The sequence below is a fragment of the Ochlerotatus camptorhynchus genome, unplaced genomic scaffold (assembly GCF_037179485.1).
Source record: "Ochlerotatus camptorhynchus isolate MF236.1 unplaced genomic scaffold, CSIRO-AGI_Acam_v1.1 ptg000176l, whole genome shotgun sequence".
NCBI lineage: Eukaryota > Metazoa > Arthropoda > Insecta > Diptera > Culicidae > Ochlerotatus > Ochlerotatus camptorhynchus.
In genome coordinates, this window is record NW_027040666.1 from 2,214,657 (window position 1) to 2,358,835 (window position 144,179).

The 144,179-nt window shown below is 37.6% G+C and overlaps 1 protein-coding gene and 1 non-coding gene across 6 annotated transcripts; one reads left to right on the forward strand and one right to left on the reverse strand.

The window, feature by feature from the left end:
- Positions 1-525: 525 nt before the first annotated feature.
- On the reverse strand, positions 526-91,960 carry LOC135701761 (protein Wnt-1-like). 5 transcript variants are annotated; one of them, XM_065222689.1, is made up of 9 exons: positions 91,121-91,960; positions 91,012-91,071; positions 81,175-81,513; positions 21,426-21,797; positions 15,219-15,339; positions 14,898-15,160; positions 14,650-14,796; positions 14,453-14,574; positions 526-1,562 (listed from the first exon to the last, which is right to left on the reverse strand). In XM_065222689.1, exons 4-9 carry the CDS (start codon positions 21,741-21,743, stop codon positions 1,361-1,363), a joined length of 1,173 nt encoding a protein of 390 aa, XP_065078761.1. In that variant the 5' UTR covers positions 21,744-21,797; positions 81,175-81,513; positions 91,012-91,071; positions 91,121-91,960; the 3' UTR covers positions 526-1,360. The 5 variants fall into 5 exon arrangements, with proteins under 5 accessions (XP_065078761.1, XP_065078762.1, XP_065078763.1 ...); XM_065222690.1 differs by lacking the exon at positions 91,012-91,071 and having other exon boundaries at positions 91,713-91,960; XM_065222691.1 differs by lacking the exon at positions 91,012-91,071 and having other exon boundaries at positions 91,694-91,960.
- A 38,861-nt stretch (positions 91,961-130,821) lies between these two features.
- LOC135701798 (U6 spliceosomal RNA) lies at positions 130,822-130,923 on the forward strand. The gene has a single exon (XR_010517663.1). It is a non-coding gene; the product is annotated as a U6 spliceosomal RNA (small nuclear RNA).
- The last annotated feature ends 13,256 nt before the right edge of the window (positions 130,924-144,179 follow it).

Here is a 144,179-nt window from a genome sequence, read left to right on the forward strand (position 1 = left end):
GTTCATCGAATAAGCATTTAACGGTCAATTTAAAAGGCGCGCATAGTCAATTCCCATGCGTTTGTCGTTTACACACTACCGCCATCTGTTCAGCATACTGCCCACCACAGTGTTTTCAACAGATAGCGGTAATGTTTTAGCGACGATGTTTTACAGTGAGAAATATTCAATGTGTTATGTCTGTTTGTCTGTGGCTACTATATACGGTTACTACCGAATTTGAGTCAATTTCTTATGTTTGGAAAATCGAATCAACAAAGTAGAATACTTACCAGAGAAAAGTAGAATACTTAAAAGACAATTTTTTTTTTTGAAAAAACTATATAAATTTGCAGTGATAATATTTGAAGCTCTGTAGACAGCAGCAACCGATAAAAAAGAGAAATTCTTCATCTCGTTTCGTTGAAATCCCTTCCAGTGATTTATGGTGCTCGAGCGAACGGGAGTTGATACAATTTATCGGATAATTTGTCACCAGTGACTTGCATGCGAGTGTAAGAAGGAAACCCGGTTTTTGTGCACGAGTACAGGGCGGTCTGCTTTATTTCGTTCCATTATTCATTGATTTCATGTTGTGCTTATACAAGTGGTCAATTTGTGAGAGTATGTTTTTACGATGATTAGCTGATTTTTACATGCTGGCTAAATGCTACTTTGGGATCATTTTACGAGACAATACTTTCAGACACGTTCTTCGTATTTTCCACCGTTTTAGTGTCATGTGTCAATTTTCATTAGATGTTGTCTAGAAGTGGGAGAGCTGTTTTTCAATTGTTACTTGTTTTGGCTGTAGGACTTTCTTTCCCCTCATATTCGGTATCGTTCATTGGCTTATCATCTAATCTTACCAGTTACACTTATCGATTAAAACCTTTCGCTCGGTTGTTAAATAAAATCAATACTACAAAACAAAAAGAAATCACAGAATGCAAATATTTTCTTACACCTTAATATGGTTATAAAAATACTGGAAACACTTAGACTTTCGTTGTTACCTTTTTGAGTGTGTGTTTTCGTTGTCTAAAGCTACAAAATTGAATTACAACAAGCAGTTGGCGCACATGTCATGGATGCAAATTCGATTTTTTGTTCGATACGTCATTCTAAACGGCACATTTACATGTTGAATCCATTGAGAACGTTTCAAAAATTACTTAAGTTATATGCTATCGTTAGGATTTGATTTCCATAAATATACAAAAGTTCGAGACAAAATGGCATTATCAGTTGGTGCAAAAATGGCTTTGTGAAAAATTACTCTAATCGCGAATGGCAATAATATACACTGATCAACTTATTTTAGCGTTCTGTTGCAACAAGAGCCGCAAGTTGGATGAAGGATTCTCTGACGCTGCGCTGTTCAATTGCAGATATATTCGTCCTTTCGTACATTGCACGTGTCGCACTTGACCGAACAGCACCAGACAAACTTGCAGTTGCACTTTTCCTCAACGTTTCGGATTCGTGTCTGATAGCCGCGACCACAGCACAGCAACCGGCAGCCTTCGATTCCGTATGATGTTCGATTGCAGAACCGGCCTCGCGTGCCGAATATTCCGAAGCTGTGAAATAAGACGAAGAGAAGGTTGCCGTTTTACTTACGCACTTAAAGGATTGATTTTTTTATGTGATAGTGGATATATAAAAGCATTTGCCCATCATTTGTTTTGATATGAACTAGGCACAGATAAAAGTTCTGAATGTTAATTGTGATGTAAACATTCATTCACGTAAACTTGTATTTCATTTCACCAACCGAGCAACTTGTAAACAATGTTCTTTACAAAGATGGGCTTTTGTATACAATATTTGCTACATTGCATGAAATGTCTCAGAAATTTACATGATATTGTAACCTCTACCGAGTTTCCAACCTGAAATTCAATGTTTTAGTGGTAGTTTTGCAAATATACACCATATTACAAAATTCAAGCTGAACATTGCATTAGGTCCTAAGTAGCATTGACAGATTCTCTTCGTCGACTTTCTCTTTGCATCTCCACGGCCATATAAAGACATCCCCAGGCATTTTCAGCACACATATCGATAAAAGAAGCTTTTATCTAGCATATAATACGACAAACACATCAAGAAACGGTTCTGTGATCAAGTTATTAACGAAAGAGAAATTTGACGAAGAGAATCGATCAATGTTACTTAGGACCTAATGCAATGTTCAGCTTGAATTGTTCGTAAATATAAATCACATGCAAGTTATGTTTTGGTTTATATAATTTAAAAAAATAAACTATTCAAGTAATTACTAAGTTTTCCATGGGATTTTCATATTATTTTAGTCTAGTAAAGTAACGCATCGTGACCACGCCGTGCTAGAAATAAAATTTCCAAAAACACGAGCATGATGACAACAATAAGGGATGTGCCGTCAAAATGGCACTATACGCAACTCTACAGAGACTGGTAGGAGATAGACAGGGTATTTTCTAAAATAGGTAGTCTAGCCACTCTTCTGCTCGAATGGTCATCGATAGCTACGAACGAAGCTCGGCTCTCCCACTGCCCGAATAACGTAGAGCGCGCAATACCCGAGATCACGATTCGTGCATCACGTGATCGTAGATACGATTCATGGATGAGGTGATCCTCATCCGATTTTGAATCTGCACCCACTGAGCTATATAAGCCCAGCTTCCCTAAGGATCGGTCTCTTTTTTCCTGGGAAAGCAACAAGTAAAGTTCGGTTATTTTTACCTAAAGTTTTTTTTTTTTTTCTAAAAAGTATTGCCAAACGTTAAGGAGATAGTCTCGCAGTATTATAGTGCTAATCGTATAGGAGTTTCGATTCGCACGTTAGTAGGACAGTTAGAGCTAGTGGCTAATTACAAAGGAGCTTTGTGCTCGCTAGGCCTAAGTGTTCAGTATCCCGAAACCACGTGAATATAGTAGAACAATCACCGTTGAAGAAAATCCGTGGTTCAGTGATAAGTGCTTCCCAGAGATCCGAACAGGTCCGTCCGTCACCATACGGACCTCTTTCACGCTTAATCAATTACGGCTTGGAATCAGACATACGGAGTCTCTGCTTCCTTCCACGGGATCTGTCTAACATACCCATCACTTCTAACAAGCAGTGCAGGAACACCCGTTTCCGCAAAAGGTGCTGAAATTCCCGTCCGGCATTGGAGCTGGAATCCGCAGCAGCAACGGTCAAAGGATTTGGCCACGGTTCATCGAGAGCAGCAGCGTCGGCAGAAGAGTGAGTCAAACTTTATCTTCTTTTCGTAAACCCTTCTGGTTGTAATAAAACCCACTTGAAGTCAACCTAGAATCTTTAAATTTTGAGTCGCGTTCATTACTTGCATGCACTGAACTTGATTACAGGTTGGGAACAAAAAAAAAAGGGTGAGTTTTTTCTAGCTATGGTGTGCCGACTCTGAGAGGCGTGAAAAGAGGTGTGCTAGCTAGCCGATAGTTACAATCTATAATGTAAACTTATATGATATGTAACGCTTCATTTATGTACATCATATTGAACAGAAATTTACACTACTTTTTCGAACTGTGTGTCGACTGTGCATTGATTTGCTTCGAGTGGCTTTTTAGTTTTGACACAATGAAACTTCTATTTTCATTCCATCTGGAACCTTCTTCAAGGACATATTTCTTATTTAAAAAAAAAATACTTGGTGGGACTGGGATGGCATGCGTTCGGGATGGAAAAAATAGATCGGAATAGACAGAAGGATAAACAGGGATGTTCAGGATATCTTGGAAAAAAATAGGATGCATTAAAATAGAAAAGGTATGATGTCTGGAATAAAAAAAAATCAAAAAATTTCTTTTCGTTGATGGAAGAGAATGCGGATTTGAGGATCAAATTGATGTGGAATTACGATGAATGAGGATGTGTCGTTCCCCATGATAATTACAGATTTGACAATCGCTAAACGAGAAAATGACCCAATTTCACAAGTGAAGAGGCCATTTTTACTCAAGGTTCTAGAGGTGCACTTTACACCTTGAGTATTAATTTGATTGAACGGTCTATTAAATCTTTATCTGACCCATACATTGAACGAAAATGACATATGTTTTCCCATTAAATGTAATGCCGCGGCTACACTTGGATGACAAACTGAGCATGAGCATTATTTGTATAATAATTATGTACTGACCCTTCACATCTGTGAATTCGACTCTGCATTTTTTCTCGACATGCTAGCAAAATCTAAAACAAAATGTAGAATATTTGGATACATCGCTCAAGTCAGATGGAATTTTACTGACCTGTATTTATTTAAACATAATTGAATACAATACCTCCTCCGACAAAGTACCTTTCAGCTAATCTAATAAATCCAAGGAATGATTATTCTATATGGGATCAATAATAAAACTTTCATGGCCACAATAATGATAATAATGGAAACAACAAACAACACGAATAAACGGTGTTCAATATAATAAAAATGACAATAAAGTGATTTTTTATAATGATAATGTAGAGGGATACACTGTGATTCTGCAATTTCAGGATTATTTTAAATTCTTTATTATAGGGATTTCTAGCCAATTGGCTAGTTCACCCTTGCTTTTAAGATTTATTTAAAAGACAGAATATTTCTGTATTGCTTCCGAATTGGGCAACTGAACCAACCTTTGCCGTATTACCCTCGCCTACTTCATTCAAGCATACTCCGGCAAGAGGTCCGAAACGTCGACTATTTGAAGATTTGGCAGATAGGACAAAAAGCGAGCGAAGTAAAATTTGGATGAAGATATCCCGGATAAAAATAACCATACAATTACAATAAAATATCAGTAAAATACAATAGATTATATTGTTGACCATATTGTAATTGTATTGTATTGGTCAAATGATCAAATAGTCACCGCAATAGGTTTACAATAAATTCGATGTTATCGAAATATTGAACAATAAGATTGATTGTAATGAGATCAAATTTGCTCGAGAAAAAAAAATAGATTATTTAAGGTTAACTAACAACCATCCTTTTCTATAGTAAAAGTCTCGTTTACAATAGATTCTATTGTACCTAACAATAAGTTCAAATGTATTTTTATAAATTTTTACTATAAGATTTATGGTTGCTACAATAAATATTATTGCATTGTAATCATAGGTTCTAATATTTTTGTATGGTCAATTTTTATTCGGGAAGAGCCTCTAAAGAAACTCGTGTGGTCTGATGAAAAAGCTGCTCGCCGTTATAGGTTACCAAAAACTGCTAAAGTGCTCCGAAGAATATAACTAATGGAGAAGCTGCTGCTTCTAAGATGCTGGAAGGATCTCTTAAATCAAAGAATATATTGGAGGCATCTGCCGATGCATCACTGTTGCTTAAAACGCGCTTAGGACTGAGCAAAAGGAAATTCCAGAGAGTTGAGAAGTTTACGAAACAAGTTTGCGGTGCTAAATTACTCCAACTTTGGGCTAAAGTAATTGAACATCGTAACAACATAATACCTAAGATTTACAATTCATCTTGGGACGATGGCATCCTTTCTGCTCACGTTACGCTGCGTGAATGCAAAATGTATTTTGCATTCTCGGCAGAAGTTGATTCAGCGACAGATTTCTTGCATTACAACCCAGCTAAGATTTTGAAAAAGGACGATTTGCTGCTCACCGAACATGTGATGCCACTTATGCTGGTAGAAAATGGGAGTCAGCGATTGTGTGAGAACCCCAACCCGCAATCCGATACCTTTTGCCACGCAAAATCTATGAGCTTTTAATCATGAGTAATATTGGAGTTAATTTTGAGTAGCTCTGAGTAACTCGAGTTGCTCATTATTGAATGCACGGTAGCACAGCAACCTGTTTGTGTACGTGTTTGTTTCCTAAATGTCGCCGTCAGATGTTTGGCGAAGCAAACATTTCAGAAGTTTCAAACCCATCAACATCCATTGACGTATCATACTGGATCACTATCCTCAAATCCCTTAAACTTTGTACATTTTTGTTAAACGTTACTAAGTAGTGTTCACCTGAATTGAATGCAGACAATCATCATTCAATTATCACCATCAACATGGAGAAGATTCACGCTAAGATGCACATACCTAAAAGTCGGTAAAGAATACCTAGATATCGGTAAAAATTACCGATAATCGAAAAAAGTGCACATACCTAAATTATCGGCTATTATGGATTACCAATAATTAACGTTAAAACTGTCCTAATTTATAGTAAAAAATATCCAATTTAAAGTAAAAAGTAACGATTTTTATCGGTAAAAATAACCGATAAATATAGGTAATCGTAGCTTAGAGTGTTGCATTCGTAATAGAAATCCAAGCATTTTAACGTCTCTAAGAATAGTAAATTAAATTGTTATAATATCTTTAACAGAGTAACATAAAAAAATCTTTGTTTTATTCTAGGTAATGCTCCTGGTTATATTTTTTAACATAGATTTAGCCTTTCCATTGAAAATCGTTTAAAAAATGTTGTAGGCAACCCGTTACTTCTCTAGTATAACATCATGTGGTATCATCACGACTAGAGCTTAGTGGTACTAAGAAAATAACCTTTGTATTTATTTAGGAATGCCTGATTCACATCTTGGATTCACATGGTTTTCTGGAATAATTTAAATTCCATTTTCTAGATAGTTCGTCACGGAATCGATGGAAAAGAAGCTTTTCATCGTCTAGGCATATTTGATTATTCAAAACTTTATGCTAGGTAAATTCAAATGAAGAAGGAAACTCAAGAAGGATAAATTCTATCTATGTAATTTGAATGACTGTAGTTTACACACAGACAAACAGACATAACACTAGAAAGTTGTTCATCGAACAAGCATTTAACGGTCAATTTAAAAGTATCGTAGTTGGTAGTACCGCCACCTGTGGCGCGCATAGTCAGTTCCCTTGCGTTTGACGTTTATACACTATCGCCATCTGTTCAGCGTACTACCCACCACAGTGTACTCAACAGATGGCGGTAATGTTTTAGCGAGATGTTTTACAGTGAGAAATATTCAATGTGTTATGTCTGTTTGTCTGTGGTTTACAGTTACAATTGGAGACCCCAAATTTGCTTAAAACGTCCATCATTATGCACACCTTTCTGAATGTTTCGACAACGAGTTCACTGTTAATGGCATCTTCTGTGGGGCTATAAATCTATCTAGCTAGTTTTCTATTTTATTGTCCACTCTTACCTAAAGGCTTCCGCTTGACTCTACAATTCTCCAAGTTAATCATCCAATCCAAGCTAAAATATCCCGTAGCGACCCTCACACGGTTTCGCAGCATTTTAGACGGATTTGTGCATTGATTCATTTGGATTGGATAATCTGAACGCCACACAACCTGAACATACATTTTTTTCAAGATTTAGCATATCTGGCTAATGTGCTGTAAATGATTTAAATTTGCCTGGTTAATATTAGTATCAATATATGAAAATATTACGAAAAAGATCACTCTGACAGTTGATGTTTATTAAAACAGTTTTTAATGCTTATTTCAATGCCAACATTTCAAAGGGGTGTAATTGCTTTTGTAAACAATGGCTTTAGCCGTCGATTTCTCGCAACTTAAAGTTCGCCTATCCAAATTAACAATGCTAGCTAGTAGAGGAAACATTCCCCTACCTTTTGGTGTCATTATTTTTCATGAGTGAGCTTTTATTCGCGAGAAATCAACAGGTAAAGCCATTGTTTACAAATGCAATTACGCCCCTTTGAAATGTTGGCACTGATTTGTTGATGAATGTGCGCCTACTTTGCTCAACTTTGAGTAATCATGAGTTACTCAAATTTACTCGCTGCAAAAATATTAACTCTGAGTACAGTTGGCTTACCTTTTCAGGTAAACAGATATTTTGTTCCTTTTTTTGTGAATAAGGTCATTACATTTTTTTGAGTTTTTGTTCCTCTCCTGCAGCTTAGAAATCCCGGGGGAAAATAATGTATTTTTTCTACTTAATCATGCGTAATTTTATGTTTACGGCAATGACGTATTTCTCCTTTTTACATGGAACATGCTTGAAATTAAAAAAAATACTGATGAATCTTGAATCCCGCTCTCATGGTGTGCACTTAAGGATCTCACAGCGAAACACCTTAAGATCATTTTTATAAATCTAGGTGCATGGAATCGACCTTCAAATAAAAATCAGCGCTTTTTATGCTATGGTTGATGGTAAAGTGGATACATTTCTGTTCAGTATGATGCACATAAATGGAGCGTCACATATCATATAACTTTACATTATATATCATGTAAAGTTCTGAGACATTTCATGCAATGTAGCAAATATTGTATACAAAAGCCCATTTTTGTAAACAACATCGTTTACTAGTTACTTGGTTGCGTGAAATGAAATACAAGTTTACGAGAATGAATGTTTACATCACTATTAAAATTCAGAATTTTTATCTGTGTACCCATGTACCCTTTGTGTGTGAAACATGCTGACCCTACTGTGTTACCTGACCTATAACGAATATACGTTGTATACGAGTACTCCGAATACAACGTATAGTTCGTCTAATTTTACATTGCAAATACTATGCAAAATTAGACGAGCCATACGTTCTATTCGGGGTACTCGTATACAACGTATATTCGTTATAAGTCAGGTAACACAGTAGTGGGGGTCCATCCTTCTTCCATTTAAGATTAAAATGGCGTAGAGTGGTTGATTCGTGTGGTTTCTTAGAAACATGTTCCTGGGCTTCCAGCTCAAGCGCGTCCGAAAGTCAAAGAAAAAGCTCGCGAAATTGTGGATCGCTTGAAAGAACATTTCAAAATCAACATCAACCACCCTAAAATTGAAGGTAGTGGAAGCAGCAATAATGGTAATATGGCACGCTGTCTACTCTCTGATCCGGAAAACTTCGCGCACATTTTGAGCATCAGCATGTTACGTATAAGCTTGTTGGTAGCGCATTATTTCGAGTTCGGATTATGTCGACGCTACTGTAATCGAAATACACACCCGCTGGAAAACGTCACACATACTAAACATTCTAGATAGAGCTGGAATTAGGGCGTAACAGCTTTTGTAAACAATGACTTCTCTGGATGATTTCTAGAAAGCCAAGACTCAAATCTACGTCATCATCGGGTCATTATTTGCTTTTATCGTCATGCAACGGGTGGAAAAAAAATTCCTCACGCACATCAACAGCAGGCAGGAAGATTTCCGGTGAGCAGGAGGTAATTGTTCGTCGGTGAGTGTGTCGCTTGCACCAAATGAAATGGACCTTTCTGACGTTTATAACACGCACATTTACGTAATCCCATTTTCAAGTGTAAAGTTTGTTATCCTGAAATTCAGATATGGACACGCAGAAAAAAACTATGGTCGAAACAAAAATATTTGAGGTAAATTTAAACGTAAACTCAGTTTGTTCTGGCCACAAACATAAATTAGGTTGATTTCAAACGTATTCCATGTTTGAAGTCATGTGAAATCAATGTTTAAAACAAAAATAATATTACGTTTATTTCAAAAATATTCGTGTTGAAAATAAACGTATTTATTTTTGTTTGGTTTGAAAGCTATGCGAACAATAATAAATATGTTTATTTTAAACATGCTTCTCATGTTTAAAATAAACATACATATTTTGAAATTATTTTAGTAGTTGAGTGCAGAGTAAAGCAAAATAAAACGGTTAGCCAAGAAATGAAAAAAAAAAAGATATCTTAATTCCTGCTCTTTTTCGGGTGCGATTAAGGGTGAGCTGTGGGTATTGGGGTCCTGGTCTGGGATGCGATGACCCGTCAGGGTGGGTGTCCGTGGGTTCCAGATCAGTGGAACCGGCACAAATGTGTGTTAATAACATCGTTTTGCCGTTTCTGCCTCGGTTTCTGCCACTGGTCCTCATACCGGTTTCTTTCTATGTTCGGTGTCGGAGGAGAATCCGGAATGGATTCGGAATGGATGGCCGTTTTCTGTTGCAGTTGAGCAAAGCTGGGGCAACTTTTTACGAATGTAACAAGAAGGAAATAAAAAGGCATGACACGCTAAAAACCGTTTACCCAAATCTTATATTGTTGAAATAAATATGCTTTTGAATTTTATTCAAACATAAATATTTTAGTTTTAAACATGCTTTCAATTTACTTTTCAAATGTTTAGAGTATAAACATTTATATTTTTGTTTTAAATGAACAAAATTTGTATCCGTGGACAATGTTGAACCCTTATTCGGTGACGTGACTTCAAGCTATGATCCAGAAACTGATTGCGAAATCGATTCCAAAATCAATTCCGATACCTAATCTAAATCTGAATCCAATGATACCGTTTAAGAAAAAGGCAATGATAAGGAGAATGATCGCTAACGAACTCAAGGAATTGACGAGTGCACGGATGGATTTGAGTTCACTCACTCGACAAAAAGTGACACAACAGCGGGGCCCTGTTTACTAAAAATGAACACATGAATAATACTCACGTAACATTTGAAACGGGTCTATCAACTTATATACACAAAACTTGTTAGGCCTTTTTCGCGCGAACCGAATACGCTCACGTAAACTAACAACACCTTCGGGCAGAGGAAATTCTCCCCTTCCCAATAGTGCTCTTGGTTTGCGTGGGCGTACTTCGGTTCTCGTGAAAAGGACCTAGCAAATTATTTACAAAAGTTGATAGGCCCTTTTCAAATGTTACGCGAGCATTATTCATGTGTTCATTTTTAGTAAACAGGGCCCCGCTGTTGTGTCACTTTTTGCCGAGTAAGTGAACTCAAATCCATCCGTGCACTCGTCAATACATGCACTTTTTTGACAGGTCTGAAAGAGCCTAATTTTTGTTTTTATTTTTATACTTACGAATCAAACTCAACGCTACTTGCCATAGTCTGCATTATTTGAAATTTTTTCTAATCGATTTGTTGGGCATTTCCGAATAAGAAATTGTGTTTTTACCCTTCTTACAAAGAAGGGTATAGATATCACTTGAAAAACCAACTATCGATCCGAGGCCCGGAGGGCTGATTGTCATATACCATTCGACTCAGCTCGACGAGATCGGAACATGTCTGTGTGTGTGTGTACGTGTGTACGTGTGTACGTGTGTATGTGTGTATGTGTGTGTATGTAACGAAATGAATTCGCTCACGTTTCTCAGCAACCGCTCAATCGATTTGGACTAACTCGGCGCCAAATGATAGGTCTTGGGGTCCCATTGAACGCTATTGAACGGTTTTGAAATCGGTGAACCGGTTCCGGAGATATGGCCGGAATAAAATCCGGTGAATATGGGCCTTCACGCTGGATTTAACGGAAAACGTATCAAAACCATCAAAACCAAACGACACATCAAATTCCTACAGAATTCAAAAATAAGATCAATGCAAGTCGTGTTAAGTGTTCCAGACCACATTGGACACACTTGGACATGTTCCGGGTACCCCGGGGAAGTTGCTTGAATATGAATTGAATTAAAACCCATTAAATCACATTAAAATACGATGATAAGGTGATTGGTAGCCTCACCAAATAGACTACACCCGGATATATTCCGGGTACCCCCAGGCAGTGGCGTAGCGTCACTGGATGACACGGGGGTGGGGGGCTTGGTCACTGATAATGACAATAAAATAAATAAACTTGAATAAGTAAGAAGGGTCTGATCACACCATAGGTGGATAAATTCGGGTTTTTATGTCTAAGTCAGCTATACTATAAGCAAATCCATTTAAAATAATGTTTTTTGGGGAAATGGGGCCAAATAGGTCTGATATATGGTCCAATCGATTAGTTGGGCATTTTCGTATTAGAAATTATTTATTTTATGTCTGAATTAATGCGGCAGTCTCCAGAGCATCAGCAATTCTTTTAAAAATAAAGATTTTTTGAGAATTGGGTCAAAATGCTTTATTTTATTGGTCTGCACAGGTTAAGATTAGGTGTAGTTGGTTTTCATGGCTGTTCACCATATCATTCACGATATTCACTTAATATGGTAGCGCACTATTTCGACCTAATTGCCCATTTTGTGCTTATCGAAAAGAAAACATCAAATAAATCCATTATTTCATAGTTAACATGTTAGCATAGTTAACATAGTTAACAATTATGCGTTTGGTACGATACTTTAGTTCAAAATCTACCGAACGAAGTCAATGTTTAAATGTTTACACCATTTTTTCTTAAAAACAAAAGAATCGTTCAAACCTAATCAATTTTTTTCTTCATCCAATAGGCCAAAGTGAATTCAATGGCGTTTGAATGGCATTTCAATGCATTAGGCCGAGTTTAGAATCCGTAGGCTGAGTTTAGAATCCGTAGGCCGAGTTTGGGGTCAAGAAGCAGTGTTAGATTTTTAACAATATCTCTACAATTTATTTCTCTTTTCATTCCATTTTGTGAAAAAAAAAATCCACTCCAAAAATTTACTCAAAGGGCGCGTTGTGCTTAGCAGGCCTAAAATTAGATCCAAGCTTTAGCTGTAGTTCACCGGCAGTGCCATATTAAGTCAAACAACTACTAATTTTCACAGAAAATGGCAAAAATCGGGCAAAATGGGGCACTTTCAATAGTCTGCGAAAGACAAAACCAGTGGCATTCAATTCCTAGCTATCTCTTAATTTTTGAGTTCAGCGGCACGAAATAAGTGCGGTTCTGGACCAGTAATTCCATTGGTTGATGTAATAAAAGAAAATTGATCCGTTTCGAAAAAATAAACGGAGAAAATCAAGACTAGATCAACTCAAGTAAGAAAACTAAACAACAAGTAGGGGGTGATCTTCTGACACCATTAAAGTCGGATACATCTGAATATTGCGTTTAAATGATGATTTAATACACTTTTTCAAAGTTGGTTACATCAAATATATCATATTAACAATATGATCCATTCAAGCCTTTTCCAAATATTGCAATGGCGACCCGCAAAATATTGCTTCACGCACCATCTAGCGTTGAAAAAGGTCAGCAACAATCATTCAATAACAATCGAGGGGTGCGAATATAGCACTTATTACAAAAGTAAGAGTAGCATTATTTTTATTAATTACATTGTGTACAGTGTTGGGAAAATATCAAAAAATCAAATCTCACCAATGCCCAAGATCAAGCTTGATTTTCGTATACAAAAATCAGCAAGCATACAGCTGCGGTTGATTTTGCAAGCTGTGATATCGCAGCTCGGAATATTAAGCTAACGAAACTCACCGGCTGCAAATCTCAACAAACTGTGGTGAGATTGATAGCGAATTTGTTTTTGATTCAGTTCCAACCTGGATCGGGTATCAAGATTGGGTCTGCTTGTTGTCTATCAAACGTCAGTGTGAACGTTTGTTTTTGTAACCTGGCTCCGGTTGAGGTTCGCACTGACAATAAGCTCGGGTTGGCACGGGTTGGAACTGGTTCCAACCTGGATAATAAACAAATTCGCTATGAGTTTCATGATTTTTGCTTTAAACCCGAATGCAACCGAAACTTCCAAACGGCTGGCAGCAGTCACTTCGTCGTGTTACTGTTGTCATCAAATAACATAATATGCTGAAATACATTTATTTGAAATTTTAAACAAATTTGCATTTGGTTTACCCCTCGTGACGATAAACAAATACATTGGTAGCCTTTTTGTCAACAGAGGTGCTTTCATCGCTAAAAATTTGGTTAGCCAGCTAAGCGGAAGAGTGGATCATATTGTTAATATAATATATTTGGTTACATGTAATGCCAATGTTATATGCACAACTTATGAACCGTGGAACATTCATGTGAATAACGATAGTGTTGTGAAAATTTCAATTCAAACTGATGTCATTACTCACGTTAGTGTTACTTAAAAGATAGTATGAACTTGGACACTGTTTGATTTTTAATTTTTACTTAAAACTAACATAAAAACTACTTAACCTACTAAGGCTGTGTTCCATTTGGTGACACTTTGACACTTCGAAAATAAGTTATAATGATCGAAAATCCCTCTTTTGTTGATTTTCGAATAGGTGTTTGTTAAAAATTGATTCCTAGTCTGTCAGAAATAAGTCTACACACTTAGAAATAACTACTTTTACACGAGACGTAATCCATATTGGACGTAAATCATAGAACGTAAAGAAACATTTCATGTAAAATTAAGTGTTCTCAAACCGAAACATCAGCTAGTCGACAAAGAGAACGTTTGGTTGCATTGATTTTCACGTTTCTTTCAACTGATTCTTATGTCAAAAGGCCCGCTTACATGTGTCGGTCTCAGGGAACCGAAATTTACATTACTTTTTAGTAGTGTGTAGTATAATAGCAGGTTTATTTGAAAATTTTCTGTCTCAAATTTAAGTGAAAATTCGCCAAATGGAACACAGCCTAAATACCGTCAAACGGGGTAAGTTGCAATAATTTTCAACTATGAAAGCGAGTGACGAAATTTGAAACAAACTTCAAAGATGACCAGCAACAAGGCTTAATCACTTAACATTTATTATCAAATGCAACATCATAAAATGTAATTTGAGTCAAAAGTATTTGGGATCAATCAACTCACCTGTCATTCTCCTCGCAATAATCGGGTGATTCCGCAATATATACCAGATCAGACTTGTTAACCTTTTTATATTGCGAATCCTTTCGTTTCAATTTCTTGATGACACCTTTGTTTTCAACAGGCTGTAAAATGTATTTATAATTGCATTGATTGATACGAAACATCCTTAAATCATGTGCCGAAATCCAGATACATACTTTGACTAGAGCGGCAGCATCAAACATTGAACCGAGCGTATCGGCCATCAGTTTCATCGGTGGTAATCGACGCCAGCAAACGCGGGTCGTGCAGGAGCCGGACATCCCGTGGCATTTGCACACTTTCTGCATTCTAGCTCGCAATGTCTGTTTGGGAAGGAATCGTGTTAATTAAGTATTTTCTATTTAGCCATTCGTATGGTTAAGCCAGCAAAGAAAACAAAAAAAAAAGTTGTAAACTTACTTACTCTTCGAGCAGCTTCATTGTTGTGCAGATTCATCAACCCGAAACTCGAAGACCGGTCTTCCTGTGGGTCGACAAACTGTCGCGCCTGTTTGATGCCGTAGTTGACATCTTCGGAGCAGCCTCCCCATGTCCATTTGCTGTGCTTTTTGCGCTGTATGTGGTCACAGGTGCACATGGTCAGCTCGCCTTTAGTACAGTATCGGGTGATGGTCCATGCAAGAGAAGCCGAGTTTATTGCGCTCAGATAGGCCGTTTCGCGATTTCCTGCATTCAAGAATAATAACAATTATTTTCTGGATAATTCTTCAGATAATCTAAGCACCTTTCTCATCGAAATTTCCGTAGAAAATTTCAGATCCCCGCTTGACCGAACAGTTCCACCTGCTGTTCTGGAAGTAACCTTGGCATTCATATTTGGCAATATTTGCTGCATTAACAATGACCTGAAACGATGAAATGCATTAAATTCTCAATGATGAGTTTATTGCTATCTTGATTGAAATATACTGGGTCTATCCCTTACGGCAGGTCTGCACAATCTTTAAAAAAACTTGCTTTTCTAAATGGCTGTTTCTGTGTTCGATGAACGTGTTTCAAGCTGCATTTTGTGTCTTTCTCATTCATTTTGAGCTAACATTCTTATTAATTAATAAAATTGAACTTGAATGTTATCATTGCAGCGGTCCAGAGACCACGTCCGGCGGGCCGCACGTTGGGCAGCACTGCCTTAGGGTAACTAAGAAAACAGCTATCTTGAATTCAATGCGTTAAGGATCAAAGGTTCTCAATGAGTGTTAAATTATTGTATGATTAAACTTTTATTTTTGATGCTGAGTGATTATTATTAACCTAAATGTTCAGGACTAGGAATCGGTGGTAGATCTTACATCCCGTAACGTACCACGAAAAGGTGATCTACCCACGTTACGGGGCTCTTAATTAGACGGGGAAATATGCCCCATCTATCAACTAAAGGGTGGAACGGTCAAAAACTCAAATTTGGCGAATTTGAAACAACGTGCAAGGACAAAAACTCCCCAAACTCGCCGGAGCTGCACCCAATTGAAAAATATTGGGCAATCGTTAAGCGGAACCTCAAGAAAACTCAGAAACAGAAAATGAGAAACAATTCAAAGCAAATTGACGTTCAGCATCAAATAAGGTTGATATAACAGCGGTACAAAATCTGATGGAAGGTGTAAAACGTAAAGCCCGACACATCGCATTTGGAAATAACGAAGCCTAATCATTTCCTGTATTTTGTAGCCATTGAACTTCAAAAAGAAATAAAGTTTGATCATTTATACAATAACATAATCAATGTGCACTTAATCAAGATTGACCAATTTTTGACCGTTCCACCCTTTAATATGCTTCCATAACGAAGAGACTGTATATATGCTCTATTCTAAACGGATAGTACTCCGTGCAGAGAATGAAAACAAAATAAAAACTAAATTTTATATTTTGATATAAGTGTTCTGGCATAACTGCAGCACTCCACTCACACCTTTTTTGTTCCTACTCGTCGGTAATGGATAGGCAGTTTAGAGTTCAGTGCAGTTAATTTTTCCGAAGAATTAGGAAATTTTTGTAGAGGTAAGACGGAATTATTCTTCCCTAGGTTGAAATTAAATTATGCTGTGTGATTTAGGTTCTGCTCTGCTACAAAATTGTCCCGTCTGGCTCCAAGGAAGTGAATCAGAGTACCCGAGCAAAGTCTGAGATCAAATTTAAATCAAAATTTGATGTTGTGATTTCGCTGATAATGATTACTCAGGTTATTGTCGTTTTGGTCGTTTTAACGGTTAATATATCACAATTGAGAGCAAACAAATATTCCTGTGACATCACATTGAAAACTATTTCTGCTATCAGTGAGAGCAAACTAAAAACTTAATTTGATATCCATTTTTCCTGTTGATAGCAAAACAAGTATTCAATTTGATGTTATGCTAAGGCAATGAAAACAATCCCGCAACAACATATTTCTGAAGAGCAAATGTACAGCAAAATGAAAACAAAATTAGGTATCAAATTTGTCAATTGCGTAAACTGAAATCAAATAAGGATTTCAGTTTGATGTTGATATCAAAACTTGATTTCAATTTGCTGTCATTTTGATGCTGTACTTTGCTCGGGTAGCTTTACTAAGGAGAAGACTAATGTAAGTTAGCTTTTATATTGTTTTGCATTGTTTATTACAAATGATTAATTACAGCTTTGAGGTTTTGTCTAATCGGGAAACGGTGTCTGCTGCAGAGATTTTTCTCTTTAAACCTTCCGAACAATAAGCATTCGTGATAGCAAATTTTGCCGTGTGGTCGAGTTAACAGTAATCATAACAAAAATGAGATTTAAATGGTGTATGCAGGATTTTAAAAATATAACAAATCATGTTTTCTTGATAACAAATCCATGTATGCGTTTTGATATTAGTAATTTCGGTAATAATTAACAAATTAAGTAATCAATATGTTATTATAACTTTGGTAGGAAAACAATAAGAAAATTAGTAAAAAGTAGCTTTAAGCATACATAGATATAACTTAATGTACCAGAACCTCGACGGTCACTTGAGCCTATCCAGGGGAGGACCCGGATCCGACCACCCATGTGAGTCTAGAGTATCACACAAGCTGATGAGTGGAACGGGAAGGACGGCTGGTGCGTATACCTGGGGGTTGGTCCCTAAATACGCCCACTTTGCGAAAGACACGGGATATGCACTCAATTACAATTACAAAAACATAGTGAAATCATAATGGATATGAACAAAGCATTTTATATTTCCTATTTTATTATTAACCTGGACCGAACTTTTAATAAAATTTTCCCAACTTTTAACAAAATCATGGATTATCAAAGTGCTTTTAAATTATTTTTTGAAGATTTAAAGTCAACCCTCCCTACTCGATCCTTTCCTAGCTCGATGGAAATGCAGGGGCCTCATTGCGCATCTCGAAACGAAAGACATTTTGTTCGAACGCTTGTATGAAAAAGTTTTTCGTTTGGAGATGCGCAATGCGGCCCGAGGTCCCAGTCTATTTTGACTTCTTTGTTCATATAAATTTCCAAAATTCTCGCACAACATTCCAAAATGTGAACAAACCAGAAAATTATTTTTAAATTGTTTCGCCGCATAATTCATATAAAAGGAAATTCAAGTATTTTAGGCATTTATATTGTTCAGAATAAAGAGATGAACTAGCCTTCGGCTAAAAATCTCTATAATAAAGATTTAAAAAAAAATTGTTCAGAATAACGATAGTAACTGTATCTCAGTACACAACATTCAAAATATGCGATAATAATTTAATTTCACATTTTCCTTTTTGTGAATCTTTCAATGGTTATGCCCTTTTAGTTAAGCCCTTGTTCTTGTCATCAAAAATGGTAGGGACACCAACCGCGAAGCAGCAGTAGGGCCTAGCTTTGATTAGAAAATGTTCAATCATCGGCCCTACAACACTAGACATATCAATGGAATAAAACAAATCAAGCATAACTTTTCAAAAGGACGTAAGTCGCAAAAATAAAGAAATCGATATTTTGCATCTAACCGAATATAAAATACATGCTTTTCCTACGAGTTAATGAAAAACAAGGTTTGAAACTGTTATGCATTATGGAAAATATATTTAATGAACGCCCTATGTAACCTTCTTCCATTGTTTTTAAAATGGTGTTGATACACCCTTTTATTGTCAACATGACTTAACTGCTAAAATTTGATGATAACACAAAACCTGCAGATACGCTCACAGTGAAGCGTCGTATGTGAAAAAACAAAGCAACCACTATCAATCAGCAGATGCGTCAAGTTGTTTCTAAGTAGATAAAAAATGGATTTCAACGGGATTCAGCTACTGCTAGGTATGTTGGGATATTTGGAAGAAGTGGAAACAGTTCCGCAAGACGGATTGCCTCCAAGCCTAGATCCAAACGTGCACGATGATGCTTCTCCTCTTCAGAATAATGACAACACTTTACGACAATCGGTTGATGATATCCGAGCCGCTTTACAAACTGATGGTGAGTGCTTCTGAAACCCGTGTTCAGATTCACGCAAAATTCCTGATTGCTTTACTTTGTTAAATCTTGATTAGAGTTTTGAAAACATTATCTTTTGTTTGCCTGCACGGGAAAAAAAGAGTTCCCATATTCGTGAACCACAGCCGTGAACCATAGTTCACGGTGTATATTTGAGACAATTTTGTTCTGGATAGCTGGCCGTGATTTTTAGTTCACGCCCGTAAAAAAAAGAACCACAGAGGCACAATGAAATGTATTGTAACCATACAATAGAATTTATTGTATTTACAATAAATCATATTGTCTACAACGATAAAATAACCATAGAATGTATTGTTTTCACTATAGAATCTATAGTAAATGGGTAAATCTACAATAGAACAAGGGGGTTGTTAAGTATCTTAACCATAGGAAAAATTACTTTTTCCCGAACAAAGATAAACCATTTACCATTAATTGTATTGTTGTTCTATTGTTGAAAATTATTACTATATGGGACGTATTGTAAATCGATTGTAATGACAATATGGTAAAATTTCTTGTACAATATGCGTACAATAAGATCGATTGTTGGCAATAGATTTTGATGTAATTGTATTTTATTCTATGGTAATTGTATTGTTATTTTTTTCCGGGCGGTCCATTCCCGTTTTCGGGAACGGATTTTTTTCCGAGTGTGATTTATCTTGTGATCAAAACATTCACTTAATAGCATTCTGCCTGGTAACATTCATGCACTCTTTTTTTTCTACATTCCCAGCAGGTGTCAAAATATATTCAGCTTCAGTTATTCTAGTAGTTCTAGTAGTGATTTTTTGTATAACGTTCCACTCGAGCACAGAAATACTACCAACGAAAGGAATCAAACGGCCAGAGATGTCACAAAGCTACTCTGTCCCAGATAAGTCATTTTCCTCTTCTGCTCTTCCCATTATCTTCTTTCCATTCTGATGATGATGCTTCGTGGTAACCCGATACTGGTTGTAGGTTTAATCATGTAGGATTACATCCGATTACGATGAAGTCTCTGTTTGAATCCTGCAGCGGGGAGCAACATATTTATTATTTCAAAGGTATTCTAACAAAATTGCACTTTAATCTTGACTTTATTACTGAACTTCACATACCAATCTAACCAGCGCTTTCTTAATACGAAAAACGCAAAACGTATAACATCTCACAGCAGATAATGCGATGACCCTCTCATATCCGCTTTTCACATCGATTATTTCACAACTCTGGGTAGTTATGTAAATAAACCAACCAACCGACAATTCCTCAATGCTTTTCGAGCTGCCGACGTATCTTCATAGCAAAACAAAAACCGGTGTATCTGATTTGACGTATGTGAAAACCCTTCTGTCAAATAGACGAATCATGTAACAATCAAGGTGTGATACCGACGAATCAATCAGGGTGTATGTGAGTAGTACAAAAGTAAAAGGTGTATGATTTTGTTTTATCAAAAGTCTTGTCCGTGTTTGCAAAACTCGACATTTTCACAATTCTCTTAAACGCAATCCCTTTATCCAACTAATAACACAAACAGATTTCAAAAAATAGCATTAACTTTTAAATAGCATTTAATAATCTCATATAGACATTGCTATCCAATGTTTCTAATTTTCTATCCAATGTTACATACGTCCTTTTGAAAAATTATGCTTGAAATATATGTTAGGCCGTTTTATCGTGTGAACCTATGAATGATTAAAAAAAAATGTCGTTGATATAAACAATTGGTAGTAACCGGTGCTATAGAATGGTATCAAAAAACGATTTGTTTACATTTTGGACATAGGCCCTTTTCAATTGTTACGCCTGTTATAACCTCGTAACTCGATATCCTTCCTAGCTCGATGTTCCCTTCAATGTAGAGTTAGGTAGAGTTAACTATATTATTTTTTTAATTGTTAAACAATGTTTCTGAATGTTTATATTTCCGTTCATTGAGATTTTATATTTTTGTATCACTTGCTTGTTTTACCAAAATTCATTTGGAAAATTGGTAATAATTTTGCATCATGCCACCGTGATATTTGGAAAAAAAGAAATTTAGCATTACTTTTTAACCAGTTATATGAAGGGGTTTATTAAATCAAAATCATAAGTATAGCTGTGCTTAGACGGTTCATGTTAGTTTTCATGATAGGCAAATTCAATCGAATCAGGCATGAGCCAAACAATTTGGACGTGGACCAAATTAGGTTTTAGTTTCAAATATTTTTTTCATAACAGTCACTGACTTTTTCTTCGACTCCGACTCCTTATACTCAAAAATATGCCGACTCTACAGCACTGGTAAAAACTCTTTGAATTCGCTCCTTTGGCGTGCCGCCGTTGGCAGGGACCGGTTCCACCGACCCCTCACTACGGTACTGTATAGTAGAAAAGCATTTTGCCAATACAGGTTTGTGTAGTATTTACGGTACATGTTGTTATAGAAGAAGACTTACGGACGGATGTTTATAAATATTGAACCAATATACATTACCTTCAGCAGTTCCGGGTTGTTGTAGCAGATTTCCCTTTGATGTTGTGTAAAAAATGTGTTTTCACTGCAGATATCGAAGCTTCGGTTGTCTCGATGGAAATGTTTTACATCCAGCGAAAGGTCCGCCACTTGCCACCAACTGCCGCTGGTAAACCCATTGAAGTATATTAGCACAATCAGCAGCAGCAGGATTGACTTTCGTTGCACTGCATTACTGCTGAAATGACCAACGTTGCCACCTCGTGTTGGTGGCCAGCTGCGGAACGCCGGGAATATGTTCGATAGTCGGAAGCAAAAGAATCTCTTATGCTTCACCATTTTCCACTCGTGCTACTCATCGGATATTAATGATGTGCCATCTCAGCAAAGGATCTGTAATTGTGATGGAAAAAAGGAGCAAAAGGATTTTTTCGATTAGAGTTTGGAAAATTCGACCGAATCTCATTTTAGCGGGAAAAGCTGTCACAAAATTTTAATATTCCAGAATCAATTTATTCGCATGACATGATATGCAATAAGGAAGCATGTGTCACTGCGGTTTTCACTTGTGAGAGAAATCGAATTGCCAGTGTCGGTCAGCTCATGCGAATGAAATCGAAAAAATCATTTCATTTTATTACTTCTTACCATCGGAGGAACAGATGTGGTACTCATAAAAACATGAAAGTCATTTCGGCCAGTCAGTGATCAAAGCGACCTAATGGATTTAGATATTCATATGAAACGGACGCCCATGTCCTGATGAGGATTTCAATATTTGATAGAATTTTATAAATGTGTTTGGATTGACTTAACCTGTGCATACACTAGTGGATAATAATATAAGGACACTTTAAAAACCGTGGCTCCTCCCAAATATTAGATTCAGAGAAATTCTATATCATGTGTGTTTGGAAGCCACATTATGTATCATGTTACAATATGAATACGCAGAAACTAGTTCGCAAAACGCCTAAATGTATGTATCTCCTATGTGATCATTGCTGCTCATCCAATGATTTTTGTGATGTTCGAGAACTTCTAGCTATTGGATTTGCTTATAACTTTTCAGAAATGAAGTTTAATGATTATTTGAACTAACTCTTTGATTATTTTGGTGCCACAATAATTGTTGACATACCAAATAATGTTCCGAAAATGACCAATTTCCCATACATTTTTGTATGGCGTCCTTATGTTTATTTCCGAAGGAGAAAATCACATTTCCATTTATGAAATTGTTTCTTTTTTATGCTCGTATTGTAGCATGATAATGTGGCTTCCAAACGTATATTAGATTTAGAATTTCTATGAATCATAAAATTGGGAGGAGCCATGGTTTTTAAAGCGGCACTTCGTCATTAGACGGCAACTTAATCAGAAAATTACATTTCAATGCACATTTTTTTGAAAAAGCTATTCTTCAGAAAGAAACCCTTCCTCCCAAAACATGACCCAACCCATGTTTGACTTTAAACCATTGTTACTATCTAATAAAAGAGCGTTTTTGACAAGTTCTGGTGGTTTAATATTGTTTGCCAGCTATAATCGAAAAATACCCCATTGTGCAACGGCTGCAGCTGAACGTGATATTTTTTTTCATTCACGATGACCTTTTGAAAGACCTTCAGCGCAATGGTGTGCTATCGTTCGGAAGGAGCTCGCAAGACTCAAGATGGTGGAAGGAACGTTGTTCAAGGAATATTTAAAGATCTTTGATGATCTCGTTCGACAACTCAAGTCTGCTGGTGCAACGCTTGAGAAAGGAGACATGGTCTCGCAGCTTGTGACCCTGCCGTCAAGCAGCAAAGCTGAAGCCAGAACATCGGGTTGGAAAACAAAGCTGTTGCTCTCATGTTTGGTAAGAATATAAATATGGTCTGTGAATGCTAGCCACAGTAAAGTTACGTTCAAGCTTGATTCCGGAGCTAGTCATCACTTGGCTAATAGTAAGAAGGGTTTTATGTCACTGGAGAAGCTCAGACAATCCATGGTGATTAATGTGGCGTAGAACGGCCAATATATTAATACTTGGCATGAAGGATCGATTATCGGAGTCAATCGTCAAGGTGTGTTCGGGTCTGCATGCCTATTTGTCAAGAGGATGGCCAATGATGCTATGAAGATGAGTCTCGGACAAACTATTGAAATGAAGCATGCAACTAGGTGATAGAGATCTGAATATTGAGAGGTGACTTCTACGAGCTGGGCGTGTTCTATTCCAAGATTCATTAAATCTGTGTGCTGCTCAAGACGTAAAACTTTGGTACCGTACAATCGGCAATACAATTAGCAAGCAACAACTGCTCTGTCTGAAAAATTCTTGGTTTCCAGAGTGCCATTGTATATTTCTGCTCCTCGACAATTGTGGTCTGAAGGGGTCTTCCAACCACTCGTTTACGGCAAGTATGAACTCGTCCATGTGAATTCAACTGTTGATCCGCCGCTTGGTTTCAGTTCATCTTCGCTTATGGCCACCACTTCGAGCCTTTCGCTGTCTGATAGTTCACCGTTCTCTCGTTCGGATCCTGGACAAGTTACCATTGACACGGCTCGCACCGAACCCTCTAGCGGTTTACGAGTCTACTATCAGAACACCAGGCGGCTCATGACTAAATTGGACGATGTTTATCTGGCTGCGCTTGACGGGGAATATGACGTTTTTGTATTCACGGAAACTTGGCTCGATGGGAGGATCAATTCAATGCAACTGTTTGGTGACTCTTTTACTGTCTACAGATTAGACCGTAATTCATCCAACAGCATTCGTACTCGCGGTGGTGGTGTCCTCATCGCTGTTTCTAACGCATTCGCCTCCTGCGTAATCGCCGACGAACTATTTACTACAATTGAAGCGTTTGGGTTAAGGTCATCCCACTTCGGGGAACATCCTCATTGCAGTGGTGTATATTCCACCTGAACGTCGACTTCATCTGGATGCTACAGAATTTGCATCGTCCATGGCTGATATAACGGATGTGCTTCTTCTGCTTGGTGATTTTAATCAGCCTGGGCTTATCTGATCGCCCTCAGGCCAGGGTTATGCGTTTCCAGATCCGATTGCATCTTCAACTACTCCTGCTTGTTGACGGCACGGCTTTTCATGCGCTGAGCCAGATAAACCTTGTTCCCAATTTCCAGTCTCGTTTTCTTGACTTGGTTTTTGTTAGCGAAAGGGCACTTCTGGACTGTGTCGTCGCTGAAGCGCCTGACGTCATCACGACAATTTCCACCCTGGATATATCTATCGCGAACGGATCTCAAATTCGTTTTGATGAAACCATGAATGCCACTCGGCTCAATTTCCGGAAGACCGATTTCCGTTTGCTGAGGCGTTCCTTGTCCCGGATCAACTGGAACGTGTTGAATAACCTTGATATCGATACAGCAGCCACTCGCTATAATAGCCTTTTGCGCGACTGTGTTTGTGCTTCAGTACCGAAGTGCCTACCTCCAAGAATACCGCCTTGGTCTAACGCTACTCTCCGCAACCTGAAACGAGTGCGATCTACAGCTCTCCGTGGTCTCACTCATCGACGATGTACCCTTACCAAACGAAATTTTTCAATTGTCAGCAATAATTATCGCCACTACAACAAGCTTCTTTACAAGAGGTATGTAATTCGTACTCAACAAAATCTGCAATGCCACCCCAAAGGATTCTGGTCGTTTGTGAATACGAAGAGGAAGGAAACTGGGCTGCCGTCCAAAATATTTCTCGGTAATGACGTAGCATTGACAACTGAGAACAAATGCAGCCTATTTGCTAGGCACTTCTTAAGCGTCTTCTCGAATGACTCCACATCGCAAGTAGACATTGAGCGAGCCGTCCGTGATGTGCCAACCGACGTCGTAAACATGGATGTTTTTGCTGTAGATGTACACATGGTTCTCTCTGTGATGAGTAAATCCAAATCATCATTTTCACCAGGTCCGAGTGTTATTCCATCTGCTGTCCTAAAATCATGTCCTCCGATATCTTAGCTGCTCCGTTGTCCTTGCTCTTCAACCTGTCACTTTGTCATCAGAAATTTCCCGCACTATGGAAACGCTCTACTATGTTCCCTGTTTTCAAGAAAGGAGACAAACGTAATGTGAAAAACTACCGTGGGATTACCTCACTTGGGGTTGAATCTTAGTTGTTTGAGTCGCTGATAAATGAGAGATTGTTTGCTTCCTGCAAGCATTACATAAGTACATGTCAACATGGTTTCTTTCCTGGATGCTCCGTGGAAACTAATCTCGTCAGCTTTACGTCGTTCTGTATGGAAAATGTATGCAAGAAACTTCAAGTGGATGCCATCTACACTGATCTTAAAGCTACGTCTGATAGAGTTGTGCACGACGTTCTGCTATCAAAGCTTGAAAAAAGTTGAAAGGGTTGTATACTAGATACGACCGCAGGGTTGGCGTTGGATAACGTCTGTTATGTGTTGTACTTAATTGTGTATATTATATTTTAGGAATATTCCTTAATAACTCTTTTGCGAAAGTTTGGTGGCCCTGAAAAGGGCCGTTTTGTTGGGCTGATGTTGTTGACAATGATGGAACGGGCGACCTTGTTGGACGCTTATATAGTAGAACAAAAAATATCAGAGGTGTCAGATACTCGCATACGTACGTTAAACTCTTTCTTGATAATGTTGTGGCCCTGAAAAGGGCCATGTTTCCAACGCGCTCGGCGTAGTTGCCCTTCCGGAGCAGACGGTGAATACGATCGACTGAGAACTGCAGCAGCTGGGCATTCCATGACGGCGGCCCAGTATACCGGAGCACTGGCACCAACGCACTTGGCGTAGTTGCCCTAACGCCCCCAGGCTCTGCTGCCGCTGCTCTGCTTCCGCTGCTCTGGTACTGCTTCTCTGCTGCTCTGCTGCTGGGTCGACGATCGGATAGACAATGATGGAACGGGCGACCTTGTTGGACGCTTATATAGTAGAACAAAAAATATCAGAGGTGTCAGATTCTCGCATCTGATGTCTCGGTTGGAGAAAGTATAAGAATATAAAAAAAATCAATCGATTTTCACCATCTTTAGACAATGGTTTACTTTTAACCATTTTTCAATAGTTTACAGAATGAAATAAATAGTTTTGAAACATTCAGCAAATTGCTAGAAATATTTCCAATCGATTGATGCCATTATCTCGTAAATTTATCGAGAGACGGTTGAGTTATTATCGTTCAAAATCTTTTAATTTTTCGTAACGCATCCAAAATGACTGTTTTCAATTTTGTACCCCCGTATGTTGCCGAAAGACGTTATCCAACGTCAAAATGGGATGTTCTGTTTCCTACTGCAGCTGGCTTAGATCGTACCTCGTGCAACGTGTAGTTACTGTATGCATTGGAAACTACTCATCGTACTGTTTCTCGAACAGATCAGGAGTTCCACAGGGTAGCACTTTGGGACCAATGCTCTTCTCTTTATTTGTGAACGATGTAACGTTTATTCTACTACGTGGAGGTAAATTGTTTTTTGCCGATGACTTGAAGATTTATCTAGTCGTTCGAGGCTATGCCGACTTTTTAGAACTACAAAACCTTCTTGAAATCTTTAATGATTGGTGTGAACGTAATGTTATGGTCCTGTGCGTCTCAAAGTGCTGCGTTATTAGTTTCCGTTGAACTAGGACTGCCGTTTTGTTTGATTATAACGTTGCTGGGACTGCAGTTCAACGTGTCGATCACGTTAAAGACCTCGGTGACCATGTTGGATGAAAAGCTCACATACACTCGCCACTTCTCAACCACGATCGACAAAGCTAATCGTCAGCTTGGATTCATGTTCAATATATCTAAGGAATTTCGTGATCCTCTGTGTTTTACTGTTCATTGGTTCGCTCACTACTGGAATTCGAGCGTGTTGTCTGGAATCCCTACCAAGCAGTATGGAGTGGACGATTCGAAGCTGTTCAACGCAAATTCGTCAGATACGCACTGCGCTATCTTCCATGGAGTGACCCGCCGAATTTACCACCGTATGCTGACCGCTGTCGTTTACTGGGTTATCCAAAACTCTTGCTAAGCGATGAAACATATCGCAGGTCGTCTTCGTTGCTAAAGTTTTGCTCGCAGAATTTGATGTTACTGAGTTACTGGTCACTCCGTCCGAGAGCCTTGCTACATGAAGAAGTACATGCAACCAAACAGTTCCTTTGTCGCCATGATTCATCAATTCAACGAAGTATCTGACCTATTTGACTTTGATATCAATGCCTACAGATGTCGTCATCGTTTGCTGTCGGCCAATTTTTAATTTTTAATGAGTGACTACATTTAGATTTAAGTGTTTCATTGAGACTATCAAGTCAGATGGACTTTAATAATAATAATAATAATAATAATAATAATAATAAATAAATAAATAAAAAGAAGTCTGGATTTTTTGAGCAGTTTCGCTGACCACAATTTTTCACAAATTTCAACGAAATTTAGTTCTAGTAAAGGGCGAACACGAAATTATTGCGACACCGTCATGTCATGCCAATTTTCTTATAATGTTTAGAATCAAACCAAAATTTTAGGGTAGTTTTATACATATATTTACTTCAAAAATCAAAAGAAAAGTTAATCGATGGAGCCTTGAGTGTAAAATTGAACGCATTTTCGCTTGATGCCCTCCATCAAAGTCTTTACAGTGTCATCCGGTACCAGTTTCTCAGTTTTTTTTCCATTTTCTTAACATGTCCTTCTCGTCTTTGACTGTCTTCTTGCTCTTCCGAAGTTCCCGCTTCATTATTGCCCAGTACTGCTCCACCGGGCGCAGCTCCGGACAGTTTGGCGGATTCATGTCCTTTTTAACAAAATGGACAGAATTGGCCTCATACCACTCCAGGACACTTTTAGAATAGTGGCATGATGCCAAATCTGGCCAAAATAGCGGAGCTTCGTCGTGCTGCTGCAAGAACGGCAAAAGGCGCTTCTCGAGGCACTCAGATTTGTAGATCTCGCCATTTACTGTGCCCTTTGTCACGAAAGGCTCACTCCTCAGTCCGCAAGAGCAGATGGCCTGCCAAATGAGATATTTGGAGGCGAACTTCGACATTTTCTTCTTCTTAAATTTGTCGTCCACATCGAACTTGCTCTTGCCGGTGAAAAACTCCAACCCCGGAATTTGCTTAAAATCGGCTTTTATATACGTTTCGTCGTCCATCACACAGCAGCCATATTTTGTCAGCATCTTCTCGTAGAGCTTCCGTGCCCGAGTTTTAGCCGTCGATTGTTGCCACTCATCGTGGTTTGGGAAGTTCTGTACCTTGTATGTATGTAGTCCAGCTCTCTTCTTTGCATTCTGGACGTAGCTCTGCGACATGCCGATATTTTTAGCCAAATCACGGTTTGAGACGTTGGGATTTGCTTTAATCATCCGCTTCACCTTTCCCTCCGTCTTTTTGTTCTCCGGTCCCGGTTTTCATCCAGCTCCTTTGCCGTGGTCCAACGGCAACCGCTCCTGGAACCGCTTCAACACTCTGGAGACGGTTGAATGGTGAATGTTCAACATTTTTCCCAACTGCCGGTGCGACAGGTCAGGAAATTCCAGGTGTTTGGAAAGAATTTGTTCTCTCAACTCGCGTTGGTTCACCTCCATTTTCGTTGAATCGAAAAACACGACTTCGAGTTTGACAGCATGTACACAATACACATCAATGAGAAAGTGTGGAAAATTTGGTTGATTTTTACCAAATGGTAAAAAAGTTATGCCCTGTTGAATGTGTCGCAATAATTTCGTGTTCGCCCTTTAAAAACCGTTCATAGTTTTCAAATAAATTGATCTTTCTTTTTACAAAGAAATTGGCTGTCGATGTGATTGATCAAAAATCCAGATTTGCTTACAGCATACATTGGAATATCAAATTTAACTTTAATAAAATAATGGCTACCATTACAAAAAAAAAAATTGGTTGCAACTTCGATGAAATTGATGAAATTGTTTTTTCTAGCTAATTTCTTTAATATTCTAAATTTTAGTCTCACTTGATTGTTGCCTCAAAAAGAACTGGGATATAATTTCATTTGGGAAATAGTTATTATTCTACATCATGCTAATGTGAAATTTGATAATAAAACAAATAAAAACGTTGAAAGTTAACGTGTTGAACTGTAGTATGAGAAGATAGGTTAGATCATAATCTTCAGTATAGCTTACACCAGCTTTTCTTAATCTGAATTTAGGCTGATGCAAATAATGTTTTCGTTTTAGTGGCTCAAATAGGCCGAGGTATAGGAGCGGGTAAAAAGTAAATATCAAGGGGCGATGGGGACAACAAGGGATTAATGAATAAATAAACCGTTTAATGATAAATTAATAAATCAAAAAAAGTGTAGTTTTATGAACGGAAAGCGATTGAATTTGGAATTTTTTGCCCCTTCAATATTTCGTAATATTGGGGGGGGGGGGGGGGGGCAATGCAGTTCCTGATCTGGTAGGCGATTTACGGATGTGGTGGAATTAGCACTCCCTTCATCACTTCCGGAACAATCAACAGTGTGATTTACACGGAAGAGTGCCTTAATCGTCTCTTGCCATTCATAAGGAAGCACAAAGTATCAACTCTGTTTGTGGCCTGATCTATCATCCTGCCACTACGCTCGAAACGTGTTGGAGTTGTACAGAGCCAACGGAGTTAATTTTGTGCCAAAAAATATGAACCCACCAAATTCACCGAAACTTTGCTCAATTGAAAAATTCTGGGCAATTATGAAGACGAAACTTCGCAAACAACCCAAAACTATTAAAACAGAGTTGGAGTTGAAGAACATTTGGGTAAAAACAACAAAACACTGGGAAAATCGGTTGTACAAAATTTGATGGGTGGAGTGAAAAGGAAGGTGCGGGCATTCAGGATGGGAGACGAAATTGAATAAAACAAATTTTGTAAATTATACCTCATTAGTCGTTTTTCATTCCCTGAACATTTAAAGAAAATCGGAAAATTGGTTTAATTTTGGCACTCATTTTTAGTGCCATTTTTATCGAATACACCCTTTACTCATGCGTTGAGATAACTCTTTCAGTGTTTTCAGATCATTTACGCACCTATGAGTCCGTTTTTGGATTGATTTGTCGATTTACCACAATTTTCTCGTTTATAGCCATTTTATCTTTGGCTGTTTTGGCGTTTCAATCCGTTAATATGCAATGACTTTTTTGGCGTTTTAAATCCATTTTGGTGTTTTTAAGATCATTTTGACCTTAGAACATCTGCATTTAATGTTGGTGGCTCCCGATCTTTTAAAAATCCTAAAAGTGGGTCGCAATCGACCAGTGGTGCTCATGCCCATTTTGTCAATAGCTGTATCTTTGTTCGATGTTCATATTTTAAGTTGAATTTTGCAATCATTTCGGCCATACATTTCTAATGCAAAAATAAATTCAAGCTAAGGTTGTTGCATCATAGAGCCCGCGGGTCTTTGGCTATCACTGGCTTGGACGGTTCATGTTAGTTATCGTAATAGCCATTTGATTTCAATGGAATCGATCATGAGTTCTAGTTTTACAACGGCTGAAAGTCTCTATAATAAAGAATTATGACTCCGACTCCTTATGTTCAAAGATGCGTCCGACTCCGACACAGTCCTGGTGGTGACCTTTTGATATATCTTTCAATGATTGCGTTCTTTGAGACTGACAACCTAGTCAGTAAAGGCACGGTATTACTAAGCCGGAGGTGGCGGGTTCGATTCCCGGTTCGGTCGAGAAAATCTTTCGGATTGATCATTTTCTCTTCTTCCCTGGGCATAGAATATCATTGTGCTTGCCACACTATATTCAAATTCATGCATTGGCTGGCATAAAAAGCATTCGATAACTGTGGAAGTGCATAAAGAACACAAAGTTTAGAGCCGGCAAAACGCTCGCGAAAGAAGCGTTAAAAGTCTAAAAGTAAGTGTTTTTTGGGTAACACTGTTAAGAAATCGATGCAATTTAGAAGGGACATCTTTTGATGGTTATTTGCCAAGGGGTTCGCCATTTGAAAAAGGTTAACAACCGCTAGCTAAGACAAAAGCACAATGATACCGGATCAGGAATCGAAATCATCACCTCAACCTTTAAGCTTCATTGTGGCACCTTCACTTACTGAGACACCGCATGGAAGAATCCCTAAAAAAAAATAGCTCATATGAGCTAACGAAGCATTTTAACTACTAGTAAAAGCGCTACGATTTTTGTTGTATTAACTGACGATAATTGTGTTTACTCCTTCAATCATTCAAAGCGGTTTTTTTGCAAACATTGGGCTACAGACACTAATTACTAGCAGGCCGTAAAATACAACCAGACAGCATTCGAACGCTTCATCTTCTCTGGAGCTGAGCTCCGTGTGTGGTCAGTATGCAGTGAGATACTCATCTTGTCAACACACACTCGAGTAATGAGCAGTTATAACATTATTTATTTTCTATATTTCATAAATTAACGGCAATAAACTACGGGGCAAACAGTCCTCGTCGGTTCGTGTCTAGCAATTCCGATGGAGTCATGAAGAGGCCCACGACTAGTCCTTAGCTGACGTGGCACGGTGGAACAAGTATTTTTATTTTTGCTTTCATTTACCTAAATGAACCATAACCGAAGTCAAAAGCAAATATTCATTTCAGTTAAAATGTATGTTTAATTAATTTTAATCGAAAGAAATACATTGATTTTATGACATAAAAAATCAATTATTGGCGGTGAGCAGAAACTAAGATTTTTCCGAGAAAAAAAAATCTGTGCAGCGTTTTGTAATATTCTCGATATATAATATTCGAGAAATGTTCAGTTTCTCTGTTGATTCCTATTTATGAGATTATACATTTAATGTAAAATATAAAATCCATGTCGGTTTCTCAATAATTGATTGAAATAATGAATGATAATCAATATAAAATAATTTTCCTGTGTACCGCAACAGTCGGTGCAATTAAATAATTAAGCGTGGCCAAGTCTTCCCGAATGAGCGCAAATGTCTGCAAAAGAAATTAATCCCCTTCGCTCCGTCCCGGTCCATCGTCATTGGATGGTACCGCTCTGGCCGCACCGTGCCACTTCGAGTCATCGAAAGATCAGAAGAAAAAAATGTTGCAGCTTAATTATGTCTGACTTTAAAAGCCAGCGCGCACTGCCGGCCTGCAGGTATATCCACTTGGGACGAACCCCGAGCTGCACTCATAAACGTCGGAGATGAAGGTTTCCGATTCGTTGCACAATTATATTCTTTAGCCACACAGCAAGTTGTCGTTAAATGGCCTCTCCATTCGTGCAGTCATTCAGAAACTACTGAATGCTGCTGCCGCATCTATTTTGAAATCGTCAACCGACTCCCATTGGTGGAGAGCTAGGTACGCGCAAATCTCGTAAAATTTATGGTTATATCTCTGACCAACTAGTCGATAGGAAATAATTCAGCACAAGTAATGATCCGACAGAGATGCATAGACAACTGGTAGTCGCAGATGGGTGTAGTTGATTTGTACTTGTCCATCCTGTCCCAGATCGAGGATGTTGTTTGATTGGTGAAATGCATGTGCAGGCAGTCGATATGGGTTCCTCCCATTTTCTTATTGCACAGTTCACTTGAAAGCGCTTGTGGGCGAACGTCACAGAAGAGGCAAATCAGCAATAGACCTATCTCATTTTGATTTTAGTTTGTGTTCTGAAATATCCCAATTTCCCAAATGCAATGGAACTTTCTCCAGATTATTATTTTTTTGATAAATGTGGTTCAATCGCATGCACACCAAAAATATGTGAACCTTATGTACAGGGCTTGGTTATTGGTATGAAACACGATATCATGTTAAATTCTTGAAGAAGGTTGCAATTCATCATAAACATTTACTATTCAGAAGCTAGGAAAAGGGTCATAAATGAGCGGTCAGACAACTATTTGAAATATTATTCTATGTACTTCTGGCCTTACTTTATGACATCTTCCAAGAATAAGATAATTCTATTAAATTTTGCTGCAACTAAGTTAATTGCGAAAATCTCATAATTTATTGACTATCCTCAAACAATAATTTTAGAACGGAGCAGTTCCAGACCAAATAGCTTACACAGTTCGAAAAAGTAGTGTAAATTTCTGTTCAATATGATGCACATAAATGGAGCGTCACATATCATATACGTTTACATTATATATCATGTAAAGTTCTGACACATTTCATGCAATGCAGCAAATATTGTATACAAAAGCTTATTTTTGTAAACAATATTGTTTACAAGTTGCTCGGTTGCGTGAAATGAAATACAAGTTTACGTGAATGAATGTTTACATCACAATTAAAAATCAGAATTTTTATCTGTGTAGTTTAGACTAACTGCACATATCACTGGTTGCTACTCCGTGATTGATCAGAATCAGTGGAATTGCACAATGAATCAACTGAATGGGGCTGGGAGTGACCATTCATTCTCAATGTACAAGTTTCAGTGACTCCACATCAGAGTCACCGTTAGAGTCGAGTAACCTTTGTTGTTTTGCGGATCGTGTTTACCTCTGCGTCCCACAAAGGTCACAGGAGAGGAATTTTGTTAGTAGGTTCGGTTCGTTGGATCAAGATTCACCTCGATAAGTGTTGCGATCGTAGTTTTAATATAATGTTTTGTTTTCCGAAATCGACGCGAATAAAACTTGCGATCTTTTCATGGCTGGCTGATAGGCAAATGATATGACCCTATCAAAGCAGTAATGACAAGGGGTCTGGAATAAAACCCACGGTCTTCTGATCAGTATGCAAAAACGGTTGGTCTAGACAACCTAGCCCTTTACATAACAACAAACCGTTATTACCGACGGACGGTTGTTTAAAATCGTCGACATGAAGCTATTCAAATGAAATCATCTCCCGCATCAAGCATATGTCATATTTGACCGAGAAAACAATTTTTCACAATTGAGCAGTTCCACGTCATACGACGAATCTATCTAACGATTCAAAATGGTGTATTCGATATTTTTCAATAAATCAAAACTCGAAAACGTTATTTTCAATCAAAATAACGTCTGAGACAAAGTTTTAGGAAAAATAAACACGGTGAAAAAATAAATTTACTTTTGTGTAAGCTATTTAAAAAAAAATGTGTTTAAAATTTAAATAACAAAAAATAAAAATACCTTTTATGAAAATTTCACTAAAAGATTAACAAAAATCCTCGAACAAGAACTTTTGGATTGTTTATAAATTTTTTTGGGAAATTTTGCACAGAAAACCAGTTAGTTCAGATGTCAGTTGAATTAAAAACTCGCTTTCAATCTGTTGCGCATTGATAGTCCCCGGTCCAGCTCCGCCTTCTTCAATATAGCTCTGTCAATTCGGCCAGTTATCTTTGAAGGTCGCCCCGATCGCATAGCTGGTGAGATAGAACCACGCTTTTTGTACATCGGCACAATTCTAGCGACCATATCTTTGTGAAGCTGGACAATATCGGAGAAAGAGAAGAGATAAACGCCGGAGAAAGAAAAGATATAAACGCCGTATTTTCAATGGCAATGTGATAAATAAACATAAATTAATAAATCATGGAGGAACACTCATAAAATTAAACTGATTTTCCCCAGAAAAACAAAAAAATTGTAAATTGGTAGGGGGATAAACTTTTTTTGCATACTGTATATGCATTTTGGGGTTTAGATTTGAAAGCATTTTAATGAAAAATATTCAAAAAATATTGAAGAGGGGTAATTTTTTGTAATTTAAGTTTTATAAACTTTTTAAATTTTAAACCCGAAACTTCTTGTAATATTTTAAAGTGTTTGTTTTTTTTCTGAAAAGGAGTTATTTTTCCAACTACTTTGTCTCTAACGTCATTTCGATTGGATTTGGCGTTTTCGAGTTATGATTTGTTGAAAAATCTCGAATACGCCATTTTGAAGATTCCTGCGAGATTCAAAATGGCCGAATTTTACCAAAAATGTTAATGATTGGCCATAACAATCAATTATGCAAACCTTCATGTAAATCGCAAAGGTCGAGTCTAAAATTAAATTAATGGTTGCTTTTGGACTGAAAATACTCAATTTCGACCGAGTTCCTTCTTACCAACGATTTTTTACTTAACGTTGACTACTGACATTAAGAATAGCACGACAACGAAGGTATACACACAAAATGATCTCCTCAGAAGGCTCAACAATAATTATCGGTCAGGATCGAGTATCACGTGACAAATATTGCACATCTTTTAAGCGATCTCGACCGAACTCTATTGAGTTTTATAACGTTTTGTTCTCCTTCTGCGCCATTCTTCCACATCACTACCATAGACACGACCTAACTAAGGCTATAAAAAAATCACACATCATCATGTAGGCTACAAACCTTTGTACAAATGGTACTTAACGTAAAGCTTACCGCTTCCGACAAAAAATTACATTATATTTTTTTTTCCAAAAATAACGAAAAATTATATCAAAAATCCAAAAACATCAGTTCATTCCTGTCAATTCCAAGAAAACTTACGTGAAAAAACACCTCCTTCACATCATGATGCATAAAAGCTGGATAAAAAATACAGCAAAACCAGACCTTATGTTGTTTTTCATCCAACTTCTGAAAACGATGAAACAGAAAAAAATGCTACAGTAACTCAAAAATCACAGGAAAAATCCGATCCCTTTGGATTCCCGATTTCTCTCTCTAGAAAAATCAAAACGCGCTAAAATTTAATTTTTATTTTTGTGGCGTTAGGCTTAGGGGCATATTGAGTACCTCAAGTTGATTGCTGAATTAAGCATACAAAATGGCTGCAATTCGAATGTCACTAGCTAATAGTCTACAGTACTGTACAAAATGTATTGACAAACTGATTGGGAAGAAGAAAAACTTGGTTTTATGCTAAAAATACGATTTAGGTTTATGGTTTCAAACCATGTGAACAGTCAATGTACGGGGCATAATGAGTACCCCGATAGGAAACCTTACTTACACCAGGAACACGTAACGCAAGTTCCAGATGCCGTTAAGGGGAACCATATTGCTATTCCTAACCAGCGAACTGCGTCTCGGTGTTGAAGACATGGGCTTTTCCGTTGATTTCCGCCAGTTGCTATGCAAGTGATCCTATAACATCGAACCTTTAGTTTAAAAATGTGGGAAACTAGCTCTGTTTCTTCAGCGGGGCAGACAAAAGTTTTAAACGAACCAATTTGTTTCGCTTCCCGCCCCGACGACACTTCTGCTTCAGATGCGTCTTTCTCGTCCTTCCCAAGTAACACATAAAACATCTATTTGAAAAATAATTTAAACGGCTTGTTGTATAAATGTATTATAAGTGATGCAGAAAACATCCCACGTTGTATATGAGGTTTATAGATGTTTTCTTAATACTTCCTAGCAGTGTTGGCAAAATCAGAAATCAATTGATATTTTTCCGCTCTCATGCGCTCGCAATATCACGCGTGATATTGGAACAAAATATCATGCTTGATATTGATTTTACAAGCTCCTTTGATATTGCGAGACTATTCACAACGTGCAAAAATCAAGCTGAGAGTTGACTCGACACAAAAATGATTCCATTGCACATCGTTTTCTTAGAAAGAGAAAGCCTAGTTTGCTATCTCTTTTTAATCTTTACCGATGGCAGACGCGAAGGGACTGCTGCAATCCGTTATGGAAGTTTCGGTTGCATTCGAGTGTAAAGCAAAAATCCTTAAGCTCAATCTCACCACAGTTTGGTGAGATTTGCAGTTGGTGAGTTTTGTTAGCTTGATATTCCGAGCTGCGATATCACAGCTTGCAAAATCAACCGCAGTTGTTAGCTTGTTGATTTTTGTCTACGAAAATCAAGCGTGATCTTGGGCGTTGGTGAGATTGGATTTTTTGGTATTGTTCCAACACTGCTTCCTAGATTTTAACGTTTTCCAAAATAGTTTTCTTTTGCTTTTATCTTTAAATGTTATTTGAACGTGCATCTTACTGTTTAAATACCACTATAAAACTGGTCGTATACAAAATCAATCATAATTGAATTTTTAAAGTCCTTGAAGAGATTCTGTACTTTCCAGATTGACGTAAACGTTGACGGCGCCATAGAGACGGAGTGTCTTTTCACGCAGTGATTGAGAGTTTCTTATGATGTTTTCAGATGTTCGTTAGAAAGAAAGTTGAAAACACTTTGTTATGACATCTCATAAATTAATACAACTGAAAAGATGCAGGTTGTCTTATAAGGAGTTGAAAATACATGATAGACACATGATAGACACTTATAAAAACCTTACATCAAGCGGAGCCGGTCCAGTTAGGAAGTAAAAAGTCTACCACGCCAAGGACCAGTGTTCGAATCCCCCATGCTCAAGTTTTTTTTTTATTGTTTTTTTAGCGGCTGGTTTTTATGATGTTTCCAAAACATGTTATATATATTATAAGCTCTGCGTCTTGCGCTTTTTAAGTTGTATAAATGTATTAAATGATGTATATTAAAGTATTATTGATTTTTTACGTAAGTCATTGAAAAGTATTTTTAACTTCTTTATGACAAGCCGTGTTGCTTGGGTTGCTGGTTCGTTTCATCTGGTCCTTGGTGGTTCGTTTCGTGAATGTTCCGTCCCCTTTGATAGTGGCCATGCTTGCTGTTAAGGTCGTTTCTCACATATTCTGCCTTTCGGATTTTCATTTATATGTTCGCAGTATCACTACCGTAGGTAAACAACGTCATTGACGAGCCAGCAGAGAGGCATTTGAGCTTAGCAGATGCAATAGAGTATGTTTATTTCACGCCTACTCAACTAAAAACGCATTCTTTTACCAATTAAAGTAACAAAACTAAATTTCAATGGGTGTTAAATCTGGGAGCTGATGTAGGAAGAATCATACAGTTCAACACAGGTAAACACATTAAAAAGCCCGCGGAACCTTATTTAGTGATGTTCTTAAATTACAATGATTTCATCACCTGAGAATCAAGATGCATTTTGCAATATATTTACATATTTTAACGGGGTAATAAATAGTTCTATTGAAAAATAGATTATTTAGTATCTCCAAAAATGATTTGTATTTCATATTAAGTTTAAGACAAAGTATTATTGAAATTATGGGTGCTCATTTCATCCCGTTTGCTTATTATGCCTCTTATCTCCTTAAACTGTAATTTTGAGCTACTGATGGAAAACAAACAAACACGATCTACAGTGACTGGTAATTTGATCATGTCAGGAAGGACACGTACGCACACGACAACACATCAGAATATTATAGGTCAAGTTCCAAGACTGCATATTCGATCGCGATCACGATATCACTCGTACCTAACCGTACAAACCACACGCGGTCGAGGCTCGATTTGATGTGCCGACGTCATTTCGATTAGATGAGTAGTGGTTTGATTTATTGAAAATTATCAAATACGTCATTTTGAAAAATTAGTCGAGAGTCAAAATGGCCAAATTCCAGCACAAATTTAGTTCATTGCCCCTAGCGATCAATTGGGCGAAGTTTCATGGAATTCGGAGAAATCTATTTGTGAGTTGGCGTAAAACTGCTCAACTTTCTTACGATTCTTTAAATAACAATTTGGTACATGAAATCACCAGTTTCTGACTTGGACCAAAACCCATTAAGCGACATATTAAATCATATGAAAACGAGATCATAGTAGACAGGTAATGAGTCCAGAATCATATTGGCCCCATCCATATATGGACATGCTCCAGGTAGGTGTACGGATTTTGGTACCCCACGGTATATCGAAGCTCACATATCACTATGAAAACAAATGGGGGAAAAATGTCACGATATGCTTCACCATATAATTTCTATGACATTTACCACCTCTGCAACCTTCCATTGAGTCTGATCAATCGCGGAGTAGCAACCATTGATATGTGTAGTCAGTCTAAGATAAACTCAAGAACAACATGTGAAAAGGGCATACAAGCTTTTTGTAACCAAACCTTCTTATGCCCTTTTATCGCCACCCATACGTCACCAACGCAAATCATCAACATCTCCTGTAATTGGAAGCTTTCTCCTTCCCGATGATGTTGTTGGTTTACGTGGGTGACGGCATGAAAAGGGCCTGTAAAGGGTTGTTTACAAAAAGTGTGTATGCCCTTTTCACATGTGGCTCTTGAACTAAGCTAAAGAATTTCCAGAAGAAGCCATTGTTTACGTTTGTGACTTAGGCCCTTATAGAAGATCAATAGACAATGAATCACCGTAAAGCAACACATGTTTGCCATGTCAGAGAAATAATTACAACGCAACTGACAACCAAAGCATTCTGCCGCCAAATGCTATTTTTTCTCTGATTTGCTAATAACTTAGCTTAGCATTCACTGGAAAAAATGCTCTTTTTATGGATTCTCCCTATTCCTGTATGCAATGGAAAGGAGTGGATTCGATTTGATCGCTGTCACCTTATGCTATTTTTGCACCATTTGTGTTATTCTGCTTCACACAATTATGTACCAGGTATTAACCACTTCATTCGAGCAGTTAAAAAGACGTTTACTACCACTCGAACTTTGAAATAAAACATTATTTTGAGATTTTTTTCTTCTCGAACCACGAGAAAAGTAGCCATCATTTGTGCGTTTCATAAAAAAAAAATAGAAATTAGTTGGTTCAGTTTTGTGGAATCGCTGGTAGAAAGTCACGCCAAACTGCTTGACAAAGTGGTCAATTGCACACATAAATTTTAATTATTTCGCAATAAAATGACGCAGCAAAACCAAACCCCTTTAATTTTGCAGCACGGCCTTCTCTGATCTACCTAATTGGATTGCATTATTTCCTATTTCCTTAATCGTTTGTGTGGAACAATTTGAGACAAGCTGTTTAATTTTGAGTTTTAGTGATAAACTCAAAATAGGAAGATAGGCCGAGGATAATTCTAGCAGTTTTGTTAATTTACGTCTTCTACGAACGTATGCCATTACACCGATGGTAATGAAATGATACTCATATGTGATAAGTACGGAAGATCTAGGATGAAAAAAAAACACATTATGACATGATGGCCGATTCCGAGGCCTGCAGCAAAACATGAGCCATATCCTCATCCTCTGTCTCTCTGCTGACTGGATTCGGTAGAAACAACGACGTACACACATACCTACACATGAATGCCATATCTTTCACCAGAAATAAAATATCAGATTTCAGCAAAATTGGTGGTACTCAGTAGTAGGAACAAGAAATGATAGATGGAAACGATGGGTAAGGCGAATACTCTTGCCGGTGGTTATTATATGATGAATGCTTGTAATACAAGGAACAAAATATGCTGTGTACACGAAAAAAGGAGCTGCACACAAAAGCCTTCATTGTTTTTCATCCAGTTATGCGCGTGCATCAGTTTGCGGGAAGGGGATGAGTTCTAGCGAATCGGTAGATATCCTAATGATGGGGAATGTATTTACGAGGCTTATTACGGATGGACGCCACTCCAGATTTCTTGTTTCCATTCGGTCGAAGAAGGGGAATGGTTTGCACGGGTTCAGACTACAAGGATGGTTCTATTTAAGTTGTGCTGATGGCAAGAAAAATTCAACCGAAATTTATCACTTTTCCTGGGATGTTTAAGTCTTTTCTGTTCAACAAAACATTTCGCATCCTCTTTTGATACTTCACAATTTCTTTCCCGAACACCGATTGAATTTGAGAATTTATAAAAAATATATTCCAAAACAATATCATATCTTCTGAAAAATCCTGAATTTATTTACCTATGGTGAGATCGAACCATTCTTTTTTTCCTTGATTTGTTTTCCATCGATCTTGTTTTCCGTGCTGAGCACCAATGCTACCGACGCCAGGAAGGCAGCTCCCACACCTGGACCCTACCTATCGACCCATAAACTCATGAACCGGAGACCAACGGCTTTACTTCCCTTTTGATTGAACCCAGGCCTGCTGGGGTGAGAGGCAATCACGCTTACCACTACACCATGGGCGCCCTTATCGAACCATTCTATACTTGTATTTGCTATATTGGATCATGAGATTTGACTATTTGAAGTAAAATTCTGGCCAGTTCCTCTGAGCACACGAAAAAAGTCCGGGTTTGACAAATGTAGTCTTGGTTTGGATCTTGGACACCTAATATGCTCGCCAATTATTTTTTTTTAATTCTCACGGGATTTGATGTGTGTCAATGCGCAGTGGTCCAGAATGCAGATTTAGGTGGAAGGATATGTTTTGAGTCTGAAATTGAAACTTTAGACTAAAAGTCTTTTCTACAAAGTTGTTCCTTATAGTTAGGCCCTCATTGTTATGACAATTAATTCTAGGATGGTTCTTATTATCACTGAAATCTGGGCACTCAGTATGACTGCCATTGATATTGTTTTCAAATTCACATGTGATTTGATGTGTCGCATGCACAGTAGAGTGGTTCAACTTTACAACTCCCCGTTCCCACAGTTCTTTCAATGCGTATTGAGGTCTCCAACAACTGTGCATAATTTGCACGAATTTGGTTATTATCTCGATTTGCGGGAGAATTTCAAATTTGGTATGAGAAAATGTATGAGAAACGGAACGATCCTATTCATTTGCTTACCAAAAATCCATATATGTATATGTATTATAATATATATTGCTCAATATTATATTGCTCAAATTTCACCAAATCTCGGATTGAGAATACTATACATACTTTGTCGAAGACTGCAAATCGATTTGATATTTGAATCAAAATCACTTTAGACCAAGTGTTCCATACGTACCTACAAGTTAAAATATACGCCTGTAGGTATGCGGGGATCAATAGGTATAAATTAATATAATAATAACTTTTTTCTCAGAAGTGTCCCAGTGCCGAAAAGTTCTACTCGTTCTGAAAAAAAAACTACTTTTTGCAACTTGTTACATAAATAACTAATATGCACACAAAAATGTTTTGAAAACAAGCACCGAAGCCACAGATATTTTAGCTAGGAAAAGCAGGCCGTAATGCTATTCTAGAGAGTGTCGAAAGGTATCACTATTCGGTATAGTGTGTCAAAAATAACATTTGCATCTGCCAGTTTTATTATTAAAGGGTCTTTGGAGAAGTTTGCGTACATGAATAGTACATTCTTTTGAATTTAACTTTTTCATGATAAATTCATCTAGCAGGGACATCCATCGAAAAAACATTTTTGTTGCAATTCGAGATAACAAAGACATCACAGTACTTTATTGCAGCTCATCGCTAGTCGGCCCCATTTGCTTTCTAGTGAAAACTGATGTTTTCATTGGAAATGGTAATACTGGATGAACTCAACAACTTTGTTCTGAAAAAGATATGCACAAAAGCCATACGATTCATCCCATTACATAAGAAGCGGTCAATATCTTTTCTGGTAGCAAATTCCCGCAAGCATGCTGAGGCCAATCAACACATTTTTATGTTTCTGAATTTTCACCAATAATTGATTTTTTTAAATTACGTAATTTTATTACTTTTGGCATATATTAGATTATGTGATTGGAAAAAAAAATGTTAAAAACTTACCGCGTAATGCTTTTCATTATCTCACATATTATAGTTACATAATGTAACATAACTCGGAGTGTTTTGTGCGCATCCTGCCATCTCTGTAGATTCACGAAATGCATAGGAGAAACGCTCCAATATTGGCCCTGACGATATTTCACGTTGTTTACAATTTTGAGATGTTCGGTTGCTTTCAGTTTGTTAGTACAAATCATATTCATCGGTGTACATAAACAAGTCGACCACAAAATGCACGAATATTGAAATTTAATCGGTTTTCTGAGGTGTGGCCAAAATAGGAACCTATGGCTTATGCTGGTGCACTTCCCTTGGCTGTTTAAATATATTTATTTAAACTCGAATCATTTCACATAATCATCTTCGCGGCAAATGCAACGCAGTAGGCCTGGCCGTTTTGATGCTTGTGTCATATTTCAGATGTGCTGCAAACATCAATGTTGACGAGAAAAATAATTTGGAGTTAGGGTAGAGCGCTACTTCGTCATAATGGTAAAGATCAATAATAACAATGATTTCACCGTGCACAAATCAATAATAGGTTTGTTCCGAATCGAATAAGAGCTGCTGATGCTCTGCTTGTGTGAATTCTGAAAATAGTAAGCAACGATGTCCTAGTAATAACATTTCTCGCGTCACTTTTAATAGACCAATGTAACAAATAGACCAATGTAACAAATGTAAACAAATCGAGTTAAGCGATACAAACTATTGCTCTTCTATCATTGTATGTGATGCAAAAACATCCATCCAAATTACTTTCATTTATTTAAGATAATCATTGATCAAAAATTGTCCAATGTACAGTTTGAAATGATGGGTACATGATTGTTACTTCGGTCATTCGAACTGCCTAACATGATTGGTGCTCATTTTCCAAAGGCGGGGCCAATCTAAAGTTAGGTACTATACTCTGAAATCTGTGAAAGGGAACCTAGTATCATGTAGACAAAACGTCCAATGTAACACTCATTGATTATGTCATTGAGAAAAATCGTCCAATGTAACATGTCCGATGTACAACTCGACTTGTCAAAACGTCCTATGTGGTTTTTTCTATGTTGTAGCATGAAATTCAAAGTAAAATTGTGATTTTACCGTTTCTTTTGAATTTTCATCGTTATTATACACTGACTACATTAAAAATAGTATTGCAAAATGTATTGTTTTTAAACAGTTAAAATAATAATCTGTCGAACTTCAACTTCGGTTTTCTCAAAATGGTGGATATGTTACATTGGTCTATTTGAAAAGTGACGCGAGAATTCTGAAAATAGCAAGCAACGATGTCCTAGTAATAACATTTCTCGCGTCACTTTTCAAATAGACCAATGTAACAAATGTAAACAAATCGAGTTAAGCGATACAAACTATTGCTCTTCTATCATTGTATGTCATACAAAAACATCCATGCAAATTACTTTCATTTGTTTAAGATAATCATTGATCAAAAATTGTCCAATGTACAGTTGGAAATGATGGGTACATGATTGTTACTTCGGTCATTCGGACTGCCTAGCATGATTGGTGCTCATTTTCCAAAGGCGGGGCCAATCTAAAGTTAGGTACTATACTCTGAAATCTGTGAAAGGGAATCTAGTATCATGTAGACAAAACGTCCAATGTAACACTCATTGATTATGTCATTGAGAAAAATCGTCCAATGTAACATGTCCGATGTACAACTTGACTTGTCAAAACGTCCTATGTGGTTTTTTTCTATGTTGTAGCATGAAATTCAAAGTAAAATTGTGATTTTACCGTTTCTTTTGAATTTTCAACGTTATGCAAAATGTATTGTTTTGTAAACAGTTAAAATAATAATCTGTCGAACTTCAACTTCGGTTTTCTCAAAATGGTGGATATGTTTCATTGGTCTATTTGAAAAGTGACGCAACATTTCTGATCAGAAATGGTTTATTTACACCAAATTGAGAAATTAGAACATGTGATATGATAGTTATTTGAAAATTTTCTTTTTGCTCGAATTTTGTTCTACCGTTTGTGTTGTGTACGAGAGACGACGGTAGAGCATGAGAGTACGAATAAAAACAGACTGTCGCCCATGACAACGAAGCGAGTGTCGTAAAAAGCGTTAACAGTTTCAACTCCTGGTTCCGATGCGTTAGTTCATTAGCTACAATATATAGCGAATCCTATTAGAGCGCATTGTATGAATATTTACGCTCATTGTTCTAAAAAAGAAAAGTGCTTCTAGCGAATCCCCTTTTTCTACCTTTATCCGTAGGACGAAGAAAATCTAATGGCGTTTCAATGCGTTAGGACGGAATTGTAACTCGTAGGACGAATTTAGAATCAAGAAGCAGTATTAGTTTTTAAACAATATCTCAAAAATTTGTGACTCTTTACCAAATCCAATGGAAAGGTGAATTAATTTAGAAGTCAACTTTGACAGAAATATTCCATTTTTTGTTCAAACCCGTTTAAAAAAGAGAGGTAAAGCGCGGGTTGTGCTTAGTAGGACGGAAGTTAGATCAAAAAATATCCAACCCAATAATTTTCCAGCATGCTTTCTCGTATCGGCTGCGTTTGTATTAGATTATATTAGATGAGATCATTCACAGCAAAAAATTAATTTTGATATCACATCAAAGTGGGTGCACATCAATCGTGTCGAAAATATAATGTTATATTACTTGCCAAAAAGGACAACATTATCATTAATACAGTGCACAAACTGAAATTTACGACATGATTGAAGTGCATCCTCATGGATGTAATACTAACATTTATTTTTTGCTGTGTAGAGAAATCGGGAAAAAAAATGACATTTACCGTTATCTGCCGTTTGTGAGTCATAGCGCTATGAGGTTCTCTGATCCTTTTTACATAGGAGTAGCAGTTTTATCTAGTGTAGCCGGATGCGTTTCGAGAAAATCAATTAAGATTAACTTTTCACAATTTGTTTAACTGCGCTCTGTGGCATCATGGGATTTAATTCAAGATAGTTTAACCACTTCCTCGGGGGTTTGTGGATCATGTGAAAATCATCTTGTAAAGGTTATATACGAAAATATTCATTCTGAAAAACTTGTTACGCTATAGTCCATTGTAAGAGTTATAAGAAACATATACTGAGAATGTAAGGAATCCTCACTTACGTGTGTTCATACCAATTGTAAAGTACAGGTATAGGTAAAGGTCTATCTAAAACAAATACAAACGACGCCTATCGTCTGAGGTAACAAGAGTTGTAATCTAATGTAATACGCTGCCGCAAAGAGCATCACGATACAATTATGTTGGTTTTCCCATTTTCGTTTCTAGCAAATAAAGCCTCCTGAATGCATGCAACAGAAAGTGCTACCTACCAATATGTCTTTATATGACAAATCCCAGAAGCCGGAGCGGAAAATGCTACTGCAAATAGATCTCACTGTCGTCATCATAGGCAGTTGGGGGAGAATGTAAGGAGGCAATAAATAAAATATCAGATCACGTTGACGATATCTCTGCCGAAAAGGGACGATTCGAATCTGATCTCTAGGGTCGGTGTGTTAAACGACAACACGTGCTCGCTCGCTCACTGCTGCCTGCCATACCACACCGAGTGAGTTAAGTTGACGATATTGTTTGCCACCCACACCCTCGTCCCTTTGTTCGCCTTCATTCGCTTCGGCTATAAAACAACATCCGACACATCCTGTGCGGATACGACTTGAGGCGCGCAAACAGCAGATGTTGACAAAACATTGTCGTATGGATTGAGAAGTCGGTAGGTTCGTTTGTGAAAAGGAATCCTCCATCTCGGTTCCTTTGGCTGGCAGGCAGGCAGGATCAAATGTTATTCGATCGCAATCATATTTATTTATTGAGAGACACACTGACGACAGCACTGTACAGCGGTAGAGAAGTCAATCAATGAATGATTTATCAAGCATCTGTAACCGAGCAGTTAATAAAGTATTTACGGCATCTCCAGGGAGTCAAGTTTCGTTACTACTCTGCCATACGATGGGCAAGCAGTGCAGTAGGGTAATGAATGTCAGTCAGAATAATTCCAAACGTATATTTGGTGCTGATGGAGTTTTATGTCATTCATTGCATTTACATTATTCAATGATAATCGAACTTCCATCACGGTTTACGAGAAGTCACATTCATTGCGGACGTTGGAAGCATGCTACTTTGTGTAAACAGCTATACTGTAAGGCTTTTCTTGGTACTGTATCAATAGCTTGTAGCTTATTAATGGAAAACTTGTCATTAAAGGGTGTCCACGATGAAATTGCCACACTATGAAATTGCTCTAACTTTTTAACCGTTGGGTAGAATTTAATGAAAATTTGGGTGGATTTAGTTCATAGTGCATTATTTACATCCTGCAAGTTTTAAAGTCCTGTGATCAAAACTCGCGGAAATGGAGTCGAAAGAACAGCTCGTGCGTGATAAAATATTGCGCATTCATCACGAGAACAAGGATCTCTCGCATCGTTCCATCGCTAAAACGTTGGGAATCGCGAATTCCACGGTGTCGCGAGTGATTAAGCGGTTCGAGGAACGGTTGACCACCGATCGGAAGCCCAGAAGTGAAGGAAACAGTATTCCGTACAACACCAAAAATCACAACCGCGTAGTTGGGGCCTTCAACCGAAATCCGAACGCCTCCATTAGGGATGTGGCTAAGAAGCTGCACCTAAGCCGAAGTTTTGTCCAGAAGGCCAAAACTAAGGCTGGGCTTCGAACGTTCAAGGTACAAAAGGCCCCTAATCGCGACGAGAAGCAGAACAAGTCCGCCAAAACCCGTGCCAGGAAGTTGTACTTCAACATGCTGACGAAAGTTGAATGCTGCATCATGAACGACGAAACATATGTGAAGGCCGACTTCAAACAGATCCCCGGCAACCTGTTTTTCACGGCCAAGGATAAGTTCAGCGTTCCGGAGCATGTTCGCACTCAGAAGATGTCCAAATTTGCGAAGAAATTCCTGGTTTGGCAAGCCATCTGCACGTGCGGGAAGCGGAGTGCACCTTTCGTGACCCAGGACACGATGAACGGACAGGTGTACATAAAAGAGTGCCTCCAGAAGCGGCTGCTTCCTCTCCTGAAGGCCCACAACGTCCCAACAATCTTCTGGCCGGATTTGGCCTCATGCCACTACTACAAGGACGTGCTGAAGTGGTATGCGGACAATAAGGTCAATTTCGTGCCGAAAATGTTCAACCCTCCCAACACTCCGGAGCTCCGCCCCATCGAGAAGTACTGGGCGATTATGAAGCAGCACCTTCTTAAACGACCTAAGGTAGTGAAGACAGTCGAGGAACTGAAGAAAGTATGGGTTTACATGCAAAAAACGGTTGATTCACAGGTTGTGCAGAATCTTATGGCCGGGGTTAAGGCCAAGGTGCGGGCATTTGCGTATGAACTGTAAATAAAATACGAGTAAAATGGTAAAATGAAGTTTAATAGTTATTTCTCAATCCCTGAAAATTTGATGGCAATCGGATGAAAACTCGAATTTTGCGAATCAATTTTGTGTGTGGCAATTTCATCGTGGACACCCTTTACATCGTCAACGTACAATACTTAGTCACAAAGTTGCAAATGGTCATTTAGCTATAAAAAATGTGATTGTGCTCAAACACAGAACACTAAGTTGAGAGCCGGCGTAAAGTTCCAGTAATAATCCCAAAGAAAGGAGAGAGGCTGACATTGGGGACATTAACCCTATAAAAAAAATCTAAGAAAATCAGTTTTTTCACCAATTAAACAAAACACGTGAACACATTTATTCTAACTCATCATGCCAAAAAGTTGGATAAAAACGAAAAAGTCGACCATTCGGTATTGTTAAGAGCCCAAATTTTTTTTCATGATGAGATAGAAAAAATGTTGTTATGTAAAATTTCTTAAAAATGTAAGAGAAAAGGTAGTTTTCTTAGACTTTTTATATGTTTTTTCAATTTTTTCGAAAAATAAAAAGTGACAGAAAAAAAGGTTTCCGTTGGAGGAAAACCGTGTGCTTCGTGATTTGATAAAATCAAAAAAATACGTATTTTTTTGGCAAGAAATAAATGTTCTAAAATTATAAATAAAGACTTTAATAATAAATAAGTTGTATTAAGGGGATATACACACACAAAGAAAAAATAATGTATATTTAGGTGCTCTGAGGCTGACATATACGAGCGTCATTTTTGACATAAAATATATTCAATTTTTTTTCCGTCGATCTTGTTTTCCGTGCTGAGCACCAATGATACCGACGCCAGGGATGCAGCTCAAACACCTGGACCCTACCTATCGACCCATCAACTCATGAACCGGAGACCAACGGCTTTACTGATCAGAGATATTATGCCTCAGAACATCCCGGCGGCGCCGACTGGGATTGAACCCAAGCCTGCTGGGGTGAGAGGTAATCACGCTTACCACTACACCACCGGTGCCGCTATAAAACATATTCATAACAGACGCGAAATTCAACTCAATAAATGGATTCCGTTACGTGTAAAATTAGTTATTTCTAAGTGTGTATAATCGACCAAAAATCGATTTTTCAAAAATGGTCGAATTCGATTCGATTAGTAAACACGTGTTTAGGTGAAATGTTGCTGTTAATCTCGTTTTCAAAAATCGGCCTTCGTCATGCACAAGGGACCTGTTTTACGAGTCTCAGCAATTATCTCAGCAAGCCATAAAAAACTGAAAAATGTTTTCCATGAAAATGTTCACTGTGGAGAAAAACAAGGAAAATAATTTTCTGCAGGATGATTTGTTTTTCAATAACTATTTTCTTACTGAACATATCTTATCTTTCACTAGTGATAATTTCAGAGTGGTATATTTTACCGTTTTTGAGTGTTTACCGAAAAACTGCAGGTTACGCGCCATTCTAAGGAAATCATAAAACAAACAATAATATAATAATTTCCATAGCTTTCCTATAACTGGTCGTTAGGTTGTCGGTCATATCTCAAAAAACGGTAAGAGACACCAATCTAAAATTTTCACCAGTGAAAAATAAAGAGTTTTTAAGCCTAATAAAGCATTTTCAAATTTACATTACCTTGAAAACGGGTTTTCCTGATTTTCCTTGCGATTACAGCGTGAACATTTTCGTGGAAAACATTTTTCAGATTATATTTTTTTATGGATTGCTGAGATAATTTCAGCAGTAGCAGACATCTATGCACGCTATTTAAAAACTACCCAAATTTGGGTAGGATCCACCCAGATTGGTCAAAACTGAAGCCACCCAAAAATGGGTAAACTATGTTGGGAGTGACAAGTTGACAAATGAACAAAGTTGATCGGATTCATGTTAATGATGTCCATTTGTCAACTTGTCTCTCCCAACATAGTTTACCCATTTTTGGGTGGGTTCAGTTTTGACCGATCTGAGTGGATTCTACCCAAATTTTTTGTAGTTTTGAAATAGCGTGTGGCGAAATCTGTGCTGTAGAAGTTCTGGTTGATAACAGCAAAATGATTATCTTTACTGTGTAATTTTTACCAAATACCACCTTGAAACAAGCGAAGATGTACATGACGAGGAACTTGGTTCAGTACTCAAATGACGATAATAAGGCTAGCACGAGACCGGCAATTTTAACATTGATATAGAAATGGTGAATTATCTTAACTTGAGTCTAGCATCGAATCAACAGCCAACCACACTAGGAGGATCCTGCATCGATATGGTCTTTGCGACACATATTCCAGATCTAAGATGCAAACGATTCATTACCTATTTATTTTACCATCGGCCTATATTTACCGCTTTAGGTAAGTAGTAATATCAACAATCAATACGAAACTAACGATTTTAAATTGGCTCACTGCTTGACTAACCTATTGGTCCCAAGCAAAGCGATTAACGTACCCCATTCTAGTATAAATTCCAGTACTACACTATGTTTGTTTTGATTCGCTATGAAAGTTTGACAGATAAAATGAGGGGTTCGTGGATTTTTCTATGTTTCGAAGGGTGAATCGATTAGCTTGGGACCGAAGATAGTACCAGAGCTGAGCCAAAAAGTTGAGCTCGTTTCTTTGGGACCTTCTGGTCTTAGAGTTACCTCTATGGTAATATTATCAATAATAATCTGATTACACTTACCAACTTTGAAATTACAAGTATTAATAATCACTAATTTCCTGTCAGCTACACACTTCTGCTTTTACTGTTGGTATCCATTTAATTTCGTATGTTGATTGTTGAAAAAATTATCTGAATAATGATGAAAGTAACAAACCTGTCGTGATTGCAGATCCTAGCAAAAACGAGATTATCTGGCAACAGAATTAGTGCCGAATCGATCTGGATCTTTTCTAACACTTCAACTCCAGCAAACTATTAGAGCGATTCTAGATAATTATAGAGTTACAGTTACAGTTTTTTGAACAATTAAAAGAATTAAGCCCAAAAACAAATGTACCGACCAATCATGGCCCTACGTCAAACTTCAGTTCGTGCCCTTAAACACAGACTTTCTTACTGTTTTTCTCTCCAGCACAGACCAATTGGTTCAAATTTAATTACATGAAACTTGTTTCGTTTGATTCTTTTAGTGTAAAGGTAATATATTTTCAAATACCAAACCACACAAACAAATGTAATCGTATTCAGTATATCATTGGACTGAATCCAGCCCTTTTTGTAACCTTTGGAAGTGTATTGTGTATCTCCATGAACCGTTTGGTGATGTCTTTTTCTCGTACTTACTGACGTACTTCACCCGCGGATGATAAATATGCACAGCCACAGCAGAATGATATGGTGTATGCAATTTCAACGGTTACAATGCATTAGGCGAATGATGGTGCATCTTCACGAGCGCATAAATTAGTACTGAGCAGGTCCGCGGAAAGGAAACGTTGCATCACTTTTCCCATGATCTTCTATTCATTGTATCCGTCGCTGGGCCGTCTGAGCCTGTTTCTACAGTGAATGCATAGAGGAAAAAGGGGCAACAGTTCAGCCTGAAATGATTAGTTCACAAATGGTGATACTCTCGAACTTAAGTCGAGATTTCCACTGTGAGGATTACCTCCACTAACTACTACTAGCCGCAACTGGAAATCAACCAGTGCCCGAAAATGTGAACAGCAAAAACTAAAAATTACTATCACATAAACCATATAGAAAATATGTTGTAATTTGAATTACCACGAATGGAGATATTTGACATTTGTTCAGCGAATGTAATGAAAATAGATGGGATCGGGCATATCGACGTAAACTTATGTTTCATATTTGCATGATTTCCGTTTATTGCGTTAGTACACGCAATACAAATTTCTCTTATATCCAATGTAAGGTTAGATTTATTACATCCTCTGCATATGTTTCATACGGCAAATGTAATGACAGTTCTTGTAATGGACTGCAGCATACAAGCACGTTGTTCCAGAATGCATATTTTTATATAAAACTATCACGAGATGATTTTCTAGACGCAATGCATTTGGAGTTAAGTTTGTTAAAAAATAAGCTAAAATTTGAATTTTTTTAGAATACCTTCAGGCGACTACATTTTAGAATCTGTTCATGTTTTTATGCAGAATCTTAATGGGTGTTCTTTTTTCAGTGATTGCGCTGTTGATATCTTTTTTTTTTGTGCTATATGTTATTTGAGATTTTCCACTATTATTTATTTTGAATTTAAAACTATAATCGTTTTTTTAAAAATTAAAAAATTAAATTACTCATTTATATGGGGAACATGGGGAATCTAAAATGCTCCACTATCTGCTTATCGGATAACATTGATGTCCTTGGCAGAAGGCAGCTGTTTGTTCATGTGTTCTTCTTCATCTTTGGCTTAATTATGTTGCTTCTGAGGCTCTCACCTTAATGTTCTTTAAGCACTTCCACAGTTGTTAATTGAGAGCTTTATAAGTCTGTAACATTTTTGCATTAGTATAATTGTTTTAAAAGCACAATTATACTCTATTCCCATCACTTATATTCTATTTCGAGACATTTTTAAACCCGAAAAATTTTGTAGACCGGACCCAACTGCCTCCAGCGTGGTCTTGCTTAATGCTGTGCCTTATTCGACTGGGCTAACTGTGTAAATGCTAGCAATTCCTTAAATAATTAATAAATTGTGTTCCCATATTCATATAAGCTTAATCTTTCAGTACACGAACACTCGCGCATTGTACAAAATACAACACTGTTATTTTCACCTTGAGGGCACTTCATGAAACCTGATATTCTTCAACATATTCTTCAAGTATTTGTCTATTGGACATGGGTATTAAATTGCATGAAACATGTAGAGTTTCACGTTCAGCATTTCCAAAGTCAGTTGTTTTTTTTTTTCGTGTTGTACTTTGTAGAACGGCGTGAGTACTAAAAGTTTAAAATGGTTTTTGTAGATTAAATGATTTGGACTCTTATTCAGGATCGGATTTAGGACCGTTTGCGCGCATACGATTCGCTCTACAGACGAAGCTGTTAGTCTTTGAAAACCTCGAATCGATCATTTTCGCCCCACCTTACTCTATAGATACCCACTCGAAGTATATCTGTCCCGTCAGCTCGATTAACATTCTAGACAAGCACTATTATGTACTAAAACGATGACTTTCGAATGCCGGCAATCGGCTATGATTTTTACCGTCGCGACTTCGTCGAAAGCAGGACCTAATTAGGCGCAATGATTTATGCCATATAAATACAAAGATTCGTTATGCGACGCACTCTACCGTACTTATTCCATGTTCAGCGTACGTACAGATCATTTATGGCAAAGAAGCAAGCATTTATTCACGTCCTGAGCAGCGAGTGTTTGAGAAATTGACAAAATAAATAAAATAAACGATTTGATGAGCCGTGTAATACGAAAGTCAGGAAACTATCGATGTTGCAAAAAATATATATATATCGTAAACGTCTTCAATGGTTGTTTGCTTCGCCGGTCCACATGCCACCCGCTCCCTTCTCGGTTGAGTTCAGCAACAACGACGCCGGACGAGAAGCATTACTTCATATAATTCCCCTAATTTTTCCTCCTTTCGGCTTCAGCTCTTTGTTGTCTTTCATCTGTTTTCACTTCACCACGAGCAACTCACTCGTCGTCACTCCCCCCTTCTCAGGTTGTGGATGTTTTGGCGCACATTTTCACATCGCCATCGCAACGATATGTGGAGCTGTCCCGAACTGTTGGATGAATTGTATAGGAAGAATTATGTACTCATTTTATATCTGAAACTAGTATTTCGCATTCGCATCTACAAAGTTGCACAAATTCGTCGGTGGTTCAAATCGTAAATTAGTGATGTAGACGTCCATAGACGGTGATTTGGGATTAATCACTACTGTCTCTAAGATGGAAGCGATACAACCATAGAGGTAACTCTAAGACCACTGGGTCCCGACAAAAATCATTATTATTTTTGGCTCACTCAGTACCAGAACAACGGTCCCAAGCAGTCCCAAGCTATTTCACTCACCCCTGCATGTTCTGCATGAATCCACACACCCCTGATGTTATCTGTCAAACTTTCATAGCGAATCAAAACAAACATAGTGTAGTAATAGAATTTCAACTAGAATAGGGTACGTTAATCGTTTGCTTGGGACCAATAGGCTACTAAAGTGGTGAGCCAATTTAAAATCGTTAGTTTCGTATTGATTGTTGATACAACCAACAATCAATACGAAACTAACGATATTAAATTGGCTCACTACTTGACTAGCCTATTGGTCCCAAGCAAACGATTAACGTACCCCATTCTAGTCGAAATTCTAGTACTACGCAATGTTTATTTTGATTCGCTATGAAATTTTGACAGATAAAATGAGGGGTTAGTGGTTTTTCCCGAGGGGGACGACTCTATCTACGATGCAAAAAAGATTGTGTTTTGCTGTGGCTAGCTGCGCGCACGCTAAGTAGATAGAAAGAAGATTGATGACGATTCTGAAGATTTCCTGCAAAAAGATGATGAGCGATGCAAGTAGATGCGACAAATGAAAGAAGATTTTTCGAAGATTGATTCGCTAGTGTGAGATTTGTGGAGCATCTAAACTTGAGATTTAGATGTGTCGCCCCCCTCGGTTTTTCCTATGTTTCGAGGGGTGAATCGATTAGCTTGGGACCGAAGAGAGTACCAGAGCTGAGCCAAAAAGTTGAGCACGTTATTTCGGGACCTTCTAGTCTTAGAGTTACCTCTATGTTCGGGACCTACTAGTCTTAGAGTTACCTCTATGATACAACCTCCAATGATTGAGAACTGATAATGTTTATTAAAGATACTAATTTTTCAATTGGATGGGCTTGAGATTTAAACCAAGATCTTCTGCTCGTTGTGCAGACACCCGGCACACTGAGCCACCAAATTGTCTCTCATTTTTATTTGAAACTAGTATTGCAGATAGAGTACGGTTCTGCAAAATACACAGTTTAAGCAAAATCGTGAATTGCTAGTACACTGGAGTTGCTTTTTACACGGTTTTTTTTACACAGTTTTTTTACGTGGTTTATTTTTACGCGGATTTTGGAATTTACACGGTTTTTTTTACGCGGATTTCGGAATTTACGCGGTTTTTTTTACGCGGATTTTGGTTTTTTTTACGCGGATTTCAGAATTTACGCGGTATAGAGTCGCTCTTTACGCGGTTTGTTTTACACGATCTTTTTTTACGCGGTTTTTTTTACGCGGATTTATCACGTATCACCCGCGTAAAAAGCGACTCCAGTGTATATGGAAGCTAAACTTAAGAAAAAAGTAATTGAGCATGGTTCAGTACAATGTTTTCTACGATGATCGAGGGATTTTGAACTCTAAAACGACAATTTTTCAAACTTTTTTTTAACATTTTTCAATTTCAAAAAACGCCTTGGACCACACCACATTGAGCAGCTCGAAATGAAAAACTTTTTCAAACAGGCGGTCGTACAAACAAATAAAAATGAAAAAGATAAACCATAAGCTGCATGTAGAGAATACAAAGGCAAATGATTATTCCTTTATTTTGTGCAACAAATTAGAGCTGACAGAGTGTTGAAGTGTAATTCATAAAGAAAAATATTTCAAATTTATGTTACAATTGAATTTGCTTCATACTTTTGTGATAGAAGCCCAATTGTTGGTTGCTGATTGCAGTAATTTTTTGCACATAAAAACAATTTTAATAAGAATCAGCTTCTGCTTGATTTCTTGACCAGGAATTATTTGTGAAACCTCCAGATAAAAATAAACGCAATAAAAGTATCTGAGGAAAATTTATGAACTGTTCGCCCCTACTAGATGGAGAGAAATCGACGCAACGATTGGTTCTACGAGGAGTGTCAGACGATTTTAGACGAGAAGAATGCAGCTCTGGTGATCATGCAGCAGCAAGGCATCTGTCAAAATTTGGAGCGATACAAACAGAAGTGAAGACAGCAAACCCATCTTTTCCGGGGTAAAAAGCGTCGCCTGGAAGAGTTGTAGTTCGAAGAAATTGAGCTGCTGTATCATTCTCAAGAAACGCGTAAACTCTACTATAAACTCATCTCATCCCGCAAAGGTTTTTTTTTATCCCGATCCAAAATGAGTTGGGATAATTAAAGAGGGGATCTTGACGGATGAACGTGAGGTGATCGAATGGTGGAAGCAGCACTACCATGAACACCTAAATGGCGCAGAGTCGGAGAACTAAGACGTACGGTGGATGAGGGTGACACGCCAATTTCTACGATAAATGAAGTTAAGGATGCTATCAAACAGCTTAAGAACAACAAGGTGGCTGAGAAGGATGGTATCGGAGTGGAACTTATCAAAATGTATGCACCGACTGATAGTCAGCATCTGAGATTCAGAACAGCTACCAGAGGAGTGGCAGGAGGAAGTGATATGCCCAATGTGCAAAAAAGGTGACCAGTTAGAATTTAAAAACTACCGAGCAATCACTATCCTCAACGCAGCCTAAAAAGTACATTCTCAGATCGCCGTCTAGCGCTGCTAGCATGAAGATTAATGGGAAGTTATCAAGCCGGCTTCGTAGATGGGTGATCGACAATAGACCAATTTTTTCCGTTGCGGCAGATTCTCCAAAAGTGTCGCGAATATCAAGTCCCTATGCACCGTCACATATGGATCTGGCGGAGACGTAACGATTTTCGACCCAATTTGAACTCTCAAAATTGAACCAAATTTTTGTTGTTGCAAGAAAGAATTAGAGAATTGAATTTTGAGTGAAAAACCAAGCTTTTATTTTTCCACAAATCACAAAATAGTTTCCATGATCTTGTTCTGTTTTACCAATGCATACTGGCAGAAAAATCTGCAAGACTTTACGTAGCTCCGCATTCCAATTGTTATCGAAAATCGAAAAAAAAACTTCATTCGTTAAGAGAGAGTTACGCATTAACACAGAGAACAGACATCCAAGCCAAATTCCTAAAGTGTGTAAGAAATTTAACTGCTATTTTGAATAGACATTTAAAACTAGCAATATCATGGCGGTGCTAGTGTCGCTGCCCATCGACGTCGATGACCGGCAGACGTCATTGTAACATAAATGTCAAAATTGTTGTGAGCAAAACATTGTTTGTTTAAAAACCGATCAAAACATGGGCCGCAAGTGCGAGTTTTATTGGTGCGCAAATAAACAAGGTGTTACCAAGCGAAAATCTTTTCACAATTTTCATAAGGATACTAAATTGCCCGAACTACAGGAGATTTTCTTCTCACGTGGAGTCCGAAAGCAACGAAAAAGTTATGTTCCTACCACTTCTCTCGGAGGCTTTTCAAATTCCTGGAAGAACGGATGCAGGGTAAGCAGTGTTCAAATCATACCACGGGTAAGCGTGACTGCTTTCTAACACCCCAATGGGTCTGGGTTCAATCCCAGCCGAGGTCGGTGGGATTTTTCTGAGGCATAAAAATCTCTGGTCACGTCTTCCTTCGGAAGGGAAGTAAAGCCGTTGGTCCCGGCCCATGTGTGTTGAATGGGTGCGATATCCTACGCAGGTGTGGAAGCTGCCTTCCTGCACATTCGGTTGCCGTCAATGGATGGCAATCGATGTCCGTCGGTGATTGGCACTAGATTGCAGAACAGAGACCAACGTTAAATAAAGGAAAAAAAAAAAAATCTTACCACATTTTTCTGAATTTAAATGAGGGCTAATTGGAGTTCACACCGACACTGAATCATTTGAAGATACGCCGCCAATGAACTCAAGAAAAGTTCATTTTGCTGCTAACTACTATGCCCAGTTCAAATTGGAACGAAAAACGGTTGTAGATCTACAGGAAACTGTAAAAGAGCTTAGTTTTTTATTCGGAAATAATGGTTCCGCAGAAACTCGAATAATTTCCGTTGTTCTGTCTTGTTTGTTTTGAAGTGATTTGACAGGCAATACACGGCCAAAAAGATCAACCCAAATTTCAGTTCAGTTTACTCATTAGTCGCAAAAAGTGATAACTCGAGTCGCAACATTCCGTATGGCGGCGCTAGCGTTTCTAAAGTATTTTAATTTTAATTCTTCCACATAATTTTTCGAAAAATTTGTTCAAGCTTGGATGTCTGTTCTCTGTGGCATTAATTTGTTTTGTTTATGAATTTGGAATTCACCACAGCAGTCTGAAGGTACACACTTAAAAATAACTATTTTTACACGAGACGTAGTTCATCTTTGACGTAAATTGTGGAATGTAAACAAACATGTCACGTAAAATTAAGTGTTCCCAAACCGAAACATACACAACTCGACGAAAAGTACGATTGATTGAATTTATTTTCTCGCTTCTTTCAACTGATTCTTATGTCATTTGGGCCGCTTGCATGTGTAGGTCTCAGGGCATGGAAATTTACATTACTTTTTGGTAGTGTGTAACTTCGATTTGTCTTCCCCAACCCCGGGGTTTATACATCGATTTAAAACCGCTTATGATACTATAAGATGATCTATGAGACGGTTAACTGTTGACATGATAGCTACAAAACTGTGAATATGTGAGTTATCAGGTGTTGCCGATTTAAGATGTAAATTTAAACACAACTATGTTCAAAGGGATCTGCGAGATCAACTGTGAGCTGTCAAAACTTCTCGGTAAACAAAGAAATCAGACCACCGCATCTGTCTCAAGGAATGCCATATATTGATCGTAAATAGCTATGGAAGATTATGGATGAGAACGGTTGTCCAGATAAACTGACCAGACTGATAAAGGTTTCAATGGATAGTGTAGGGGTACAACAACATTGTTTCTCGTACTTTTCAAAGACCAATTGATATGAACACTTTTTCAAATGATAGCTGTGAAATTCCTATGGGTGAAAAACCTATGAATTCGTTTTGAAAAACGCATAAACAAACACTGTTGGTCATATCACTCCGTGGTGCGTACTACTCTACCTTACCCTACAGTGCTGTGTGAAAATGTCGGGTGCGTTATGTGCTCGTTTGAAACACGCAAAGAACTTTCAAGCGCCGATGATCTTTTCTGCTTCCTGTTTAACATCCACAGAAAAAAATCTGTATTTTAACTGTTTTGATTGTGAGCTATGGTTGCCATAAACATCGAAATAGCTTACAAAATATTGCAGATTTATGCGATTTTGCGCTTAAATTTACATGAAATATCGTGTAAAATTACTCCAAACGAGCGTTAATAACGTGTGCGCTATTATCGCAACAATTTAAACGAACTTTTCATACGGTGTTGCGGGCTTTAACATGCGGGGCACGATCTTCCATAAAACCAGCTACTTAATGTGGTTCATCTGCTTCGCGGACAACGTGGTCATTACAGGATGGGAATTTAGCAGAAAAGTTGTCCTAAAACTTTTATTTTAATATTTAGACGCTAGATACCTTTGGTGATTTTTTTGCTATTTGTCTGGTAGTGACATTATGGATAAAATCTAGCTGCAACCATTATGTATGACTGCAAGAAGCTTCAACCCGGGAGTTAGAAGGTGATAGCTCTACCTTAGATCCAATAGCTTATTTCAATAACGCAAGCATTCCGAAGCAAATTTAGCTTACGATAATCACCACTTCAATACATTTTCGATTCTGATAATGTACTGAAACAAATGAGTTTCCAGACAACGACGGTACGGCTTGACTAATAGGACTATTTCATAACAAGCTGATTTCACGGTCTTAACCACTTTCACTATCACAACACGGTTACTGAACGGATAATTCAAACGAAAATTCTACCGGATGGTGTAACAAAAACGCTGGATCACGAAGAATTCCAACAATCTTCCTTCTGAGTAAACATGAGTTCGGCAGAGAACATTTCTTCATAGAGCTAGAATAAGGGCCAAACAGCTTCTGTAAACAATGACTTCTCTCGATGAAGACTTCTCCTACCCGGTTTGCGTGGGCGTCTCTTGAATTCCTCGAAATCATCGAGAGAAGTCATTGTCATTAACAAAAGCTGTTAGGTCCTTATTCTAGCTCAGTGATTGTCAAAGTGTGGCCCGCGCAACAACCTTAACTTTGCTTTTTTTGCATTATGAATGTATGGTCGGCAATATGCAAAATTAGACTTAAAATATGACCATCGAAAAAACAGTTATTGAAAAAATAGGCATGAGTACCAATGATCTCAATAAACACGCGCTGATGAAATTGAAACTGAAGATCCACGCGGTATTGTTTACGTGAAGATCTAGATACTATAAATTAAATTTTTCCTAGATTGATTCACCATTCGAGGATCTTCATGTGATAGTCCCCCCCCCTCCGGTGACGTTTACGGAACGGTAATCAGCAGTACATTCTACGATCTACAACAAATATTGGAACGTTGCTCGTGAGATGCCATCCACTCTTTATATATATATATTGGTACTAAGTTCAATCCAGAAAGCACCGATTATTCGAATTCATAAACTCCACAGTATCTTTGGTAGAACAACATTAATATAACAAAATCAGTATGGAAGTATACCCCGTCAAACGAAATCTTAGGTGATCCTCTTTAATTTGAGGCTAGTTTCAAAATGTTCTATCGGGGTCATTTTTCCATACATGTTTTGGACTGAAATAGGCTAGACATTATTTTTTGGCACTCAGTGCTGAAAAGTATCACTTGTCGATACTGTTTTGAATAACATAATGGTCTACTTTTCCTAACTAATACAACAATGTCGAAAAGTACAATGACCTCTGCTGGGATTGAACGTTGGCCGATCTCCTATAGACTTAGGAAGCTCTCATTTAACAACTGTGGCTACATTTACTTTTTTTTCTGACAATATTGTTCCAATTATTGAAGTGCTGTGGGCACAAAAGTGTTAGAACAATTAGGTATTAAGTAGCGGACAAGTGAAAAGTTTACGGGGGGAGTAGGGGTGGGGTCTTGACACGTCTACGCAACGAGAGTGGGGTTTACAATCTCTCAAAAACTGTCGATGAGGAATAAAATTTGATGTGAATTAATGAAGATTGAAAAAACAACTGTGGAAAATTTCAAAGACTGGGACGTAATAGCCAATATGACCCAAATAATAGCTATAATACAAATTTTATGAATGATCACTAAGCTGAGGACAGCCGGATAAGTTTCAGACATACTAAGTCAAGTAGAAGAATGAGATTACAGAATTCAACTTTGTATGAAATAAACATTTCTAGTTCGATAATAAATTGAGTCGAATAAAACATATCAACATCTCCCGCCGTTCGGGAATCATGCGAGAACACATGTGGAAAAGAGCGGTTCCAACAAAAATAAGACTGCGTTTTTCACATTATTAAACGAATCGATTCCGAAGTACACAGAATGCCGCCGACGCCAAGTTATGAGCGTGTTGTGTATGCTGGCTTGCTTCTTATGCTCACCGTCGTCGTCCGCTGTGGTTCTTGGTGCGGGGTGGCCGAAACTGAGAATGTTTAGCGAAATCCAACTCTCCAAGCCCGAGACGTGGAGCAGGCAGACCAGCAAGAAAAATCGTAGAGCTATAAAAATTATGATGCCGAATTTATGTCGACTTCTTTTTCGGTTCGATTAAACGTACTATTTATGGAATTATTTTCGACATCTTCACAAGAAGGGGGGAGGGGTTGATCTTCAATTTAGTTGATTGTTGTGTGAGTGTGGTGAGAGTGGAGAAAATGTTGAAGAAAGGAAAAAGATGTTCTCATTGGAAGATATGATTTATATTGCAAATCGGAAAGAAGAATCTGGATCTCCATGGAAACCTATTGTTTTTGGCATCGCTTCACATGGAGCGTAAAATTGTCCTAATTACAGCTTTGCTGTTGTTATGCAGCTACCATCTCTTCACACATTGTTTAACTGTAGGCTGAGGCTGTCGATGGACGAGTCATACACGCGGCTGCCACGGTTCTCCTATCGGACTCGGTATGTTTACTTCTAGGAAACAGCATCATCATCTTCAAACAGAAACTTTTCGGAACAAGCCAGACGTCGTAAAAATAAAACTCGAAACAAACAAAAGTTTGGTCGTAATTTTGCCTCCGGTGGAGAAGTTAGGAAATAAATTTCAACACATTTTTCTGATAAGTGTAGACACACACCGGTACACCAATTGACTGGTTTGCCATTTTTTGAAGAAAGCATGAGGTGCGAACAGGATAATATATATATATCTGCCAAGCCGTCTGGCAGCCAAGAGTAACTACAGCTTCACCATTCCATTCATGGACTTTTGATTACTATATTAGCTGGAACTGTACCGTAAACTAGGGGTAACATACTGCCTGGATGCATTGGTCATGCTGCTATTTGAGTATTTCACCACATGGAAAGCTTTCTGTATATTGGTTAATATGGGACTCCGATTGAGTAACTGCGCCATTTGTTGGCCTTAGTGCTGCTCTTATTGGCCCAAACTTTTTTACTTTTTTCCCTTTTCTACCAAATTTATTTAGATACACTCAATTCTGTTTTGACGAAAACAATTTGGTTCGTGTAATCTCAAATTTTGCTGCAACTAGTTTAAAAAAAAAACAGAGAAAAAATAACAAAACATGGAATTGCCATAGAGGTACCTCTAAGACCAGAAGATCCCGAAGAAAGGTACTCAACTTTTTGGTTCAGCTCTGGTACTCTCTTCGGTCCCAAGCTAATCGATGCACCCCTCGAAGCATAGAAAAATCCACGAACCCCTCATTTTATCTGTCAAACTTTCATAGCGAATCAAAACAAACATAGAGTAGTACTAGAATTCAGACTCGAATGGGGTAAGTTAATCGATTTGCTTGGGACCAATGGCAAGTCAAGTAGTGAGCCAATTTAAAATCGTTAGTTTTAACCAGTTGGTTGTACAAATTGTACTTTTTGAGGTACTAGATTAAATGAGTACAACCAACCGTTGAACTTTGTATGTCTGTACAAGTTATAAACGTCAAGATTGAAGACTGTCTCTCTAACGCCTTCTCTGCCTCTTCTAGAGGTCCTCAATTGTACCTGAATAACATCAACATTTTACTAGAAGGACTTCGGTTATCATATGCAGACGATTTTAAAATATTTTGCAAAATAGCTAGATCACACGATCCGAATTTCTTTCAAAGGCGAATAAGTGCGTTGTAGTTTCATTCACAAGAGTCAGAGTCCGCATATCTACGACTATTCTTTGTCGGGTGTTCGTATTAGTACAAAGAGCCTGGTTAAAGATCGAGGGGTGATCTTGGATTCCAAAACGACATTCAGTAGACGCGTCTTTTATCTAACGGATAAAGCTTCGAGAAACCTAGGACTGATTTTCTGCATGGCCAAAGATTTCAAAGACGTGTACTATTTGGAATCCTTTATACAAAAAAAGGACAGGATAGAAAGCATTCAACGCAGGTTTCTTCGCTGGGCCCTGCGTCAACTTCTTTGGTTTTTATGCCCTCTTGGTAGAGATGCTTTTTTTTATCAAAACAATCACACAAAAATCAGAGATGTCCCATTTTTTTAATTACTCGATTAACAACTAATCGATTATTTTTTGTTCGCTACGCTGTCATTTTTCCACAAATGAGCAGTTCCACGCAGATCAGCAAATTGTTTCGGATCGATGTTTTTAGAATTACTTGTTGTTTGTTATTGTCATGCCATTTTACATATTTGGTTCCCTAGTTTTGTACACGATTAACACTTGAAAAGGGCTTATGCAAAAATGATACACATCAATAGAAAAACATATATCTTACGAAAGATTTGTTTGATCGAGTTGCGGACAAGTATTGTGCCTTTCAAGAAAAAATATACACTGTAAAAAAATATTTTATTATTTACAAAAAAAATCAATATTATTGAAAAAAATTAATATTAATCAAACTGAATTTTTTTAATTTTTTTTTTTATTTATATTGTAGTTTAGATAAAGTGCTACTCACTGACAATGTATGAATTATTGCAAAAAGTACTGTTTTCCAAAATACTACCTATAGTTATCGAATATCTTTGAAATAGTGTTAATATTAAAACACATTAAATTTACAACAAAAAAGCAAACAAAAATATACACTATTAAAATTATTTTATTATTTACACAAAAAATTAAAATTATATAAAAAAATAAAATTACTCAAATTGCATATAATTGCCGCCGTGAAATGTTGCGAAAACGCAGATCTCCGCTGAATTTTCTAATGTACGCTGTTGAATCGTATCCGTTTGGGTTTAGTTACAAGTGCATAATGATCCGGAAGCCGGACGATCTACGGAAGGAAATTGCTGGTGAAGCACGGAATGAAATACGAAGCGTTAGAGAAAAAGTCCAAGGGATTCCAAAAGAAGCAATTAACGGCGGAAGAGCAGAATATGGTGAGAGCTTTCCAATTATTTAAAAGAAAAAATAAATATCAAAATTAAACTAAATACATGCCAGGTTTGAAAAAAATATTTTCGAACCTGGAAGTGTGTATATATAACCAATATCCATTTGATAACGGTGATGCATACATGCGGGGCTTATTGTGAGTGAAAGTAACCTCGGAATGGGCGTGACTCTCCAGACATTCTGAAATGGGTTGCTGGATCTGCAATAGAGCTATCACCTTCTAACTCCCGGACTAAAGCTGTCTACAATGACCATAAATGCGACATTGTAGAGAGAGTTCTTCCATAATAACACTGCCGGCCAGTGAGGGTTTGAGGGAATACACACACACACACACTAGTAGGATAAAATTAATATATCGCATAATTATAGTAATTTTCACCCTTTTGAGATGTTATTCGTGAGTGTCCAATCTTGAAAATATTTTTAACGAAAACCCCAATTAATTTCCTTAAACTTTGCAGTTCACAGTTTTGCAATCATACGCATGAGTTAAGATATAATTAATTATGAGTAAGATACCGTATGAGAAAAGTGTATTTTCCTATTTGGCCCTATATACCGCTAGCTATTTTCGAAGACCACGGCGGAATAGAAAACAACCATAAGAAGTATAAAGAAAGAGAGAAGTATTAATAATTTCCATTTAATTCCACTATTTTATGTGTCAGTGTCTTGTACTAGTACTCGTATACGAGTATTACCCAAGTAACCTTAAGCATTAGTACAAAGTTTAAAATAATACTAAGTGTTTGCTGCAGGGAAGTGAGCATATAAGTATTTTTTTAGAATTGGACAACTTCTGTATTGTAAGATTAGAGCCCTGGAAATCCTGATGTGAGGGGGCGACTCCGGAGTAGTGGTTAGCATCCATACCTCTCACGCCAAAGTCACGAGTTCAAATCTCACCCCCGGACAAGTCACGAATGACCCAAGAGCGTTAAAGTGACTATAATAAAAAAAATCCTGATGTGAATAACTTCCACCAATCGTGTGCTTAAATAAGTCAATTTTCAAAATAATCATCATCATCATCAATTGCCTAGGGGATACAGGCACATGATTGTTGTTCCAGAAGGTCTCGGTTCGATTCTCACTACCAGTAATTTTCAGTATATGGAACACAAATATTAAAATTCTATAGAAAAGGTACTTGGGTATAATAAAGAAATCATGAATTATCATATTTAATTCGTTTTGTTTCTGGTCTGTGAATGACGGGTGGAATTTTATTAGTCAAACAGCTCAATCTTTTGCAATAAAAAAGGGAAAAAATACCCGGGAATGGATACGGAAATATTTGACGTTTCTCATACCAGCCCTAAGTAAGCATTAAAAGTGCTAGTGCCGGGCTACCATGGCAGCACTATAAAAGCCCGCTATTACGCCTTTTTTAGCATTATAGCTGCCCTATATTGCTATATTAGCCCTATAGAGCAGAATTAGGATTACGTTCAAATGCTTACCGGTTACTTGGGTAGTACAAGACACTGAAGAAGTCTGCATCAGACCTACGAGTATCTCGAAAATAACGACTTTGGGCAATTTAAGCACTAAGAGCTTTTTTGTTGTATAGTTAATTTGTTTTAATCCAGAGGGCGACTTTTGAATACCCTCTAGTATAAGAATTTAATTCCTTTGTCTTTTGTCTCTCTTTAACAGTTTTTGTTTGTCTTGTCCCCCCGTCTCGATGAGTCTCATCGTCGCCCACTGGTCACCATAGCCGGTCGAACTCCAGACGAAACTAGAACCACACTACCGTTCATGCTGGCGACAACGCTTTGATGAGACAACGAAACCTTACCCCCAAGCCTCTCTAACCTAGAGTAAGCAATGTACCTCTCGAACCTCGGGTAAGCCGCGAGTATTCGGCCCAACTCCTACTAGACATAGAATTAAGTGAATTTTGTTACAAACAAAGAACTATGAACTATCGGCTCCGTAAAGCTAACGCGATTGAGCCTTCCAAATAAACGAACTTGTAAAAATATGTTTCTCTATTGATGTGTATCATTTTTGCATAAGCCCTTTTCAAGTGTTAATCGTGTACAAAACTACACGGTAAGAAAAAAGTACCTAACGGCCAGTTCACTTTTACCTACTTTTGACTAGTTTGTCTCCTTTTCTCCTTCTAATGTTGTCAAAAACTGAGGAGCAAAACCACCCAACAGGGGTAGTAAAGTGTGGGAACCCAACGTTGAGTACAATCATATTTACCTACTGTTGGGTACAACTAACTTACTTTCGGATTGAAAGCTAGTGGAAAATTCCATACGAATTGCACACAAGTAAATGAAAATTACTTTGACCAGCTTTACCTACTTTTGGGTTTCTGCACTATAGTGCCGAGATGAGTGAAAAGAACTTATTTTTGGGTACTTTTTTCTAATCGTGTAGGGAACCAAATATCAAGAGCAAATTTTCATTATGTCGTAAGTAACATTCGCACCGATCCGAGAAAAATAAAGTTTTGTTTTGATGACCGAAAAGTTATTCCTATTTCCAATTAAACACATATAATCTCATAGTGATAGCAATGTTTAACATATTCAGCCGGGTTTCAATCATACAAAGGCAAATCGCTAGCTTTCATGCTACGAAATACTGGTTTTTGAGTCAAAAGTTATTATACGTCGTTTGGTGGCCCCTATTGTTACTTAAGTCAAAGTGTATTTACCAGGATATTCGGGAGAATTATCAATTACGTCTCCTTACGTGCAGCCCATTCATCATTTTAGGACCACCGAAATCATCTTAGCAACAAACAGTTCGATTTATTCACTTGAATAATGAGAAAGCGAAACGACGAAAGTACACTTTTCACCGAGGGGGACGACTCTATCTACGATGCAAAAAAGATTGTGTTTTGCTGTGGCTAGCTGCGCGCACGCTGAGTAGATAGAAAGAAGATTGATGACGATTCTGAAGATTTCCTGCAAAAAGATGATGTAGATGCAAGTAGATGCGACAAATGAAAGAAGATTTTTCGAAGATTGATTCGCTAGTGTGAGATTTGTTGAGTATCTAAACTTGAGATTTAGATGTGTCGCCCCCCTCGCTTTTCACGGGTTTCTCAGTGCTGTTACTTAAGGCAAACGGCATCTCCATAGAAATCGGATGACTTAAGTAACATCGAAAACTATTTTGATCGAAAGGTGATTACGTCAAAAAGCAATTCGACTGGTAAATAAATTTAAAAATGGCATGTGATCCTATATTCGGCCAGTATATAGTGTAATAGCAGGAGCATCGATTGACACTGATAGCTCGACTTTGTTTACCTTTGTTACATTCGACGTAATGAAAATTTGCTCTTGATATGTAAAATGGCATGACAATAACAAACAACTGTGTAAAGTTTCAACATAATCGTAGAAGGTCGATCAAAAAATTAAAAAAAAATCGTCATTTGAAATGGAACTGCTGAAATAAGAGTGCAGCGCATACTTGAAACGATGGGTGATGATAGGCTTTGTTAATGCACCACCAACGTAGAGTGCGCCACGCGAGTTCGAGAAGAAACGTCAACCAAAGCGTTTGTTTACATCAGAATAACTATTTTTCACAACGCAAATTAAAGAATTTTTCATAACTTTTTGGCGAGATGGACCGTGATCGGTCTGAGCCGTCCAACATTCAGGACACAGCAAAGAAAAAAAGCATTTTTCATTCAACATCTTGCCAATTTCCATCGGTAATAGGCCTTTTTAATAGAAACTAAATGATCGATTCAACCTCTAGTGGTGAATAGAATAACGTCAAAAAGAGTGTTGTGAGCATAAATTTTTGCCTTGAGACATAGGAAGCGGAACACTTTTTTACTTTTCCTGATAAATTGATTCATCTGAGATGCTGCAAAACTTAATCTACAGTTGAAAAATTTAATTCTGTAACGTTTTTGAAAAGATCCTGCTGGTGTTCAGGAATATTTTTGTTGAGAAAAATGGATAGTTAGAAAAGTGCCTTAGTGGTTATGATCTTCCGGATTTCTTGTGTGTGAATAGTTAAGGTGCAAATCAGTTCTGATTTGTGGATTTGTGATTTTTGACCTTCTCCTATTCACCACCAGAGGTCGAATCGATCGTTTAGTTTCTATTAAAAAGGCCTATCCTCTGGAGAAGTTAAAGCTTATTGGCAAATCAAAGTTGGCACTCGTGGAGAATAGACGAACTATGAAAGTGATGATGGTTTTAAAAATTTTCCACGGAGAGCTATACGAGTGCAATCTTAAAATGCTTTTATTTCGAAAATGGAGCATTGTATTTAAATCTGGTTGTTGCTACAGTTGTAGAAAAGCTGAAATCTATGCATACATCTTAAAATCTGAAAAGAAATTATTTCAGTGCTAACATTTGAAAACGGCACAAAAGCCATTTGTAAACAAATGGTTTGTGGGCCCTTTACTCACTACTTGAAGTACACCCACGCGACACAACAGCAACATCGGGTAGGGGAAATTTTCCCCTTCCTGACGATGCTGTTGGTTTGCGTGGGCGTTCTTCGGGTAGCGAGTAAAGGGCCCACAAACCATTTGTTTACAAATGGCTTTTGCGCCGTTTTCAAATGTTAGCACTGATTTTTTCTATATTATATATCTATTGAGTAGTCCTTAAGTTTTCTACTAACGTAGCATCAACCAGATTTAAATAAAATGCTCCATTTGTAAAATAAAGGCATTTTAAGATTCAATTCGTATACCTCACCGTGTAAAATTTTGAAACCATCATCACTTTCATAGTTCATCTATTCTCCACGAGTGCCAGCTTTGATTTGCCAATACGCCTTTTTAATGCACCACTAACGTAGAGTGCGCCACGCGAGTTCGAGAAGAAACGTCAACCAAACCGTTTGTTTACATCAGAATAAGTATTTTCCTTAACGCAAATAACAGCATTTTTCATTCAAAATCTTGCCAATTTCCATCGGTAATTGTCTTATTGTACGATTTTCCACAAATCTGAAATGATTTGCACCTTAACTATTCACACACAAGAAATCCGGAAGATCATAACCACTAAGGCACTTTTCTAACTATCCATTTTTCTCAACAAAAATATTCCTGAACACCAGCAGGATCGTTTCAAAAACGTTACAGAATTAAATTTTTCAACTGTAGATTAAGTTTTGCAGCATCTCAGATGAATCAATTGATCAGGAAAAGTAAAAAAGTGTTCCGCTTCCTATGTCTCAAGGCAAAAAATTATGCTCACAACACTCTTTTTGACGTTCTCCTATTCACCACCAGAGGTTGAATCGATCGTTTAGTTTCTATTAAAAAGGCCTATTGGCTAATCAAAGCTGGCACTCGTGGATAATAGAAGAACTATGAGAGTGATGATGGTTTCAAAATTTTACACGGTGAGGTATACGAGTGCAATCTTAAAATGCTTTTATTTTTCTAATGGAGCATTTGATTTAAATCTGGTTAGTGCTACGCTATGTAGTAGAAAACTTAAGGACTACTTAATAGACATATAAAATAGAAAAAATAAATTTCTTTTCTGATTTTTGGGTGTGGACATATATTTCAGCTTTTCTACAACTGTAGCAGCAACCAGATTTAAATAAAATGCTCCATTTGCAAAATAAAAGCATTGCACTCGTTTACTTACCCGTGGAAAATTTTGAAACCATCATTACTATCATAGTTCTTTTATTCTCCACGAGTGCCAACTTTGATTTGCCAATAGGCGAATCCAATAGAAAGTAAGCGATTGTTTCAACCTCTGGCGGTGAATAGGGGAACTCTCAAAAGAGTGATGAATTTTCACTGTGAAGCATAGGAAGAGGACAATATTTTCACCTTTCCTGATTAATTTATCCACCGCAGGTGCTTGAAATCATCATCCACGTGGAATATGTTGTTTTCTGTATCGGGTTTGCAGTGATCCGGCTGGTGCTTCCATATATTTTTGATGAGAAAAATTAAGATTTATATAGTTGTACCATCGGTTATGATCTTCCGGATTTTTAATGTGTGGTTATTTCAGCTCTAAATCAGTTCAGATCTGTAGATAATCAAAAAATAAGACCACTCCCGATGGAAATTTGCAAGTTGTGCAATAAAATGTACATTATTTTGAGTTTTTAAAATCGTCATTATGATGTAAACAAATGGATTGGATGACATTTCCTCTCAAAATCGGCTAGCGCACTCTACTTTGATGGTGCGTGAAAAGAGCCTATATCGGCATGATATAACCGATTACAAATATTTCGACAGTGAGCATGCATAAGGGCCTATACGCGATGATCGATTCTCTTCATCGATTTTCTCTTTGCATTGCTACAGCTAAGCGAAAAAATTTTGTTGAATTTATTCAATGTAGAGTTGTAACAGGTTGCATTGGCTATCAAAAGCAACAGCAAACGCACCGACAAACGTTAAATCTAGCGAGTTATTAACAAAAGAGAAAATCGATTAAGAGAATCGATCAACGCGTATACGCCCTTATGAATGCTCACTGTCGATTTTAATTTTCGGTTCGTTAATCGATTAATCGATTATTCGAATAAACAGCGGCCATCACTAGATGAATGTGAAACGTCATTTGAAATATAAGGACCTTACATAAATAATGATACAATTTGAAAGGGACCGGGGTTAATCACAAATTAAGTCCCCACGGTAACTGAAATAAACACGAGTGCTGACCGGTTGACGTCACTCTACCATAACATTCCATACTGCGAACAGTGAGATTTACGGCACTGCCAACAGCTATTTCGTGAAAAAAGATAAACATTGCAATGAAATACGAACACCACTAAACATGTGCACATTTCACTATAACCAATAAGCCTGTTGGCCTGGGGACCTTAAATAAAGGACAGTGAGCATGCATAAGGGCGTATACGCGATGATCGATTCTCTTCATCGATTTTCTCTTTGTATTGCTACAGCTAAGCGAAACAATTTTCTAGAATTTGTTCAATGCAGAGTTGTAACAGGTTGTATTGGCTATCAACAGCAAACGCACCGAGAAATGTTAGTTCTAGCTAGTTATTAACAAAAGAGAAAATCGACGAAGAGAATCGATCATCGCGTTTACGCCCTTATACATGCTCACTGTCGAACTCATTAATAAGATTGCCCTTCCGTTGCACAGTGCAAACTGTGGAATTCATGGCATTCTGCGAGTTTTTAATAGAGTATTCTGTATTTTTGATTTCTGTTTTTCCCGTGAAGCGTTGAAGAATAAGTCAAGACGAACAATTGAACTCCATTTTGTAAACAAACCTTGTAAGGCAATTTCGTCAACGCCAACCAACAAAATGAACTGGTAGGGGAAATTCTCCTCTACCCGATTGTGTTTTAGGTTTTTTTTCTTTGGATTTGTCTTTTCAGACAGGCTAAGACCATTACATGTGTGTTTTAGGTTTGCGAATATAGGATTCGGTTCGCGAGAAAATGGTTGTAAGGCCATTTTCTCGCGAACCGAAACCTATATTTGTTTATAAAATGAGGCATTTTCAATTGTTGGTCTTGAAGTTTGTGAATGATTTTGAACGATTTGTGTAATTTAGGCTAAATTATTTTTATCATTAGGGCCCTGTGCGGTATGTTGATAGTATAACCAAATAAGTACTTTGTTTAAATGTTTGCCTTGAAGTATGAAAAAAAAAACGTTGACATCGAAGTTGAATAAAACTGCTTCAAAAGATCTGAATCCCCTCAAAGAAAAATATGGTCTCCATAAAAAGTTTTTAGGTGCTGCCCAAAACATGAAAATTAAAAAAAAAAAATCCGTACTAAAGAATCGGGTGTATTCAAAAAATGCATTACTAAGCCTGTGAAGCTGTAATCTCAATGTAAAATTTCACCCGGCGATTAAGGGGAGATTATCATTCAAAATTTAAAAAAAAAAATAGATTTTTTGTTATTCCATTTTTTGAAAGGTATAAGTGTCTACTACATTGTTTTGCAAAGGTATTTCGATCCGCGCACAAGAAAAAGTTTCTACAGGCCATTGTTAGAAGCGGCGTTTAGGCCGTCTTGGGACGCTCTCGGCTCTTTAAAAGCGATTATCTAAAAAAATGATTTCATACATATTTGACTTGGACCCAGAATTCTGAAAATTTGGATAGAATTCAGAATATTTTTATTATTTATTTTAGAGGTTTTAAACAAATCCAGGATCTGCAATTCAAGTCTAACTTGAGAACTTTAAAAATTTAGCTTAATCCATGATATCCGAGATCATTGAAAAGAAATCCTAAAAACCAAAATATAAAAAAATAAAATATTCAAGTAAATCTTGAACATTTTTCGTTATTCTAGAATCTTGAAACAAATTTGGAATGATTTTTTGTACTTGAGATTTCGATTTTTTTCCTTAAAGAACGGGAATTAATAGTCGTTTGGCATAACAGTTGTATGACATAATGGTCGTTTGGCATAAAACCGTGAAAAAGTGATATTTCCCAGAATATGAAGTTTCCCGGAAAAACAGTGGACAGAATGATACATTTGTTTTTGCTTTATTAGAGACACTTTCAGCCTTGGGCTGTTCAGGAATAATACATTTCCCGAAATTTATTTTCACAGAATATTTTTTTTTCGCAGGAGTTCCATTTCTTAATAATTGTTTTTAATTCAATACTCAATGAAGTAACCATTCCCATCTTTATAAAAGTATTCAATAACTGAAATATTCGCTTCTTCATTGCAATATTCTAAAATTACGTCATATTGATCAAAAGTGCCGTTTCCATGCTAAATTTTTTTGAAAAATTTCAAATATGCCATTTTGAAAGTTTAAGAGATTCAAAATGATCGAACTTTAGCAAAAAACAAATGTGAATCATTGCGCTTTACAAACGCAAACAATTATGCAAAGTTTCATAAAAATCAGGGCAGGTCGACTTTTTCCGATTCGTCATTAAGAACTGCATAATAAGTTTAATTTATCTTCCATCCACATATTTAGCTAAAAAAGTAACGAAAACTTGTCATAACGCATATTAAACAAATTTAAAGACAGTTAAAATGAGACTTCGTTTCAACTCGAAAATCAACGTTACTTTCATTGAAAGGGGTGAGCAATGCAAAGACGAGACAATCCACACACAGCGTGCTACATTTCATTTTCGTTTGAGCGCGATAGACTAGCTAGCGTTATAGAAATGATGCATTAAACGCGTTGCATGAAATAAAAAAAAAATGCAAGTTCCTTTTAGAGCTTCTAAAATGTAGATCCCTGACAACACCAATTATATCCCAACAACGACAGCCTTGTTAATCATTGTCATAGCAAAATTTTGACAGCATTCTAACCACTTGAACCAAAGATATAGCGATAGTTGTGCAATTCAAAAATTTACCATGGGTATAAGCCATAATCTCCATACACATTTCAAACCATTGTTGCACACTTATTATTTTGGGGTTGTGAATCAAACTGGAGAGTGGTCTTGATGATTGAAGATACTCTTTTTCAAAATGAACCACCCTAATTTCCACGGTCCATACAAATTTTATTTTGTATGAAAATTCGGTACAATTGGTGTCCGTTTTCTCTAATTGGTGGTGATTAGTGAAGTTTGCTTGAACTGGGAATTGCATTTGATTATTTTTTTTCTTAGGAGAAAACACGAATTTGAGGAAATCCTAATAAGGTGAGGAAAAATAGATTAGGAATTAAGTGTCAGGCGGTATTTTCTTCAAGAAGGATGCAATAAAGTTGTTCACAAGTTTGTTGGACGCTAAGCGGTACCTATATGTATGTTACTATTCCAAGAAGAAATCCCGCTTAGCGGCTTTGTTTTACACATTCCGCTTTGGTACCCATCATTAAAACACAATCTCAATTTGTTCGTGCCATGTTAGCAAAACCGCATCGGTCGGTTGGTACCTATCCAACCCGACCAGTCAGCCAGCTAGCCAGCGGTGCATAATTTTGTGGTTTAATTTACTGTAAATAAATGCGGTAATTAATATTTTTACAGCATAAAAAGTCATGTATAGGCATCACGTATGCAGGGCGGCGATACGCACTCTTCTTGCCGACAGCCGACAATATCACAGCCTCACTAGAGCTGAAGCACACGTTGAGCAGCTTGTCGAGATTGGAGCCATTCCCAGCTGAGCTCACACAGGAGCCGAGACTCATCATTATCTATCGGGGGGCTAACGTGAATGCGCATATCATAATTAAATGCTGTGCGACGAAGCGTGAAAAATTATATGTTGTGGTACCTAGCCCTTGAAGGCTGGAAGGGGATCGTTGGAGGGATGAGATTTGAGATTGTTTCAGTGTCGGGAGGTAATGAGATGATGATGATATCATAATCATAATGAAGGGAATTCGAAACTGATGCTAATGAATATGAACTCATAATCGATGACGAGGCTTGATGGTGTCGTGCGAAAGGAAACGCTGTGTATGATGGCTTTTCGCAGTGAGCCAGAGCCGTTTTAATCGACTGCGAACTAATTTTTTTGGATTCAATTCCCGGTCCGGTCTAGAAAATCTTTCGGTTTAGAAATTGTCTCGACTTCCCTGGACACTGAGAGAGATGAACTAGCCTAAGGCTAAAAATCTCTTAAATAAAGAATAAAAAAAAAAAAACCTGGACACAGAGTAGCATTATGCTTGCCACACGTAAACAAAACGATAATACGATGATGTTGAGACTTACGAAGGAGCCAGGGATTGAACTAAGGTTATTATTACCGGGTATATTTTTGGAAACCGGTTCGGTATTGTGAAATTTAGGAAACCGGTAATTGACAAAATTTATCATAAATGGAAAATGTTATTCATATTAGCGTTAGCGTTAGCGTTGTTATGATATACTTCGTAGATTGGATACTAGCGACACTCACGTCTCTTCTGAAATTCTCAGTTAGACTACTTTCAGGAATAATGCTGAGGAGTAAACATTGGTTCCAATCTAAACAAGAGTAACAGAAGCATGACTGTCGCTATTCCCGGCCACGCCCATCTTTACCATAACTAGGGATAGGGAAGGAAATGTTGATGTAGTACTTACTTAACGAGAGGCCACCGACTTAGCGACACCCTCATAAGTGCTACGGAGTTGGAGGGTTGGGTAGGGTATTCGGTTAGGATTCACCTCAAGTTGGCGATGCAACCAAAAGTATGTATTGTTTATTTGTTGTTTATTTAATCTCTCGATAGCCGGCTATCGAAAGAACATATTAATTTTGTTTAGTGATAATGAATTTTAAGAGTCATGACGGAGAGCTTGGGATTGATTTTCTGCTCAGTAAGCAAAAACGATCCCTCCAGGGTCATCGAGCATCTCAGAACCATAACGCTTCGCGACAATACTGGACTACGTTTTCGCTTGATATGCAAATAGTTTCCGAGGTTAATGTTCAATATCAAATATACAAATGGTGGACGATTTATTGTGCTGTGGAAGAGCTTGGGGTTCAATCCATGATTTTCTGCTCAGTAAGCAAAATCGATCCCTCGAGGGTCATCGAGCATCTTATAATCCACAGCGCTTCGCGTCAAAGTACGAATATATGCATGAACTATCTATTATTGAATAACTAATATTTACGATAATTAAATGAAATAAATAAAATATAAACTACAAACAAAACGTGACTGCTAAAATCACAAAAAGATATTCTCACAAATATATTTCACGCCACCAGGAATCTCAAAACCATTAGACGTTATAATGATACTCTGCACATGTTAGATACAAGAAGAGGCCAAAAAGCAAGCGTCCGACACACAAAACCCGTAAAATCCACTTGCAGTCACAATCAACGATTCTACGAATCGTAAGCGCTCACGAATCATAAAACCGCTGACTGCGACACTCTGAAAGCGAAATTGACAGGCTCTATGCGTCAAACACCCGCCCTCCAATCTTCTCCAGCATCCAACAGCACAAATCTCCATTACAACATCTAACGAATTCAAAACTCCGAAAATCACTCATCTATAGCAAGTGAGTGGAAGCCTGCCTACCTTTCTATTAGGCCTGTGGACATGCGTTAGCTTCGAAACTTCTAACCAAACTGGGTAAATTTTCAGATCACAAAAAAAAAACTTGAAAAAAACTTTCATAGGTAATTACAAGTAAAATAAATATTGATTATTTTACGCAAAAACGAGCAAGTAATATTAAATCTTTTGTATCGTATACTAATGCCAATTGGCTGTAACAAAAATAATATGCTAAAATAAAATAAAATTTTAATAAAATGATATGCAAAATTTACTAGAAGATCATTACTTTATTGGTGAGAAGTTTCTAATAAGCCCTCCCAGTTCCTCTGTATACAGAACAAATCTGATACTATAATCAGAATTTCTCAGTCTGCATGAAGCAGCCGATTTCATCAAGGAAGTTCTATTAACAACCAAGAATTAATCGTTTGAGGTATACTGAAGCATTAAGAAGGTGATATGTGTCACTATAGGAAATCATCATCGTTGCAAATGTAAAGAAATTAAACATAACCCTTTGCTTCAGTACCGTCAACCTCCATGTCCATGGGGAGGGAAATGGAAAATGTTATTCATATTCAACAAATATGCAACCGATATGATTGAGTCTTTACAGCATACATCAAGTCACCAATCACGTTTTGAGATAAGGTTGATATATAAATGATATAAAGTTCGGAAGCCCTTACATCTCTTAATGGGCTATTAGCGCGCTTCTAGGTTACTTGTGATGGGAGTTAATTGGTTCTAAGCATAATATTTAAAGCAGAGAACTACTTCGGCCCACGCGCCTATTTTGTGGCTATCGAGCAGAAAACATCAAATAAACCAATGAGTCAATTATGCGTTTGATACGATACTATTTTCAAAAGCTACCGAACCAAGTCAATAAGAACGCGTGATATGAATGTGACCGAGCCCATTTTTATCATACGATAAGCCGAAGTGAAATCAACGGAGTTTCAATGCATTAGGCCTTATTAAGAATCCGTAGGTCGAGTTTGGGTCAAGAAGCAGTGTTATATTTTTAACGATATTTCAACAATCTGTTAAATTTGATCAAATCTTACGGTATGAACGGAAAGGTAGATAAATGTAGAAGTCATATTAAGTGAAAACAATCCATTCTGTGAAAAAAAATCGCTCGAAAAATAGAAGAAAACGGTGGGTTGTGCTTAGTAGGCCCAACATTCGATTTAAGCCCTATAAGCACAGACAAACAGACGTAACTCTTCATTCTGGATCATCGTTTGTGCATTTAACGATTGGGTTGAATGTTATCGTTTCCACGAACTACTCGCCGCAGCGCTGGCATCGGATCACTTTGACGTTTCTATATATTCGGATTTTCTTGCATGCAATATTGTTTGCGAATCAGCGAGCAAGCTTGTTTTCCGCGAGAATTGTCGAGTAACGAGATGTCGTTACTGCAGTCCTATGTTTGGCGGTGCTATGGTTTGAAGATAATTTTATTCAAAGAGTTACGTCTGTTTGTCTGTGCTAAAAGGATTCACGGTCCTGGTGGTGGAAGTTCGAAAAAATAGTGTAAATTTCTGTTCAATATGATGCATATAAATGGAGTGCCACATATCATATAAGTTTACATTATAAATCATGTAAAGTTCTGAGACATTTCATGCAATGTTGCAAATATTGTGTACAGAAGACATTGCTTATAAGTTGCTCGTTTGCGTGAAGTGAAATACATGTTTACGTGATTGAATGTTTACAGTTGACAGCCATACACTGATTGCGAAAGACGTGTTACTCTTGTTCTTCCATGGATACTGTAAGTTAAGCAAAGTTTGAGATCAAATTGAAATCTAAATTTGATGTTGTGATTTCGCTGATAATGATTACTCAGGTTGATGTCGTTTTGGTCGTTTTAACGGTTGAAATATCACATTTGAGAGCAAACAAATCTTCCTGTGACATCACACTGAAAACTATTTCTGCTATCAGTGAGAGCAAACTAAAAACTTAATTTGATATCCATTTTTCCTGTTGATAGCAACACAAGTATTCAATTTGATGTTATGCTAAGGCCATGAAAACAAACCCGCAACAACATATTTCTGAAGAGCAAATGTACAGCAAAATGAAAACAAAATTAGGTATCAACGGCATAATGTCCCTTATACCGTTCTAGAAATGTTCGTTCAAACATAGTTTTCGTGTAGATTTCATAGATTGAGAGATACAAATCAGAAAAGAGGCCGTTATAGTTAAAATTCACAAGACAACAGAGTCAACAAAAGTTTCAATTAGATTGACATAACATAGTTGCACGACCGATGACTGTTTCATTGATAGATGATTTTTTTAGAAGTATGAATCCTCAGTAAACGTGTTTTTTTTTTTTATCAAAGGCAAGTGTCACTCGAGCCATCCAAAATGTTGGTTATTTTATAAATTGCTGTGCAAGAATAACCTTGGTTCACGCTCAAGAATCACCTAAGTATTCTTCTCTGTTATGTCTTAGAAATCACCTCAAAACAGTTTTGCAGTGTCGCTAGAATTATTTATTATATTAATTACTTTCCTTCAACATTTCCTAGTTACACTAGGCAGGTTTTGAAATTCTCTCAGAAATTTATTTGAAGTTTTCCTATTAAAATTAGCTTAAAATGATCCTCAAAATATCTTTGGAATTTTTTTCAGAATGTCTTCGAAACATTCGCCAGAATTCCCATTGAGTTCTTAGCAGGTTTTTCTGCTCCTAAAAATTCTTTGTATTTCGTATGAGCGATTATTTAGAACTCCCTTCAGTTACTTCACAGAATCCTTCGGAGCCTTGTTGCAATGGAACTCAAAATTAACGTTAGTTTCTCCATAGACTTTACAAGGGGTTCTACTCAAAATTCCTTAAAAATGATGTTCAGAATTACCATAGAATATTTATAATAAGACATTGATTGGAATTATCACTGAATTTCCATCTTCAGGATCTAAAAATATATGAATATAATATTAACAAAATAACCCAAAATTCAAAATAAATAAAAAATTTTAGCACAAGATTATTGAAATCTATCAAAATCGAAATCTTAAATATCTTTCATGGTCTGTAATCTTCAAAGAACCTGAGTCCGATATTTAGAATTTTTTCCTGGGTCTGGATGGAAAAAGTTCAAGTACAGTTTTATTACTACAACTCAAAATTCTATTTTTATTTTCTCAAGAATGCTTGTCTTTTAGGATTTTACTTGCAAGTTTAGTATATTCTGAGATTGGGAAAATTAGTTGCCATCTTCGAGCTTATCCTCAATTTATACTGTAGTTGGAACAACAGAAAAATTTAAACGCTCTTACATACCTCATAGCGGCTACGTTCATTTTCTTTAAAGCATATAATTCGAGTAGAGTTTAGGTAAATAAAATTAAAGTAAAATTTCTACAATTACTCGAGTAGCCTCTTTTTATGATATCGAAAGTTATGGCGCTTTTTCACCAAGAAAACATTTTAAGGCGAAATGCTGTAGAAAATTTATTTCTGATTGATGTGTTGATCATTTCCAAACACTAAAAGCGCAATATCGGAAATAAAATTGATATTTCAAGATTGCTGTAGTGAAGCAAACATAGGGTAGAAATGTCATGAACAATTTCATAATATTGTCTGAGATTTGTTCTATAGGAAATAAGAAGTGGTACTGGAAGTCAGCCATCAAGTCCTTAATCATTCAAGTTACCGTTTATGCTTTTTTTTATTAGTTGAGAGGGTAAATTAATAGCAGTGATATTTACAAAACAAGTTGTTTGAAAAATCTGGGAATACCTGGAACATATTTAAAATATCTGGAAATTAGCGTACTCCGTCTGTGCATCTGGCAAAATACAATCTGGAATGCTGGCAACGCTGCATGTCACTGAAAGATGGGTTTATATGACTATTACATTAATAAATGCGAAATAGTTCTACAAAAACCAGCATGAAATACATTGGTCAGCGCCATTTCTATCATGTTTCGTAAGAATCTTGAGACCTGTAGCTGAATTCCGGGCATAAATTTACCCGTAGAGAAAGAAATTTCAACATATACCAAATATGTAGAAATTTCTTTCTCTTCGAAGAAATTTTTGCCCGTAATTCAGCTGCTTGTATTATATTACATGTATTATTGTTCTCGGTATTCATATGACAGTCAAAGTTCTTCACATTCATCACATAGATCTGAATTCCTCGTGACTCCCAGGCGAATCATCAGCATAAACATTTTCAAGTACCTACATCCACGAACATACTCAAAGACACTATTAGAGAAGTCCGAGAAAGATAAACAAAACATTTGGAGAAGTACACGAAACGTGCATTACGCTGGAAATAATGTCAATGTAAATAATTGTTTATCGAGTTTGAAATGTACCGATAGATGGATGTACACCGCGCCACCACTTGGCCGAAGATAGCTTAGACTTAGGAGGCCCAAAAGACCGTTGAACTGTTCCTAACCTCACCCCCTTCCCATAAGCTATTTATTGCATTGCATTGTCGAAAGGATCCGACCGACGGATGGATCTGTGCCGAGAAGAAATGTTTCTATCTATCTTGCGTCGACTCTGGAATCTGGGTGCTGGGTACTTATACCTCTATATAGGTACATGTATGCTTATCTGTTTCCCCATATAGACAACACGTTAGAGATAGTTGGGAAAATTTAAATACCATTAATTAACACAAACCTTTTCGGAGTTGTCGGTGTTGCCTAATGAATTTTTCCCCCTTTCCGCTTCTCCTTTGTGCCGAGCCGAACGTCTGATGGTTGCTGCTTTGCGCGTAGAGTGTTACAGGTCCACAGTTTGTTACTGGCCGCAGGTCGGAACTTTTAATCTGAATAGATTTTTCTTTTTCAATGTTTAGAAATTGTCGGAAAAATATACACTGCACTTGGACTCAAATAGATACACAAACACTCGGCGGAGTCGTTTCTACTTTCACATTACTGTTGCATTGCACACTAAGTTGGGCTGGAAACTCGTTTCTCTGTTTTCATGGATAGATGTAGTCTTTGCTCACGATCACTATAGGTGAAATATACAATGACAGAATGCGTTCCAGATATTGCTTCATGTTGGCAGATTTTCACTATCCTCGATTGGATTGCCAAATGAGTGATGTATGGCAGACTACCGTGGTTGGAAGGTTTTATTAAAATTATATTTATTTATATTAAAATATATAGTTATATATATACTCAATTTTCCCAGACTAACTAAAACTCTTAAAGATCCAGGACTAATCTTTCAAAATGTGTACCATGTTCAAATTATAGATGATCCCATGTAACAATTCAAGCTATATATAGGTGTTATAGCATTCTACAAGCCTAAATCATGGTCTACGGAATTCTCATAAAAGTAAAACAGAACCATAAAACGTAATACTTGGGATATTACGCAATATAGTCTGCCTTGCAACGAGCACTTATGAGACTAATTTTCTCTGCAAATCAGATATATGACACAGACACAATTCACGCACTGCTACACCAAGTGATCAAAAGTTCAAATTGAATATAGTGGCTCAAGCATTAAAGAATGTTATAAAGTTGGAATCGATTTACAAGAATAACACTTATTTTAATTAAAAATGCATTGAAAAATATTAGGACATTCCATCAATGCATCCTGAACATGTGAAATTCTCTCCACACTTTTATTATGAACATGCGAAGCCGCATTTTTTTCATGTATTTGTAGGTTTTGTTATACATGGAAAAGAAACTTATTTAATTACTGTTTCATGTACTAGTTGCATTAATTGTACAAATTAGCTAACCTTAATTTAAAGCAATTAAAAAACAGTCGTATTATAATGGTCTCGTTATTACTTTTTCTGTGATTGTGAGATTATTACATTTTTTAGGAAAGTTATATTGCAGATGCTTATAGTACTCTATAAGACCTTTCTTGGCATATGTTGGTTTCCTTAATTAGACCAATCTTCAAAAAGATGCAATGGATACAAAATTATCGTATCGCGTTACGAAACTTCAATGATGATCAAAAAATCTCATACTTAAATAGGAAAATGCATATTTTTCACAGTCTTCTTATAAAGCAATCAATAAAGGAGCATTTTTGAATTACATCACGTTTGAAGAAAAGGGCGAGAATGTGAGAATTAATTTTATAAATACGGGATAAGTGATATTTCTCAAGTAGTAAAACAACATCAAGTCATTTTTATACTGGAAGGATATAGGTACCAAGCAAAACAATCCGCGTTATTTCAAAACGTATCGTAAAAAACCACGTTATTTTAAAAATCGTTGTAAAAAACAGCGTTACTATAAAAATCGTCGTAAAATATGTTTTTTTTTTTCAGAAATCTTCGTAACGAAAATTTCAACTCTATTGGTCACCAAGGTATTGACTTCATGAATCAACTTTACCGAAGATAGTAAGCTTCGATATGGCTCGCTAAAGATGTTCGCTCAAGTGCTGACATTTGTTTTTTTTTACGTATGACTACGTCTGTGATTTCTATATGGGGGTACACTTTGTGAAAACCGAAAATGGAACATTTAACAAAATATGAAAGATTTTGAACTTTAATAACTCAGCTACCCCTGGACCCATTTCAATCATTTTATCACCAATTGATCAGATATATTCCTACACATCTGTTAAATTTAACACTTTATCATTTTTTTAAATGTCATTATTGAAAATTGCACGAATGTGCAACTGTTGCTTTGGTGATTAAAATTATCACTGATAGCCTGCGAAAAGCAAATTCCCTAACACAGATTTCAAAGATGGATTCCATCCGGTCTCACCAAACGGTGTTTATTCAATCACCGCCGTGTGAGTGGTGGTGTTCTCCAGTACACAACGAAAGGCTACCTACAAGCAGCGGGCTGCAGCCCGCATGAGCATCCATTTAAGGAAGCACCGCTATTGATCGGAATCAGTAGATCTTCGTGAGTTTCTGTTTGCCATCTATGTCAAGCGCGTCATGCTAAAGATTTTAAACAGAGAGAACCCCGCGCAAATTCCTATTCCTACACAAATCACAACTCCTGCTGCAGTTGACAAATAAGATTTATTATATAAGACCCCGTAGTCCTGCGTCACCATTGCGTAGAACCCCATAGGGCTGTCCCTTGTAGTTTTTTTGACTAAGTCCTTTCCCTTAGAAAAAAAAACACTTAGATTTGGCTCTTCAACCGCATTATTTGAAAATTCGTCGTAGAAAAACCGTGTAAAAAAGACTACAGTACAGTGGCGTCCCGTAACCTCACTTTTTATCTGTGCGCCAACTTTCAAAACCAGATTTAATGCTATATTCATGCTCGAATCGGTTGAAAAATACACTTAATCTTCTTTTCCTTTATTTAACGTCGGTCTCTGTTCCGCAATCTGGTGCCAATCACCGACGGACATCGATTGCCATCCATTGACGGCAATCGAATGTGCAGGAAGGCAGCTTTCACACCTGCGTAGGATATCGCACCCATTTAACACACATACACATGGGCCGGGACCAACGGCTTTACTTCCCTTCCGAAGGAAGACGTGACCAGAGATTTTTATGCCTCAGAAAAATCCCACCGACCTCGGCTGGGATTGAACCCAGACCCATCGGGGTGTTAGAAAGCAGTCACGCTTACCACTACACCACCGGCGCCGGCACTTAATCTTCTAGTTTACTCGATATCTATCCATTGCAAGCAATATTTTAATAATTGTTTATGTTTTGAGACACCGTTTGGAAAATTCATGAAAATTTCTGCAAGATCGCACATAAAATTAACGCTTAATTTGGCGTAAATTTACATGATATTTCGTGTAACTTTAAGCGCAAAAACGATTTAATTAGCGATATTGTATGTAAGCTTATAAACGTTATTTATGCCAACTGTAGCTCAAAATTAAACGAGGGGAGATTTTACGCGATAATTAAAATTCAGTTTTTTTTCTGTGGAGTTGGTGCACAGGTAGATTGAGACTCGGGAAAACCACTGCTTCAGTGTAATGATAAAAATTCTTTGCAACCTCCTATGAAAAGCGGTTTTGTGATGGTCTCGGCGGGAAACTTCGACAACCCTACTTCCCTGGATAAACTATGCTTCTTCTTCTTCTTCTAGGCTGTTTACGCTGCTGTAGCGAGCGTTTTGTCGGCTCTCAACTTAGGGTTCTAGATGCACTACCACAGTTATTGGTTGAGAACTTCCGATGCCAACACCAATGCATGAATTTGTATATTTTGTGGCAAGCACAATGATACATGCAGTGGGAAGTCGAGAACTCGGTATACCCGAGCAAAGTAAAATATCAAATTGATAACAAGTTCTATTACCCGGTTATCACTTTTTGATAACTGAATATGTTATCATTATGGTTGAATTAACAGCCAACATAACAAAAATGGTAACAAAAAATTGCTCGTTGGATTTCACAAAAATAACTAATTTTGTTATCATTGATAATATCTTGATAATAAATTCTGTAAGCCATACAAATTTATTCCATACATTTCAAATCATGTTATAATTTTGATATCAATGCCTTACGCTGATAACTGAAATATGATTAGGGATTAAAAGCACTATTTTTTATTGTTTCAATGCGAATAATATTTAAAGTTTTGAACTAACCTTTCATCGTTAATAAATATATAGTGAATTTTTCATGATAACAACTGATAACAAAATTGATCAAGGCTGATAACTAAATAAGTTATGCGATAACAACTGAAAACAAAATGATATCTGGGATAACAAGACTTGTTATCTAGATGATATCGGGTTGTTATTCTACTTTGCTCGGGTAACCCGAGCAACGTTATTCTACTTTAAGTAGAATAACAACCCGATATCATCTAGATAACAAGTCTTGTTATCCCAGATATCATTTTGTTTTCAGTTGTTATCGCATAACTTATTTAGTTATCAGCCTTGATCAATTTTGTTATCAGTTGTTATTATGAAAAATTCACTATATATTTATTAACGATGAAAGGTTAGTTCAAAACTTTAAATATTATTCGCATTGAAACAATAAAAAATAGTGCTTTTAATCCCTAATCATATTTCAGTTATCAGCGTAAGGCATTGATGTCAAAATTATAACATGATTTGAAATGTATGGAATAAATTTGTATGGCTTACAGAATTTATTATCAAGATATTATCAATGATAACAAAATTAGTTATTTTTGTGAAATCCAACGAGCAATTTTTTGTTACCATTTTTGTTATGTTGGCTGTTAATTCAACCATAATAATAATATTCAGTTATCAAAAAGTGATAACCGGGTAATAGAACTTGTTATCAATTTGATATTTTACTTTGCTCGGGAATGTATTCCCTCCATTTATGCTATTTCTCTGTTGTCCTTCAACCAATTCAGCTAATTACATTTAAAACATCAGCGTACTACCCACCGCAAAAATGGAGAGATTACATTTTGGCTGTATATTATCAGCTATTTGTTGGCTCATAAGCCTAATATTAGCTCTATATGCCTAAAGGGCTTATGGATCATTCTTATGATTGTATACGTATTTGTAGGAATACTTTCCAGTAAAAAATGAGTAGTCCAGCCAAATTAGCGGAAAAGAAATTGAATTGAGTATCTCCAATAAGAATGGATCTAACTTTGTATGAAACACATTTTTGCTGCATTTAAAAAAAAATGGCGCCTTGAGATAAATGACGATTGAGATCAATACAAATGTCTTTCTTAGAAAAAAAAAATAGATTTCCTTATTAAGGAGGCTTTCAGCCTACGGCTCGTTCGACTCCATTTCAGGGAAGATGCCAGAATCATACATAAAGCAAAAGTCACATAAAATAAAATAAGGATTCAATTACAAGTGGTCGAGTTGAGCACCCAGAACCACATCGGCCACACCCAGACGTGTTACGGGTAGTCACTGAGAAGTTGCTAGAATCTGATACAGACCAAACCGAATCACATGAGAATTCAGTTATATGATTATTGGCAGTCATAAAACATTTGTTAAATTTTCTAGGTAGCTTGCAAACTAACCCTTTAATCCGAATTGAGCCAATTCTAATCACATTGTTCAAAAGTCTAACATCATTGAGAAATAATCTTGAAAGCGTCTTCTGTATGATTTTTCACCCGGACGACAAAAATTAAAATTAACAGTCTTTACCCGAGCAGAGAATGAAAACAAAATGAAAACTATATATGTCCATGTATGCGTTTCGATATTAGTAATTTCTTTTATAATAAACAAAATAAGTAATAAATATGTTATTATAACTATGGTAGGATATATCATGACATAAAATTCAGTAATCTGAATGTTTTGAAATCTATTGGTTGATATTAAGATTCAAAATCAAAAAATGATATCAATAAGTTTTCATCTATTCAAAATATAAACAAACCTATATTTCAATCAGTTCTATCGATATCTATTAGTTATATCGATTTGTAAATTCAATTTTCATTAATATCAATAAATGTTGTAAAATATAACTGTAAAAATCATAATTGTCTTTGTGATGTTCATTAAGAAAACAGCAAGCATCCTGATTAACTCGTAAGAAAAATAATAGATTTAAGTGATACATGTGGATGCTCTTTTTATAAAATATCAAATTTTGATTTTAATGATATTTTTTAGAAAAAAACAAAATAATATCAAAATATGTATTAAACCGAAATTTAAAAATAGAAAATCAAAATATGTTATCAACATGATTTCAAAAACATAATTTGACACCATTTCGATAGTATTTTGATATCCGATTTTGCTCGGGTAGACCTTTTCAACATTTTTTTTTGGGAAAACAAGTATACAAATACACCAAATTAGTGCTACAGTAATGACCCGATTTTGTCAGCCCCCCTTTTGAAAATATTTTCTAATGTTCTACGAAACCCATTCGCTTTTTTATTGGTCTTATTGCACCAAAGTATACCTTAAACATGCACCTTGAAGATTAATGAGAAAGATTTGGACTTACGGTTATGTGAACTTATTGAAAGATAAAAGTCTGATGCGAGGAGGGGCTGACAAAATCGGAGTATTACTGTATTTGGAACTCTGACAGGGTGCTTTCAACGACTGGTCAAGTTGGTGTGTAATTCATCTTGGATATATTGTACAACATCAATCTGCTTCTTTTCAGCAACGTCTAAAATAGAACGTGTGATTTTGATAGTCTCTGTGTCTGAGGATGATTGTTTTGCTGCATAATGTGATATCATGAAAAATACATGACGAATAATACGAAAAAATACGATAACTGTTTTCTGTGTAGAGTTCTATTTCACTATCACTGAAAAAGGGCAATCTTTTGCAATAAAACACTTGGGATCATGTCCTTATCATAAAAATTAGGCGCATTTTTTTTTATTTGTGCTGTTGTTTTACTAAGAAAAGAAAATTTAAGTATGTTATACAATTTGATATAAACAAAAAAAAATAGTAAAAAATTCTTTTAAGCATTTTACCATCCAACACCGAGTGCTAAATATGAGGACATAACTGCAGCTTTCTTCTAAAAAAAAAACTACAAGGGACAGCCCTATGGGGTTGTACGCAATGGTGACGTAGGACTACGTGGTCTTATATAATAAATCAGAACTCATCTGACAAATCAAACGGCCCTTTTCAGGGTCACAAATATTTTCTGGCATAAGAGTTAATTTGAATTTCTATCTTCTCAATGTAAGTCTTCAATGCATTACGTGTAAATATGTACATCATTGACAAATCTCAGGTCTCAGGTATCTAAACGTCATATCTTTGAAAACAACGCGAATGAAGAAAAGAGACCTACTGCGTCAGAATCTATAATGATTACCTGAGTTTTGTCAAAAAAACGAAAATATTTATGCTGTATGCTGCAAAGAGTAGGCAGTCCTGCAGTTTTGTGTCAACCATATGATATGATCACCATAAATACTTCTTTTTACGGCTACTGCTGGACACGGGTTGACCCGGTGGTTGGAAAGGCAGCGAACTTTGCTACGAGAAATGGGCACTCAGAGAGTCGGTCCAGTTGCTTCAGGATTAGAAGCTTGATGGTTCAATTTTGCTGGTTCCAGGAATTTCATTCATGCCAAGTTTAGTAGAACTCCTAAACCATCTCTTTTGAAATTAGTTATTGGCCCTGAAAAGGGCCGTTTCAGTTAGGGAAAATGAACGAATATTAACCTCGTCCCTGACGCTTCAGAGCGTACACTACGTACATTGCGGTACACGGTACACGGTCTTCCGCTTTGCGTCTTCAGAGTAGGTAACAGCGTCACGAATGACGTTTTCCAGCACACCTTCAGCACACCTCGGGTTTCCTCGTAGATCAGGCCGGAGATACGCATTATCACGACGAGCCTGACGACGGTCTGGGAAATACCCTGTAAGTTATCATGCAACACCTTACGATGCTGGGACGGGTCTGGTATTGAACCCCGACCTTCTGCTCAGTAAGCAGAAACGGTAACCACTGAGCTACCGAGCCTCGTCGTAATGCTACATCGACATGTTTCGCCTAGAAATGATTATCTGATGACTGTGTTGGGAAAGCAGCATAAGCATGTACGTAATTGGTTGATTTATTAGTTAATTCGACGTTTTTGGACAATGCTGGACATTTACCACTTTTTCAATAGTTTTTTGTTGAAAATCAACAGTCGAAAGCATTGCTCATTGATCGATTGGTGATAAAATTATTGAAATTGGACCAGGGGCAGCTGAGCTATTAACGTTGAAAATCTTTCACAATTTTGTTTCATGTTCCATTTTCGGTTTTCACAAAGTGTACCCCCATATAGAAAACACAGACGTAGTCCTACGTCAAAATAAAATAAAAAATCGAAGAGGTCTTTGAGAAAATTAGCAATTACATTTTTAAACGTAGTTTAGCAGTGATTTAGCTGTCAGTGTATATTTTTTACTTAAACATCATTCTATTACCTAAAACATTTTCTCTGGCGTCATTTTGATTAATTAGACCGTTTTGAAGTTAAGATTTTTTTTATGAAGAAATAAAACCCTTTTTTACATACGCCCTTACAATAAATTAGTCCGGATAAATTTACAATGTTTTAATGGAAAATACCACAAATCTTGACCTGAATTGATTTGTGTTTGAACTAATCCAAAAAGTGCCTTCCGTGGAACTGTTCACATAAGTATTGCCTACAATTTGATGATTTCAAAAATTTATCATGGTCTACCATGAAAAAATGCAGTACCTAACTTTTGCCCCTGAAGAGATACAAAGATTGATTACTGGGCAAAGATAATGAACTACTCACAATATGAAACTTTGTTGAAAGTAAGAAATTTCTAACTCTAAGTTTTGAGATATGGACCGTTTTCATTGGTTACCCCTTTAACATTAGTTTTTAATTATTAACTTTTGATATAATAATGTTTCATGCAAATAATGTTCTAAACAAATGTAAACCAAAGTAAAACTACATGTTTTTGCTGAAGACAGTATGTGGCCAATGCTGAGATTTGTCATTGTCATTGAAATACTTCACGCGATATTCACAAAATAGTTTTTGACATCGTCGCTGGAAGAAATGATTCTCAAAGAAACCTTCATCAAAATCTCATTGAGACAAAGATTCACCTGGTAGCAAAAAGTGTAATTTCGAACATTCTGGGTCACATTATTGTTATCCAGGAAGTTAAGGACATGCTTGTTTACTTTAACGGCTCCATAAAATTGATTTTCATAATTCATTTTATTTTATTTAAATTTAGCTAATAACAAAAACTGCACATGTTCGTCACTGAAAGAATTGTCACTGACAATTGACATGAATTCTCTTGAAGATGACTTTCAGCTCGAAGGAGCGACCAAAGCTGTTTTGTAAATATCGCCGTCTATGGCGAGAATTTGCAGCACTTTATGTGGCTATGTGCATGCCACATCATGCATGCATCCATGCTAAGTTATAGATCTTTTAAACTTTAACCTACTATTGTGTATTATTGTGTTTCAATAAGGTAGAGCACACCCTATATCTATCTTTAATTGTATTACTTCAGTATACAACAGTGATGATCTGCCTATATATACCACTTTAAACTCCGAACTATCAACAATCAATATAAAACTAACGATTTTAAATTTGCTCCCTACTTGACTAGCCTATTAGTTCCAAGCAAATCGACAAACGTACCCCATTCTAGTATAAATTCCAGTACTACACTATGTTTGTTTTGATTCGCTATGAAAGTTTGACAGATAAAATGAGGGGTTAGTGGATTTTCCTATGGTTCGAGGGGTGGGACCGAAGATAGTACCAGAGCTGAGCCAAAAAGTTGAGCTCGTTTCTTCGGGACCTTCTGGTCTTAGAGTTACCTCTATGGAACTATTCCCCGTTGAATTTTCTGCTTTAGATTCAGCTTGTTTAATATAATCTGATTGCGTACAATTTCAATTCCTATCGCAATCAACGAGAGATTGAGCATCACTGAGCAAATACATAATTTATGGAATGCTTGAAAGCATTTCCCAACCACTTTCCTTTGCGTAATATATATCAAATAAAAAAAAAAAAACAAAATATACCTAGAAATATCGAAACTTGATAGGGATCCAAACCAGCTACATTCAGCAACCGATCTGTGTCTCCAATTTCACTCTTCACGTTGATACCATCAAGAGGAGATTTGCAGACGGAAACTTCCGTCGAATATTTATTTGCAATCGTACGCCACCGACCGGTGATATGGTCCAGGATATTTTTCCAATCAATCAGCTCTCCGATGAAATAGAATCACGACTGCACCACACCGTTCTGCATTCTGTTTATTTACACGATCGGCACTTGAACTGATTTTGATGAATCGCACAATTTGGCATATTGATATCTTGCTTCCAACCGCAAACGCGAAGAAGTCTGCCTAACATCTTTCTCTCTTTGGGCTACCAATCTTCGTTTCTTCTTCGCCCGGCACTGAGCCGGTTTCGTCTATTTCTTTTCCTCGCGAATATATATATTTTTGTTATTTTGTTTTTAATCGAATTCTGCACATTGCGCTACGGGTTGCGATGCCCACTTTACTCGTATGGTTCTTTCAGCAGATCGTTAAATTAAGCGATAATCAGTGTGCTGGGCACTCAAGAGGTTCACTCCCCAGTTATGTGCAGACAGCCACTCTCCGGGGATATCACGGCTTGAACAGAAGGGCTTAGCCAGTAAACTTGTTTGCTTTTCTTCTCAGCTTTAACATTCACAGTTTCACTTAACCTTTGATCGCTTGTGTTACCATTTCACTTGTATGCTCACTGTAGGAAATTATGATTATCTTTCAATCTTTAGCGGGCTTCAAACCGTGTCAACTTGCATTAAGTTATCAATCAATTGATGCTACACGCGAAGATCTTCAATTGGAAAAAATAAAACAAGAGATTTCAACACCAACACCAGAGGATCTCTTATTTATCCCAGAGCTGCAACCGCTCTCGAAGCCGAAAGTGCGCCCAAACCGTTCGGAAGTCAGGAATGAACTGATTCGCTAATAGTGACGCTCTCCAGTGCAAGTTCTTTTTTCCTTTCCGTTCCACTGATGGGGGTTGGCATGGACTGAACATTATTCTCCCGCCACGCAGTAGATGCCTATAAGGAGATCCCTACACACAGCGACCAGCGAGGCAGCATGAAACATGGAATAATTGGCGGGTGGCAATGATGGAGGAGAGAATCAATCGAGATAGCGGCGCTCAAAGGAATGGCAGCAAGCCATGAGAAGGATGTTGTACTGAGAGAGAGAGAGAGAGAACTGGATCGTGCTCAGCTCACTGACTGCGACTGGTAAGGTGCTGCTGGTCTAAGCGGTTCAGTGCATGTTGTCAATTCTTTCCACCACGAAGTGCATTGAGAGGCCGAGAGAGAGAAGAGAACGCCTTTCATTGGCTAACTTTGGAGAGAAGTGATCATAACAATTCTACCACCTTCCCACTGTTTGTGGTTCAGGAGGTTGGAGCACATGCCGCTTGCGATGGAGTGTGGGTGGTGAATGGTAAGGATCAATCAACCGTTGATGATACGAGCTGTTCATGCAGCAGTAGACATTTATTAATATTCGATCAAATCGAAAATAACAGATCAAGCATATCATATAGGATTGAGCCAATCACGATACATATCTTTGTCTGAGTCGTTGTTTTATTATTTTTGGCATTAAAATAATAAACATGAGGGGGATATAAAGAAAGGGATACGCTATGTTAAAAGTGTCTTTAATAAAAAGTCAATGTACCTAAAATGTTATTCCGTTGGACCATAGTTTGGGATCTCTAGTTTCAAAATCTGTGTGATTTAAAATATTTACTCAGAGAAAATTTAATTTTTCCATTGTTTTAATTTTAAAAACTATTCTGCTATTAGTGAGAGCAAACTGAAAACTCAATTTGATACATTTTTTTCCTGTTGATAACAAAACAAGTAAGGCAATGAAAACAAACCCACAACAACATATTTTTGAAGAGCAAAAATATTTTTTTTCAATTGCATAAACTGAAATCAAATTAGGATTTCAGTTTGATCAAAACTTGATTTCAATTTGCTGTCATTTTAATGCTGTATTTTGCTCGGGTAGAGAGTTCCGTTAGAGTACGGCAGTGTGAAAAATTGAATAGAAGTTGAAAATGAGCGAAGAGCCATTAATTCAGTACAAAGTCATGTAATGACTTTGACTATGAATGTCCTAAAGACCATTCTTTAGCTAATGAATTATCACACTAAAGCTTCATGTTAAATAGCATTTCCAACCAATTCTGAAAATCACAAACTTCGCGTATGAAGTAACATAAAAACACTTTGAATGTAACAAAGATGAGAGTTTGACTAAAAAAATTGAAAAAATATAAATTTATTTTTTGGGCTTTTAAATTCAGATGCAAGGTCTTAGGTGTGTCTAACTGTTCTTTTTGCCATTGTTGTTATCATGGCTACACAATTGCAGTTTTTTTCAAGTTTTGTATCATCATAGTATATTTTAGGCGTATATTTCAATTCAAAATTTAAAAAAAATTATAATGCTTTGTTACGAGTGTAGTGGGTTAACTACCCTATTTCCAGCCTACTAAGCACTACCCGCACTTAGTCGTTCTTAATGTAGCGTTTTCTAGCAGCAAACGGAATGTTATTGTTACTGATGGCTTCCAAATTTATTTACCTTTCCATACGTACCATAAGATTTGATAAAGAGAAACCAATCGTTGAGATATTGTCAAAAGTCTAACACTGCTTCTTGACGCCAAACTCGGCCTACAGATTCTAAACTCGGCCTAATGCATTGCAACGCCATTGAAACACCAATAAATTCACTTCGGCCTATCGGATGAAGATAAAAATTGATTCGGTCGGAGCGCTTCTTTTGTTTTTGGGAATAATGGGTGCGAACCTTCATATCACGCGTTCTCATTGACTTCGTTCCGTAGCTTATTAACTAAAGTATCGTACCAAACGCATAATTGACTTGTTAACTCTGAAATCAAGGATTTATTTGAAGTTTTCTGCTCGATAGGCCCAAAATAGGCGATTAGGCCGAAGTAGTTCTCAACCCTAAGTGTGAGTTCTGTGTTTTAAAAAAGCAAAACAGCCGATACCCATTCATCAAACCCAGAAGTCAGCAACTTTTTAGTTTAACCAGATTACAGTAAAAATGATCAGATTTATCCTAGCGTTTTTCCTGTTTTCCATTAATCCATAGCTCAGCATTTCTTCTTATTGAACCAATTGTGCGTGAAACTCCCTTGCTAATTCCCAAGTCAGATTTTCTTGATGTGCAATATGCACATGGATACGTACTATTATTTGTTATAACGCCAGCCAAAATGTTTATAATTTTGAGATCAATTGCAATAAGGTTAGATTACGATAATGTGCTTATACATTTAAATGCATTGTATCATACAGGTAACAACGGCTTCCAGGGATTGAAGCTGAAGATTTGTCCAGATATTCGAAACGATATAGTAATTTTTTAGTTAATTCACCAGAACTTTCATCCATATTTAAACGTATTTTGAATGATCTTTGGCTTCCATCTATGCCGATTTTAATTTGAAGGACACACCTTCAAAATAGAAAGCTATTAAATTCAAATGATTAACAGACAATTATCATACAATTACCCTTCGAACACGGTAATATCACAACTTCTACAAAGTATTTTAGGATAACTCAGACTATTTTTCCTTGTAATTTGGTTAAAATGTTGCTGACTACAGGGTTTGATGAATAGGTTTCGACGCGCACTTTTCTATTCTCCTCGTGCCTAGGCATTATGATTTTTAATTTTCAACTGAAACATACGCCTACTTTGATGATACAAAATCTGAAAATTCTTCAATTTTGTAGCCATGGCCATGACAACAGCAATGGCATAAACAACTCAGTTAGGCGCATCTAAAGCTTTGCATCAGAACGTATAAGACAAAAACGACAAAAATTGACAATTTTTGCAAGTTTTTTTTAGTCTAACATTTAGCCATGATCCCGTAGAAAGAAAGAAATTTAATGCGTAGGGGAAATGACGGCTTCGGCATGACAGACTATTTTCGGCAACACAAATTGAAACACTATTTTCACTGGATTTTCTTACGAAAACACTTCGCTGAATGCATGCAAACGATTCTTTATGCTTTCAGCTTCAATTTGACTATACTTTTACCACTGAGAAAAAGCAAACTAGCAAGGTTTTCTTGAAATGCAACACACGCACTACAAATTGCAGCTGATTTCGAGTTGCCGATAATAGACAGCAGATTTACATGCACTTCAAATGGAACGGTTGCCGAAGAAAAACTGGTTGCCGACAATACTCGCTCTCACTAGAGAAGATTGGAGCTTAGTAAAAGCGTTTCAAAACAGTTTTTGACAATTCTTTCGACTGAAATTGTTAGAGCAGCTGGCAGCAAAAGATTGTAAACAAACCAATACTGCATATGTGTGCGTTCCTTAGAGAAAAAGGCTATAGAAAGAAGGACGCTGCTTAGGTTGCCGAGAATACGTAAATTCCCCTAATAGATTTGTAATATCTTGTTCCAATAAATTTAGAAAAATCAAAATATATGTTTACGCTTTGCAAAAAAAAAAACATTAGTAATGGAAATAACATATGACCTATGACATATTTTAAATCACGCAGATTATGATACTCGAGGCCCCAAACTATGATCATACGCAATAAAAGTGTAGGAACATATACTTTTATAAAAGTCGCCTTTAATCATAGCGGGTGGGGTACATAGGCATTCCTTATTTTTCGAAAGTAATAAATTTTATGGATTCCACATCCTTAAAAGTTCGTCTTAGTTTGAAAACAAAAATACCAAAATTCAGAGTCGGTATGTTGATGTTTAGTGGTCTCCCAACGGATCTACAGGATAGGTAGTATATGCAATCATCCGCGCAGTCGCCATAGGTATCGGTGAGCCACTAGTGGTTCACGGTATAACAGATTGGCAAATGTCATTTTACGAAACTCAATTGGTATGAAGCATGAAAAGTTACTACTTGCATAATCAGTAATTTACGGAGGCTTTTTCCACCATTTACTATTTTTAGGTACACTTAAAAAATTCTGAATTTTAACAATCCCGTAATATCTCCCCTCGTTTAATATTAAGCTAAAGTCGTCATAAATAATGAAATTGTTTACAAGGTTGTATGCAACACTGCTGATTTATACGAAATCACGCTTAAATTTACATGAAATATCGTGTAAATTTACGCTATTGCAGAAATTTACATGAAGTAAGTAGTTTCAAAGAACTCAGAAACATAAATTTTCGCAACAATCATGAACCAACAATGTTCCAATATGGAACTTTCTTTATGAAGTCTTATATAATAAGCAGTAGATTTAGCAGCAATAACTTAACATGCTCTCTCGGCGTGGTTATTCGTGCCCTAAAATTATTAGCAATTTATTGACCTTTATTTATATATAATTAGCTGGTTCATCAAAGCTGTGCTAATGTTGCCAAATTAGAGACAAGTTGTCTGGATCCTTAGCATAGACATCTACTGCATGAAGGTTAGACTGGCCACCATTTATATGGGAGATTTTTCTAACATTTTTTTCAACGAGCCAACCCTAAGATTTGTGCCATTAGGTGAGAAAACCACTCTCTGAAAATTTCAGCTCATTCGGATGAAACACGAACTGGTGATTTTGGCTAAAAGTTTACATATTGATTTTTTTTTTCGAAATGTATGGAGACATAAGATCCCTTCACTCTTTCGTGCATAAAATTTAATCAGCAAACCAAGGTTGCAAAGACTCATTTCAGCTAAAATAATGTTTTTCGGAATAATAAAACCAAAAGATGGTATGATGGCATGTTTTACTTGTAACTTACAAGAAGAGGTTACAAAGTATGCATTGGAAACATAAAACTTGTAAATTTTGCTTTCTATGAGTCACAATCAGCGATTTGCTGATCGCTGAGTGAGTGAGTGAGTGAGTGAGTGAGTTTGTGAAAAATCGCTGATTGTGACTCTCATGAAGTGAAATAAACAGGTTTAATATGTCAAACATATTCTTTGCAACCTCTTCTTGTATCCTACCAATTCAAAATTTGATCATGGCATCTAATTATTTCATAATTTAGAAAAACATTATTTTAGCTGAAATGAGTCTTTGCAACCTTGCAGCAAACTATTTTAATCTCAGAATTTCAGCACATTTTGCTTAATCTATAAAAACAATTTTGCTGAAGACAGCATCTTGATTCAAGTTAATATAAAGGAGATATTCATTTTTGAATTTATATGTGCATTTTGTTCGTATATTGTGTGTGTGTGTCATCCTCTATCCCTCATCCAGCCGGGGGCGTTGTACAAGTAGAACTGCGAATAATTTGATCGAATCTCATGCTCCGTAATGGTGCCCTTTATGTTGTGAAGACTAGTACTTCAAAAAGGGTAACTTCTGAGGCAAGACAGGGTGTCCTCAACAAGTTAAGGGAACAGGATGCACTAAATGTCCACAATAGGTACAGCAAAACATCACATAGACGCCCTTATTCACACTAACTACTCAGGGGGTAGGAGGTCAAGAAGAGCCACCGCCGCCAACTAAAGCTTGAACCGGGTACCTGGGACTCCCACGATATACCCGCGGCAATGGTCAGCAGACGATACCCTAGGCGTATTTAGTATGTAATATGTTTTATTTTGATACACAAAATGTTTGAAGCCATGCGTCATCTAAACCATAATTTGCATCACCACAAATACACTTGTCAACAATCTTCAACTGGAACGTACTCACCAAATCACTTCACCCGGGAGCGCATTCCCGATGCTTCCACGCATATTTTTCTCTCCACTCCAACCCCACAACAACCAAATTTCACTTTTCTTCACTTTTATTTTTCAAGTCACTCCGTGCACAAAAGCAATGCACATCGCAAAACCCTAACAATAGATCAGCGTCGTTCTCATCACCGCGTAAATAAACAGAAATAAAAATTTTCACTCGCGATGCCACAAATTTCTGGTCCGGGAGAAACAATCAAACCACGCAGCGGCAAATCTTCTGATGCTTGCAATTTTGCAAACATGATGAATCATGTTTTCTTTCTCGATTCTAAAACTTCTCGGAAATCGAGAAAACCACGACTCACACACGTATAACTGACACGTCCGGGAGGCAGAGTGCCAGCGCTAATCCGGCAAATGCAGCCGAAAACTATGAAAGCGAATGCACGCACAAAACAGGGAACAAACTTAAAACACAACCGTATCCAAAGGCGTTCGAAACTCGACTCCTATGTGCATTTTGTTCGTATATTGCAACAAAATTCAGATTACCACTAAAAAATAAATGTTCATATTTTCCACAGGCCAACATCCAGATTCTTGTCAGTAGGTGAGATAACCACTCTCTGAATGTTTCAGCTGTTTTTGAGGTAACACGGACTGATGCTTTTGGTTTAATGTTTATATAGGGGATTTGGTTGAAATTTTCATGTACGAAATGCTCATATACATTCAAAAGCGAATATCTAAATAAAACTAACCGGATTCATAATGCAGTCTTGAGCAAAGTTGTTACTAATTGTTTGAACTACAAGTTTTGACAATCTGAATCAAATCGAGAATAAGGAAACTTTTTTACGATCAATCTTACAACCAAATGAGCTAAAACATTCAGAGAATGGTTTTTTCATCCAAAGACACAAATCTAGAGGTTGGCCCCTAAGAAAATTAAAACTTTTATTTTTGTGGGCCAGTCTAATGAAGGTGTGTCTTTTGAGAGTTTTAACCTGTAGAAATGCTGCTCAGGATTGAGATAGCTTGTCTTTAATGTTGCTATACCAACAAAATGATGACGATTTATAAACAAAAATTAGACCAATTGGATCAATGAGGCTCAAATGAGTTATGTTAGAATACTTGCAAGGATGTTGTATACAATAAAAACGAGTGCCGTACCCAAGTAACCATAGGCACGTTATTTCGCTTTTTTGGCTATATACGGGCCTCATCAGAACTTACCAACACTGGTATAGCCGTTGTTTAGCTGTATATAGCCAAAAAGGCGAAATAACGTGCCTATGGTTACTTGGGTAATCCGGGGGCAAATTTATCTCTTAATAATTCAAATATAGAAATTGACAATCTGAACTAAATTGACAATCTTATGGTATTAAAATCAGTAGAGAAAAATGACTCATGATTTCATGAACACAGCGTGTTTTCATGTTGTGAAAATACACCATGAATAATATTCATGATATCACGAGCAACTTTTTCGTAACGCAGCAAACATTCCCAAAATCATGAATTATCTTAGGTGAAATCATGAGCTAAATTCATGGGTTTAACTTTTAACCAAAAAATGTAAAAATAATAAAATAAAGCATCAAACTGGATTCAAACCAAGAACTCTGAGATCATTAAACCAATACTTAACGCTTGTAGCGGTCTTGATTCCACTGCATTATGAAATCATGAATTTCCATGACGAAATCATGAATCATTGTTACGATTTCATGGGATGGCAAGTTTTTTCAATTCATGATATTTTATTCATGAAAATGGAACCGGATTTGTTTTCGTGTATGATGTCTCTACCGATTACTAATCATATTGAATGTTGTTTTTATTTTCAGCACATTTTTTAGGTATCAAATTTGAAAATATCAATATGGGGTGAAATTGATCAACCTCTCAAAAGACGTTCGAGTAATTTTCTACTAACTATTCATATTGAATTTGTGTTCCCTGAATCCAAATCTGATGCTAAAATCCTTTTTTTTTGTTTTTCCCTGATTTGGTTTCCGTCGATCTTGTTTTCCGTGCTGAGCACCAATGCTACCGACGCCAGGGAGGTAGCTCCCACGCCTAGACCCTACCTATCGACCCATCAACTCATGAACCGGGGACCAACGGTTTTACTTCCCTTCCGAAGGAAGGCGTGAACAGAGATCCCGGCGGCGCCGACTAGCATTGAACCCAGGCCTGCTGGGGTGAGAGGCAATCACGCTTACCACTACACCACCGGCGCCGCTAAAATCTTTGTCCGAAGTGTATTTTCAGCTGAGTCTACAAAAAAGGTTTCTTGAAAATCATAGTTCCGTCAAGGTCAGCTCCTGGCTCTTCGATACTGATCAGAAGAACAAAAACACCTTAAATTCACCATTAACTAATTTATACTTTTACTCACTCGTTCTGTCTGTACACTAGTGGAAAATAATATAAGAATCAGAGGAATTCTATAGCATGTGGAAATAAATACAAGAATGTATGTCATTGTCGAAACATTATTTAGCATGTCAACAATTATTGTGCCATCAAAATAATTAAAGAGTTAGTTCAAATAATCATTAAACTTCATTTCTAAAAAGTTATAAGCAGATCCAATCGGTAGAAGTTAATTAATTAATTTATCTTTATTAGGGAGGCTTTCAGCCTGGGGCTGGTTCGCCTCCAATCGGTAGAAGTTCTCGAACACCACAAAAATCATTAGTTGATCAGCGATGATCATATAGGAGATACATAGGGGACAATGGTATACAACACACCCCCTGGGCACAACGCACCAGCTGACTTTCATTTGTGTTTTTCATGGCCTTTCAGGAGCACTTCTAGCATAGCATCTGAAATCAAAATCCTACATGATAAATCCTAGAATTGGATTAAAAACTCCAAGAAAATCTCAAAATAAAATGAAAAAGTGCGTCCTAACCCGGGGGTGCGTAATGTACCGTTCTCTCCTACATTTAGGCGATTACCGAGATAGCTTCTGTGTATCCATGTCAGTTAAAATCAATTATCAAATAACTTCTGCCGATTGGACTGCCGCAAAACATTGCAAAAATCAAATTCAATAATTATGTTTTTGGTTATTGTTGGTTATCGCTTATCATCCTACGATTTTTGTAATTTTTGAGAACTTCTAGTAATTGGATTTGCTTAAAACTTTTCAGAAATGAAGTTTAATGATTATTTGAACTAACTCTGTGATTTTGGTGTCAAAGTAATTGTTGACATGCTAAATAATGTATCGACAATTACCAATTCCCCATACATTTTTGTATTTCCGAAGGAGAAAATCACAATTCCGTTCATTTGTTATACGTACATGATGCAATTGGTTCTTTCTTAGGCTCATATTGTAGAATCATAATGTGGCTTCCAAACGTACATGACTTAGAATTTCTATGATTCTTAAAATTGGGAGGAGTCATGTGTCCTAATATTAATTTCCACTAGTTTAGTGTGGGTAGATTCTGCAGCGGATTCGGCGGCGGATAAACGGTAGGTTCCCAGTGGATGCCGGTGCTCGAAAACGATTGTTGCAGCGAGGCACGGCAGATGTCACGCCGGGGCTCGGTTGGCTGATCGACGGTGGTCTCGCAGGAAACCCAACGGATGCTTTGAGGTGGTAGTCGTTGGATTGCCGATCGATGCTTGCTAAAGGGGTGCTGGGTCGACTAAAGGATTTCAGCCGGTTTCCAATGGATTTTTAGTCCGGGTCTTGATGGAAATATGAGGGTCTGGGAATTTCGCTACTGGATTTAATTGGGTCCTACCTGGCTCAGTATTTGGCGGTATTTATGGGGACTCTTTTCACTTCACTACTTGTTAAACGTTTGGTAAAACGACCAAAGTTCAAGAATTTGTTTCGAACTTGGCAGATCGATGTATCTCGCGCAATAGCTGAAGTAAAAGAGAACCTTCTATTCAGTTTAACTCAGAAGCTTCTCCCTTGACCCTAGCCCATTTCCAGATTCCTCGCACTTTTCCACCACCCCCTTGTTCAAACCGTTGATTGTAACGAAATTGTGTCTGAGAAGAAGTTTTAGAAAATCATTTGAGCTTCATAATAAAAATATGAAATTGCTTATAGTTCCAATGTACGATATTTTTATTTTTTTAAGCTATAAGAAAAATAATAGAAGTTATTCTAAGATGGAGAAACTTCAAATAAAAAAGTTCCTGGAAGAAAAACTTTTTATGTTTTTCCCCAATTCTAAGTTTCAAAATGAATTAGCACATTATAATAATAGATTTTATGTGTTTATGTGAATTAGCACATTATAATAATAGAATATGATTTCTAAGGTACTTTCAAATCAAAATGCTCTCGGCGAGCAACTTCCTAAATGAGCTCTTTTATTGTTTATTTTTACATCGGTATATTTGAATATTTTGTCTCAAACATTATTCTGTACATGTTACATTTACATTGTACATTATACTTTTTTTTTCGATGAAAGCTACAAACACGCCCTTGACTCCATTCGAATGGTATTAGTTTCTAGTTGACTTAAATAAAGCTTCAGGCCTATTAGTTGGAATCTAATTTAGTTAAAACCAGAAATGTAAAGCTAAATTTTTAGCTTATTGTTCCCCGCTAGGCAGGAACAGTGAGACAAAGAACCTTGAACATTGAGACACATGTTTTAATATAGTCAAAAAAAATGTTTAGACCACACCTTAAATCATATTTGAGAGGTCGTATGGGAATGCTCATAAATTACGTCACGCTTTTAGTGGGGGAGGGGGTTTGAAAACCGTGACGATCCATACAAAATTGTTTAAGGTCCATAATAAAAAAGTCCTTTGCAAGAGGGGGATTTAAAATGGGTCTTTTTCGTGACGTACTTAATTGACGTTCCGTATATAAAGAATACTTTTTACCCATCTTACAAAACAGTTATACTGGCATGTCTCACTGTTCCCCACAGGTATGTTATATGAAAAATAGTGAAATAGTGATATTAAACCAGGGGAACGACACATGCTCATCCAGCATCATCCCACAAATACGCATTCTCATCCACATCAACGAAACAAAATTCAGAAATTTGTGTTTATTCCAGATATCCCTTTTATATTTTTATATATCCCTGTCAATTTTCTCCACGATATTCTGAACATCCCTGTTTATCTTTCTGTCCACGGAGATGAAAAACTACCCAAAATTAAGTAGTTTTCCCTCAATTCACGGGTTCAGCCCAATAACCCAAATTTGAGTAAATCGCATATAGAAGTTTTCATTTATCACCAGCAAAAAAAAATAACTTACTCTAAGTATTCTACCCAAATTAAGTTTAATGCACGCAAATTTGAGAATATGCAATTTACTCAAAAATAACTTTGGGCTGAACTATACCGTTGGGTCGAATCTCTCATTCCTTTTTTGACAACAATACTTGCACTCGTTATTGCTAGAAGCTAAACTCAAAATTAAGTAAAAAAAAAAAAAACTAAAATTTTGGGTAGTTTTTTTTTTAAATATTCTTATGTCTGTTTGTCTGTTGTTACAGTTATCACGTTGTCAATGAGAGAAATGCCGGACTCAAATAGCCTGGAATCCAATTTCGACAGATGAAAAACATGAACAATGTTGTGAGCGAGGTTGTGAGATTTAGGTTCATTGCACACATTAATTAGTTAATGTTTATCAAATTTGTGTATCCCTATAAAACCGGTAATTTCGGAATTGTAAATTTCGATGGTATTACCGGTCTTCGGTAACGGTAAACTGGTACTCCAAATTCTAAACACTAACCACCAAAATTTAATAAATAGAGCTTACTTTATAATCTGTTCTTGTAACATAAAAGAACTAATTATAATTATAACATCTAAATATTTCATAATTCCGTAAAACATTTTTTATAGCAAGTGAGGGGAAGTAACCCTGATTCACAACAGTGTGCCACAGTTAAATTTGAAATCGTGAAAATCGAATATTTATTTACATACATATTAGCTAGATGAATGGAGTTGAATAAAAACCTATGAAGATTTGTAGCAGATATCTCCCCTCATTGTCGTGTACGCACACGAATGCATGCTTGTGTTGTATCTGCCGAGCTCACGTGACTGTGTTTATTCTATTCATAATATTTTTGGTAGCTGCCAATGAGAGCACTTTACTGTATATTATACAGTAGCGAAAACCTAACACCGGTAGCTCGTCAAGATCTTCATTAGAGCAATGCACAAGAGCCACTGATGGGAAGCTAGCTTGAAAGATGAGAGCATGATATAAAATTTCCTCCGCCTGAATGGTATAGGTTTACGTTGCGCGTTTAGAAAATGTGGGGAATTTCTTTATTGCATAAACAATCCATCCCAAGTTCGCTAAGGGTTTGCGACCATGCAGGAATGGATTCGCAATTTTTCCTCCTCCCTGTTTGTCTTTTTCCACAAATGCTCTCTTCTGTTCTGTTCAATTCATGGTGCCTCTGCTATTCTTGGATGGCCATCACCGTACTCAGCTGGCAATGTACAATGTGGATACATTTTAAGCCAAAGAGTAGAAGAGATTTCTTTTTTTACATCACGGAGGTAATCAAATTTTATGGGTCTGGAGATTTGAGAATGTGTGGTGTAGAGGTTGAAACTGGACACCTGCGTTAGATGTATGTAATTAAAAGTAAGAGCAAACTGACCGACCTGAAGACATGTTTCGCCTACGATTTGAACAGATCTGAATTTTATTCCATAGCACGTCATCAACTATAATTTCCTTAATTCATCACTTCAATTAAACAATGCCGTTCGCCAGAGAAGAGAACCTCACCTGCCACTAAAGCGTATCTTCTCGAGGGATTTGCTCTTTCTTACCTCAACACATGATGGTAAAGCATTGACATAAAACCAGTCTAAATGGAAACATTAAACTTTCATATAATTTATCCCGGATTAAAGAAGGATTATCCGACCCCTTTTTCATCTGCTCATCCTCTACATAAACGTGCCGCTTTGAGCTGTGATGGGTGCATTTCACGTTGTATGCACTCTTGTTCTCACTCATTCATCTGCTGGGATCCTATATCTATAGATACATGTAGGTACGTTCAGAATGGTTATATGCTTATGATGTCTGGCAAATGTGCCATCAACAACACCACCATCATCAGATTAAGCATTTGGATCACAGTCAGTCTCAGTTGCAGAGGCAACAGCCGTAACTTCATTGCCTTATAATGGTAATCGACTTTCCACGTGGGTGGTTTGAACTTTGCGCACGCACAATAGGCAACTACTGTGGTGCGGAGTCACTCGAGATGGTAGTCAAAAAGAAAATCCACGATCAGGACCAACACCAAGGCTTATGGCCCTTAAACATATTCGTTCGAAAGATAAATTATAAGGATCAACAATTAAAAATGTTATCCTTAAATTAAATTTTAAAGTAAAATAATAAAAGTATCTTAAAGACTGGCTAAATTTATTCATACCAATGAAAAAGTACGGTTAATTCCCGAACTTTACAAAATATTGGCTCAATCAAGCCATTGTAAACATATAATGAGAAAGTCACGAACAAGTTCCCATTTCTGGTCTGGAAAAAAGGCGCCAATTTGTGAGCGGTGTTGAGGATGTCAACAAAGGCAAGATAATGAATGTGTCAAGAACAAAAATTTAAAGTGATCGACTTCGCACCAGCCGGCGGCGGTGGTGTAGTGGTAAGCGTGACTGCTTTCTCACCCCAATGGGTCTGCGTTCAATCCCAGCCGAGGTCAGTGGGATTTTTCTGAGGAATAAAAATCTCTGGTCACGTCTTCCTTCGGAAGGGAAGTAAAGCCGTTGGTCCCGGCCCATGTGTGTTGAATGGAAGCTGCCTTCCTGCACATTCGATTGCCGTCAATGGATGGCAATCGATGTCCGTCGGTGATTGACACTAGATTGCAGGACAGAGACCGACGTTAAATAAAGGAAAGAAGAAGAAAAAGACTCCGCACCACTCAGCTGTGCAGCATTTTCTTATTACTATTCATTTACTACATCCTAACTGGAACTTTGCGCTTGTCATCAACTTCGTGCTCTGTGAGCATTTAAAGCTTGTAATATGTTTGCTTTTATACGTTATGTGAATCACAACGATACTCTATGCCCAGGGAAGTTGAGAAAATATCCTACCAGTCAATTTCCTCGATCGGATCTGGAATCGAATCCATTACCGCTGAAACGGTATGCCTCTCCATAACACACACAACTATCAGAAGGCCCTTGAGTAGTATACTACTGAAAATTCCGACTGAATAAGGTTTTTCATCATAATTATATGAAATCTTCTAAATATACTATCTGCTTTGATCGATTCTCTTTATCGATTATCTCTTTCGTTAATAACTTACCTGAAAAAACATTGGGTTTGACGATATGGACGCTAGATGAGAACCTCGTTTATTAAACTATTGCAAAAAAAAGCGCGAAATATACTTGTATAACCGAGGCTATCAAAAGAGAAAATCGATCAAAGCAGATAGGACGTTTTGCAGAATACATCTGGAACTGTTATCTGATCTCCCAGGTTTGGTGAAAATGGAGCGATTTTTCACATGGAAACGAATAGCAGCCATTCCATAGCAAAACGATATAGACCTTTTTGAGGTTTAATCGTCTTTCTCTATCCAGCACACAGTTTTCCCACTAATCTGTTTCTCTCTTGCTCACACTCCTTCAATGGTGCATTAGTGTGCGCCGATTAAACGTCAAAAAGCTCTATAGTGGTTTTCAGAATTTCGTAAAAAATGGTAGTTTTGTTCCTTATCGACGAAGAAAATCGATCAATGTTACTTAGGACCTAATGCACCTAATAGGTATTTGTCAAAACGGGGTGATTATTTCTTTATGGCAAGGGTACATGTACGTAACCTGGGTCTCATAAGTAGACATCAATTGGGTTACTTTAGGGGTTTGAGGTAATTGCATATTCGTAATCAGCATTACAAACGGAACCGAAATCCAAAATTTCCTCAAATTGGGTACACTGGAACTATTTTAAACAAGTGCTCTAACATTAGCAAAAAACACCAGCTTAGCTCCCCTAGGTGGGACTTTGTATCGAAGCTAGCTGTCAATTTATTAGTTCAGCGTCAAACAGTTAAGTTATTATTTTGATTTAATTCTTGATTTATAAATCGAGATGAAAGTATATGGGCTTGAAAAAAATATCATTGTGCTCAGAAAACGAGACTCTTTCTTATGCATCAAAACCCAGATTTTTTTTTATTATAGGACCCAAGTATGGTTTAAATCATATCTCATAAAATAATTGAAGTGCAAACGAAATTCCACTGTCAACATACGCGATAATATACGCTTAACATTTGTGTAACAATTGAGCACGGCAAATAGTTACTAAACTTACTACTATCGCATGTAAACTTTTCATGAACATGGATTTAATATCAGGCTACTGGTGCCATCTTCTACCCCGTACAGACTATGGCTTATATCATGTAATATAGGCTGTCTTGCAATGAGCACTCATACATGGGATTTCCAGTGAAAACTAGATATATGAGTGCTCATTGCAAGACAGCCTATATTACATGATATAAGCCATAGTCTGTACGGGGTATTAGCAACCGGTGGAAACTAACGATTTTAAATTGGTTCACTACTTGACTAGCCTATTGGTCTCATCCAAATCGATTAACGTACTCCATTCTAGTCGAAATTCTAGTACTACACTATGTTTGTTTTGATTCGTTATGAAAGTTTGACAGATAAAATGAGGGGTTCGTGGATTTTCCTATGTTTCGAGGGGTGCATCGATTAGGTTGGGACCGAAGAGAGTACCAGAGCTGAGCCAAAAAAGTTGAGCACGTTTCTTCGGGACCTTCTGGTCTTAGAGTTACCTCTATGGTACCACCCACCGCATATATGAAACCCCTCCATGTAGACGAGTAGGCCACCCAACTAACAATTATTATATCTGCAGCTTATTTTTGCCTGTATAAGCTACTCTGCCGCTAAAATTGTTTGTAGGGCTGATAGTCTCTATAATAAAGACAAAAACATTAAATAGACTGAAAAACTTAAGGCTCGTACTTTGAGTTCTTATTTTCATACTAGGATTTGTGGATTTTGTGGATAAAATGATTATCTTTATTTTACGCAATTTACCCCTAGCTCCTTCCGATAAGCTTCTCGTTTGGCTGTTCCAGACTGCCCTTAGAATGTAACGTAATTCCAAACCGACATTCTGTGGAAGTCAGTAATTATGTTGGTAAGCGAGAATAAACTCATCCCGAGATGACGCGGCGGCGACGGTACAGTGATGGTAAACACAGCTAATCCTCAAAGCGTATAAACAAACAAATTTACCATATTTACAGCACTTTTTTCCAAACGTTGGCCTGACTCTTTATGAATAATTTAGCCGACGGACGCTCATTGAACTGCCGCGGCAGGAAAAGGGTAAAAGCAAGTGATTTCCCGTTATGGTTATGGGACTGACTAGCTGGTAGAACGGGTCGGTCGGAGGGTGGCACATGGTCGTGGCCCGTTATGCTAAGTAAACAATTGTCTTTCCTTTCCAAGTAGAAAAGGGCTATTCAACTCACACATACGGACGACGTGTATGTGCACGCTCCTGTGCCAAGGATACACCGTTGTTAGGGAGCTAAGCATTCGGCCAAGGACAATCAACCGGGCTGACATTTAGCATATAGCGTAATAGAATGAGGACGCAGAACAGGGAAACCATAAAGCTAATAACTCGTAAAAATAAGTGCAGATTATGCCACATGAAATCGTTTCTCCGGATTGTCGATCTTTCGGTTTGATGGCCTATCCTTCTGTTTCAGTTAGTGTCCTCACATTTGCTTGCATCATTTGTGCGAAGTGGTGGTTGCAAAGGATGCGTGTAGCTTGTGGGGTGATGTCTGTTGATTTGATATGCTTGTGCAAACATAATAAAATATGTAAGTAGGATTTGTGACATCTCCTGCGAAGAGGAGAATTTATTACGCAAGTGGCCGCTCGATACGACATGGTGTTCAGCAGGGATTTGCAACCTGCTGGATAATAAGTTTCTCCAGCAGCACTTACCAAAACCGTAGATGAATTCACCTATCGGTGACACGTTTTTTCCCCACATACAGTAAAGGAGCATGCATTATTTACGTCACGCGAAATTTTGGGAAAATCAACCCAACGCCCCCTCGTCATGTTTTTCCTCTACCTCTACCCTTCACGCACTTTCGCAAACCCCATACCCCTCTTAGATCATGACGTACTATATGGATGCTTCCTAAGTAGGATAGGAAGAAGTGAGTCTTCTTCTTCTTTTTCTGCGCATTTTAAGCTTATTGATTATTGCATATTAGCTTATTGGGTGCTCTCAACTTAGTGTTCTACACCGTTCGAAAAATTCATGTAAATTTCTGCGAGATATAGTGCACATAAAATTAAAGCTAGATTTGGCATAAATGTCTGATATTTCGTGTAAATTTAAGCGCAATATCGCATAAATTAGCAATATTGTATGCAAGCTTGTAAACGATTTCACTGTTTATGCCAAGTATAGCTCAAAATTAAACGAAGGGAGATTTTACGCGATAGTTAAAATTCTGAATTTTTTTCTGTGTAGATATACTTCCACAGTTATTAATTGAGAGCTTTCGATGCCTGTACCATTTGTTTATTAGTATAATTCTAGATAGAGTTGGAATTAAGGCGTAACAGCTTTTGTAAACAATGACTTTTCCCGATGATTTCTAGAGAGTCGAGGCTCGCCCAAGCAAATCAACATCACCATCGGATAGGGGAAGCCTTCCCCTACCCGACGGTTTTGAAATCATGGAAAATATTTTGAAGAAATTGATCGAGTTGCCTTGGATTGAGGAAAAACAAAAATGTAAAATTACTTTATTTTCCAGCAGGACTCCACTAAGGTTTTAATATTACGAGAAACTGGTCACTAGGGTCCCAAAATAGCATTTTGTCATGAAAGCTGGGAGCTCACACTTCAAATTATAGTTTAGTGTGTTACAAACAAACCATTGTATGACGGCAACTCTGGGAAATGAAGATTAAAGGTATCAAATTTTAGTTTTTCGGAAAAAAAGTCTTTTTGTCGTAAATTTAAAAAAATATTTTGGTTAAACCTACCCATTTTTTTTACAGATTCCTTTGATACAATATACAATAAGTCAATGTGTGTAATTTTTTGTTGTTGTTTTTTTTAAATCTCTAGAACGATGGTTCATTATGCATTTAATACGACTAGGTTCATTATGCATTTAATAGACAAAAGTGTGTATCAAACATAATGACTTTAAATGACTAGTTTGCCTATGTATAAAGTTGGTCCTATATTAAAATCTCACTGAGATATTCACGATTTCCTGAAGCTACATGTAGTGGACAAAACACGCATATATTTAAAAAGATAAGCAATTATAGCAGAATTAAAAGGAAATAACGCAAACCAACTGAGATGAATGACCTTTAGAGTTAAAATTCTATAGAAAACATCATAAAAAAAACATCAAACCACTCCTAAAACTCTTCAGCTTTAATCAGTGAAAAGAATTCTGAGCAGTTTTTGAAAGCCTGTGAGAAATGTAAATTTTTTAAAAGTACTAGAATTACGAATTTTTATGTCCACCCACAATCGTCTTTTCGTCCCAGATCTATACTCGTGGACAGATTTTTGAAATGTTTGCCTTGGATCTTTAAATTGGCCTTAGATTTAAATTTTATCAGTTTATCATTCTTAATTGGTAGCTGCAGAATCTCAAACATTATTCTCAGTCTGATATTTTCTACACTTTCCAAGAAACCAGAATTTTTAAAATTCTTGTGATTCTGGAGTTTTGCCATCGCAACTTATCTTAGAGCACCACGATTTTATTTTCAACTTTCGAAGTCGAGGAAATAGAAACAATTGGAAACTGTCATGTATGTAGAAATTCCATGTTTTCTACATAACTAATCTACTAATTTATAAAGTCTATATTCAGTTCACAACTACAAGCATTTAAAAAAAAATTATGGGCCATGACTACTTTTAATGTTGATCTGGAACTTATTTTAAAGGTATATTCATGAAAATCCCAAATTATTTCTAATATCACAACTACAATTGTTTTTGAACTAATCTCGGAGCTCATCTTCATAACTTGGTAATATTTAAGGAAATGCTTCAATTTCGGGCACACCAAAAAACCTCAGTAACTCTGAGAAATGAAGATAATCTACGATAATCTCTGAGAATAAGATATGAAATCGGAAAAAAAACTAGAACTAATGGAACGAGAATTTCTAGGAAATTCCTGAGCATCATAAGCTTCGATAATTCCGGAAAGTTTCGGAACCTTAGTAGTCTTTGAAGCTAATATCAGACATCAGGGTACTTCTGAAATACTTGAAGGATTTCGGAAATTATTGAAATTTTTAGTGTTTCAAATTCTTGGAGTCCCGGCTGTTACAGAAATTTTGACCAGTTCTGACCCCGGGAATTTTGCCATGTGGAACCTAGTAAGATCGATGAATCTTCTATGTTTCTTTCACCTATCAATACTAAAGTCTTATGATTAAATTAAGTAATGAAATTGGGTTGCTAGCGGAATGCTTAAATAAAACAGCAAAAATAGGTTATCTTCCATTTAATTCCACTTAATAAATTTTGGTATCCATGACAGATACGTATTTCGACTACAATGTGCAGTCTTCATCAGTGTCATTCCCACTTAAGAACTTATCAAAATCTAACCCCCTTAAGTACTCATCTCCTAGGTAAAAAAGTCAAGATCACAGGTACTTAAGGGGGTTAGATTTTGATAAGTTCTTTAGTGGGAATGGCACTGATGAAGACTGCACATTGTAGTCGAAATACGTATCTGTCATGGATACCAAAATTTATTAAGTGGAATTAAATGGAAGATAACCTTTTTTGCTGTCTTATGATTGTTTTCTCAAACAAATTCTCTTTTTTTAAATAACGGAGTAAGTTAGATTAGATATATTGAAAGTTATATGAATTTGAAAATATAGATCTACGAAAATCATTACCAAAATTTTGCTACAATTTTCCAACTTGAATTGATAGCGCGCCACTGATATTTAAAAACTCGCAAAACCCGCACCAAACGAAAATTCCACACCAGCTGTAATAAATACACTGAATCCTCCGTTTACGAATTAAATCTCAAATAACGAGGGTTTGTTTACGAAGCAAATTCCTAATAACAATTTTTTTGCAATTCTGGGAAACAAGGAAACAACTTTTACGAAACTCTTACGAAAAAATTGTTCTAACTACGAATGGACAAAGCTAACGGCGCCGGTGGTGTAATGGTAAGCGTGATTACCTCTCACCCCAGCAGGCCTGGGTTCAATCCCAGTCGGCGCCGCCGGGATGTTCTGAGGCATAACATCTCTGATCACGCCTTCCTTCGGATGGGAAGTAAAGCCGTTGGTCCCCGGTTCATGAGTTGATGGGTCGATAGGTAGGGTCCAGGTGTGGGAGCTGCCTTCTTGGCACGTCGGTAGCATTGGTGCTCAGCACGGAAAACAAGATCGACGGAAAAAAAACAAACCAAAGGAAAAAAAAATAAAATGGACAAAGCTCATCAAATTTCTGTAAGAGAAAGTTGTAAACCTTGAATGAGGGATCCTGTGTATGGAATTATTTTCATTCCAAACGCTTGGAGTGTTGAGAGATTTTAATGTTTTAAACTAAGGTCAAACTTTTGCCCTACCCTCTATGCTCAGGGAAGACGAGAAAATGTCCATCCCACCGAACCTGCCGCCTCCGGATCGGTAGGTAGGTTTCTAGGTTATTATTGATAAGAAACAATTCATCAAGATAGCTTTACAGTATCCCCCGCTAATTCAACATAATCCTACTGTCAAATCCGTACCAAACAGCGATACCAACCTAACAATATAAAAACAGCTCCATAAAAGACCATGATGTCAGATTATCGAGTCGTCGGATTAACGAGAGTCGGATCAGCGGGGGATACTGTATCACATGTTTAAAATCAGCAATTCAGTATTAGTCGATAGTGGATTAATTCTTCTCAATTATTCAGTAGAACGACATTCGGTCTAATGGCTGCACAACTTTTCAGCAGTCCTGAATTATAAATAACTAAGAACAGCTTGCTAACTATTAAAACCGCTCATTAACAGAGCAAACAATTCTTAAATCAAACTGTTCATGTGCATAAGTGCATTACTGAAGCGTTGTAAATGTAAGAATATTTGATTGATACATTAAATTTGTTTTCCACGGTAACATAAATTTATCGAAAATCACGATTTGGCAAACTTTACTACACCTAAATAGATGCTGCTGGAAGAATTGTACAATTACCATCATTCATAAACCCTTACCATGACCAAGTGAGGTGTAATTATTCAAAAGCTTTTGGCAGATTTACGCTCAGCTGTCGGCTGCTGGCTGAGGAACTGGTAAAATCGCTTGCGGTCGGAGAATATCGGATTGCCCATTTGGCCGTTTGAGGTTTCACTGCGCAAGACATACGAGCGCTTTCTTTTCGCATACTGCTTATTAGACACGTTCAGAATACGATATATCTTACGGGCAGACACTTATAGGTGCCCGCGGCTGGCTGCGGCTTAGCAATGATCGTTCGCTTGACCACAATAAATCTCCGATAGCTCATACGGTTGTTGAAAGTTGCGGTTACCCATTCGCACGGATAGTCACGCAGATTACTATACGGTTTGCATTAGACAATGCCCACGGGTAATTTAAAATCAAATAATCTCCAGGCACCGCAAACACTTGATTTAGATTCGTTATGTTAAAGGTAGGAGTTCAAAATTTAACGTCAATGAAATCACACAGGGGGAAATGATGTAAAACGCGCCGGCTGGGTAACACGCGCCACCCTGATATTTCACATACATAGACATTTTGATCATCTTTTTACTGTTTCAACAGGTTAAGGTGTTGATGCGTTACTGAGTTAAATATTTACCAGTTTTGCTCAAAAACAAATGAAAACAGAATTTGGATAGCCACGAATCGTGGCAGTCAGTCAATGGACGTGTTGTGCTTTCACACCGAAAAAAAAAATCTCCATTGAACCTCCAACATCAAATCGTCCGTTACAGCCACACTAAGAAGAAGCGACTGAAGGAGTACACCTTTTGAAGCTCGGAAAAGTTGATGATCGCAGCCAAGGAGACCAGTTTTGGTGAGATCATTCCATTTTTATCTATAATTTAGGTTCCCTGAGACCGACACATCGGCCCTTTTGACACAAGAATCAGTTGAAATAAACGAGAAATCAATTCAATCAAACGTTCTTTCCATCTAGTTGCTTATCTTTCGGTTTGAGAACACTTAATTTTACTTGAAATATTTGTTTACGTTCCATGAGTTATGTCCAATATGGATTACGTCTCGTGTAAAAATAGTTATTTCTAAGTGTGTACACCACATATAATTGTTAAATTCACTCATACATAACTCGGAGCGTTTGGTACGGTATGTCCAGGCATCCTTCCACCCCTGTAGATTCACGAAATGCATAGCTGTTTAAATATATTTATTTAAACTCTAATCATTTCACATAATCATCTTTGCTGCAAATGTAATGCAGTAAGCCTGGCCGCTTCGATGTTTGTGTCATAAAAAAGAGTTTGTTTGAGGACGTTTCGTTGCAAGATTTATTCGATGGATTGGTAAAGTGTTCATAGACTAAAATTAGAAAATTTCCATTAAATCATATACGAATCAACATGCTGCGTTTCCAACCATATGATCTGTAAGAAAACAATGATTTTCGATCATAAATTAGCGTTTTTGATGAACAAAATTCTAAGTTGAGCGTGGGGTATTATACACCTCGTCGTTCGGTAACACCTTAACAGCCGTTGGATTTGAAATTGCTGTTACAAGCTACGTAAAACAGGATCTATGATAAGTGGAACCTTATAAATGTGTATTAAATTCAACCTAAATACTCTGAGCAAAGGCGCATGTTACCCCGCGAAAAATAAAAATGCTATTTTGAGCAATTTTTCGTTAAATCATTTTCCCGGTGATAAATGCATATTCGTATAAGATGATTCCGGTAACATCAAAATGATTCATTAGACTGAATTCATCAAATTGTGATGTATATTTTTAATCAAAAAGTTGTGAAATCGACCATTTTCTTAGGGGGTGCGTATTACCCCACGTTCCCATGCTACAATGGAATTCTAAAATCTTTATATTGTGTGTGGCAGGATAATTTCTCAAAATGGGATTATACCATCTGTTCTCTGTTTATGACCGTGAGACACGGCGGCTCTTTATCCAGGATTGCAGCGCGCTCATGAGTGGTGCATTACCACCGTAACCGGGAGCAGCACTTTTTTCTAAACCCATCTTGTGAAGCTAATTTCTTCCGAGATTTATACAATATTTGCATAATAAGTATTTACAGTTAAAAAAATACTATTCTTCACAGCTAAAAAAAATTAGTGTAAATTTCCGTTACTATGATGCACATAAATGCACAGTTCGAAAAAGTAGTGTAAATTTCTGTTCAATATGATGCACATAAATGGAGCGTCACATACCATATAAGTTTACATTATAAATCATGTAATGTTCTGAGACATTTCATGCCATGTAGCAAATATTGTATACAAAAGTCCATATTTGTAAACAATATTGTTTACAAGTTGCTCGGTTGCATGAAATGAAATACAAGTTTACGTGAATGAATGTTTACATCACAATTAAAATTCAGAATTTTTATCTGTGTGGAGTGAGAGGGGGTGAGAGGTAATCACGCTTACCACTACACCACCGGCGCCGCTGATAGTGTTGGTTGAACCATACGTATATTTCAAATAATCAACCGTTATTTCAATATCCGTTTATTCAAAAACGATCGTCGTTCATAGTGATTTTACTCTGCTTACTGAGCAGAAAATCATGGGTTCAATCCCAGACATCTTTACAATAAAGAGTTGATAATATTGGTTCGTTTTCTCATAGCTCCGCATTCGTGTATTTATCAAACTGCGATTGTATCAAAGCAATCATCACATCACTTATCAAGGTGAATCCTGGTCCAAAGAACCCCACCTTACTAACAAAACCTCCCTCCTGTGACCTTTGTGAGGACGCAGAGGTAAACACGGCCCCCATAACAACAAAGGTTACTTTAACTTTCTTTCCAATCTCCCACCTGGTTGCAAAGACGTGGCCGGCGTCATCATTGATCTTTAATATAAGGAGTCACTGAAACTTTTAGGGGAAATGGATGCAATGTCGGCAAAAATGACCCTAATTTGGGCCCATACATAAATTCAGCAATTAAATTTTCAATAGCGATCAAAAATATCCATTAGTACCGTCCCAATGACGCGTTCATCTAGATAAAACCGATAAAAAGCAGATTTTTAGCTATGGGCCTAATCTTAAGCCAACATTAGAGCCATTTCCCCTACAATGAGAATTTTCGGTCACTCCTAACCCCATTCACTGTGCAATTTCACTGATTCTGGCCAATCACGGAGTAGCAACCATTGATTTGTGGAATCAGTCTAAGCCGTCTAAGCATGTCTGATGCAGAGAAGCAAGCTACTGATTTAATTTTCAGATCTGTATGACAAGGTTGCAAATAAAGGGTGTCCACGATGGAATTGACACACACAAAATTGATTCGCAAAATTCGAGTTTTCATCCGATTGCCATCAAATTTTCAGGGATTGAGAAATAACTATTAAACTTCATTTTACCATTTTACTCGTATTTTATTTACAGTCCATACGCAAATGCCCGCATCTTGGCCTTAACCCCGGCCATAAGATTCTGCACAATCTGTGAATCAACCGTTTTTTGCATGTAAACCCATACTTTCTTCAGTTCCTCGACTGTCTTCACTACCTTAGGTCGTTTAAGAAGGTGCTGCTTCATAATCGCCCAGTACTTCTCGATGGGGCGGAGCTCCGGAGTGTTGGGAGGGTTGAACATTTTCGGCACGAAATTGACCTTATTGTCCGCATACCACTTCAGCACGTCCTTGGAGTAGTGGCATGAGGCCAAATCCGGCCAGAAGATTGTTGGGACGTTGTGGGCCTTCAGGAGAGGAAGCAGCCGCTTCTGGAGGCACTCTTTTATGTACACCTGTCCGTTCATCGTGTCCTGGGTCACGAAAGGTGCACTCCGCTTCCCGCACGTGCAGATGGCTTGCCACACCAGGAATTTCTTCGCAAATTTGGACATCTTCTGAGTGCGGACATGCTCCGGAACGCTGAACTTATCCTTGGCCGTGAAAAACAGGTTGCCGGGGATCTGTTTGAAGTCGGCCTTCACATATGTTTCGTCGTCCATGATGCAGCATTCAACTTTCGTCAGCATGTTGAGGTACAACTTCCTGGCACGGGTTTTGGCGGACTTGTTCTGCTTCTCGTCGCGATTAGGGGCCTTTTGTACCTTGAACGTTCGAAGCCCAGCCTTAGTTTTGGCCTTCTGGACAAAACTTCGGCTTAGGTGCAGCTTCTTAGCCACATCCCTAACGGAGGCGTTCGGATTTCGGTTGAAGGCCCCAACTACGCGGTTGTGATTTTTGGTGTTGTACGGAATACTTTTTCCTTCACTTCTGGGCTTCCGATCGGTGGTCAACCGTTCCTCAAACCGCTTAATCACTCGCGACACCGTGGAATTCGCGATTCCCAACGTTTTAGCGATGGAACGATGCGAGAGATCCTTGTTCTCGTGATGAATGCGCAAGATTTTATCACGCACGAGCTGTTCTTTCGACTCCATTTCCGCGAGTTTTGATCACAGGACTTTAAAACTTGCAGGATGTAAACAATGCACTATGAACTAAATCCACCCAAATTTTCATTAAATTCTACCCAACAGTTAAAAAGTTAGAGCAATTTCATAGTGTGGCAATTTCATCGTGGACACCCTTTACTCATTTCAGCTAAAAAAATGTTTTTTTTTTTAAATTATGAAATATATTGGATAATCCAGAGCTATGTTGATCATTATAACATTAAATTTTGAATAACAAATGATAAGACAATCTTATTCAAATGTCGTAATAATACCTCTGACCAAGGAAAAATGATTTATATAATTTTCATAAAAGTTGACGATACAAATACTAATGAGGAAAGGAATTCCGCATTTCCTTTTCCCAAGTCCTTTTCCTCTCTTTCCCTTCCCTTCTTCTCTTTTCAGAAAGCGAGTAATGGCGCTATAACCATATGCCACATAGGGCTAGGACAAGAGTTAGTGCTCAGGTCCCAACCGCTAGAAGAAAATGGTAGCGAGCAAGGGCGCTATAACCTAGATTCCATAACGAACCACCTTTGCGTTCGGACGCGCTTTAGCAGCGCTCTTGTATATACTTTTAAATATCCAAACAATTTTTTATCATATTTTAAAAACTGACCCGCGCGAACTCCGTGTTTATTTTATTTTAAACGTTTTTTTTTTATCATCCGACGCGAGTGCAATGAAGTGCGGAATAGTGAATTGCGTGCAAAAAGACAATCGCTTTCTATGGCGCTGCCATGGCACCTGCAACCGGACCTTTCACGCAGGTTGTGTTGGTGCACAGCGAAATCATGAAGACATTCTTCGGACCTTCATGCTGCCTTTGTGCCAAGACTGCCAGGATAAGTTCATAAATGAACTTAATCTGAAGGAACTGTCTACAACATTGAATGGCATCAAAGAAAACATTGGCAATACTTTGGAAGCAAATCACAAATTGCTTACTAACTTCAAAAACCTCAGTGCGACGCATGACGCAGTGCTTGAACACATTGAAGAAATGCTTGACAATATTAAGCGTAGCATGTCGACCGTCACCAGCAGCAACAAACTTATTGCGGTTGAAATGAAAAATGCAATTTCATCAATTCTGGACACACCTTCGGCGGACACCTGCACAGCTGTAAAAGCGGCAGCCAAATCAGCGGCAACAGCAGCAGTAGCGGCAATAACAACAACAACAACGCACTCAATTAACCAACTACCTGCAATAATTTCCACACTCAAGAATGAGTTAGCGGACTCCCAAAGTACTCTAGCATGTGAAATAAAATCTCACATAGAAGAAATGGCAAAATCTCTTTCAACACCAGCCGTCATCATTTCCAAGAATTACACAATTGACGAACCAGCCCCCAGCTGGCGAATCTTGGGAAATAAAAAAGTATGGAAGCGTGACTGGACAGAATATGACGCCAAGCAACATTCCCGCCGTCTCCAGGAAAAAAACGAGGAAAAAGCCAGACTTAGGCGCAAAAAACGAGAAAAGAAAACAGGTAACAACCCCCACAACAATACCAACAAAAACAGCGGCAGTAACAACTACACTATTGGCAATAACAACAACAACAACAACAACAACAACAACAACAACAACAACAACAACAACAACAACAACAACAACAACAACAACAACAACAAAAACAACAACATCAACAACAACAGCAACAACAACAACTACAACTACAACAACAACAACAACAATAGCAATAACAACAACATCAACAACAACAGGACCCGAAGCAGCCATCTCTACAACAGCACTGCATTACCTTTGGATAAAGAACTTTTGGCTGCTGCACGAATACAATTTTCTCGGCCACCCAAAGAAAGCGGACTAAATTTCATTAATTTCGAAAAAGGGGAAACTATTAACCCTTATCGAACTGAAAAACCAACTGAGCGAGAACACCCTCCTCTTCTGGACCCCATGCGTCCGCCAATAGTGAGACTTACTGAACAGTCCGTAACTGGCGACCAACGCTTCCTGAAGGCGCGTCTAAGGGACCCGAAAATTATGGACATTGTTCGGACCTACCTCTCCTTCCTGCATGACCAGCCATCATCAACATGTATTCGTGGAATCACCAAAACCAGTGCTATTCTAATGCTAGCAGCTGAAGGACTACCAAAAGACAGAAATCTCCTGCACGAAATTTTCCTGGACGTCCATGAAGAACTTGGAATTACTCGAAACGACGCCTTGGCAGACCTGCAATCCTACCGTACATTCCTGTCCAGTGAACGCACGCAACGGCTACAATCTACTAGGGAGGCCGCCCTCAAATTTTACAATCCTGTAAATTTTCAACGCCGCTGACGCACCTTGAGGAAGACTCATTATTTCTATATAACGATGCTCGGCATGAGACTGAGGTAACTAATAATAACAATGACCATACTTTATCAACCGACGTATTTCCAACAATTTCTTCACACAGACAGAATGCGACTGAAATTTTGATTTACTGTCAAAATTTCAATCGCATGAAAAGCCCAGCTAAAATGAAGGAAATTTATCAACATTTATTATGCTCATCCTTTTCGGTCATTCTGGCAACTGAAACAAGCTGGGACGAAAGCGTAAAAAGTGAAGAAATCTTTGGAAATGCCTTTAATGTATTCAGAGACGACAGAAATTTTCATGCAACACAGAAGAAGTCAGGTGGTGGAGTTCTTATAGCTCTTTCGGCCAATTTTAACTCAGAAATTATCTTTACACCAAAATTTACAGAATTTGAGCATATTTGGGTGAAATCACACATAGCCGGTGAAACGCACGTGTTCGCCTCAGTGTATTTTCCACCAGACCATGCTCATAAAAGCACTTATGAAGCCTTCTTCCAAAGTGCTGAACAAATTCTATCTGACCTTCCTCCTGAGGTTAAAGTTCACATCTATGGAGACTTTAATCAACGCCATGCTGACTTCATTCTGGACTCTGAAAATGAATGTATCTTACTCCCAGTCGTTGGGGATAATGAAACATTGCAGTTCATTTTTGACAAAACTGCTAATTTAGGACTGAACCAAATTAACCACATCAAAAACCAACAAAATTGCTATTTGGACTTTTTACTAAGGAATATTTATGAAGATTTCTGTGTGACCGAATCATTAAATCCACTGTGGAAAAATGAAGCGTTTCACACAGCAATCGAATATTCTTTATTTATGCATGAAAACCAAAGACCCAACGACTGCGAATACGAAGAAGTCTTTGAATACAAATTAGCAGACTACGAAAAAATAAAATTTAAATTAAACAGTGTCAATTGGCAATTAATTTTAAGGAATGTAGGAAATGTCGAAATTGGTATAGACGTGTTCTACAAAATTTTAACAGAAATAATTTCGGAAGAAATACCTTTGAAGAAAAAAAGACGTAACAGAAACACACAAAATCCAGTCTGGTTTAACAGACAAATAAAAAACTTGAAAAATCGGAAGCAAAAAGCACATAAAATTTATAAAAAACACAATAGTAGTAATAATTTATTAATTTATTTGAATCTATGCGATCAACTGAATTTAGCTATCAGTACTGCATTTGAAGAATATAATGCAAAAACTGAACGTGAAATAAAGTCCTGTCCGAAGAACTTCTTTAATTACGTAAAAACGAAATTAAAATCTGACAATTTTCCTTCAATAATGCATCTAGACGAAAATGTTGGTGATAGTTCGGAAAAAAACTGTAATCTATTCGCAAAATTTTTTCAAGAAATTTATACGACATTTTCTGAAGAAGATCGTGACCGCGATTATTTTGCATTTTATCCAGAATTTTCAAGGGACATTGGCCTCAATCAACTTCAAGTGCAGGACATTTTGCAGGCTTTTAAAAATTTAGATGCCTCAAAAGGTCCTGGACCTGACGGAATTCCTCCAGTATTTATTAAATGTCTAGCAATGGAACTCACTGCTCCATTGTTTTGGCTTTTTAATATGTCCCTAGAATCCGGAACCTTCCCTAAAATTTGGAAAAGCTCATTTCTAGTACCTATCTTTAAATCTGGTCGAAAATCTGACGTACGTAATTATCGTGGTATAGCCATTATCTCTTGCATTCCTAAGCTTTTCGAGTCAATTATCAACGAAAAATTATTTCTCCAAATCAAAAATAGAATTACTGACATGCAACACGGCTTTTTCAAGGGTCGTTCGACCTCGACCAACTTACTTGAATTTATAGACTATTCATTGAATGCAATGGATAATGGAAACCACGTAGAAGCTCTCTATACAGACTTTAGCAAGGCATTTGACCGCATTGACATACCAATGTTACTCTTTAAACTGCAAAAAATTGGAATTAAGTCAGGGCTCCTGAAATGGCTTGAATCATATTTAACTAACCGCCAACAAATAATTAAATTCAACGGAAAGAAATCGAGCCCAATTCAAGTCACTTCAGGCGTCCCCCAAGGCTCTCATTTGGGACCTCTCCTTTTTATTCTATACGTAAACGACATATCTTACATTCTCAAAAAACTTAAATTGCTTATTTATGCCGACGACATGAAGCTCTTTTTGGAAATAAGAAATGAAGAAGACATCAATATATTCCGGAATGAAATACACATATTCTACATATGGTGCAAAAAAAGTCTACTAGAATTGAATGTAAAAAAATGTAACTTAATATCATTTAGTAGAAAAAGAACAACTTCAAATATTTCAATTGCATTAGGAAATCAAACTGTAGACAAATGTGAAAGAGTTAGGGATTTAGGAATTATCTTAGACTCTAAGCTAACTTTCATAGACCATTACAATACAATTATTCACAGGGCAAATAACATGCTAGGCTTTATCAAGCGCTTTTGCTATAACTTTCAGGACCCTTACACAATTAAAACACTATATATTGCCTATGTGAGGTCAATACTGGAATATTGCAGTATTGTATGGTCTCCATTTTCAATCACGCACGAAGAAAGATTAGAATCAGTACAAAAACAATTTCTATTATACGCTCTTCGTAAATTAGGTTGGACTTCATTTCCTCTTCCATCATATGAAGCACGCTGCATGCTTATAAACATACAAACATTAAAAGAGCGTCGTGAATATGCAATGGTTTCATTTGTAAATGATATCGTTTCGCAGCGAATTGACTCAACAGAACTTTTATCAAAATTAAACTTCCATGCACCCACTCGGCAACTCCGAAATCGAAATTTATTTGCCATAAAACATCATCGCACAAATTATGCAAAATATGGGCCATTAAACCGCATGATGGCCTCTTACAATAAACACTGCGAAACCATTGACTTTACAATGTCTCGGCATAAACTAAAGCAATATTTTTATTCCATAAGAAATAACAACTCATAAAAGAAAAGACAAGAAAACTGACACTACTTTTTTATATAAATATATATTTAAGAAAACAAAACTGTATTAATTGTACTAGTCTACGTTGGTTGACGAAATAAATAAATAAATACAGCATTCCCTCCGTATAGGTTACGTCCGCACACCGCTCTCTGTTGTCCTTCGACTGAGGTCGGCTGGATCGATTGAGGGATGGCAGTGGGTTGGCGGTGCCGTCCACGCTTGTACGGAGGGAGGACTGTACGCTCGAACACAAGGGGTAAATACCTGTGTTCCATCCCAGGAGATCGGACAACCAAGGAGTGTACATTAACTTTTTTAGCTCTGTCACTCCCAACGATTTATATAGCCTATTTTCAAATCCTGCATACGGAGCGGTTGGTACGGTATGTCCCCGCTCTTTGATTACCTGTGGATTAAATGTTAACCACTGTCTATACTTATTAAGTAGACATGGTAAACATTCACTTCCACAAAAATAACTAAACGCTACACAGTACGCCTGGCCGCTTTATTGTTTGTTTCACATCCTTGATGTGCAGCAGGCATTAATAATGACAAGAAAAATGATAGATGTATCATTTTCCAGGATTCTTTCAAGTACTGGCTGTGTATGTGTAGACTAGACTAGACTAGACTAGACTAGACTAATCTGTATCGCTCAGCTTCTGAGACGTGCAGACGTTTTTCTCGATTGCGCTTATCACTAGTGAAGCATTTACGTTTTGGATACCCTTCTATCCGCTGCGCCGCGTCGCGTGCAAAAGTGTTTCGCGATGAGGCGAGAAAACACTTTTAAGATTGACTATTCGCAGTTCTCCGTCAAGCCGTCGGTCGAAAAACTCTATGGTTTTTGTCGTTCGGTTCTCGGTCTAAATAGGGAAGACATTAAAAGACTTCAGTGCCACAGAGGTGGAGCATGTGCCTTCGTCAAAGTCAGTGACTTGACGCTGGCACAAAAAGTCGTTGACGAACATGACGGGAAGCATGAAGTGGAGTGTGAGGGGAAGAAACACAAGCTTCGGATCACGTTGGAAGATGGTAGTGTTGAAGTGCGGGTTTACGACCTTCCCGAATATGTGTCTGAAGAGAAAGTCTTTAGTTTCCTAAGTGCGTTCGGGGAAGTGATCTCAGTTCACGAGGTATCGTGGGGTGAGAGTAACGAATGTGAAGGCATACCGCTCGGCATATGGTCTGCTCGTATGCTAGTGAAGCGGAACATTGACTCGTGGGTCACCGTCGATGGAGAGCAAGCGTTCGTTGTTTACAAGGGACAGCTGCAATCCTGCCGCCACTGCAAAGAGCAAGCGCACACTGGCATATCATGTGTCCAGAACAAAAAGCTACTGTACCAGAAAAGCTACGCGAATGTCACGAAGCAAACTGGACAGGCCAATAGGTCAACAGCCGGTCAGCAACCCAAAAAAGCTGGTGCGAAACCACCAAACACGAAACTAGTCGGTCAAAAATCCACTACTCCGCCATCGTTAGAGTCAGACGTTTTCCCCGAACTGCCGAAGAGCCAGAGTGAATTCTCAGGCCCGAAAACACACACACGCAGCCAGCCTGCAGCAGGGTCTGCGCAAGTACAACGAACGCACAATGTGTCAAGTTCGTTCCTAACACCACCACAAGCTGTCGTGGCTTTGGATGACGTGTTCAAAAAGCCAGAAAATGCGCTGCGATCGCAGAGCAGAAGCGGCAACGGGAACGAAACCGATGAATCCTCCGCTTCCACGAGCAGTAGACGAAGCCGAGGAAAACCAGCCGGCAAAAAACCCCGCCGGGATGACGACGACGACGAGAGGGACGAGGACAATCGCTTATAAATGGCTCTCACATCGTACAACATCTCGTCCATCAACATCGGCACCATCACGAACCCCACGAAACTGAACGCGCTCCGAAGCTTCATAAACAGCCATAGCCTCGATATCGTGTGTCTACAAGAAGTAGAGAACGAGCAGCTCTCCTTGCCTGGCTACGTCATTTTCTTCAATGTGGACCATACGAGAAGGGGAACAGCTATTGCCCTGAAGGAACACATCCAGGCCACTCACATCGAGAGAAGCTTGGACGGCCGACTGCTTGCGCTGAGAGTGCAAGACACAACGATCTGTAATGTTTACGCTCCCTCCGGCTCTTCGCTACGTGCAGCTCGGGAGAACTTTTTCAATGGGACGCTTGCCTACTATCTCCGCCATCGTACCACGCATGTCATTCTGGCCGGCGATTTCAATTGCGTGCTTCGAACAAGTGATTCTAGCAGCCCAAACACTAGTCCCGCCCTCAAAACAGCCGTCCAGCAACTGCAGCTCCACGACGTATGGGAGAAACTGTGTCCGCGTGATCCAGGTTTCACGTACGTCTGCCGTAACGCACAGTCGCGACTCGATCGTATTTACGTCAGCAGTGATTTGCGCGATCACCTGCGAGCAGCACATGCACACGTCTGCTCATTTACCGACCACAAAGCGCTGGTACTCCGACTTTGTCTCCCCCATCTTGGTCAAGAGCATGGCCGTGGATTTTGGTCCCTTCGGCCCTATCTTCTGAGTGACGAGAACGTTGCCGAGTTCCAATACCAGTGGCAATATTGGACCCGGCAGCGCAGAAATTATGGCTCCTGGATCGAATGGTGGATTTTGTTCGCTAAGCCCAAGATCAAATGCTTTTTCAAGTGGAAATCTCGAGCCGTCTTCGATGAATTCCACAGAGAACATCAGTATCTCTACAGCGAGCTTCGGTTAGCCTACGACGGGTACTACCAGCACCCTGAAATGATAACCACCATAAACCGGTTGAAAGGTGAAATGCTAGCACTTCAACGGAGATTTTCCTACACGTTCATGCGAATGAATGAAACACATGTGGCGGGAGAACCCATGTCAATATTCCAATTGGGGGAGAGGCGAAGGAAGAGAACCGTCATCACGCAGCTGCAGACAGAGCAAGACGGAACGGTAGCAGAGCCACGAGCGATCGAGACGCATATGATGGACTACTTCTCGACGCTGTACTCGGAGGAGGAAACAGAAGAGAATGAGAACAGTTTCGTCTGCGAGAGTGTTATCCCACCCAACGACCCATCGAATGAAGCCTGCACGGACGACATTACGACGGCAGAAATCTGGTCTGCAATAAAAGCGAGCGCCCCACGAAAATCTCCCGGCTGCGATGGTATTCCGAGAGAGTTCTACCACCGCATGTTCGACGTCATCCACCGAGAGTTGAATCTGTTGCTGAATGAAGCACTCAGCGGTAATCTTCCTCCAGCGTTTGTCGATGGCATCATCGTGCTGGTTAAGAAGAGAGGCGGCGACGACACAGCCCGTTCATATCGTCCGATCTCGCTGCTCAACAGCGACTACAAGCTCTTCTCCCGCATTCTCAAAGCCAGACTCGAGCAAGTGATGAGAGAGCACCACGTCTTGAGCGACGGGCAGAAATGCTCCAACTCAGAGCACAACATATTTCAAGCCACTCTTGCTCTCAAGGACCGGATAGCACATCTCCGCCACCACCGCCGTGCCTGGAAGTTAATCAGCTTTGATCTCGATCACGCTTTCGATCGGGTCCGGCACTCTTTTCTCTTCGAAACCATGCGCTCGCTCGGCTTCAACCAGGATCTCATCGCTCTACTCTCGCGAATCGCCAGCCGGTCCACCTCTCGGCTGTTGATCAATGGGCACCTTTCTCGTCCGTTCGAAATTCAACGCTCTGTACGGCAAGGGGATCCGCTATCAATGCATCTCTTCGTTCTGTACCTGCATCCACTAGTGTGCAGACTCGAAAGAGTGTGCGGGAATGATCTGCTAGTGGCGTATGCGGACGACATCAGTGTGATCGTCACATCGACCAGGCAAATCGATGAGATAAATAGGCTGTTCATTCGTTTCGAGAGAGCTGCTGGCGCAAAATTAAATTTGCGGAAAACTGTTGCCGTCGATGTTGGCCTTTGCGAAGGCAACAGAATCAACACTCAGTGGCTACAAACAGTCAATGTAGTTAAAATTCTGGGTGTTGTTTTCGCAAATTCAATACGACTGATGACAACGATGAACTGGAATGCGCTAGTGGGGAAATTCGCACAACAAATGTGGCTGCATTCTCTGCGCACGCTGACGCTGCACCAAAGGGTCATCATGCTCAACACGTTCGGAACGTCCAGGATATGGTACCTCGCGTCCATACTACCGCCGTTGGGAGTGCATACGGCAAAAATCACATCAGCAATGGGTACGTTCCTCTGGAGAGGGACTGTCGCCCGTGTCCCAATGATGCAGCTGGCACGCAGCAGAGAGAATGGAGGCCTGAAGCTGCAATTACCAGCTCTGAAATGTAAGTCACTCGCAATCAACCGACACCTACAAGAGATCGAATCCCTTCCTTTTTATAGATCCCTTCTTTTCCACGATAATCCCCGCCCAGCCATCTCAATAGATCTTCCCGACCTTAGACAAATCCTATCAAACTTATCCCAAATTCCCCACCAAATCCAACAGAACCCCTCCACCGATCAAATTCACCAGTACTTCGTCCAGCAAACTGAGCTACCAAGGGTGGAACGTAACAGTCCAGCAAGTGGCTGGTCACGCATATGGCGAAACATTGCAGCGAGGCAACTTACTTCAGCGCAGAGGACAAAGCTTTACTTGTTGGTGAACGAGAAGATAGAGCACCGCAAACTGCTATTCGTGATGCGGCGAGTAGATGACGAAAACTGTACGCATTGTGGCAACCGTACAGCAGAAACTCTCTCCCACAAATTTTGTGCTTGTGCTCGCGTCGGCCCGGCTTGGACGGTTCTTCAGCAGAGAATAGCAGTCATCTTGGGTGGATGGAGGCGACTCGAGTTCGAAGACTTGCTAAGACCTGCCCTATTAGGAATAAACGACAGACATAGAGTGGCAATTCTGAATATGTTTATTACATATATCTGCTTCGTTAACGATTGTAACGGAAGAATTGATTTAGCTGATTTGAACTTTAATCTTGATGTAGCAAATTGACGGTAAAACACAAAAACTTTGTATGCTAAACCACCATGAGCATTTCACAAGCTTTTTGTCAAATAAAACAAATGGTTTAAGGATCTTATAAATTTGTTTTCGTAAAATCAGAATTAATTGGATAATCAATAGGTTAATTTGTAACCTCCATTTCCTCACACAGTAATCATTTTTCTGCCACGATTTTTTGAAACTAACCGTTGAATAAGTTGAATTAAGATTCAGATCGCGAATTGGTTGAAATTCGGGATGTGAAAGATTGAACATAGAAATTTATTTCCTTGATTTGTTTTTCGTCGATCTTGTTTTCCGTGCTGAGCACCAATGCTACCGACGCCAGGGAGGCAGCTCCCACACCTGGACCCTACATATCGACCCATCAACTCATGAACCGGGGTCCAACGGCTTTACTTCCCTTCTGAAGAAAGGCGTCATCAGAACATAGAAATTTATTATAAAATCTTGAAATTGAAAAAAAAAAATTGAAGCGCAGATAAAAATGTTCAACGTCTTGGACAAATTCGTCAATTTTAAGACAAGCAATTTAAAAGATCTTCAATATAGAAACTTCTGTAAAACTACAAACATATTACCTTATTACGGGTGTCACTACACGGTGATAAAGGAGTGATACTCGGAATAAGAGCCGGGATTGCCGTGCAAATCAAATGGGAATCACTTCACCGTGACGACAAGTGACAAGTTTTCACCGTGAAGTGACATCAGTAATAAGCCCCATAGACAAATTTTCATATCTCTGGAACCTAGACAAGTGTTCTGGATCGTATCAATAATTATCATTATTCTGCAACGAGAAAAATTTTCTCGAAAAATCTCGATCTTCTCGAAAAGTTGTAAGATTCTGGTATACATTTTAGAGATATTTGACCCTTTTTTGTTTGTTTAATTCTGGTACTTAGTAATTCGTTATCTTTAATTCAAACAAATTAAGAAAGCGTAGAATAATTTACGATATGTTAGAATGTAAGTTCACAGTCCGAGAAACATTTAATGATTCTAAAATATAGAAAACATTTCATGATTATAAACATGAAAATTTGTTAATTGCGGACTTGTACAAAATACAATTTGATGAGCATGGAAAAGAATTTATGAAAAAAAGAAGATTCTACTACATGACTTTTCGATGTTTGCCAATACTAAAGCTTCCGGTCTTCAAAGATTTATCGAAATTCAGGTCTTTGAAAAAATCTCTACCGCTTGGAAAGTTTCCTAGACCATTTTCAAACATATTATGTTTGGAAAACTTTCAAGATGACGAAGTGATATCGGAACCAGAGTTTTTTTTTCAAAACCTCAGAAAATTTGTAATGTAGTAAGCTCAAATCATGTTATTCGTAATTGGGGATTGGTATTGAGAAGAGAAATGCAAGGAAATTCCAATGATGATTTTTTTAAATAATCTTAAAAGAATCTTTACAGGATTACAAGAGGATGATTTGAGAATGCTAAGCAAAATTTCAAGGAAAGTATTTTTTATTTATAGTAATTTTTACACTCTCGGATCATTCGTGCTTTATCCGGGTAAGATTTGAACTCATGATTTTGGAGTGAGAGCTATGGATTCAGATCTTTATGTTTTGCAGACTAACCTCGGTATTCAAAGATGTCCTAATCTTGGTATCTGGTTAGCACAAAGTGCAGAAATTAATGTTTAATTTATCTCTATGTCCGGCGTCGAACACTTGCATACCAAGCATGATCGGAGTTTGCAAGGAGTTTGAGACGGCATGAATCTACTTCTCTATCTTGAAGTAGCTTCGTAACAGGATATGTCTCGCTCAGCCTTTATACTAGAACTACTTCACTAGGAAAACTGTAGCAAAAGAATTCAAGCAATGAGATCATATGACACCATATTAAATTCTATAAATTTAGCTATCGTAGTAGGAACAACGACAAAATCACCGCTTGATCCGGGCACGAACAAATTGTGAGTGAGAGAAAAGAATAATATGAAAGTTGTAAGCAAGAGAATATAATGATGTATGTGTTATACAGTTGATTAATTCAAGTAACATTATAAGTTTAAAGGTTTAAAGGATTCTTCAAGACCAAATGGCCTACAAGACTAATATAAAATCAAAATTGTTACTTGGGATGAGTATTTCCCGGTGCGATTTGGGTTTTCCCGCATTTTTCCCGGTTTTTTCCCGGTAAATCCGAATTCCCGGTTTTTTTCCCGGATTTCCCGGTTGGATGGACACCCTACACTATACCACCGGCGCCACTGCTGTTGTTATAATTACTTTTATTTTTACCGGTATTTGGCAGTTTTAAATAATATTTTCATTCACATAGAAGCTGCTCGTTTCTATCTTGAAATTTGCTTGACAGTTTGTTTAATCAACATTTAATGATTTATGATATTATCCTTTCTTAAAACATGAGCCATTCTTCTTAGATTCATCATTATTGTGAACACTCTAGAAAACATGCAGGGCTGTTACAAGATTTTTTAAATTTGATCCGTGAAATCCGCGATTTTTCAAAAGAAATCCGCGGCTTCAAATACTAATCCGCGACAAAAAAAAACTGTTTTCAGTACCTATAAATACCATTTGTATACTACTACATAGCATTTCAAGCTTATTGCTTATTGCTTATAGCATATTAGATTTTTGCCTGCTCTCAACTTAGTGTTCTTTGAAATACTTTCACATTTTAATTGAGAGCTTTCTATGCCTGTACCATCCTATGCCCAAGGAAGTAGAGAAATTGTATAACCCGAAAAATTAATAGTCCGGACGAGAAACGAACTCAGTCGCCTTCAGCATGAACTTGCTTTATAGCTGCGCCTTTACCGACTGAGCTAAAGAAGTATCGTTTGCAACCTTTGAAAAAAAAAAAATTAAAAAATAACAATGTATCATCTTCAGTTATTTATGTATAGTATAAATTCTGAGTAATTAGTGAACATAATACATAGAACAGGAGAGGGATGAGACAGCTCTGTCCTTGCTTCGGCTGGACATATACTAAAATTGGAACGATACAGAGAAGATTAGGCCCTGCGAAAGGATGACACGCAAAATCGTGAAGCGTTCCACATTTGTATGGATTGGAGCAGCAAATTAATATGGTGAGACCAGTCCAAATACCTTTCAAAAATAAAAAAAAAAAATAAATAAACTAAATACGTGCCATGTTCAAAAGAATATTTTGAAATTGGAAGTGTGTGTGTAATACTAATATCCTATTGATAGAGATAATACATACATGCGGGGCTTATTGTAAGTGAATGTAACCTCGGAATGGGCGTGACTCTCCAGACATTGGAAATGGGTTGCTGGATCTGAAAAAGAGCTATCACCTTCCAACTCCCGGACTAAAGCTGTTTACAATGACCATAAATGCGACATGGTAGGGAGAATTCTTCCATAATAACACTGCCGGCTAGTGAGGGTTAGATGGAATACACACACACACATAATACATAGAACATTCTTTATGAGATTCTGAAGAATAATACCGGCATGGATTTGATGAAACATTATTAAAAAAATGCATTTTCAATTGAAATGCAAATTTTCTTGTAAATTAACCTTTGCGTCTCTGACGTATTTTGCTGTTCTAAATGTAAATTGGCTCTAGTTTTCTCAATTTTTTACCGATTTAAACCAAACACCCTGAACATAATCGAAAAATTACCAGAGTATCATAAGTCACACTTGTTGGTCACGTCGCGGTTCTGTATGTACACGGATATTCCTCGGGGTCTGTCCAATTGTGAGACATTTAAATGATATTTTTTTTATTTCTAATATGAACCTTTTCGTTGTCAAATCATAACCGATGCGTATATATGTGACTTTGTGGATCATGCACGACTTATTACTATGTATACCGGAAGATATAGGTTTTCCAAATCGTCCAGGACATTAGTTGATTTGTTCTACTAGATCAACCAAGACTGCAATAATGTCTGTAGTATAGAAAAATGTTCAATCAGATTCAAAGTGTCTATGTGTATCATGCATGATCTATTTCCGAGTAATCCAGATGTTCAATGTTCTTCAAATCGTCATGGAGTTCAGATAATTTGATCTACTAGATCAACCGAGATTGGGACAATGTCTTTAGTATCGAAATATTTCCAGACAGATGCACAGTGTCTATGTGGATCATACATGAACTATTGCCATGTATACCAGATGTTTTAAGTTCTCCAAATCGTTCTGGAGTTCAGATGATTTATTCTACTATATCAACCATGACTGGGATAAAGTCTGTAGTATCGAAATATGTCCAAACAGATGCATAGTGTTTAAATGGATAATGTTTAATTATGTCCACGTATACCAGACGATCTTCGTTCTCCAAATCGTCCAGCAGTTCAGATGATTTTTGTTTTACTAGATTAACAAAGAATAGGATAATATTTATAATATCGAAATATCGATTTGGCAATCCTAGAACATTTGCAGGGCTGTTACAAGATTTTCTTAATCTGATCCGCGTATACCAGATGATCTAGGTTCTCCAAATTGTCCTGCAGTTCAGATGATTTGTTTTACTAGATCAACAAAGACTAGGATAATATCTATAGTATCGAAATATCGATTTGAAAATCATAGAACATTTGGCATACACGGAAATAGGTTGGCATGATCCACATAGACGATGCAAATTTGTGTTGGCATATTTCGATACTACAGATATTGAATTAGTCTTGGGTGATCTAGTAGAAAAAATAATCTGATCAGAATGATTTGACAACCTATAACATCTTGTGGCGTCACCTTAACCTCAATCTACCTGTGCACCAACTCTCAAAATATAAACAATTATCACAATATTGCTTGCAATGGATAGATATCGAGTTAACTAGAAGATTAAGTGTATTTTTCAACCTAACCGAGTATGAATATGGCATTAAATCTGTTTTTGAAAGTTGGTGCATAGGTAAAAAGTGCGGTTACGCGACGCCACTGTCATCTTGTATAAGTAGCAATAGGTCGGGCACGATCCACATAGACTCTTTAAATCTGTTTGGACATATTCCGATACTACAGACATTATTGCAGTCTTGTTTGATATAGCAGAACAAATCAACTGAACTCCAGGACGATTTAGAAAACCTACAATATCCGATATTCATGGCAATTACTCGCATATATACGATTCGTTTATGATTTGATAACAAAAAATGTTATGTTAATATTGGAAATAAAAAAAAAAAAACATAAAAATGTTTCACATTGGACAGACCCCAGGGAATTTTCGTGTAAATCCGCGAAATTCGCGAAATCCGCGCCTGTTGTAACAGCCCTGAACATGGTATTAAAAGTACGCTTATATGTTTTTCCTTATTTCATTCTTTTTTCTATTTGTTTTTTTTTTATATTTCTGGCCTTGTGGATGAAACATGAAGTCAGACTTCTTTGAGAAAGAGATGGTTTTTGCATATCTGCAGTAATTATTTAGGTGGAAAGAAGAAATATCCTAACTTTGTTTGATTATTTATTCGTTATCGACATTGTCTCTTGATTCGGCTAAGAAAGGCGGTTAGTTATTGTTAATTTATTTTTATGTATATTCCGTTACTTAAAAGAGTTCATAATATAAATCCGGAGAAATGTTGTTTTCTAGTTAAATGACCCATTTGGCAAAACGACTTTCGAATACCAGCCACGAGGAACAAATTATTAAGTTACCATATATTAAATCTATTAATCTCTAAATTTCTATCAAAAATACTATAAAATACTGCCAAGAAGTTGAACATTTGTGTTGATTTCTTGTAGTGACCTGCACAATTATGACTATGTTTACAACATAAAATCGAAATAATTTCCATCAGTACAACAAAATATGGTAAAGTAAGAAAAAAATAAAATAAAGTAATAAAGGATTAACACGGGGCAATTGCCCCTCCCCTTCTCTACTCAAATCCATATCAGGATATCTCGAAGAAATTCATTGTACTTCAATCAAACTAACCGAATTTCATTAACAATTCCCCTCAGCCAAATGTACATAAGAAACTACACGAAACGAAAATAAATTATTTTATTCATGTGTTTGACTTACACAGTTTTGCCAAAACATTATCTTTATACATTCCATAAACCACATAAGTCCTATAAGAATGCATAAACGGTATGTGTGACCATTTATACATTTCATTTAAAACATGTTCTTTAGTGACTTTTTTGAAAGGCGTCTGCTTATTAGTTGCCTAATACATTTTATTAATAAACAACAATAGAAATTTGCCAAAATTTATAAGGTGATTTCTATCCATGTGCACTTGTAGCAGACTCAAATTTTTTTTGTAGCATTTACAAACCATACCAATACCAAAACCCCAAAATCGAGTAAGTAAGTTGCACCGTCAAAATGGGGAAAGTAAAGTTAACTATTTTATTCATACGGCCAATTATGTCTTAAATAAATATAGCATAAAACCCCACCGACAGTTCACTACAGATATATTGTTCATTTATTATGCTGTGCCAGTTGTTGGCATTCTGTTTCAATAAGCCCACACCAATCTGTAATAGACCCCTCCCAACGTAGCGACTCCTCCTACAAGTGCCAGAGTCCAACATGAATGAACGAAATGCTCGTTGACAAAAACCGCCATCATTGCGAGATGGTGTCACACAAGAAGATTTCACCACGCATTTACCTTCGACAAAGTGCTTGATTAATTTACATCCCTGTCGACAAGCCCAGTGATTGTTGACTTTAATTCAAAAATGTCTTCATACTAACATCAATGCGAGAGATATCGATGAACAATCTCGAATAGGTCTCGGTTCCGGACGTAGGTATCTACATTAAGGGTAACAACCTAATCAACCAATAAGCCTCGCTCGATGAGGTTGTTTTTTGTTTGTTGCTTTACCCTTTTTGCATGCCTTGTGCGCTGCTGGTACCCTTTGGCTGGTTCCCTTTACGAGCTTCGAAAACAGGTCGTATTGAATTGCCATTGTTTGTCCTTTTATCCCATCCCCATTCTCGAACCGTCCTTTCCGTCCTCTCATGCCTGGCGTAGCGTAATTGAGTGGTGAAACAATGCTCATAAAATCTATTATGCGAAAAATCTCTTCCAGTTATGTGTGGCATATCGTCTTTCCTCATTATGGCTCTTGATGACGTTTTAAGAGGTCTGCGCCATGCTTCGTAGAGGGCGGTAACCTAGGGCTATCAAGGGTTGGACAACAGAAGGGTTGACGACGACAAGGGCCCATGCCTTCGTTTCTTCTATTTTATTTTCATTTTTTTTGTTTTCGCTATCCTACCCAGTACGGTCGGTGGTGGTCCTGTTCTCCAACAAATAGCTAACTTCCACACAATCACGTTTTGTGCGATCCACATTGAGTACATGACGGGGACGTAGAATGTTGGGTTCTTGCTACCTACATGACTTCGGGGAAGTTACAGAAACTGAAATGTGTGGGAATGGGCAATTATTATGCTTATGAAGAGGATTTTTTCATCTCCACATTCTCTGCCTTATAAACCACATCCGTTAGAAACGGTAATAGTGCTTGAAATCTGTGCTTCTGCTCCCATTTTCCCATTTCCTGGTTCGTGAGCGGGAGTGCGACTGGCACTGCACACTCCAAAGTGCTTCGGGTTATATCCTATCTTTCAGGCTTCATAGCAGCAAACGTTGCTTCTCTGTTTCAACAAGCCATTGTTAACAAGATAGAAAATGGGAAGGAAAAAATACAGGATGCTTATATTAGCTGGATTAAAACCGAGTTTTACCTACTTGTTTTTCATTTTTTTTTTCGTGGTAAGGAGTGAGAGAGGACTGTAGTCGCACCCATGGGATGCAAGGGACTAATTAGACAGATTGAACATGACAGTAATTAGTTCGAAATAGCAAACTTTTCAATCAGAAACAAATGAAATTTTGTTGAACCAGGTTGACCCTCTTCGTTTAAAATGTCAATAATAAAAGATCTAGAGGAACAAAATGGGGTAACCTCCTATTTAGGATATAATCCCAACCTTATGTGATATGGTTGCACCATTTCTAAAATTTTGATTGTATGGTACTCGTTTATAAGCGGTTAGCCTAGCCAAAAAAATTACTGTTAAAAAGGAGACTACGCTGGAGGCGATGGGTTCGGTTCTCGGTTCTGTTGAGGATATTTTTGGAATGAAAGTTTACGCAATTCCCTGAACAAAAAGTATCGCCAGTCTCATTCTTTCAATTTCCTTTATATCATTCTATACTAAGTTGAACCAGAATAAAAAGAAGGATATAAGCGTTACGAACAAATTTTCGTCTTTATTTATTGGATTATGGATGAAAGGTCCAGCGAATACTTTGGAGAATCCTGTAAAAAGTGAATGAATTATCAAGATAGTTATCGACATATGACTCAATTGCTTTCGGTTTTATGCTTAATTTAACCGGCAAAGTTGCCGTAATTTCGATGATAAACGGGTAAAACACGGGCTGGAGGCGATGGGTTCGGTTCTCGGTTCTGTTGAGGATATTTTTGGAATGAAAGTTTACGCAATTCCCTGAACAAAAAGTATCGCCAGTCTCATTCTTTCAATTTCCTTTATACCATTCTATACTAAGTTGAACCAGAATAAAAAGAAGGATATAAGCGTTACGAACAAATTTTCGTCTTTATTTATTGGATTATGGATGAAAGGTCCAGCGAATACTTTGGAGAATCCTGTAAAAAGTGAATGAATTATCAAGATAGTTATCGACATATGACTCAATTGCTTTCGGTTTTATGCTTAATTTAACCGGCAAAGTTGCCGTAATTTCGATGATAAACGGGTAAAACACGGGCATTTAAGTCCCTTATTCCGCGCAGCTTTGGAAAATCAAAATCCAAACTTAGCTGAATATGTTGACTAGTGTATGGGGAAATTTTGGACAGTTATCAAAATATCACCATTTTCGTTCATACAAATTTTGGAAAATTTGAATAGACAGTAGACACTTGCTAACCCCCTTTAAAGTGGGACGGAAAACTAATCCTGCTTTCAAGGAAATCAATTTAATTGCTGATTTTGCATTCATAACTGAATCCGTAAATGGTTAGCATCCACGCTGAAAGACTTATTGTTATTGTTATTGTTATTGTGTCATGCTGGAGGGGGCATTGAGCCTGGTCGCCAGTGTAATTTTGGTGACCAATTATACACCTTCCATGCAGCAATCAGATAGATAAAGATGAGATGGCTCTTAGATAATGACTTATGCGAGCCGATTGAAATCAGCCGAATATTGAATGAGGGTTTAGGTGATCTCCATGTTTCAACGTTATCCTAACGCAAACTTAATATTATCACCCATATGCCCGTCCACGCCCGAAACCATCCACCACACAAAATCAAATAAAAATGTTTCTGTATGGCAAACACGTCCAGACATAGACGAGAATATGGGTGTATATCTTCACTGTGACAACTACGGGTAATCATCGAAAATACTTGCATTTTACTCAGGCACTTTTGAGCAAACTGCAATCACTCTCTCATACTCGAAATGTGCCACGACCAAATTGGCACAACGACGCCCTATACGCTCTCTGACCAAAGCGCAGGGTAGCATCCACGCTGAAAGACTTGATTTCAAATCTCACCCCGGACATGTCACGAATGAGTGAAAATGTGTTAAACAAAACAAATAAACAATAATCGTTAGTTCAACGACAGATGAACTTAAATTAAATTTTAAACAAGACGTTAACAGCAGAATTTGAAGTTAAGTTGCTTTCATTTAAAAAAAACAAACTCTTGACTGCATAATACAAACAAACAGCAAGTGATAATTATCAAATCCCACGTTTCCATACCCGAGCAAAGTTAGATATCAAATTTTAATCAGAATTTGCTGTTATGATGTCACTTATTTTGAATACTCCATTTGATCTCATTTTGGTTAACACAGCAAAAATGAGAGCAAAATTTTACACTGTTGAATCAAACGGAAAACTAATCCTGTTTTCAATAAAATCAATTGATTACTGATTTTTTTTTTTTTTTTTTTTTTTTTTGTAGTGATCCAGTGGCAGCAACTTGCTAAAACTCTACACTGGACCCCTTTTATTGATAAATTTTGCTTCTATGAGCCTCTATTTTAAATCAACACACAGACGTTCCTAGGCTATGGTGCCCATTTGGTCACTGTTGTTTTTGTGCTGATCCAAATAGTTTTGATAATATAATTGCGCATTCTTTTTTTTTTAATGTTGATTTTGTCCCAGTCTTGTCTTCTGTCGTCACTTATTTTGTCATTTTGTCTTGTGTATTAACCCCCACTTGTCTTGTTTATTGTGTCAACTTGTGTCTATTGTCCTTCCCCATCTGTTACTCTGTCATGACTAATTTCATTGATATATAAAAATAGTAATATCAATTACAGGATAATATGGTTATTTCTCGATTACTTTTTCAAAGGGAAGCACCAGCTCCTGCAAACAATGCATCCGATCGTCGATCCGGCGCAACCGGCAGCTCGCACACGCTTATCAACGCCACCAGCAGGTAGAGGAAAATTTCCCCTATCTGATGATAGTGCCAGTTAAGCCAAATCGACGACCAAACGCACCGCCTACAAAAGCCGATACGCTCCCTTGAAAAGGTTATCGAGATTTCTACTAATTAATGAATTATTGACAATTACCTCTCATGATCCTTGGCTCTGATTTTAACTTACCACTTTTTGATTATTTATCAAATACCTCTCCCAGAATATATAACTCCCCGATGCTTTGTTGGTTTCTGGTCTCATTTGGATTGGTCCTGAATTTGTTTGACATCCTGTTCGAAGTAATTCTTTGAGTTCCAGCTTGTACGTGTCTCACGTCATATGATTCGCCATTCATAAAGATAATGGGTTAAAAGGGAGTAAAACATACATAAAGGTAGATTAGTATTAGTTGTACTTGATCCAAACAATAGAAAGAAGCATACAGTGGGGGAAATTCGTTTAAACGCAATGTCATTTTTGCGTTTATTTTCAACACAAAAGATCGAGACAAAAAATCAAATATAGTTTGTCATAGCCCATCAGAAGTCTCGTATTTGAGAACACAATTTGAACGGAAGTTCATTGTGGTCTCTGAAAAAATCCAATAAAGGTGATTTTAGAGGGGAAATTCGTTTAAACGCACACTAACGTAAAGCCGCATTGAGCGTACCTATGCTCCTGTTATCTTGCGCATCTGTCATATTTACACTGTATAGCCCTCGTTCGCCATTAACACGAGTTTAAATTGGCGTTGCGCGGTAGTTGTTGCTTGTTTTCGGCAAAATGGGTAAAGGAAAGTATTTAAGCCAGTCGGAGCAAATACTGGTTCGAGAACTCAAAAGTCGCGGTGAGAGCAATCGCAAAATTGCACGTGTGATCCACAGATCGGAAGCAGCAATCAGGAACCTGCTGAAAAAAGGCAAGACGTATGGCGTAAAAAAGAAAACAAAGGGAAATTCGAAGATCACCAACCGTGTCCGAAACCAAATCATACAAATGGGAGACTCTGGAAACTTCTCTGCTGCGCAAATCAAGCAAGAAATGGGGCTTTCCATTTCTAAGAGGCGTGTACGGCAGATTCTACATGGAAGTGGCCACTTAAAGTACACCAAAAAAGCAAAAAAACCCAATCTTCAACCGGCCCACATTAGCGCCAGATTGAATTTCGCTAAAAAATACATGTCTTGGACTACGGAATGGGACAATGTAATTTTTTCTGACGAGAAGAAATTCAATTTGGACGGCCCAGACTGCACCGCATATTATTGGCACGATTTGAGGAAATCTCCGCAGGTTAAGTTGAGCAGGAACTTTGGAGGTGGTACTCTAATGTGTTGGGCCGCTTTTTCGATCCATGGAAAGACCCCTATTGCCACCATTTCAACCAGGATGAATTCGGGAAAGTACTTGGAGCTTCTGGAAGATGTTTTGATCCCGTTTACTGAAGACGTTATGCCGGAAAATTTCGTATTTCAACAGGATAATGCAGCAATTCATGTCAGCAAGCAATCTTTGAAATGGTTTTCTGAACGAGACATCAGTCTTTTGGATTGGCCAGCTCGTAGTCCGGATCTAAATCCTATCGAGAACTTGTGGGGCATCCTGGCACGACAGGTTTACAAAGGCGGAAGGCAGTTTAAAACAGTTCGTGAACTTGAGTCAGCCGTAAGAGAAGCCTGGAGCTTGATACCTGATACAACTCTGCAGAAGCTGGTGAAATCAATGCCGAACAGAATTTTCGAAACTATTCAGAAAAACGGAAAGCAAACGAAGTATTAACTATTGTTTATTGTTGATTTTTGAACTGTGAACTCGATTTGATTAATAAAACTAAAAGTGCGTTTAAACGAATTTCCCCCCCCAAAATCACCTTTTTTGGGATTTTTTCAAAAGTCATTATGAACTTCCAATCAAATTGTGTTCTCAAATACGAGACTTCTGATGGGCTATGACAAACTATATTTGAATTTTTGTCTCGATCTTTTGTGTTGAAAATAAACGCAAAAATGACATTGCGTTTAAACGAATTTCCCCCACTGTAGATGACTTAGTAGAAAAATAAAACTAATAAATAGCTAAAAGTGCAATGGATAAGTGTTAGTTCCGGGATCATTTTAGTGTTAGTAGTTATGTTAGTTTTGATCCGTATTCAGCCCTGCTGGCCCCTCAAGCACTATTTGCAGCAATTGTGATAAGATTATGCGACACTGCTACTACTACTATGTTAGATGTATGACTTGTCAATTTTCGCAACGCAATGTCTTTCAATAAATTACTCAATCAATTTGATGTTTGAAAATTTGCTCAAAAGGGCTTTGTTGACACATCATACCTTACCGAAAACTAAAGCACAACAATCCTAATTCTTATTTCAAACCTATCAACATATTTAACACATCTTTCCTAAAATTTCACTTGTTCGTAAGCGCCTGGTTGAAGATATGACTTTCGCTATTGACATTGTCTGTAATTAACAAATACACTAAATAGGAAGATTTATTATACAACTTCATAGGCTAGTCGCCTCCCTAAGCGGACCCCCCGCGTCCTATCTCTTATGTTAATTAACTTTCTGAATTCTATAATTGAAGTTTATTTAATAAATAACTGAAATCTCTAATCTACCTACATAACCCATGCTTTTAAATTACAATTTAACGTGTTTCAAGTACTTCTGGCTTTTACATATCTTATCTTATATCTTTGTTCGTCCCAGATGACACCTTCAAGTGACTAAAATGCTTCACTTTGAAGTTAGTTTCCAAGCTAATTTTAAATTGTATATTGTATAGGGTGTACGAGACGTCGACACTATATTTGATTTTTATGTACGAGACGTCGACACCGTCCGGCTCCTCGAGTTAGTGGAGCCTCGTGTTACCGGCTTTCTCTGGCTAAGCGGACAATTAAACTGGACTGAACTCATGGACGTATTTATGGAAACTGATATGTATATTTTAATGTGTGCACAAATTTATACATACTATCTTACAACTAATAAACCCAAGAGAGACTCTCCACAGTTTCGTTACTGTTAGCCGGCTTCGTATACATGACGAACAAAAACGATGACGATGGGTGCTCGATGATGGTGGGTGCCCACTGACGGTGGGTGCTCGATGACTGCGGGTTCGTCACTCACCGAAACGATCAGATTGCTGTGTACGGTCGAAGTAGGGTAGGTTGACTTCTTACTGCCGTCGATTCGAAGAACATTAAACATAGGGTAAATGTTCCAACTACGCTCTCACGTTTCCACTATGTGGCCCCACAAAAATACATATGGGTATGTCACAATAGAAGCACACCGCAGTGGAAATCCCGAGCCATAAATCAAACACTTATCCCAAATCAAAATGAAGCACATATAAGATTAGTTACAATACCATGTACAAAAATGATGTTTAACATTGTTTTCTGAGTAATACTTCAATGAAAACAACAATGAAAGCTTGTCACGCAAATAGAAGGAGCACTGTTGGGCACTTTCTGAAATATTTCAATAGTATAATTCCCTTGCAAACCCAAATAAATCTATCTGCGTAAAAAATAAATAAAATAAGAGTGATTTGCGGCAAAACCCGCCAGTATCACACCCAACGTCAGTGCCTATACGTAAGCGTACTACGACGCGGCTCTCAATAAAAGGAGTAACAAGTGTGATACTATCACTGCTAGACTAGATCTTTGGTTCTCTCATGCAGCGGTTTATCAGAGAGGGGAAGCTTAGTAATCCCCATCGCCTGCCCATGTCGCCATTCTATCGCGGCATGAGCCAGCAACGCCGACCATAAACCTACCGTCTCCAACACTCCACTATAAAGCATGAAATTAAGCCCGCCCACCAACAGCAAGGTGCAAAAACTAGCCAAGGGGAGGGAATGTTATTACTGATTTTGCATTCATAATGTTTAGACTGAATACGGGCCTGGCGTAAATGGTTAGCATCCATGTTTCTCACGCTGAGAGATTTAAGCTCAAATCTCACCTCGGGCTAGTCACGAATGACCTAAAATGTGTTAAACAAAACAAATAAACAATAATCGTTAGTTCAACGACATATGCACTTAAATTAAATTTTAAACAAGAAATTAACAGCAGAACTTCAAGTTAAGTTGCTTTGATTTAAAAAGTCTTGACTGCATAATGAAAGCACAATATGATATCAGACTTCTGTCGCGACAATTGAAATCAAAATGAGTTTTTATTATGCTAGGAACTGCAAACATTAATATCGATTTGCTTTCATTTTGTTAACCGACTTTGCTTGTGGAATAAATGTAAAGTTTATAAGTTCGTTGTTTTACCCAAGTTGCGAGTACGTTATTTTGTGGAAGAAGTAATCCTGACTTCTAATCTAATCTAATCTAATTTAACACCAACACAGCCAGTTCATGAAAGCATCCTGGAAAATGATAGATATACCTCCATCACTTTTCTTGTCTATTTGGTATATTTTATACATCAGAGATGCGCAAAATATATCAAAATGGCCAGGCCTACTGTGCAGCATTTAAGGGGCAAGATGATTCAGAAACATCGGGCCTGTTTAAATCAAAGATTTAAACACGGTGCTTCAGAATCCAATGAATGGATGAAACGTGGACATCTCGTACCGTACGTTCCGTTGTTATAAATGATTGGTCGTTGGGAGCATCTAATCTAAAAAAAGTTAAATTATGCTCCATTTTCCTCGAGTGGTTGGTACATGAGCACTAACTCTTGTCTTAGCCCTATATGGCTTATGGTTATAGCGCCATTACTCGCGTTCTGAAACTAAACTAAACTGAGCTGAAACTAAAGAAACTAAAAAACGGGTCTCTAATCAATCTACATGAAAAGTTCGTTAAAACTCACAATGACTCGCAAACTTTTCCTTTTGTGTGCCTATATTTACTGTAACTAGGGATAGGAAAGTTAATGTTTATGTAGTACCTACTCAACGAGAGGCCACCGAATTAGTGACACCCTCATAAGCACTACGGAGTTGGGGTACGGTATTAGGTCAGGTTTCGCCTCAACCAGGCGGTACAACCAAAAGCATATGATTGTTTTTTTTTAGGCATTTGATAATAAACCCACGATCTTATGCACAGTAAGCAAACGCAGCAGCTGCTAAGCTAGCCGAGTTCTTCAATTTGTTTTCTTAGTACTGTATTAGTGAAATTAATATGGGACATAATGTTACGAGCTAAATAAATAAAAAGGAAGGATCTCACCCCTCACCCGACTAATCCTTGAAGCTCCCGAATACAGATCAGAAAAGTTTCTTGGATCTTGATTTTGGAAAACCGCTATTCGTTACCAGCCCTCGGAAAGAGATGCATCAAATGCAACAGTCCGGCATCTCTCGGTATCACTATAAGCCTGCTGCATTCACACCATCGTGATCATCTTGGGATATTCGTTGCCCATCAGCTAAGATAGCTCCCAACAAACACCGCTCCTGGATCTTCCTTTTTCACTTATCACCCGCCATGGTCTAATCTATTTCGATCCCGTCAATGAGATTTTGAACAATTGAACAATCGGAAGTTTATTAACATGATCACCAAATGAAAATCTGCAGCAAAATTAAAAACGTGTCAACTTTCCAGCGCGACCTACTTCGATCTTCGTGGAAGAAGTAAACTGACTTTACCTCAAACGGAACATTAAGGAGACATCCAGTAGACATTGGCAGGATCCCTACGAGTGTCAGGAGTTACTAATTCCACATTTCACTACCATCGACTAACCGCGATTCTTGACATACTCATTATGTCATTATGAAGTTACCCCTACATTTGGTATAGTTCACTTTGCAATACTTTTTTGGTTTTCAGCCTTTTGTCATTTCAATCTTATGAG

Bases quoted from the DNA above. Each gene is read 5' to 3' on its own strand.
- LOC135701761 (XM_065222690.1), bottom strand. From the start codon at position 21,743: ATGGTGAAGCATAAGAGATTCTTTTGCTTCCGACTATCGAACATATTC. The intron at 15,340-21,425 runs GTAATGTATATT...TCATCGTTTCAG, and splicing joins ACAACCCGGAACTGCTGAAG to GTCATTGTTAATGCAGCAAA. The intron at 15,161-15,218 runs GTGCTTAGATTA...TCTTGAATGCAG, and splicing joins CGGAAATTTCGATGAGAAAG to GAAATCGCGAAACGGCCTAT.